This window comes from Melanotaenia boesemani, chromosome 5 (genome assembly GCF_017639745.1).
Source record: "Melanotaenia boesemani isolate fMelBoe1 chromosome 5, fMelBoe1.pri, whole genome shotgun sequence".
Taxonomy (NCBI): domain Eukaryota; kingdom Metazoa; phylum Chordata; class Actinopteri; order Atheriniformes; family Melanotaeniidae; genus Melanotaenia; species Melanotaenia boesemani.
The window spans coordinates 3,875,140-3,991,864 of NC_055686.1; the positions used below are offsets into that span (position 1 = coordinate 3,875,140).

Consider the following 116,725-nt stretch of genomic DNA (forward strand, 5'->3'; position numbering starts at 1 on the left):
GACGTGTGTAACGTAAATATAATAAAGAATAAACAATGTAAAGTTTTAACTCAATTTATTAATCACATAAACGTAGGGGGTCATCCCCACTTGCTCCTCCTGTCGTCTTCCCCGGAACCTGCGTACTCCCACCCGACTAGAACCGCACACCACAAAGGTGGAGAACCTGCTTAGGTAACCGGCCCTACAGCGGGCAAAACCAAAACCACACACAATTGCACTGCAACCCACTGCAAACTAACACCCATGTCTGCATGCAAAAAAGTCGGATGTAGAACGGCTCCGGGTGGCTACTGACAGGAGGGCTAAACTCATGGGAGTGCCCAAACAAACAAAACAAACAAACAAAAAATTAAACAGTTAGTCCGCTCGTACAATCAGCACCATCAGAGACAACTCGGACCAGGAGCGGACTAACTTTAAAACAAAAACCCTAAAAGGACAGCAGGCAATGGTAGCCAACAGCTGCAGAAAAAGAAATACAAAGTTACTACAACAAAATAACACTTTAATTCAAACACATTAATCACAACATACCTGCAGCGTTGAATTCCCTTACTCAGTCAACACTCTTTTCCCAGGATCAACATCACTCAGATCCTAGCCCTGCATTACAAACTAAATTTAAAACTCATCCACCATATAAAATTCAACATATAAAAACATGTTTACCTGATGCTGCTAAAATCACCTTGCACCAAGGCTGACGTGGCCCAGCAACGTCCTGGCAACTCCAACAGGAAACTGGCACTCCCTACTACAGAGCCACTTCCCCTTTTATAGAGGAACAGCCCCCACCGACACAGCGACACCCTATGGTGCCAGCTGCTACAATTAGATAATTTTGACTTTAAATCTCATAACTGTGACTTTAAGTCTCATAACTATAACCTTCTATTTCATAATTTTTATGTTGTTTCCCATAATAATTACATTTTAGCTCATAATTTTATCTTAATCTCATAACTATGACTAAATCTCATAATTACCTTTTATCTCATAATCTCTTTTTATCTCTTGTTTATTACTTTAAATCTGATATAAAAAATTTTTTATCTCAGATTCTTTGAGACTTTTTTTTTAACTTTAAGTGGTGAAACTTTCTTCCATAATATGAGATCTTCTTGCTGTGAAATAATTGGCAGCTTTCGGTCAGCGGTTGTCATGGCGACTGCGGGTGTCAGAGCGCCTGATGATAGATTTTTATTGTGGTTCCTAACTTGATGGAACCAACTCAAAGGAGCTGATCTGGAACAGACGACTCGTTGAACCCGCTTTCTGGAACTGGGCCACTTCAACCTGTTTTACACGGACATAATTCGTTGTTGTACCAAAACCGGAAAAGGTTCGTGCCGCGGCAACGTGCAAAACTTCTTCATCCTGACAGAGAAAACAAGCTAAATATGTTTTCCTGGAGAAGCTGCGGCGGCTCCGAGCCGCTCGACGAGGTCGGTAACCTGTCAAAGACCGACATACTGAGAGGAATCATCACCGAGAAGCTGAGCACAGCCGCCCGGGAGATCCTAGCGGTGGTGGAGAGGACCGTAGCCGACTACGAGCAGGAGGCTTCGGGCTTCAGGCAGCAGATCGAGCGGCAGAGGAGACAGCTGGAGGTCCTGCAGCCTCACGTACAACTAAACAGAGTCTGTAAGTGCAGGAGCGAATTTAATGATAGTTTATATCCGGGGACATTCTTTATTATTATTATTATTTAATTAGAAAAGTTAAATGCATTAGTTTAAAAACAGCCTGAACTAGCAGTTTATGGAGTGATAATGGATTCAAAATGTTTGCAGGTTTGCTCAAATCTACACAAAATAATTTAACTATTTAGATTTCACATCACAAACCACATCAGAATTAGTGTATTTTGCACATATTTTTATCTTCCGCCTCACAGAGGGGACCATTTAATGTCCATACAAATAGATGGATGGATTCCTGTAAATAAATCCTACGTATTAACTGTGAAACAGATGGAAAGGCTACAGGACCTCTACCTGGACCTGGACGCTTCTTTCTGGAAACTAGCTTTGACTTCCAGCTGTCCTCCAGCAGACAGCTGCCATTTGACACATAAATAAAACTGGAACAGTGGAAATAAAGAAACAAGCCCACATATCTGGGATTAAATACACTTTCTGCTACAGACCATCAAACACTGACCAGTAACGACCTCACGTCCAGTCGCTGATGTTGGAACAGTTTTCCCTTCCAGCCTGAAGCTTTGTGCTTTAGTGTAAAAAGCTGGTGGTGTAACACATTACTGTAGCAAGAATGTCTTTAACCGTATTATCCTATTAGGCGAGAAGGATGTTTTCCCTTTTTAATCTCGTTTGTCTCCCGTTTACATGATACCTCAGTTACATGTTGAAGCCAAGAACATACAGAATTATTTAGATGAAAATGTAAAGCTGAGTCGTTCTCCACAAACTTCAAAAACTTAAATGAACTTGACTTGTTTTCCGCTAAATTTAGTTTTGTTAAAAACATTTGCGAATAAAAATCTTTCCTCCTTAAATTAAAATTCCGAACCAGAAAATGGAGCTTTAACGTTTTTTAACAATCGTCCCGGACAGACGGGGCGGGTCCGTGTCTCTGGACTGCGAGCAGCTGAAATATTCATCCGTGATCTTTTTCTTCTGTCTGAAAACACAGTGGTGGTTCCAGATGTGGAGAAGGAAGAGGAGCAGCTCACCCAGCAGGCAGGTGTGTCAACACTTCGCCTGATAAACCCTCCAAAGCAAAGACACTGATGTTTCTCTGATTCTTCACAACTAGCTCACGTTTAATTTGAGAATAAATGTTGATGAAGATCCACGAACACGACTAATGAAAGGCCTTCTCTGGTGTCCAGGAGAGGAAGACCACAGGAACCACAGCCATGATGATGATGAAGATGATGAAGGGGAGCACATGGCTCAGCTGTCCGTCTCCACGCAGGAACACGGAAACCTGAAGAGCAGAACTAGACGAGGTGTTTGCTCACGTTTGTTCACGAGAAAAAAAATTAAATTCTGGTTTCTGCACCAGAACGACGTCTTCCTCATCCCTCCATCTTCATCCACCCTCACCTTCCTCATCCCTCCATCTTCATCCACCCTCATCTTCCTCATCCCTCCATCTTCATCCACCCTCATCTTCCTCATCCCTCCATCTTCATCCACCCTCACCTTCCTCATCCCTCCATCTTCATCCACCCTCACCTTCCTCATCCCTCCATCTTCATCCACCCTCACCTTCCTCATCCCTCCATCTTCATCCACCCTCACCTTCCTCGTCCCTCCATCTTCATCCACCCTCATCTTCCTCATCCCTCCATCTTCATCCACCCTCACCTTCCTCATCCCTCCATCTTCATCCACCCTCATCTTCCTCGTCCCTCCATCTTCATCCACCCTCATCTTCCTCATCCCTCCATCTTCATCCACCCTCATCTTCCTCATCCCTCCATCTTCATCCACCCTCATCTTCCTTGTCCCTCCATCTTCATCCACCCTCATCTTCATCCACCCTCATCTTCCTCATCCCTCCATCTTCATCCACCCTCATCTTCCTCATCCCTCCATCTTCATCCACCCTCATCTTCCTCATCCCTCCATCTTCATCCACCCTCATCTTCCTCATCCCTCCATCTTCATCCACCCTCACCTTCCTCATCCCTCCATCTTCATCCACCCTCATCTTCCTTGTCCCTCCATCTTCATCCACCCTCATCTTCATCCACCCTCATCTTCCTCATCCCTCCATCTTCATCCACCCTCATCTTCCTCATCCCTCCATCTTCATCCACCCTCATCTTCCTCATCCCTCCATCTTCATCCACCCTCATCTTCCTCATCCCTCCATCTTCATCCACCCTCATCTTCCTCATCCCTCCATCTTCATCCACCCTCATCTTCCTCATCCCTCCATCTTCATCCACCTTCATCTTCCTCATCCCTCCATCTTCATCCACCCTCATCTTCCTCATCCCTCCATCTTCATCCACCCTCATCTTCCTCATCCCTCCATCTTCATCCACCCTCATCTTCCTCATCCCTCCATCTTCATCCACCCTCATCTTCTTCATCCCTCCATCTTCATCCTCCCTCATCTTCCTCATCCCTCCATCTTCATCCACCCTCATCTTCCTCATCCCTCCATCTTCATCCACCCTCATCTTCCTCATCCCTCCATCTTCATCCACCCTCATCTTCCTCATCCCTCCATCTTCATCCACCCTCATCTTCCTCATCCCTCCTTCTTCATCCACCCTCATCTTCCTCATCCCTCCATCTTCATCCACCCTCATCCCTCCATCTTCATCCACCCTCATCTTCCTCATCCCTCCATCTTCGTCCACCCTCATCCCTCCATCTTCATAGTCTTCCTCACCCTCCTCGTCTTCCTCATCCCTCCATCTTCATAGTCTTCCTCATCCCCCCATCTTCATCACCTTCACCATCTTCCTCATCTCCTCGCCTTCTTTGTTCCTTCACCTTCATCATTCCCTTTCATCATCATCACCTTCCTCATCCTCTTGCTCATCTAACCGTGAAACTAAACTGGACTTTTAATAAGAAGCGTGGTGTCGTGCACACATATGTAGAAACTATGAAACGACCTTCAGTCTACAACATGTTTATCTGGATGTTCCCACATTAAAAACGTTTGTTTTGGACAGATACGGAGAAAGCTTCGAGCCTGTACCCCAGTGATGATGATGATGATGAATGGAAGCAGCAGATGCTGGAACCGATGATCCGCTCCATTCAGGAGGAAGAAGACCTGAAGGACCCGGATTTTAATCTGCCATTAAGGTTCCACATCCCAGTTTTTTTCATAAAGACCACAACACGCCATGTCTGGGGGTAATGTAGTTTCATCATTACATTGTTTCCCCTACACACACACACACACACACACACACACACACACACACACACACACACACACTCCTGACCAGAGGGGAACATGACAGGCACCGTATCCAGAAACATGTCAATCACCATCAGCATTTCTAACTCTCTGGAGTTTACTTGACACCTTTTAACTACTTTTGTTTTTACCTTTTGTATTCAGCTTTTAACCCGTTTACCGGCCTTACTTCGTTGTCTTCAGCTTAACAAATTTAGTGAAGTTATAAATAACTACATCTAAATGCTGCAAATGTCTCAGCAGCTTGTTATACAGCTGTTTAGAAAACAATTTGTTTTTACCAGAAGATGCCACATACTTTTTTTCCTGTCCACTAAATGACGGAGAGGACGTCACAGGTTGGACATGTCCACGGTGTGTTAGTCCTCTTGTCCTCTAGGAGGCAGCACTTCACTCTTCTTCTGGATTTTGGTGTCATGTTATACAATCTTTTTCTCTGTTGATGTGGAGCATTTGTCCACTAATAGAAAAGTAGAGTTTATTTATTTGACTGCTGGGCTTCCGTAGAACAGCCTGTTTTTACCGTTTCTTTCTGTAACCAAGGGGGACGTTAATGTAAACAAACCTTCGCAGTACATTTATCGTAACTGGTTTTACTGGTTTATAGTTTGAAGTCTGGCCTGTGGACAGAAGTTGGAAGTGAGACTCGTTTCAGACATCCCTCCCTTCATAGTCATGCGTTCCTTACGTTGGCGTGGTTGTTAGTACATCCACCAGAGGGCAGCGCAGAGTTCTGACGGTACCCCGGCAGGGTACGCATCTGCAAACGGACCAGGTTAAGCACGTAAAGGATGCAGAAGACGGACAACAGACTGTCTTCTGGGCCTTGATACTTCCGCCCAATCAGAACTGATCTCTGTCCTGCAGACTGGTTTCAGGCATGACTCCGTCCACCAAGAAGAAGCCCAGCAGACCTCGGGTCAGTGAGTCGGACAACCACCTGGACATCAGGGTCCGGTTTCTGGAGGACTCTAAGACAATGGTGCTCTCCAACCTTGGTCAGTAATCCCACCAGTTTCCAGCTTAGACCGTTCTCCAGCATCTGGTGAAGTCTGAGACAAAAACATTCTGGTTTGCTAACAGATGAAGTCAGTCAGACACAACTACAGCTTTTCTGTAGCTTAAAGTTCTGCTCCTGTGATTTCCTCCTCTAGTTTTTAGGAACACTCCGGTGCAGGACCTGAGGTGTCCTCGTGGTCTACAGGAGGCGGACTTCCTGAACCTGTTGAAGTCCGCCTTCCCTCAGCTGGATGGCGAGGACAAAACATTCGCCTTCTTCAGAGCTGATCGGAGCAGGAAACTCCAGAGGTTCAGAGTGAAGACCCTGACCCCAGAGGAGATCTACAGGAGCTTCCAGCCCACCAGGATGCAGAAGATTGCCCTCTACATCAAGCTGCTGGTAGGGACTGGATAGATGCACACATCTGTTTATGCCACTGTAAAACTAAAATAGCTGCGAGGTCTAGAAGAAGCTGCAACACCACATGACATAGAAATCACTGAGAAGATCATCTTGAGGTGAAGTGACTCAGCTCTGAGAGATCCACCAAAGAGCAACGCAGTCGAGCCCTTCGTCTGAGTTTCATGGACAGGACGTCCAGTTTTAGGGACCCGAGTTTGGACTAGTCCCTCTCCTGCCCTCCTTCATATTTAGCTTCCAGCCCTCGATTTAATCTTCTAAAGTGGTTTTGATCAACAGTTCGCCGAAGTTTTTGTTTGGACATTTTCTGCTTTTTGACTCATTTTCAGAGGAATTAGTTTCATTCAAACATAAAAACATCTAAGTTCCTGCTGAGCAGATGAACCAGTGTTGTGTCAACACATTTGTTCCCATTTCTTTAGTTTCATGTGTGTTCATGTGTTTCATGAATTTCCCTGCAAGGGATTAATAAAGTATTTCTGAAACCAGCAAAGATCCGACGGTCTTTGCAGTCTTTGCAATGACCTTTTGTGGCCGTCAATGGTCGTCTTTTGGACAAATGTCAGGTCAGCAGTCTTCCCCATGATTGTGTAGCCAACAGAACTAGACGGAAAGACCATTTAAAGGCCTTTGCAGGTGTCTAGAGTTGATTAGTGTGTGGCACCAGGTGTCATCAATATTTTCAATAATCAATAATTTTCAGGGATATTGAATTTGGGCTTTTCATTAGTTGTCAGTTATAATCATCAAATTTAAATGAAACACTTGAAATATGTCAGTCTGTGAGGAATGAACGTCTACAGTAGAGAAGAATGAAGGTTAAGTTTCACTTTGAATGGAATTACTGAAATAAACTTTCATGATATTCTAATTTTATGACGAGCACCTGTACTCTGTGTTTAAAGATCTGTAACATGTTTAACCTGATATACTCTTACAGACACAAGAGGATGAAGAGCAGCTGGAAGAGGAGGAAGATCCTCAGATGTTACCGTCACATGCTGGACCTCCATCTGTTGACCAGGAGGTGATGGAAGCCAGTGAAACTGGACTTTGTTCAAGGTGATTTAAAAACAGAATCAGATTTTTATCAGACATTAACATAACACTAAATTAATATTTCTTTCTGATCTACTTTAAGACAAACTGCTGATGTGGTAGTAAAGACCAGTTTTCCTTCTTAGCAGCCCTGTCCATCATGAAGATGGTACCGGAGAGAAAGCCCCGCCCAAGAGGTCAGCATCACGACCAGAGGAGGCGGAAACAGAGGACGCAGCCGCGGGCGCCATGCTCTCTGGCAGCGACGGTAATGAAGCCGAGGCGCTGGATGACGACGGTGATTGGAAGTGGTGTCCTGAGCAGAAGAGACAGAAGAAGAGACGTCCCCAAACCACCGTGGAGAAGACGGGGAAACTGGCCTGTGAAGTGTGTGGAGTCTGGTACCGACTCCTGGGCGGCCTGAAAAGACACGCCTGGAGTCACGTGAACGAGCCGCAGGGCGTTTGTGGAATCTGTGGAGACACTTTCCAGTCTGTGGAGGATTTGAAGGGACATCTCATAAATTACCATAAAGTTCACGTCTGTTCCTACTGCGGGAAGTCTTTCGTCTCTGTCTCAGGTCTGAACAGTCACAAAGCTGTGCACACGGGAGACGGTTTGCTCACATGCAGCGTCTGCAGCCGGAGTTTCACGTCCTCGTCGGCCCTCAGTGTTCACCGCTGGGTTCACCTGGAAGAAAAACCACACAAGTGTGACATCTGCGGGAAATCCTTCGGCACGGAGATGCAGCTGAAACTTCACAGGAAGCTGCACACGAGCAGAGAGGAATACCGCTGCAACGTCTGCGGTAAGACCGTCACCAACCGCCGCTCGTTGGCCTTCCACAAGCTGACGCACACGGGAGAACGAGGCCACGGCTGCGAGGTCTGCGGGAAAAGCTTCAAGCTTCCCCACACGCTGAAGGATCACATGAAGACGCACACGGTCCGAGATCGGCCGTTCCTCTGCCACATCTGCTGCAAAAGCTTCTACTCCAACCACCTTCTGATGTGTCACATGACAACCCACACCGGAGAGAAATCCTTTTTGTGCACCGTGTGCGGCAAAGCCTTCAGCCTGAAAGCCACCCTCCAGATTCACATGCGAGTTCACACCGGCGAAAGGCCGTACAAGTGCTCCAAATGTGGCCGCTTTTTCAAGTCTAAGGGAACCCTGAATGGCCACATCAAGAGCCACCTGGGCATCAAAAACTACACATGCGGGGTTTGTGGGAAAAGATGCTCTCGTCCGGAGCATCTGAAGGTCCACATGAGGACCCACAACGGAGAGAGACCCTACAAGTGCACCCTCTGCGACAAAGCCTTCACCCAGAGCCACTGCCTGAAAACGCACATGAAGAGCCACCGGTCTGAGGAAAAGCCCGTCCTCGAACCGTCCGCATCATGAAAAGCAGACTGGCATCACCTTAACGTCAACGCCTAAAGGCGCTGAGCGGAACAAGTGCAGAAGAAAAACCTGGACACCGAGAGTCCAGGTCCGGAGACGGAAGAGGACAAAGGGTTGGACATTTCTGCTCATTTCTAACTACTGATGAGGACGAGGACAGACTTTCTGCTTGCTGTGCTGTACAAGGTCAACAAATGACCACAAGTCTGATGCTCCACTGATGTTACGTCATAACATCAGTGGAGGGAAATCATAACAAAGTTGAATATTATGTGAACAGTGACGTCACCAAGACAATCCGCCATGTTGGGGGTTCTAGGCTACTTTTACAGGTTTCTCTCGCTAGAGAGGAGCGTTCTCTCCACCTTACCTGTAGTCAAGCTATAGTCTCTCCAGGTAAAGGTTAGTTTAGGCCAGTGGTTCCCAACCTGGGGTCGAGGACCAAAAGAGCACAGGAGGGCCTTGAGGCTTTGACCATTCAGGTCCACTGTGATGCGTCTACATTGACGAGTTCAAGTGTTTGTTTTTTTTTAAAGCAACTGGACTTATTGGTCACGTGGAACAGGTGTTTTGGAAGCCTGGAAATATTTTAATACATGTGTCCTTAGTTAAAAAAATAAAACTAAGGCTACAACTTGTGCACCCAGTCAGTTTTTGTCTGCACAGGGGTTTAGGTCGGTCAGTGAGCAGGTGGTGCTCTTGTAACCTTGATTTTTCCTGCAATATTTAATAAACGGAAACACCACAGAGCATTCCTTGTTTTTTTATTAGTAAAGCTAAATGTTAAATATTAGCTGCTTTGAAGGACAGGACTCGGCCAGAATACCGTGTTCATTGTGAGACTCTACCCAGTGTGGTTTAATCCTGAATCAGGTTTTTCCAGGTTAAGATTACTCTAATGTGAGTCCAAGATCAGGGAGAAGAAAAAAAAAACAGCATCTAATAAGAAATACTTCGCTATAAAATTTAAAGTTATATAAAAAACTAAATACCAGGATAAAAAAAAAATACGAAAAGTGCAATTTAATAAATTTGTAACGGGCATCAAGGGGTGAAATTTACCAGATGTTTAAGATTTCTGGAAATCACTTACAAAAATGTCCTAAAGCGTTTTTTCTCATTAAGAGCTCATTATTTCAGAGTGAGTTGGTGCTGGGAGGCCCTGAAACACACTGGACTCGTCTGATGTCTGAAGCGTCTGCTCAGGGTGCTGGAGAATTACACGGTGCAGTAAAACCTTTCTGCAGCTGAATGAACCCCGAAGCAGCTCAGACCTTCACAGAATCAAATATCCGACTCAAAACTTTCAGCTCCGTTTCACATCCTTATCCAGGACTTTCAACTCAGTCCATGTCAATCCAGAAATGACAGCGTGGTTTTTAAAGGTTAACACCACTCAAGGTGGACTTTATTTTAAATGCAGGGACAGTCCAGGTTAAATACAAGCAGCTTACGTTCACGATCAATACTTTTATTTACAGAATGAGCATCAACATAACTGCATTAATAGGAACAAACATGTCGTCAAAATGCATGTAAATGTGTCTGAGGGCAACATAACGATCTCTCCCATTAAGCTCATGATCATCCAGGTGTGTAGACCAAAACATCTGGGAAATGTAATTTTATAAAATAAATCATTGCACATCAGAAAGTACAGTGTGGAAAAAATCTTCATTAATGAAGAATTGTCTGCAGAAATGCATCAGTGTGTTTAAATAAGTCAACAGGAAAAACTTCCAGGACTTTTTCCAGAAGTTTTTTCTCTGGAAGTTAGTTTCTCTTTAACTTGGCTTCTGTTCAAAATGAAGTATTTCAGTAAACTCGTCAGTAAAATTCAGCCATTTATCCTGAGAACGAAGTTTGCACATCAACCGACTTCCGTTCAGGTTTTAAAAACTGTTTAAAAACCAGCTTACTGACAGAAACCTGAAAAAACTGGTTTAAACCACAGGAAGGAAGTCGTTGACAGGACTGGATGCTTACAAAGTTTTATTAAAAATGAAATGAACAAGCAGTTCCACCTGAAACACAAACCAGCAGAAAATCTGACCACAACTTCTGCTGGAGTTTAAATATCATCAAGGCAGTTTAATTATCACAGTTCAAAGTGTTTTACAGAAAACAAAAGCTTTACAGATATTAATAGTAAAAGGCAGCAACAAATGGCAAGAATCACAATAAAATCATAAATTACATTTAAAAAAAAAAGTTATGCCCAGCACATTACCAGCCTTCCACTTCAATTTGTTTAGTCTCCAAATCTCAGCAGATGCTGCAAAGCTGCACCAAGATGTTCCATGTCTTCTATAAGTCTATTGGTCAAAGTGCAGACACTGAACAACCTTAAGAATGTGTCCTTTTAGATGCTTCTGTGTTGCTTATCCAGTCGGGTCTGTTGTCCGGCTGAACTCTGAAGTATTTGTATTCCTCCACCACCTCCACCTCTTCACCCAGGATGTAAACACTGTTTTAATTCCTGTTCCCCTGAAGTAAAAAATTTCTAGATGTCTAAGTTCTGACTCTGGTAAACATGGTGACAGTGCCATGTGCATAAATATTTTCTTTGGTCTTCATAGTGGTGTTTGGTTAGCGGCGCCCCTTCATTAGATGTTGCAGCCTCTGAGACCTTTCAGAAGAGGTGTATATATACTGATAGATCATGTGACACTTAGATTGGACACAGGTGAACTTTGTTTCACTCATAGTGTGACTTCTGATGGTAATTGGTTGGACCAGAGCATTTTAGGGCCTTCATAACAAAGGGGGTGAATACATGTGCACATGGCAATTTTCAGTTTTTTTATTTTTGAAATGTCTTTTTTGTATTTATATTTCTCATTTCACTTCTACTGGACTATTTTGTGCAGATCCATCAAATAAAATTCTGATTTGTAAAAAATATTCAAATTAGAGGTTGCAATGTAACAAATTTGTTAAAAGGCCAAGGGGGTGAATACTTTTGCAAGGCACTGTAGCTGAGGAGATTCAGAAGGGGAAAGTCTTCCTCCTCAAAGAGGCTCTGTGGCATGGCTGCTTTGTGAATCTCACTTTGCATCTTGCCAGTGAGCTGAGCTGCTCATCAATCATTTCTGACTGTGGATCCCGACCCACCAGCTCCCTGCCCCCTGATCACCTCCCACCCCAACCCCACAGTTTCAGGCATTTTTCAAATTCACCAGTGGGTGGAGTTATGCAAAAAGTAGTGGGGAGCCACATACAGTTGTTGATGTAATGAGTGTGTTCCAGCTGCACGGAGAAGCAGCCAACAATAAATGAGCAAAGTGCTCGCAGTTATTCCTCCTCTATTTGACTTAGTTACAGAGGTGGCGGTGAGAGGGGGACTGTGAAGGTGAGGGTGGATGATTGACACCCATCAAACTCCGAGCTGCCTGTAGCTAAGAGCTTGACCTATTAATCCTAAAATGTTTTTTGTACCACGTGAAGTTTTAAAATATTCTTTGTTGGCTTTAAAAGATTTGTTCACCTCCTGTAAATCAGAAGGAAGAGTGTTCAAAAATCCACATTTTTAAAAGAAGGCAAAAACACCAGAGTTTGAGTAGAATTGACAATTCTTTGTTAAGCCAGTAATAAGAAAACAATACATATCTTCTCGAGAAGGAGGCCTGTTAGCCTTAGCATCTGGTCCACTAAAACACAGAAGTGTCGGGAACCTTCGGTTCAGCCAAAAGACCCGCCTAACTAAGTTATCCTCCTCATTTATACTGATACAATGCATTGTGGCTATGTGCGTGCATGTGGTGCACATTCATGTGAATGTGTATTTTGCAAGGTGGTCCCTCCTTCTTCCGTCACTTTTCTTCCCAGGCTGTTTTCTTCTTTCCCACAGTCAGTTGGGTGAGATCTGCAAAACAAGTTTTATCCTCCCTATTTCTGCTTATTTGTTATATTCTCAGTAGCTTTCTCTTGCTGGGCACCAGAACAATTTTCAAGGTCCCTTGCCACTTTCCCAGCACTGAACCCAGTAACCCTGTCTCCTGTTTATGTGAAAGCTTTATCTGTAACCTGCAAAGCAATGATAACAATTAAGCTGTAGTTCTATTAATTAAAAGCAGAGCCTAATGCATGTTACTAAAATCAAAGGATAAAATGTAAATGAATAAATGAATAAGAATGCTTAAATAAGTAAATGAATAATAAATGAATAAATGAATGAGAATGCATATAAAATATTTGCAACACAGGCTTGTTTATTTCTGCTGTGAAGTTGGTCTTTTTAACATGGGAGTCTGTGGGGATTGACTTTGTTTTGGAGCCAGCCCCTAGTGGATGAGGTAAGAACATGACATCTAGAGATAGGACTCCTCTCTCTCTCTCTCTCTCTCTCTCTCTCTCTCTCTCTCTCTCTCTCTCTCTCTCTCTCTCTCTCTCTCTCTCTCTCAAGGGTTAAGGGTTAGCTCCCTTAAAAAATAGGCTTTTTGTTTGGCTCATTTAATTTTTAATTTAGTGTTATAGTGTCTTATTTTGTGTGTATTTTATAAAATTATTATTATTATTTTATATTATAATAATAAAAAAAACGTTACATGCTTCCTTCTCTGGCTCATGTTTTATAACCGGACGGTGTTTGTTGCTGCACCAGAACAGGTGGCTCAACTTCCGTTCTAAACATTCCTCGCATAGTTGTTCCGGTACCAACAATCTCGTCCAGAGATGATGCTAAACTGGATTCAGATTGATACCACGGAGCTTGACTCGTCCCGCAGTCAGCGTAAAATGTCCAAGACCGACATAATGAGAGGAGTCATCACGGAGAAGCTGACCACAGCCGCCCGGGAGATATTTGCGGCTATGGAGAAGACTGTAGCCGACTACGAAGAAGAGGCTTCGGTGTTCAGACAGGAGATCGATCGGCAGAAGAAACAGCTGGAGCTCCTGCAGCCAGTAGAGATCAAAGTAGAGCCAACAGGTCGGTTAAAAAGTCCCATTACAAGCAGCAGCTAGCTAGCTACTGCTACCAGTAAGACCTTACAGAACCTCGTCTACAAAAAGTATGTTTTGTGTCACTTCGCTCGTTGTGAAATTCTTCCACATTTTGGGGATCGATATACGATCTTCAATCAACAAATATTAATTCGGCACACATTCAGTCAATTAAAACATTTTCATTCAGCTACTGAGATAGGCTCTATTTTTTCTTTAAAACTCAATGGGCTAGCCAATCCTTTCAGACCCGAATACGTGTTTTTAAAAGCAGACACAGATCTTGTAAAAATATCTTTACGTTCAGTAAAGCGTTACAAAACATTTAGTCCACTTAAAGAATTAAATATAATTTAAATATGTTCTGACAAAGCTCATGTTTTCCAAATCAAAACAAATATGGCGTCCTGCTGGCCACCGGGTAGAAAACAATACTTTTTCTTTACTTTACCAGGCCTTTAGTAATGAGTTATATGACTCAGAAACACCAGGAATTTACATTTTTAATAGATTAAGTCAGCGGTTATAAACGAAAAGTTATTAATAAAGTGTTATTATGTTAGACGTGAATAAATACCAACGTCAGTCTGGTAAGGTGCTCGAGGTGGATCTGTTTTATACTAAATGTTTATTGATAAGTGAGACAAGTTTATTAATAACTGAAACTACGTTTAATATTTTAATGAGTGATTTTTTTATTTTTTTATTTGAAACACCAAATACTGATGTGTGAAGCAGACGACCAGCAGCTGTTTTCTCTCTGTGAAGCTGGAGGAGGTGAAGTACCTGAAAAGGAGGAGAAGCACAAATATGAACTGAGTATGACTTTAACTCAAAGTAAAATTTTATTATTTATCATGCAATAAAAACAAGTGAGGATGAAAGTATGAATGATCTGTATGAACGGATGGAAACAGTAGAGAGAAACATGAGCATTAACATGAATTGTGAGGAGGTTAAGGTGGAGTTTGTGCTCAGGGGTGGAGGACAGTCGAAGTCTGAGAATCTTCAACACCGAGGAGCCGATGGAGGAGGATGACAACACAGAGGAGGAGCTACAGGAGAATGAAACAAGGTTATAAGACAGTCACACTTTTAGACTCCACATGATGAGCTGATGTATTTTTATTAACCCAGAGACGAGATCTGTCCGCCTTTAAAGCCTCAAATTAAAACCTTAACTGTCTTAAAAAGTCTTGAATTTGCTTTTGAGTGCAGCCAGCAATGCTTCTTTCTGACTGGGTTTGACCTTCTGTGTCAGCAGATGTCAGATGAGCGATCAGCAGAATCACATCGTCCTCAGGATCCGGATCTTGGAGGATACGGAGATTGAGGTGCTTTCCATACAAAGTAAGTCTGACTCTAATGTAACTGCAGTGTTTCTGTTTAAGCAGTAAAAAGTACCACATGTGGACACTGGACCAAGTTTCTGGGGAAACTGAATGTAAGAGTCTGAATAGAGGAGGATATCGCTATTCAAGGAAAAAAGTTTGAGGACAAAACCACTATTTTGTACCCAGTTTGAACAGTGGTGCGATGAGGGATCTCTGACCCAGACTACACCAACAACAGACCCCAATAACTGAGAGAACTTCAGTCTCTTCATTTTTACATTAATTCTTTCTCTTTCAGTTATTAAGAAGTACCCACTTCGTGAACTCAGGTGTCCTTGTGGGCTTCAGGAGGCCGACTTTGTGAACCTGCTCAGGTCCACTTTCCCTCAGCTGGCTGCTGATGGACCTTTTGATCTCTTCATAACCAACAAGTCCAGGAAGCTGCAGCCTCTGGAAGTAGATTCCTTCACTCCAGAGCAGATCTGCATGGCGGCGGGGAACTCCTCCCTCTACATCCGACTGAAGGTAAAGCCCGGTACACACATAAGGATTTTGGGGCTGTTTTTGTCCCGATTTTGCCTTTTCCCGACCACGTACGGCACCACCCCGATTATCTTGAGTCTTATAAGATTTACCTGTACGAGTGTCATTTGGACTGAGACGTGTTCTGATAATCCGCTCCGAAACAGGTCATAGCCGAGAGTTTTAAACAATATTTTTTACCCGATATCTTCATGTGTGTGAGGAAAGCCAACGACTCATGAGTTGTGACTGAGTGGATGGTGACGTGGTACGGGTGTAGCCAATCAGAGAGCGAGCTGGCTGGGGAACAAGGAAGGAAATAAAGTCCGCGTTCACGCCGTCTCCAGTCTGTTATTTTTTTCTGTTAACAATAGTCCCAAGACCACCGTCATTCCCTCATCCTGTGTGTCCTCTTCCATGCTGTGTGTTGTGTTTTCCGGTTGTTGGTTGTTTCTTCTTCTATGTTTTTGTTAGATGACGTTTGATCACGTGAGATGTCCGACTCGGAGGACCAGATTGTAGATCGAACAACACAACATGATCAGAAGTGTTTAATGTCTGATTCTTTATCTTCACGTGTGAGGTCTCGACCAGATAAAAAAATCCTTATGTGTGCACCAGGCTTAACACGTCTAGTTAGTGTGAATGCCTTCCCATGTTCCTGTTTCTCTTCATTATTATTTATTACTATTCAGATCTGAAAATGTTCAGCACATTTAGGAGATTCCTACAATATCATACGGTATTTCTAACTTTTATACTTTTGAGTTATCTGGCATTTAAATTCAGCCATTTGATTGGACAAAAGCCTTTCAGACCAAATGTGGATGTTTTATGAATAAGAAACTGGAGACAGCTTTACCAGGTCCTCCAAAAACGCACGGTACCCCGACTTCTGATCCATGCAGGCAGTGTCTCGGGCTGCCCAGGGGCCTAGAAGACGCTCTTAGATGCAGCTGCTCCCTGAAGGCACAGGTTCAAATCCAGCCCGCTTCTTACACCTGCTGTTACCACTGAAACCAGTGCAAACTCATTGCTCTCAGGTGTGCTGCAGTCTGCTTTCTGCACAATGAAGGTGCATAAAAGCTGCACAAAAAGGCGAAATGTTTGCAGTTGAAAAATAAAAAGACAGTTTTTGCTGCTCTTACAATGATTTATTCAACCATTTCGGCTCCTTTAAACACCAGTTTGACCTCAGCTTCAATATTACTTCTGTTAATGATTCAACGAGTAGATTTCAACCATTTTCAGCATCTGCTGTTAGATATGAACAGCAAACCTTCTAGTTCATGGAGCTTTTTAGAAGATTCTGGTTCTGGTTCTGCAACATGTAAACAGAACGTTTTGTAACGAAGAAAAAGTTTAACATCACTAAGAAACAAAGTTTATTTCAGCGTCCAGGCCAAGTGCAGAGCAGACAGAAGGAACCAATGCAGAACAGTGAGGAGGAGGATGACGATGAAGAGGATGATAGTGATGAAGAAGAAGAAGATGATGATGATGATGAGTATGAGGATTCTCCATCCGCCCACCATCGACCCAAACTAAACACTAAGTGAGTGAAAAGGAGGTTTCTTTAGTAGAAAAAGGTTCAGTCTGCTTCTAACCTTCGTGGTTTCTGCTCCTCAGACACGACGTTCGCTACAAGCTCAGCAAGCATCGGCCTCTAGAAGCCACCACAAAAAACCTGATCAACCTCCGGATCCGCATTCTGGAGGACTCCAGCGTTGAAGTGATCACCCCTCGGGGTAAATTTAAAGCTTTAATTACGTCTATTTCTCACCGTGTTTGCTTAAAATGTTACTTGGTCTCGACTGTAACACAGGTGACTGATAAAAGGTGAAACTCCAGACCAGCTCCAGCTATTCCTGGTCCAGTTTTACTGGAATTTATAATGAGCTCGTTTACTCGTACAACACAAGTCTGATCATCCCCGGATTTCTGGAGTTATCAGATAAGTCAGGCGGTCTTGTAAACAGCACAGACAAAGTACTCATCTCCAGTACTTGAGTCAAAGTATTGGTACTCTTGGTCAAATCTTACTCAACTACAAGTAAAGATTGTTTGATCAAAATTTTACTCAAGTTAAAGTACTTTTAAAAATACTAAAGTATTCAAAACTTTAGTTTCTAAATCTAATATCAGTACGTTTCTATGGTGTTTTGAGATGTTTTCCATTTTTTTGTAACCTTCTGAAACCGAATGATGTCCTGACATGTAGAACAACTGCTACAAAAAGTCTGCATCACCTGTAAAAACTTCAGCATGAACAAAGAAAAATAAAGTGCATCTACTGTCATTCAGTTTTTATTTAAACATCCCCAGGAGAGGCTTTTTCTCCCCACACATTCACTATGAACAGTCGCAAGTTTACTGTTCAGTCCATTACCGCCAACGCTACAACTCTGCTTTCAGGAGCTCCTCATCCTGTTCAACTACTGGTCTCCATGGCAACATGGCCTTAATAAAACCCGTAGACCACACACACACACACACACACTGCCCTGCATGTTTACATGTCTGTAGAAAATAATAGAAATCCCTAAAAGATGATGCACATTTAGTCTCTTTCCTCAGCTTCCGTATTCTACACAGCATTGTGTGTGTGTGTGTGTGTAAACGTACGTGTGTGTGTTTGTTGGCAGCAACAACTTAACACAGGAGAGGAAACACACTGATACCTGATTTTATGGCCATCATTCAACATAGACGCTTGCAGCACAATGAATGAATCCATAGATGAATCCAGCTTTAAATCAAGCAGAAACAAAGACCTGCAACATTTTTAGTGAGATAACATGCACACTCTGTTTTTAGAAGATCAGTGTGGTCCATTTCTTCATATTTCAGTCTGGCCAAACTATTTAAACTTGAATAAGTCCTGATTCTACTTCAGTAGAAGCTGCTTTGTAAAGCCTTTCACAGGCAGCAGAGGCTGGTAGGACTCTTCTTTACAAGAGGAGTCAGTCAGTGAGATTCCTCATGTCTTCTGTCTATAAATACAGTCTGGATTGATTTAAAATAAAATGGAAATGCGAACATGACTGAAGAATATTTAATGGAAGATGTTTTCTTACCTGGTCTGACTACCTCTTCATCAGCAGCATCGGCTGTAGTTCAATCATCAGTCATCACATTAAACTGCAGCCATTTAAACTCAGACTTAATTTAAAGTGTTTATCTGGACTAAAAAAAGCCAAAACGTTTGTTTACATCCCTCAATGTGCTTTTTCAGATTGGACAGAGAGTTTCTGAATGCAGAAAAGTAGTTTGTTCGTGGTGAACACAAAAGACTTTTAAAGTTGTAGGCATCAGTTCTCATTTTTGAAATCCCGAACATGGAGCTGAGATATGGCCATAGGTGTGCTGGTTTCTCCGCTTCGGTTTCTCCGCTTCGGTTTCTCCGCTTCGGTTTCTCCGCTTCGGTTTCCCGCTTCGGTTTCTTGGCTTCGGTTTCTCCGCTTCGGTTTCTCCGCTTCGGTTTTTCCGCTTCGGTTTTTCCGCTTCGGTTTTTCCTCTTCGGTTTCTCCGCTTCGGTTTTTCCGCTTCGGTTTCTCCGCTTTGGTTTCTCCGCCTCAGTTTTTCCGCTTCGGTTTCTCCGCTTCGGTTTCTCCGCTTCGGTTTCTCCGCTTCGGTTTTTCTGCTTCGGTTCTGAATTCAAAGCTACGCTTGGCCTAAAAGGAGCGAGTAACAACAAGCTTCTTAGAAATGTTGTTGAGTCGAAAGTACAATATTTGTCTTTGAAAGTCTTTTTTCCCTGGCTGATGGGATGACTTTCTTTCTGCTTTCAGTGTATAACAAGTACCCTCTCCATTATCTGAGCTGTCCTCGTGGTCTTCGGGAAGCGGAGTTCCTCTACATGTTGAGGTCCACCTACCCTCAGCTGGCTGGTGATCAACCTTTCATTGTTTTAGCTCGTAAAGGCAGGAAAATCAAGCCTCTGGGAATCGAGTGTTTGACTCCGGAGGAGATTCTCAGGACCAGCAGGTCCGTTGGGAGTCCTGTTGTTTATATCCGTCTGGAGGTAGCCTGTCTTTACATTTACAGACTTCTGAGTCATTAAATGGCAGCATTTTGGTATAAAAATCACTCAGAAAAGAAACGTTCTTTCAGCCTCGGGTAAAACGTGAGGCCACAGATCCCAGATCCAACCATGCTCAATACCAAGGAAACAGCAGGTGAGTCAAAAACAAGACGTGAGTTCAGCTCGTATGTCTCCATCTTCATCCTCATCTTCCTCCTTACTGTTCTCATTTCCAGCCTTCAGTCTGACGAAAGGAAGTCTAACCATGTAGACCTCAGGATCCGCTTCCAAGAGGAACAGAGCGCTGATATGCTGACCTTTGGTAAATTTAAAGTTTTTTTCCCCGTGTTCAGGTGTTAAGTGAATCTGTGTGTATCAGTAGTGTTCTGTAAACATAATGAATCAAGTCAGCCAGCAGGTATGTTGGTCTGTAAGAGCTCCGTATAGTATCCAAAATAATGCACAACACAAGCGTTTGTTGTTGTCACCGTTGCTGTGTATTTACTGTTATCATCATTGTTTTCTTTGGCCACCATTGTGGACCCAGCTAAGAAGAGAGGCCGTTCTCAAATGTGGGACTACTTTCAGCTGGTCAGTCCTAACAAGGTAGGTGTGTCCTTCTTCTTTGGTTAGCAGACTTCACCTGAATACCACAATTTTCCACTTTTTTAATTGAAATTCAAGTAGTTCAAATCCAGTAAAATAGCTTGAAATGAAATAAAGACAAATGGTGAACAAGCGAAGGTTTAAAAAGGTCACGTTGCCCTTAACTAAAATCTCGCTTCTACCAAAGGGGGGTGGGACCTTTTTTTTTTTCTTTCTTAATTTCTACACGTGAAAACTGGGACGGTTACCCTGATATCCGACCTGACCTGTCCTACTTTTTTGGGGCCCTTCTGTTTTGGTACCAGTTTGACAAACTGCACTCTGTTGATTGGTTGGAAAAAAAGTGACTTCCCGTGCGACCTGGCATAAATACAAAGCAGGAATGGCTCCTTGTTAAGAGCAACAGATTTTATTTTTGTTGATTAAATCTGTTTAAAATGGCGTTTTGAAGCACCACCAAGAAGAAAGAACACAAACTGTTGGGGGATGGTTCGGGTTGATGTAGTACAGTGAGATGTTTTCTGTGTTTCCATTATAAAAGGGGCTAATTCAACCTGTCCATCAACCATTTCCGGGCCCATTTTAGTTGTAGGTATGTAGGAGAATGGTACAGAATGGTTCGTCACGCTAGTATGATGCTATAGGGACATTTAGGCTAAACCCCGCCTACCTAGTCAGGGGCCGATTTGCCATGGAAACACATTCCTAACTACACCATACCAATCCAAACCTTATAAACCTTGAAGGTCGGTGGATGGATTCTAGGTTTGCCAGACTACATGCCTATGTGTCCTCGATGTGTCTGTCGGAGTATGAGTGTGTGTGTGTGTGTGTGTGTGTGTGTGTGTATAAATGGGTGAATGTGACATAAAAGCACAGTGAGTGGAAAAGTGCTAAATAAGTATAAGTCCATTTATCATTTTAAAGTCATTTCAATTCAGTAAAAAAAAAAAAAAAATTGGGATGTTGTCAAATTTGGACTGATGGAGCATCTTAGGTGGCTCCGGTCAGTCTGACCATTTTTGATTCGCCTCTGTCCATAGTGTATCTAAAATCAACGTTATAGTGATTTGTCCTGTTTGCGTATGTCTGCTTACACAGGTCAAGTGCTTACTGTGTCCCCAGGTGTTATCGTACAGTAACAATACATCATCGATGCTGAGGCACTTCAAAGCCAAGCATGACGACAGGCATGAACACATCGATCACGGTTGGCTTTTATACACAAGGATTCATTAAACACATTACACTCGTGACATCACATAATAGTTTTTTTTTTGTTTGTTTTGTCTCAGTGGACCGGAAGCAAGAGCTGGATGAGGCTCTTATCAATATGCTGGTGAAAGATTCCCAGCCTTTTTCCATGGTGGATGATCAGGGCTTCAAAGAGTTCGTGGGGAAACTAGACCCGTCATACATTCTGCCCCCCAGACAGACTCTAAAGAAGATGGTGGGGGAAAAATATGAAGAGGAGAAAACCAAGGCCAAGACTCAACTGCAGACTGTGAAGGGAGTGAGCCTGACTTCTGATATGTGGACCTCTGTTAAAATGGATGTGTGTCTTGCAGTACGTTGTCATTATATGCTGGACAGTGCCAAACCTGCGATGGTAGTTCTAGGAGTGCTGCCTTTCCCTCAACACCCCACTGCTGAAAACATGGCAGCTGCTACAAGGTCTCTTATGATGGAGTGGGGCATTGAGGGAAAGGTTAAATGCCTTGTGACTGATGCTACAACAAACATGATAGACACTGCAGGGAATTTAGCCATAAGTCACATTGTGTGCATCGCACATGCACTAAATTCAATGGTTAAAAAGTCCCTGGATCAAACACCGGGCCTAGAAGACCTGCGGTCAAGGGCACAGGAAGTGGTGACCTATTTTAGATCAAACACTGCTGCTAAAGAGAAGCTGAGAAATGTGCAGCAGCAAATGAACCGTGCAGCCACGAAGCTGATCCAGGAGGTGGACTCGCGCTGGAACAGCACCTTCTTGATGCTGCAGCGCTTGTATGACGAGAGGGAGGCAGTGGGAGCAGCTCTGGCAACCCTCAAAACGGAGGTCCATCCTCTCTCTTCCGGGGACTATGAAACAACAGCAGCTTGTTTGCATGTCTTAAAACCATTTTACATGGCCACAGAGGAAATGTCCCAGCAGAAGATGGTCTCTGGGTCAATGGTCATACCACTGATAAAAATGTTGCTTCACACAACTCAGGAAATCCTGAGTAATAACACCAACGTGACAGCTAAACTGCTGGGACAGAACATTACTGCAGCCCTCAGGGACAAGTTTGACGATCTTGAGAGCTCCGCCGTCCTGTCGCTGTGCACGCTGCTTGACCCCAGATTTAAAACCATTGGTTTCCGCAGTCAAGACGAAGCAGAAAATGCAGTGGAGCGACTCACCACTGAGTGTGCAGCACTGATGGGACACAAGTCTACAGACTATCCATCGACATCAGTTCCTACTCATCTAAATCCATCGTCCAGAGGTATGTTAGAATCCATACATCATTTTCTATACTACTTATTCCAGTTCAGGATTGTGGGGAAGCTGGAGCCTATCCCAGCAATGTTCTTAGAAACAGATTTTATGAGATTCCTTGGACCAAAAAACGACTGGTTTTATCAGACTTCAACAACGCTTAACATTTAGGTTTTAATCTCTTCAACACAAGACTGAAGCTTCAGGATCTGATTTCTTTAGGCTTCATGGACAAACACAGCAGGGTGTCATCAGCGTATGTGGAAGGGAATATATTTCCTAAAGATTTTTCCCAATGGAAGCACTTACAAAGAAAATAAAAATGGGCCGACACTAGAGCTAGACGGAGTTTAGAGAGCATGTCATGCACATAAACGAACTGGGATCTATCAGACACATGATTTAAACCAGTCTAAACCAGAACCCCTGATCCCAATGACACGATCAAGCCTTTGCAATATGATATCGTGGTCAACAGCAGAGTCTGGGACTCAGACTCAAGTCACACTTCATTTCCAGTGACTTGAGACTCGACTTGGACTTGTGATTTGAGACTCGTGAACAATCAGATTTTTTTCATGATCCTCTCTCTGTCCAGTCGTTCTCCAGACCTTAACACTGACGTAACATCACACAAACACACTCGCAGTGCACACGCATCATTCAAATCAGTGGCAGTACTGGTGAATGCAGCTGCAGCAGGGCAGCAAACTGGATCGTCTGTGGTATAAAAATCCAGGACGCTGGATCCAGCAGATTCACCTGAAAACACACGTGGCGAGGTTTGTCACTGTAAAAGCTAATGTTAGCATCTGTGTTAGCAACACACTTGTTAGCTTGTTACTACTTTTGTTCTAAAACAATAATAACTCCATCAGATTGGCTCCACTGCATGTTCAGAAGAAGAATGAGACATTTACTGAACTGTTTCCATAAACTGTAACTTTACCATGAGTACGGTAAACTGGGACCAAACTGGGATTAAACCCACTGTAAACAATGCGGCTTTACTGGATCCGTTTATTAGAAAAGTACAGCTGTTGCTGATTTAGAAATATAAGGAATATTTATTGGTCCTGCATGTCTTGGATCCACATTAATTAAAATATTGAGTTTTTTTTTTTTCAGTTTTAAGAAGTTTGAAATTAATATTTGCTGTTTTCATCCTGCAGAGTTATTTCAAGCCCTTTAAAGAATGATTAAGATTCTTCTGGTGCACCAGTGCAGGGATCGCCCAACCTGTGCAGCCACCGTACTGCACCGTTTACCTGCTGCAATGTTCTTGACTCAAATTATTAATGGATCATTAAAAGACGTGCAGAACCTAAAGAGAGGTTCATAATAAATAAAAAAATAAAACCTGACAACAAGCTCGGAGGAGAGGGACCGAGCATTTTTCATTTTAAGCTACAGATCAGTGCTGTTACTAAATACTGGTAGATGCGGATTTAAAATTTTCTTGGATATTATAATGCAGTCTTCTAAGCAGACCAGACAGCAGACATCGAATGGCAGATTACTCATTACGACTAAAAGTGACTTGCAACTTGACTTGGACTTGAGGTCAAAGACTTGGACTTGCAAAAAAAAGGCTTGTCTCTGGTCAACAGTGTTAAATGTGGCACTAAAATCTAGAAGAAAAGAGTATTATAGGAGGTGATACAGTCTTTAACTAAAGCAGTTTGATTTCTGTGTTGTAATATGAATCCAGACTGAAACTCCTCATTCAGGCTGTTATCCTGCAAATTTAAAACCACCTTTTCAGGATCATAGAAATGAATGAAAGGTTGGATGTAGGTTTGTAATCAGCAAGACCTCAATAACGATTTCTGTCATCTTTCTGTCTTTTAGCTTTTGACCTTTGGAAGAGTTTCGACGAACAAGCTACAATGTCAATAACGCATAGGAATTCCACAGTAAATGCCACTGCAGAGGTCCAGAAATACATGAAAGATGTTCACCTGGAAAGGTGTGAAGATCCTCTGGCGTACTGGAACGAACAGAGGAAGGTTTACCCACACCTGTTTTCGCTAGCAAAGCAGTACCTCTGTACACCAGCCTCATCGGTGTCATGTGAACACTTGTTCTCTAAAGCCGGGGACGTTCTCAGCGAGAAGAGAAGCCGGCTTAGTCCAAAAACTGTAGAAAAAATCCTGTTTCTCAATAAAAATCTTTGAAAGCTCATCCCACATACATGACCACCATCCCAGCAGATCCGGGTTCCCCAAGCTGCCTTCCCCGTACCGAATTATCACACAGACCGTAAAGATTAGATAAAACATGGTTTGATTTGTGAACTCTTTGTCTGGCTTGAAGAGAAACAAGTAGGTTGGTTGAGAAAAAATAAACACAGATGTTACTTAAAACAGGTTTTTATTAGTGAAACCTTCATTCTGTTCATGAAAATGCAAACCAGTTTGGCCCGGAGAAAAGTATACTTCATAGCATCCCCTTCTTATTAGCATTAGTTTGGTTATTATAAGTAGTAGCGTTAACCTGTTAACCTGTTAACCTGTTAGTTCTGTGTACAACCCTTGTTTACTGCTTATTTACTTTTGTTAAAAGCAAATCTGTCAAAAAACAGAAGATGAAGATAATACAGTTTCACTCCTGAATTCCTGCCTATTCAATAACGAGAAGTTTTGGGATGAAGTTTTTCATTTGAACTAATTATGTGAATTTAAAACATATTCTAACATGTTTATTGTATTGAGTCATATGCAGTGAATCGATTTCCAACTATGTTGATGATAAAAATGTGTTGATATGCAACATTTGGGTGTGAGGATCATTATTGTATCAAGATATTATTTTAAGTCTTTCACTTTAACTATAGAAATGACATCCAGAAGTTAGATTTTACCAACTAAACAGCTTCAGAGGAAGCAGAAACACATCTTGGCCATTGTTTTTTTTTAATCTGGCGACCCTCTGGCATTATTGTGGAAATCCAGTTTAAGAACTACTGTTGTAAACAAACACGTCAAAATGTGACATCAACCTCATAATCTTGAGATTAAACAAAAAGAAAATCTGTATCATCTGAGAGGCAGTCTAGTTTAGATTTGACCAGTCTATGAATGAAATTAAAGACACAGCAAAAACCATGTTTCCAACCGGATAGTATTTGTTGCTGCACCGGAGGCGCAACTTCCGTACTAAACATTTCCCCGCGCGTTGAGTACTAACGTCCAAATGCAGAATGATGCCAGGCTGGACTTACAGTGACTTTATGGAGCCTGGCCCGTCCAGCGTCGTCAATAACATGTCAAAGACCGACATTCTGAGAGGAGTTATCACGGAGAAGCTGACCACAGCTGCTCGGGAGATCCTAGCTGTGATGGAGAAGACCATAGCCGACTACGAAGAGGAGGCCTCGGCGTTCAGACAAGAAATCAATCGGCAGAGGAGTCATCTGGAGATCCTACTTCCTGTGATAAAAATAGAGCCGGCAGGTCGGTTAAATAGAATCAGTACACCGCTAGCAAGCTACTGCTAGCATTAAGATCTCACAGAACCCCGTTTACAGAAATGTTGATTTTGAGTGTCGCTTTCCTGTTTGAGATCAATCTGTGTCTATGTGAGCTAAATACAATATTATAATACCATTAATTAATTCGGCACACATATAGTCAATTAAAACATTAAAATTAAAGTTTTGTTCCCTGTCACACAGCTACTTAGTGTCTAGCAGTTGCTTAAAACTCAATGAACTAGCCAAACTTTTAAAGCTCCTTAAATATTTTAAAAGTAGACACTGATGTCCTTAAAAAATATCTAAGCTCAGTGAAGCGTTAAACATCTGGTTACAAAACATTTAGTCTACTTAAAGAATAAAATACAATCTGAATAGTTTCCTGAATCAAAACAAAGATGGTGGTCTGCTGGCTTCCCGGATAGAAAACATTCATTTAATTTAACCATGTAATGTGACTTTAGTAATGAATTATGTGATTTAGAAGTTACTGGTAATTTACACTTTAAATTACATTAGCAGTTATAAACCTTAGTTAATTGTTTTTGTCATCAACAGTTTTAGTTGGATTTTTAGGCTGAATGCTGCTTGTGTTTCTGTTTGACTCTTTAAATCAAGTTAAACAAGTTTATTGTTATTAAACTCATTCCTGTGTAATTTCCTGAAGTGATTTTTCTGGTCTTTAATCATCTGAAACACCAAAATGCTGATGTGTGACACAGACGACCAGCAGTTCCCTGTTTGTGAAGCTGGAGGATCTGAAGTACCCAAAGAGGAGCCGCTCAGATATGAACTGAGTATGACTTTAAACAATGCAATAATTTCTGTCAGATAATAGTAAAAAGCTCATTTATAGAAGGAATTAAGAGAGAGACCTGAGCAATGACAGTAATTGTCAAGGATATTAAGGTGGAGTTTGTGTTCAGGGGTGGAGGACAGTCAAAGTCTGGGAATCTGCAACACTGAGGAGCCGATGGAGGAGGATGACCATGAAGAAACAGCGGAGGAACAGATCATGGAGCAGGAGACAGAAACAAGGTTATAAGACGCATTAATTCAGTTAGACTTGTAGACTCCACATGATGAGCTGATGCATGTTTATTAACCCAGAATGTTTATTTCCAGGTTGAGCTCCTTTTTTCTTTGATTTCTGTCCTGGTCAGACGTTAACGTCTAAAATTAAGACCTTAATTTGCCCTAAAAAAAAAGTCTTGAATTCACTCTTGAAAAGTCACAAACTAAAATAAGACGTATAGTTTTTATCTTCATGGTTAATGGAGCTGACAACCGTTGGTAGCTATTACAGTGCAGGAAAACACTGTCCTGTCTGCTTCACCATGAAAAGAACTGAACTTTGAAGTGGAAATGAAGCAGGGAAGAGTAAAGTCCTGTTATTTGTGTTCACTATTTTATTTATTTATTTTTCAGCTTGTCGGCTCCAGAGACGCCGTCCCACAGAAAGAGTGTCAGCAGATCTCAGATCAGCGATCAGGATCACATCGTTCTCAAGATTTGCATCTTGGAGGACTCAACGATTGAGGTGCTTTCCAAAGCAGGTAAGTCTGGCTGACATTTAAATGCATTTTATTCTGTTTTATGAGGTACCATGTGGATACTGGACCAGGTTTCTGGGGGAACCGGATTGTAGAAGTCTCAAGTTAGTCCTGAAAAAGTCCAAAGAAGATTAAAACTCAGTTCCCTTGATAATGTTCTCAATTTCAGACATCTGATTTATGGGAGTCGTCTCTATTTTTCAGTGATCTGTGTTTCTGTACGGTCCAAAGCCACCTATTCGTTCTACACTGAGAATTTAGTCTGCAGATCTAAAGCTGTTTTTTTTGCCTGGATAAGAGACATTTCTACGGGGGCTGGGAAGTGCAGCACAATATTACATCAAGTGAAACACTTTTACATTTTTGTGATACATATTCACATCATAGAAACCATGTTTACATTTTACAGGAAAAAAGTGCAACACAGAAACACTTTTACCAGGACTGAAGCACTTTTTTCACCAAGTTCTGAATACACCTTGACATTGACATGAAACACTTTTACAAGTTCAGGAAACAATTCCAAAGATTTCACCCCGGTGTTTCACCAAAATCTGTGACCCATCAGAATCTGTGACCGCTGTCGCTGTGATCCTGGCTATGTGAGGGTCACCTTTATATTAGAAAAGTTCAGACTAAAGGCGTCACCGAGGTCACTATTTCTGAAAGCCATCAGAGTGTGTGACTTCGCTCTACCTGCATTATAATGAACTCAGACTTAAATACAAGTGTTTTCAAGACTTGCAAATTTTCTAAGACATCCATGCGTCTTAGAAATGTTCTAAGACGCATGGATGTTCAGCATGCTGTAAAACGTAGTTCCAGGGTGATGTTCGGCACGGTGTAAAAAGTAGTTCCAGGGTGATGTTCGTCACAGTGTAAAAAGTAGTTCCAGGGTGATGTTCAGCATTGTGTAAAAAGTAGTTCCACGGTGATGTTCGGCACGGTGTAAAAAGTAGTTCCAGGGTGATGTTCGTCACAGTGTAAAAAGTAGTTCCATGGTGATGTTAAGCACGGTGTAAAAAGTACTTCCAGGGTGATGTTCGTCACAGTGTAAAAAGTAGTTCCAGGGTGATGTTCAGCATGGTGTAAAAAGTACTTCCAGGGTGATGTTCAGCATAGCGTAAAAAGTAGTTCTAGGGTGATGTTCAGCATAGCGTAAAAAGTAGTTCTAGGGTGATGTTCGGCACGGTGTAAAAAGTAGTTCCAGTGTGATGTTCAGCATGGTGTAAAAAGTAGTTCCAGGGTGATGTTCAGCACGGTGTAAAAAGTAGTTCCAGGGTGATGTTCGGCAAGGTGTAAAAAGTAGTTCCAGGGTGATGTTCGGCATGGTGTAAAAAGTAGTTCCAGGGTGATGTTTGGCATGGTGTAAAAAGTAGTTCCAGGGTGATGTTCGGCACGGTGTAAAAAGTAGTTCCAGGGTGATGTTCAGCATGGCGTAAAAAGTACTTCCAGGGTGATGTTCAGCATAGCGTAAAAAGTAGTTCCAGGGTGATGTTCAGCATGGTGTAAAAAGTACTTCCAGGGTGATGTTCAGCATAGCGTAAAAAGTAGTTCTAGGGTGATGTTCAGCATAGCGTAAAAAGTAGTTCTAGGGTGATGTTCGGCACGGTGTAAAAAGTAGTTCCAGTGTGATGTTCAGCATGGTGTAAAAAGTAGTTCCAGGGTGATGTTCAGCACGGTGTAAAAAGTAGTTCCAGGGTGATGTTCGGCAAGGTGTAAAAAGTAGTTCCAGGGTGATGTTCGGCATGGTGTAAAAAGTAGTTCCAGGGTGATGTTTGGCATGGTGTAAAAAGTAGTTCCAGGGTGATGTTCGGCACGGTGTAAAAAGTAGTTCCAGGGTGATGTTCAGCATGGCGTAAAAAGTACTTCCAGGGTGATGTTCAGCATAGCGTAAAAAGTAGTTCTAGGGTGATGTTCGGCATGGTGTAAAAAGTAGTTCCAGGGTGATGTTCGGTGCGGTGTAAAAAGTAGTTCCAGGGTGATGTTCGGCATGGTGTAAAAAGTAGTTCCAGTGTGATGTTCAGCATGGTGTAAAAAGTAGTTCCAGGGTGATGTTCAGCACGGTGTAAAAAGTAGTTCCAGGGTGATGTTCAGCACGGTGTAAAAAGTAGTTCCAGGGTGATGTTCGGCATGGTGTAAAAAGTAGTTCCAGGGTGATGTTCGGCATGGTGTAAAAAGTAGTTCCAGGGTGATGTTCGGCATGGTGTAAAAAGTAGTTCCAGGGTGATGTTCAGCACGGTGTAAAAAGTAGTTCCAGGGTGATGTTCGGCATGGTGTAAAAAGTAGTTCCAGTGTGATGTTCGGCATGGTGTAAAAAGTAGTTCCAGGGTGATGTTCGGCACGGTGTAAAAAGTAGTTCCAGGGTGATGTTCGGCACGGTGTAAAAAGTAGTTCCAGGGTGATGTTCGGCACGGTGTAAAAAGTAGTTCCAGGGTGATGTTCGGCATGGTGTAAAAAGTAGTTCCAGGGTGATGTTCGGCATGGTGTAAAAAGTAGTTCCAGTGTGATGTTCGGCATGGTGTAAAAAGTAGTTCCAGGGTGATGTTCAGCGTGGTGTTGTGTTGTGGTTTTTCAGCTCTTTCTATTTTTTATCTATTATTTGAATGACGATAGTGGACCAAACAGGTTAATTTCATATTTGCGGGTTTGCATCTGATATCAGTCAGAAAACTATAAGATGTAGTTTGACTTCTTAAAATATCACCTGCTGCAGAAACAGGACGCTCGGAGTTATTTTCCTTTTCTCTCTAAAACCAAATGTTAGGGAGAAAATCTATGAGTTCGAACCCGTTCAGGCACCTGTGACCCGGTCCAGTCCTACAACGTTCCCAGAATAACTCTTCAACCTAAAACCTGACTGATGCTGTTTCTTTTTCAGTTTATAAGAAGTACCCACTTCATAAGCTCAAGTGTCCTTGTGGACTTCAGGAGGCGGACTTTGTGAACCTGCTCAAGTCCACTTTCCCTCAGCTGGCTGATGATAGACCCTATGATCTCTTCAAGACCAGCTGGGCCAAGAAGCTGCAGCCTCTGGAAGTAGAGACCTTCACACCAGAGGAGGTTTCCATGACAGCCGGGACATCTTCCATCTACATCCGACTGAAGGTAACACGTCTCGTTCATGGAGCTGTGTGGAAGATTCTGGGCCCGTTCAGCACCCTGGTCCTGGTTCTGGTTCTGCAACATGTAAACAGAGAAATCGTGTTGTTGGTTCACTATTGTGACAAACACAAAGTTTAATGTCACTTAAGAAACAAAGTTCATCTCAGCCTACAGGGAAGCTGCAGGCCAGACAGGAGGAACCTCTGCAGAAGAGTGAGGAGGAGGAGGAGCAGGAGGAGGAAGAGGAGCAGCAGGTGGAGGAGCAGCAGGTGGAGGAGGAGCAGGTGGAGGATGAGCAGCAGCAGGAGGAAGAGAAGCAGCAGGTGGAGGAGGAGCAGCAGCAGGAGGAACAGCAGCAGGAGGAAGAGAAGCAGCAGGTGGAGAAGGAGCAGCAGGAGGAAGAGAAGCAGCAGCAGGAGGAGGACGAGCAGCAGGTGGAAGAGGAGCAGCAGGAGGAAGAGAAGCAGCAGGAGGACGAGCAGCAGGTGGAGGAGGAGCAGCAGGAGGACGAGCAGCAGCAGGAGGAGGAGACAGAAACAAGGTTATAAGACGCATTAATTCAGTTAGACTTGTAGACTCCACATGATGAGCTGATGCATGTTTATTAACCCAGAATGTTTATTTCCAGGTTGAGCTCCTTTTTTCTTTGATTTCTGTCCTGGTCAGACGTTAACGTCTAAAATTAAGACCTTAATTTGCTCTAAAAAAAAAAGTCTTGAATTCACTCTTGAAAAGTCACAAACTAAAATAAGACGTATAGTTTTTATCTTCATGGTTAATGGAGCTGATAACCGTTGGTAGCTATTACAGTGCAGGAAAACACTGTCCTGTCTGCTTCACCATGAAAAGAACTGAACTTTGAAGTGGAAATGAAGCAGGGAAGAGTAAAGTCCTGTTATTTGTGTTCACTATTTTATTTATTTATTTTTCAGCTTGTCGGCTCCAGAGACGCCGTCCCACAGAAAGAGTGTCAGCAGATCTCAGATCAGCGATCAGGATCACATCGTTCTCAAGATTTGCATCTTGGAGGACTCAACGATTGAGGTGCTTTCCAAAGCAGGTAAGTCTGGCTGACATTTAAATGCATTTTATTCTGTTTTATGAGGTACCATGTGGATACTGGACCAGGTTTCTGGGGGAACCGGATTGTAGGAGTCTCAAGTTAGTCCTGAAAAAGTCCAAAGAAGATTAAAACTCAGTTCCCTTGATAATGTTCTCAATTTCAGACATCTGATTTATGGGAGTCGTCTCTATTTTTCAGTGATCTGTGTTTCTGTACGGTCCAAAGCCACCTATTCGTTCTACACTGAGAATTTAGTCTGCAGATCTAAAGCTGTTTTTTTGCCTGGATAAGAGACATTTCTACGGGGGCTGGGAAGTGCAGCACAATATTACATCAAGTGAAACACTTTTACATTTTTGTGATACACATTCACATCATAGAAACCATGTTTACATTTTACAGGAAAAAAGTGCAACACAGAAACACTTTTACGAGGACTGAAGCACTTTTTTCACCAAGTTCTGAATACACCTTTACATTGACATGAAACACTTTTACAAGTTCAAGAAACAATTCCAAAGATTTCACCCCGGTGTTTCACCAAAATCTGTGACCCATCAGAATCTGTGACCGCTGTCATTGTGATCCTGGCTGTGTGAGGGTCACGTTTATTTTAGGGTCTGAACTGCAGGCAGGCCAGTTCAGCAGCCGGACTCTTCTCCTGTGAAGCCATGCTGCTGTGATTGATGCAGGATGAGGTTCAGCATTGTCTTGCTGAAATCTGCAAGGCCTTCCCTGAAAGAGACGTTGTCTGGATGGGAGCAGATGTTGCTCTAAAACCTCCATGTACTTTTCAGTATAGATGGAGCTTCACAGATGTGGAAGCTGCCCACGCCATAGGCACTAATGCAGCCCCATCCCATCAGAGATGCAGCTTTTCACCTGTTCACTGATAACAAGCTGGATGCTCCCTCTCCTCTTTAGTCTGCAGGACACGCCGTCCATGCTTTCCACAAACTAGTTCACATCTTCATCCAGGTTTCCACTATACCTCAGAACATTTTAAATGAGCTTTGGTCCAGAGAAGACAGAAGAAGCTGGTTCTGGATCCTGTTCACATCTGGCTTCTTCTCTGCATGATGGAGCTTTAACCTGCATTTGTGGGTTTCAGGGTGAACTGTGTTCACAGACAGTGGTTTCTGGAAGTCTTCCTGAGTCCATGCAGTGGTTTCCAGTAGAGAATCATGTCTGCTTTTAATGCAGTGCTGCCTTAGGACCACAGAGTGCTGTTAAATCTGCATGTGTCAGACGAAGATGGGGGGAGTCTGTCAGTATTTAAGTCCTTCAGCTGGAGTACTGTCTGTTCTTACATCATGCATCTGTTCATCATGCCACATCCATTAACTTGGAATTGTTAAACACAAGTTGCATAGAAACCTTCTTGGTAGTGTAATTGGAGTTTTTTTAATTTTAGGAATGTGCTCCTCCACGACATTTAGACTTTAGTTAAGCAAGTTAAACATTTAGGCTTCAGTTAAACAAGCATAGCGGCTAGGTGGCTCAATTGGCCGGCGTCCGTCTCCCATGCGGGAGACCAGAGTGTAGGAGGGCGCGGTGTAAAAAGTAGTTCCAGGGTGATGTTCAGCATGATGTAAAAAGTAGTTCCAGGGTGATGTTCGGCACGGTGTAAAAAGTAGTTCCAGGGTGATGTTCAGCGCTGTGTAAAAAGTAGTTCCAGGGTGATGTTCAGCGCGGTGTAAAAAGTAGTTCCAGGGTGATGTTCAGCATGGTGTAAAAAGTAGTTCCAGGGTGATGTTCAGCATGCTGTAAAAAGTAGTTCCAGGGTGAGGTTCAGCATGGTGTAAAAAGTAGTTTCAGGGTGATGTCCAGCATGGTGTAAAAAGTAGTTCCAGGGTGATGTTCAGCGCGGTGTAAAAAGTACTTCCAGGGTGATGTTCGGCACGGTGTAAAAAGTAGTTCCAGGGTGATGTTCAGCATGGCGTAAAAAGTAGTTCCAGTGTGATGTTCTGCACGGCGTAAAAACTAGTTCCAGGGTGATGTTCAGCATAGCGTAAAAAGTAGTTCCAGGGTGAGGTTCAGCACGGTGTAAAAAGTAGTTCCAGGTGATGTTCGGCACAGTGTAGAAAGTAGTTCCAGGGTGATGTTCAGCATGGTGTAAAAAGTGGTTCCAGGGTGATGTTCGGCACGGTGTAAACAGTAGTTCCAGGGTGATGTTCAGCGCGGTGTAAAAAGTAGTTCCAGGGTGATGTTCAGCATGGTGTAAAAAGTAGTTCCAGGGTGATGTTCAGCATGCTGTAAAAAGTAGTTCCAGGGTGAGGTTCAGCATGGTGTAAAAAGTAGTTCCAGGGTGATGTCCATCATGGTGTAAAAAGTAGTTCCAGGGTGATGTTCGGCATGGTGTAAAAAGTAGTTCCAGGGTGATGTTCGTCACAATGTAAAAAGTAATTCAAGTGTGATGTTCAGCGCGGTGTAAAAAGTAGTTCCAGTGTGATGTTCTGCACGGCGTAAAAAGTAGTTCCAGGGTGATGTTCAGCATAGCGTAAAAAGTAGTTCCAGGGTGAGGTTCAACACGGTGTAAAAAGTAGTTCCAGGGTGATGTTCAGCATGGTGTAAAAAGTAGTTCCAGGGTGAGGTTCAGCATGGTGTAAAAAGTAGTTCCAGGGTGATGTCCAGCATGGTGTGAAAAGTAGTTCCAGGGTGATGTTCGGCATGGTGTAAAAAGTAGTTCCAGGGTGATGTTCGGCATGGTGTAAAAAGTAGTTCCAGGGTGATGTTCGTCACAATGTAAAAAGTAGTTTCAGTGTGATGTTCAGCGCGGTGTAAAAAGTAGTTCCAGTGTGATGTTCTGCACGGCGTAAAAAGTAGTTCCAGGGTGATGTTCAGCATAGCGTAAAAAGTAGTTCCAGGGTGATGTTCGGCACGGTTGAGAAAGTAGTTCCAGGCTGATGTTCGGCACGGTGTGAAAAGTACTTCCAGGGTGATGTTCGGCACGGTGTAAAAAGTAGTTCCAGGGTGAGGTTTAGCACGGTGTAAAAAGTAGTTCCAGGGTGATGTTCGGCATGGTGTAAAAAGTAGTTCCAGGGTGATGTTCGGCACGGTGTGAAAAGTAGTTCCAGGGTGATGTTCGTCACAGTGTAAAAAGTAGTTCCAGGCTGATGTTCGGCACGGTGTAAACAGTACTTCCAGGGTGATTTTCGGCACGGTGTAAAAAGTAGCTCCAGGGTGATGTTCGGCATGGTGTAAAAAGTAGTTCCAGGGTGATGTTCGGCACGGTGTAAAAAGTAGTTCCAGGGTGATGTTCGTCACAGTGTAAAAAGTAGTTCCAGGGTGATGTTCAGCGCGGTGTAAAAAGTACTTCCAGGGTGATGTTCGGCACGGTGTAAAAAGTAGTTCCAGGGTGATGTTCAGCATGGCGTAAAAAGTAGTTCCAGGGTGATGTTCAGCATGGCGTAAAAAGTAGTTCCAGGGTGATGTTCAGCATAGCGTAAAAAGTAGTTCCAGGGTGATGTTCAGCACGGTGTAAAAAGTAGTTCAGGGGTGATGTTCGGCACGGTGTAGAAAGTAGTTCCAGGGTGATGTTCGGCACGGTGTAAAAAGTACTTCCAGGGTGATGTTCGGCACGGTGTAAAAAGTAGTTCCAGGGTGAGGTTTAGCACGGTGTAAAAAGTAGTTCCAGGGTGATGTTCGGCATGGTGTAAAAAGTAGTTCCAGGCTGATGTTCGGCACGGTGTAAAAAGTACTTCCAGGGTGATGTTCGGCACGGTGTAAAAAGTAGTTCCAGGGTGATGTTCGTCACAGTGTAAAAAGTAGTTCCAGGGTGATGTTCGGCATGGTGTAAAAAGTACTTCCAGGGTGATGTTCGGCACGGTGTAAAAAGTAGCTCCAGGGTGATGTTCAGCATGGTGTAAAAAGTAGTTCCAGGGTGATGTTCGGCACGGTGTAAAAAGTAGTTCCAGGGTGATGTTCGTCACAGTGTAAAAAGTAGTTCCAGGGTGATGTTCAGCGCGGTGTAAAAAGTACTTCCAGGGTGATGTTCGGCACGTTGTAAAAAGTAGTTCCAGGGTGATGTTCAGCACGGCGTAAAAAGTAGTTCCAGGGTGATGTTCGGCATGGTGTAAAAAGTAGTTCCAGGGTGATGTTTGGCATGGTGTAGAAAGTAGTTCCAGGGTGATGTTCGGCATGGTGTAAAAAGTAGTTCCAGGGTGATGTTCAGCGCGGTGTAAAAAGTAGTTCCAGGGTGATGTTCAGCATGGTGTAAAAAGTAGTTCCAGGGTGATGTTCAGCATGCTGTAAAAAGTAGTTCCAGGGTGAGGTTCAGCATGGTGTAAAAAGTAGTTCCAGGGTGATGTCCATCATGGTGTAAAAAGTAGTTCCAGGGTGATGTTCGGCATGGTGTAAAAAGTAGTTCCAGGGTGATGTTCGGCACGGTGTAAAAAGTAGTTCCAGGGTGATGTTCGTCACAGTGTAAAAAGTAGTTCCAGGGTGATGTTCAGCGCGGTGTAAAAAGTACTTCCAGGGTGATGTTCGGCACGGTGTAAAAAGTAGTTCCAGGGTGATGTTCAGCATGGCGTAAAAAGTAGTTCCAGGGTGATGTTCAGCATGGCGTAAAAAGTAGTTCCAGGGTGATGTTCAGCATAGCGTAAAAAGTAGTTCCAGGGTGATGTTCAGCACGGTGTAAAAAGTAGTTCAGGGGTGATGTTCGGCACGGTGTAGAAAGTAGTTCCAGGGTGATGTTCGGCACGGTGTAAAAAGTACTTCCAGGGTGATGTTCGGCACGGTGTAAAAAGTAGTTCCAGGGTGAGGTTTAGCACGGTGTAAAAAGTAGTTCCAGGGTGATGTTCGTCACAGTGTAAAAAGTAGTTCCAGGGTGATGTTCAGCGCGGTGTAAAAAGTACTTCCAGGGTGATGTTCGGCACGGTGTAAAAAGTAGTTCCAGGGTGAGGTTTAGCACGGTGTAAAAAGTAGTTCCAGGGTGATGTTCGGCATGGTGTAAAAAGTACTTCCAGGCTGATGTTCGGCACGGTGTAAAAAGTACTTCCAGGGTGATGTTCGGCACGGTGTAAAAAGTAGTTCCAGGGTGATGTTCGGCATGGTGTAAAAAGTAGTTCCAGGGTGATGTTCAGCATGGCGTAAAAAGTAGTTCCAGGGTGATGTTCAGCATAGCGTAAAAAGTAGTTCCAGGGTGATGTTCAGCACGGTGTAGAAAGTAGTTCAGGGGTGATGTTCGGCACGGTGTAAAAAGTACTTCCAGGGTGATGTTCGGCACGGTGTAAAAAGTAGTTCCAGGGTGAGGTTTAGCACGGTGTAAAAAGTAGTTCCAGGGTGATGTTCGGCATGGTGTAAAAAGTACTTCCAGGCTGATGTTCGGCACGGTGTAAAAAGTACTTCCAGGGTGATGTTCGGCACGGTGTAAAAAGTAGTTCCAGGGTGATGTTCGTCACAGTGTAAAAAGTAGTTCCAGGGTGATGTTCAGCGCGGTGTAAAAAGTAGTTCCAGGGTGATGTTCGGCACGGTGTAGAAAGTAGTTCCAGGGTGATGTTCGGCACGGTGTAAAAAGTACTTCCAGGGTGATGTTCGGCACGGTGTAAAAAGTAGTTCCAGGGTGAGGTTTAGCACGGTGTAAAAAGTAGTTCCAGGGTGATGTTCGGCATGGTGTAAAAAGTACTTCCAGGCTGATGTTCGGCACGGTGTAAAAAGTACTTCCAGGGTGATGTTCGGCATGGTGTAAAAAGTAGTTCCAGGGTGATGTTCGGCATGGTGTAAAAAGTAGTTCCAGGGTGATGTTCAGCATGGCGTAAAAAGTAGTTCCAGGGTGATGTTCAGCATAGCGTAAAAAGTAGTTCCAGGGTGATGTTCAGCACGGTGTAGAAAGTAGTTCAGGGGTGATGTTCGGCACGGTGTAAAAAGTACTTCCAGGGTGATGTTCGGCACGGTGTAAAAAGTAGTTCCAGGGTGAGGTTTAGCACGGTGTAAAAAGTAGTTCCAGGGTGATGTTCGGCATGGTGTAAAAAGTACTTCCAGGCTGATGTTCGGCACGGTGTAAAAAGTACTTCCAGGGTGATGTTCGGCACGGTGTAAAAAGTAGTTCCAGGGTGATGTTCGTCACAGTGTAAAAAGTAGTTCCAGGGTGATGTTCAGCGCGGTGTAAAAAGTACTTCCAGGGTGATGTTCGGCACGGTGTAAAAAGTAGCTCCAGGGTGATGTTCGGCATGGTGTAAAAAGTAGTTCCAGGGTGATGTTCGGCACGGTGTAAAAAGTAGTTCCAGGGTGATGTTCGTCACAGTGTAAAAAGTAGTTCCAGGGTGATGTTCAGCGCGGTGTAAAAAGTAGTTCCAGGGTGATGTTCGGCACGTTGTAAAAAGTAGTTCCTGGGTGATGTTCAGCACGGCGTAAAAAGTAGTTCCAGGGTGATGTTCAGCATGGCGTAAAAAGTAGTTCCAGGGTGATGTTCAGCATAGCGTAAAAAGTAGTTCCAGGGTGATGTTCAGCACGGTGTAAAAAGTAGTTCAGGGGTGATGTTCGGCACGGTGTAGAAAGTAGTTCCAGGTTGATGTTCGGCACGGTGTAAAAAGTACTTCCAGGGTGATGTTCGGCACGGTGTAAAAAGTAGTTCCAGGGTGAGGTTTAGCACGGTGTAAAAAGTAGTTCCAGGGTGATGTTCGGCATGGTGTAAAAAGTACTTCCAGGCTGATGTTCGGCACGGTGTAAAAAGTACTTCCAGGGTGATGTTCGGCACGGTGTAAAAAGTAGTTCCAGGGTGATGTTCGGCATGGCGTAAAAAGTAGTTCCAGGGTGATGTTCGGCATGGTGTAAAAAGTAGTTCCAGGGTGATGTTCGGCACGGTGTAAAAAGTAGTTCCAGGGTGATGTTCAGCACGGTGTAAAAAGTAGTTCCAGGGTGATGTTCGGCATGGTGTAGAAAGTAGTTCCAGGGTGATGTTCGGCATGGTGTAAAAAGTAGTTCCAGGGTGATGTTCGGCACGGTGTAAACAGTACTTCCAGGGTGATGTTCGGCACGGTGTAAAAAATAGTTCCAGGGTGATGTTCGGCACGGTGTAAAAAATAGTTCCAGGGTGATGTTCGGCACGGTGTAAAAAGTAGTTCCAGGGTGATGTTCGGCACGGTGTAAAAATTACTTCCAGGGTGATGTTCGGCACGGTGTAAAAAGTACTTCCAGGGTGATGTTCGGCACGGTGTAAAAAGTTGTTCCAGGGTGATGTTCGGCACGGTGTAAAAAGTAGTTCCAGGGTGATGTTCGGCACGGTGTAAAAAGTAGTTCCAGGGTGATGTTCGGCACGGTGTAAAAAGTAGTTCCAGGGTGATGTTCGGCACGGTGTAAAAAGTAGTTCCAGGGTGATGTTCGGCATGGTGTAAAAAGTAGTTCCAGGGTGATGTTCGGCATGGTGTAAAAAGTAGTTCCAGGGTGATGTTCAGCGTGGTGTTGTGTTGTGGTTTTTCAGCTCTTTCTATTTTTTATCTATTATTTGAATGACGATAGTGGACCAAACAGGTTAATTTCATATTTGCGGGTTTGCATCTGATATCAGTCAGAAAACTATAAGATGCAGTTTGACTTCTTAAAATATCACCTGCTGCAGAAACAGGACGCTCGGAGTTATTTTCCTTTTCTCTCTAAAACCAAATGTTAGGGAGAAAAACTATGAGTTCGAACCCGTTCAGGCACCTGTGACCCGGTCCAGTCCTACAACGTTCCCAGAATAACTCTTCAACCTAAAACCTGACTGATGCTGTTTCTTTTTCAGTTTATAAGAAGTACCCACTTCATAAGCTCAAGTGTCCTTGTGGACTTCAGGAGGCGGAGTTTGTGAACCTGCTCAAGTCCACTTTCCCTCAGCTGGCTGATGATAGACCCTATGATCTCTTCAAGACCAGCTGGGCCAAGAAGCTGCAGCCTCTGGAAGTAGAGACCTTCACACCAGAGGAGGTTTCCATGACAGCCGGGACATCTTCCCTCTACATCCGACTGAAGGTAACACGTCTCGTTCATGGAGCTGTGTGGAAGATTCTGGGCCCGTTCAGCACCCTGGTCCTGGTTCTGGTTCTGCAACATGTAAACAGAGAAATCGTGTTGTTGGTTCAGTATTGTGACAAACACAAAGTTTAATGTCACTTAAGAAACAAAGTCCATCTCAGCCTACAGGGAAGCTGCAGGCCAGACAGGAGGAACCTCTGCAGAAGAGTGAGGAGGAGGAGCAGCAGCAGCAGGAGGAGGAGGAGGAGCAGGAGGAAGAGGTGCAGCAGGAGGAGGAGGAGGAGCATGATGACTATGATGAAGAATCTCCATCCACCCATACTAGGTGAGTCTAGTTTCTCTTTCTTGTTGGTGTCAGAGATTAAATCTGCTTCACCCTCTGACCTCCGTTTTCACCGTCTTCATCTCGAACTCTGCTCATGTCAGGAAGCATCATGAAACAAGCACAAGTCTCCTGATGGATATCAGAATCGGAATTCTGAAGGATGTGAGCTTGACACCTTGTGGTAAACGTAAGGCTTTTCTCTCATGCTGGACACATGTTTGTTTGTTGGTTTTAAAGAAAAACTTGTTTCTTTTCATATTTACTGAAATCTGGAAGCTTCTTCTCTGTCTTCTTTCAGTGGTTAGGAAATACCTTTTTTATCATCTGAGGTGTCCTCGTTTTCTTCGGGAAGCTGACTTCTTGAACCTGCTGAGGTCCACCTACTCCCAGCTGGCTGACCAGCCTTTCATTGTTTTAGTTTGTGATGGCAGCCAAGTCAGGCCTTTGGCAGCAGGGAGTGTGACTCCAGAGGAGATAGACAGGTTCAGCAGCTCCACTGGGTGTCCTGTCATTTACATCCAACGGAAGGTACATGAACTTGTCTTTATCTTTACAGCCTTCTGTCTGAGAATTTAAATGTGTAAAAGCCTAACTTCATTTTGAGTCGTTTTGGTAAATAACATCACTGAGGAAAGAAAATTTTCTTACAGTCTCAGGTAAATCTTAACGCCACAGAGAAGTCAGGCGCTGCTGCTGAAGACCCTCCATCCATCCCAGATCCACTCACACTCAACACCAGGTGAGTGTAAAACGATAAGTGTGAGGTACTTGTTAATTTCAGCTCTGATGTCCCCATCTTCATCCCCTCATCCTCCTCTTTTCTGTTATCTGGTCCCAGCATTCAGTCTGACGAGAGGGCGTCTGTAGAGCTCAGGATCCGCGTCCTGGAGGACCCGAGTACTGAAGTATTGTCACCCTCAGGTAGATTTAAAGCTTTTTCTAGCTGTGATCAGATGTCATATAAATGTATGTGGCTGTCAGTGGTGTCAGAAGCAGAATAAGTCATCTGGTATTGGCAGAGATGTTTTTTTTCATGGGTACAGCCCACATACTCCACTCTGCTGCTCATCCCACAAATACAATGTTCTTACAAATGTGGTTCCATTTAAAGAGAAATAAACAGTCTTTCTTTCCAGTGGAATGATTTATTACCAAAAAGCATCGTTACAACAAAGAAATAATCCACCAAACACTCATTTCTTTACTTTTTGTGCTAAGTTTAGTTTGCCTTACACTCCAACATGGGGAGTTTGGGATCAGCTTGACATTATGTCTGCTTTGGTCAAAGCAGTTCTTCTTTTTTGACCCTTGGCAAGTAATTCACTTGTATGAACCTCCTGCCAGTGGTAGGTGTCATACTCCCGTAGGCCTGACCACCATGCTGACCTGTCCATTTCCCCAGACCTGGCTCCAGGCCTCAGGATCCCGAACCTGGACGAGATATCTGGATTCCTTGATCTAGCTATCATAAGACTATTTGAAACGCAGTTTGTCAAGGAGCTCACAATTAGCCTTGGAAGACCCCACCAGGGGCAAATTGCCCCTGAGAACATCCTAGGGTACTCTAATCTGTCACTACAATATGGTGACACTTCTCAGACAGGAATGTTCAGGTAGATGAGTTCTAGTATTTCCGGTTAAGGAATGGAGCAGGAGATTGATGGGATGTGGACACTGTACTTATTTATTGTGGTAAGGAGAAAGGACGGACGGACTGACTGACTTACTCTGATTGAAAGTTGTCTTTGTGTTTTCTTTTCAGTATTTCAGAAGTACCCATTACTCAAGCTTCAGTGCCCCGGTGGCCTGACCCCGGAAGCATTCCTGGATCTGCTGAGGTCCACCTTTCCTCAGTTGGCTGGTGAAACTTTTGATTTCCTAACTTGTAATGGTAGGAAAATTAGATTGATAAAGGTAGAGAGTCTGACCCCAGAGGAGATCGACAAAGCCATCAAGTCTGCTGGGAAAACCGTCATCTACATACGACCGAAGGTATGATTTATAATATATTTTTGTACTTTTTAAAATTTCTTACTGCTGCTTTTATGTTTACATGCTGAAAGTAATTCTTCATCTGTGCTTCCAGGGACAAGAGGAAGTCCAGGCCAGTGCAAAAAGGCATCGTTCTTCCCTTTCTCAAACGGAGGTGTCTATGAAGTAAGGATAAAACATTTATTTTTAATCCAATGTTTGATAAATTGATGCGAGATATGGACACACGTGGTCACTCGGTCTGCATTCCAACCCTCACACATAAAACTTTAACTCTCTCCGTCCTATGGCTACCTGCTCATCACCTGAGTATCACCAGTAAAGGTCTCTACACCCATCACTGCATACATTCTGGTCATTTACCGCCTCCAGGTGGCAGTATAGATGAGTTTGTCTCTGAAATGGACATGATTCTCTCTGACATTCCTGATGATGGCACAATACTAATTGTCATGGGAGACATGAACGTTCACATTGGCAAACCACAGGCAACTGACTTTCTGGCTCTCATCTACTCTTTCAATCTGGTTCAGACTCCTCCAACACACAAAGCTGGTAATACTCTTGACTTGGTGCTGACCAGAAACTGCTCCACAGCCGACCTGTCCGTCACCCCGCTGCATCTCTCAGACCACTTCCTGGTTAAATTCTCTGTCTTCCTTCCTCATGTCAATCAAGCAGCTCCAAAAATGGTGTCCTACCGCAGAAACTTGAGATCCCTCAGACCTACACAGCTGTCTGATGAGGTTTACTCTACCCTCCCTTCACACTCAGACTTCTCCTTACTGTCTGTTAATGAGGCTACAGAAACACTCTGCTCCTCTCTCGCCTCCTCTCTGGACAAACCCTGTCCTCTGGTGTCAAAACCAGCCAGACAAAACCCTCCCAGTCCATGGCTCACAGAGGTTCTGAGGGAGCACAGAGCCGGACTCAGGGCGGCAGAAAGAAAATGGCGCAAATCAAAAGAGCACACTGACTTGTCTGAGTACCAGCAAAAACTTGAAACTTTCACATTCAGCCTAAATGCAGCCAAGATAGCCTTTTATCAGAACAAGATCCGCAATGCTCCCAACACACGACATGTTCATGGTGTTTAACTCTCTTCTATCTCCACCACCTGCTCAGCCTCCCACTGTGCTGACTGCAGAAATGTTTGCTTCCTACTTCACTGAAAAGGTCGCTACCATCAGTAATTCACTGAGCCGGACCAACTCAGCCTTACCAAACCAGCTACTGGTGCCTCACTCTGCTCCTTCTGCTCTCTGAATGAGGACGAAGTCTCTAAACTTCTAGTCAACTCAAAACCCACAATGTCACGGTTATGGTCTTTATTTTCATGTTTTTGGGTTTCTGGTTATGTTTAGTTAGTTTTACCTTGTGTGCTGTGGTTTTCTGTTCCTGCCTCGTTAGTTCACCTGGTCTGATTAATCATCCACTTCACCTGTGTCCTGTTACTCCCTCTGTGTATAAGTACTCCTGGTTTTCTGTTTTTCCTTGTCGGATCCTGGCAATAAACCTTCTTTACCTGCACTACATCTGCCTCCTGCGCTGTCTACCTGCAATTGGGTCCGCACCTCCTCCAACCCCTCCCATTCGTGACACACAACCTGTCCTCTTGATCCTGTTCCCTCTGACATCCTGCAGAGCATTTTACCTACAGTCAAACTTGCAGTAACCCATATTATCACCTTCTCTCTTAAATCTGGTGTCTTTCCTTCTGCCTTCAAGCAAGCTCGGGTCCCCCGCTGCTGAAGAAACCCACACTCAACCCAGCCCAGGTTGAAAACTACCGGCCGGTCTCATTGCTTCCATTCATGTCTAAATTACTAGAGTGTGCCGTCTTCAGTCAGGTCTCACAGTTCCTCCAAAACAAAAACCTGTTTGATCCATATCAATCTGGCTATAGACAAGGTCACTCTACTGAAACTGCTCTCCTGTCAGTTACTGATTCCCTACGACTTGCCAGATCCACTGGTCAATCCTCAGTCCTTACACTGCTGGACCTGTCTGCTGCCTTTGACACGGTCAACCATCATATACTGTTCTCCAAACTCTTGGAGCTTGGCATCTCAGGATCTGTCCTCTTGTGGTTTATGTCCTACCTCACAGGGAGATCATTCAAAGTATCTTAGCAAGGGGGAATGTCCAGATCACATGGGTTGACCACAAGGGTGCCTCAGGGCTCGATGCTTGGCCCTCTTCTCTTTTCACTGTACACCTCCTCACTCCAACAAATCAACAAACCAACAAATACAGATGTGCTGTCTGTGTCATGGTACCTGAGACGTGGTTGCAGTGGTCTTTTGTTAGTCTTCTGCCTCACACAGACGAATTGATTTGTTCTGAACTTCAGCTGGAAGCAGCAGCCACTGGGTGGCTGTTTTTTTTATTAAAAACACCTCAGGACAACCACAGGCCACATGGAGCATTTCTGTTAAAGGTGCATGTCCTGTTTGCAAAGATTGATTGATGTAAAAGCCGGTTAACTATTTTTTTCCGTTGTGTAAAGGCTTCAATAAACTTTTATGTTAAGTTAATTTTTTTTTTCCAAATTAAGAGCTTTTAAATTGGTATTTGGTAACTGGTGATTGTAAGTGCTGCAGTTAAGTATAATATTGTTGTCTGGACCAATAACCACAGAGCTGACCAATACCGACTCTTCCTCTTGTTCTGGATGAGTACCTACATGCTGGGATGCATGCCAGGTTCTTTACATGGCATGCATGCCCTGACATGGAAGCTATAGAAGCACCACAGTTCCTGTCATGTTTGTAGGAACCTGCTAAAACCTTATTTATCTTAAATATGCTTCCGGACAGGTTCTTTGTCCACTTTCTGTGTCATTTACCGGTTTGTCCATTTTTAGAAATCTTGCAGATGTGTAGCCAAACATACTAAATAAAGCGGTACCACCAGAAACCTTGTGTGCAGCGTTGCACAAATGTAGTGTACAACCAAAGAAGAAGCAATGACTGCAGACCTCAGCCGTCTACTGCACTCTTTTTATGTACATTATCATGCCAGATCTCGGTAGTGAACTCTGTCCTTTAATGGATTTATTTCTTAATAACCATTCAATGTAATGCACATAAAGTGGGGGCAGTGATCTCTTACAACATTTGAACAACTGGACTCAGCTTGGCAATGTTTTTGAGATGATAAAACCAAGATCAAACAAGTGATTATATACAAACCTATATATTCATGTAAATAAAGGGAGCATAAACCATGCTTTGGCCCCTAAGGCTACAGATGTACTTGCGTTTTGATGCTGCGTTTGCGTATACAACCGTTGTGAGTGTACTACGCAAATACTGGAAGGTGCCACTAGAGGGCGCATTAGAGAACTCATTGCAACTTGTGAACAGAGTGTTAATTTCTTAGGACGCACACAAACGACACCTAAAAGATAAAAAACGCAAGGCGGCCATGATAAACAAATGTATGTATAAATAAAAGCAAAATCATTTTTAGCCTAACTGCTGTCATCCAATGTGACAGTCAGGAATTTTCAAGCCAAGAAAGATCCGAGTAGCAATAAAATGATTTCAATGTTAACTTGTCGAGGCAGAGTGAGAATGAGCGAGTCATAAAGTCCTGCAGGTAGATTATCTGTAAATAAAATGGATCCTCAGTCCGTCCTCGAGGGCCGGTGTCCTGCTGCAACACACCTGAGTCAAATCAGTGGATTATTACACATGTGAGTAGAGTGTTGCAGCAGGGAAACTTCTAAAACCTGCAGAACACCAGCCCTTGAGGACCAGGACTGAGAATCCCTGTTATATAAAATGTTGCTAAAAGTGCCTGAAGGTGCAGCACCACAAATGACCACTAGGTGCTGGCTCCAAAACTAAGGCAGGGGTCTCAAACTCCGGTCCGTCCTGCAGGTTTTAGTTTGTTCCCTAGCCAACAGCTGACAGTTAGGGTGCAGAAACTGTTTGTAAACTGTTGCATTCTCACAAACAACCGTAGTCTTACCGGAGAGACAATCAGCTGGACAACGATAGATGTCGATAGATTTGGCGTTTGTAACGCCATTTTAAACAAAAAGAAAATATTTAGCTCTAAACAAGGAGCCATTCCTGCTTTGTTTTTATGCCAGGTCACACAGGAAGTGACTTTTTGTTTGTTTGTTTGTTTGTTTGTTTTTTTACAACCAGTCAGCGGATTGCAGTGTGTCAAGCTCCACCTTTTGGGTTGGATTGGTACCCCAACAAAAGGGTCCCAAAAAAGTAAGACAGGCCAGGTCGGATATTAGGGTCCCCCTACCAGTTTTTGCAAAAAAATCGTCCCGACCCACCCTGCTCCGACCTGCACCCGCTGGTGGAAACGGGGCTCAAAGATCCCAAAGCATCACCTTTTCATTTAAAATGTTACATCAATAAGCCTTTACCACTGGTTACAGTATCGTTAGGTGGGATCTTCCTGTTATAAAGTATGTTTATATAAAGCATTTGCTGTTTGTTTATTGGACTTAACACCTCAATTTCTCTTCCTAGTTCTTCCTGGAACCATTTTGAAGGAGAAGTAAAAGGAGGGAAAACTCTGTCCATAAGGCTGTCACCTCTCCGGCTTCCGATTCTTTCTATAAAGATTGAGACGTCTGATGGAGAGGACTGCAGGAAACACAACGGAAGCGGTGAACCTGAGAAGATAACGGAGCAGCAACCTGCAAATGTAGAAGTAAAGAGCCAGTCGTCCAAGTCAGGTTTGACCAACGGCAAGGCTCTGCTATCCTGTAAAGTCTGTCAGCTGCTACGTGGGTCACTGAACATGCTCACCAAACATGCCTGGAGTCATGTGGATGGCCTCAACAAACTTTGTGGAGTGTGTGGGAAGCAGTCTGAGTCTGCTGAGGAGTTGAGGAAGCATCTTCACACTCACCAGAAAACGCACAGCTGCAACATCTGCGGCAAGTCTTTCCTCACCGTCCTTGGTTTCAGGGGACACATGGAAATGCACACGGGAAACAAGCCGCACAAATGTAAAATCTGCCACAAAGCGTTCGTTGTGAAGTCAGTGCTGAAGAACCACCAGTTGGTCCATCTGGCAAACAAACCTCACAGATGTAGAATCTGCCAGTGGTCATTCATTTCACTGTCTAAGCTGAAAATCCACCAGCTGAGACATGCAGATGGAAAACATGCCCACATCCAGGAAACCTTCCAGCGTGTCGTCAAGCTCCACTCAAGTCACCCGGCAGGCGTGGAAAGACTGCACAGCTGTGACATGTGTGGCAGGAAGTTCCCCACTAAAAATGGGTTATGGAATCATTTGAGAAAGCACAAGAAGACGTTAACGTGCACGACATGCAACAAAATGTTCAAGTTCAAGTCCGCCCTAATTAGCCACATGAAGACCCACACTGACAAGAAGCACTTCAAGCAGCGGCCCGCCTGGAAAAAACACCAGGAAGTTCACCAGCTGGATTAAGTGACACCTGTAAAGGTAGCAGGTGTGGAGTTACCTGCCTGTCAGTCCCTCTGACTGCCAGCATTTCTACTGGATTCCAGCCATGAACATTATTTCTACGAAAAATAAAAAACTTTTATGTTTTACAGAAGGAAATTTTAGATTTAAATTAGTTGAAGTTGAGTAAAATCTGGTAATGATACTGTGTTAAATTTTAGATTTTTTTTTAGATTCAAGACTTTTGTTTTAGAAAATGTTAATGTGAAACTTCACCAGTGTCCTTCATTCTTGCTTTTAGTGTTATTTTTCTAAATTTGTAATGTTAACTTACTGTAGGATGGTGACGTGGAGCCTTTAAATAAATGTTTATTTTATTTTTTGGCTACATTTGAGCAGTTCCTGTTATTTATTTCAAGTATTTCCCTTAGTACTGGTGTCCAGTCTGAAATTGTAACCTTAAGAATTTGGCTGACTGAGGAAATTTTACAATCATCATAGACTACAGAAAATCCACTGTATAATATTCTACATACAGACCTGTATTATTATTATTATTATTATTATTATTATTATTATTATTATGTTTACACACACATATATTTATATATTTAATAGACCTGGAAATCTTGTTCAGTAAAACTTTAAGCCAAATGTTGCACCATTCCCAATAAGCTGACAGCTGTGTATAATCCTTTGTATTGCTTTTTGGGTTAGTTTACACTAAACCAGCTGTAAGTGGGTTTGTTGAGATTCAGATGGTTCAGATCAGTGAAATCCTGAAACGATGCTGTGGTTGGTACAACTATAAATGTCCTTCCAGAAAAATTTGTGAGATGCAAAATGGCTTCTTCACTGCATTTATCCAGTAACACACAGATTTATGATTAGGAGTAAAGTTTATAGTTTCATTCAACATGGAGCAAATTCAAACATCTTAAGGAAATGAACTAGATTACTGTTTAAAGTGTAGGAACAAAAATACGTTGTTTCTCTACGGACGCCATTTTGTTGTTGCACCACAACCCGGAAATACACCTTTCACGTAGATGTGCTGAATTTCTGCAGCAAACCTGAATGAACAAACAAAGAATGTTTTACTGGAGAAGCAGCGGCGGCTCGGAGCCGCTCGACGGGGTCGGTAACATGTCAAAGACCGACATCCTGAGAGGAATCATCACCGAGAAGCTGAGCACAGCCGCCCGGGAGATCCTAGCGGTGGTGGAGAGGACCGTAGCCGACTACGAGCAGGAGGCTTCGGGCTTCAGGCAGCAGATCGAGCAGCAGAGGAGACAGCTGGAGGTCCTGCAGCCTCACGTACAACTAAACAGAGTCTGTAAGTGCAGGAGGGAATTTAATGATGGTTTATAGTCAGTAACATCATTATTTAAACTCAGAAGTTAAATGAATTAATTGCATTAAACTGCAAATTTAATCTTAAAGTTTCTGTTATTGAGCTTTAAACCAGAAAATGTGAAACTTTGAGCCTGATAAGAAAACATGTTATTTTTCTGATCATGAGCTGGAAAGTTGATCATATCCTCTTTGTGACTGAAAACAAAGCGGCTGTCCCAGACCTGCACGGTCATGAAGTGGTGGTGGTTAGTGAGGAGCACGAGGAGGTGACACCACAGAAAGGTAGGCCCTGTTAATCCAAACAACTCAACTTTTTATTTATTTAATTAGAAAAAGCCCCAATCTCCCCCTCATTTCTTCATGTGGTCTTCCAGACTGTGTTTTAATTTCAGGGGTGTCAAACTCCGGTCCTCGAGGGCCTGTATCCTGCAGGTTTTCATTGTTTCTCTGATCCAACACACCTGACTGATATTAATGGGTTATTAAATTGACAAGAGGCTGTTGGATCCATTTGGTTTTATTCAGGTGTGTTGGAGCAAGGAAATAACTAAAATCTGCAGGATAGCAGGCCTTGAGGACCAGAGTTTGACACCCCTGCTTTAGGTGATCTTAACCAGTAGTTCTCCAGCTTTCTGAAGATCTTTCAAAGTTTTTCTCAGCTTTTCAGACCAGGGGCCTCATTTATAAAACTGTGTGTAGCAAAGCAGACTACAGGCGGTGTACGTAGGTAGGGAAAAAAAAGGAAATGCAGCGCACAACTTTCAGATTTATAAAAGCGTGTGCACACACATCTCACGCCTGTTTCCATTCATAAGTCAGAATCAACTGACAGCATGAGGGAGCGCCTTGCCACGCCCACATGGTGGCCATAAAAGGTCAGGTGAACATCTGTAATAAACATCCATCACATCATTTCCATGATGGTTCAGGAGGGGAAAGGAGGGAAGAAACAGCTTTTTTCAGAATGAGAGACTGAGATCCTGATGGACCATGCTGAAAAAGGTTTATTTGGTGGAGACGGCGTGGGCATCACCGGTGTTACAGAGCGTGCACGCTTAGGAGAATTAATATTGAATGTCCCTCTTTATTCATTTCTGCAAACAGCTTTAATATCTAACATGCGGTGTGCAAGGTATTTTCACACTTAGCATCATTTCCTTTTTAATTTTAATGTGGACCGTTGGTGTCACCGTTTCCTGTTTTTCTAGATTACGTGCGCACGCCTGGGTCAGAGTTGTTGTGGGTGCAGAACATTTTCCCATCGAGTTTAGCTTTTGTAAATCCTAAAAGTTGAGTATACTTGGCGTACGCCGGTTTTTGTTCCTACGCCTGCCTGATAAACGAGGCTCCAGATCTTCACCTTCAGGCTCCTGCACCGACTCTGTGACTCTTCCTGTGTGTTTGGGTCTGCATCTGTTTGCATCTGTTTGCATCTGTTTTCAGTGTTCCTGATGGTATAAATGAGGAAAAGACGGGAAACACATCTGTTTTTATCTAAATGCTCTCATTTCCTTCAACTTTGTGCGTTTCTATCTTCATACGCTCAACTTCTCCATGAAAGTGGACGTTGTGTTGTTTCCAGATGTGGCGGCGTCTGGAAACCTGGACTTCGTCTGGTACGAAGATGATGATGAAGATGTTGTTGATGCTGATGAAGAAGTGGAACAGCTGGTGGTTCAACCCAAGATGAGCTCCAGAGAGAAGCGAGATGACCTAAAGGACCCAGATTATGAGATATCCTCAAGGTAAGACATCCAGTTATTATCCTAAAGACCCCGACACACCAGGACAGGAACTTTACGGGGTACCATGCCAGGATCTGGAGCAAAGAGAGTTCTTCCTGTTGTTTACAGAGAAGCAGAAACATGAAGACATGAGTCTGTTATGAGGGTTTAGGTTTCCTCATTTGTTAGAAACCAGCCAGTTTGAACCACTTTGTTGTGTTCTGATGGGCTATTTTTCCCAGAGTTCGGTCTCACAGGAGGCCCGGGAGGCTCAGGGGGTCCAGGACACCCAGGGGACCTGGCAGACCTCGAATCAGCGACGTATCAGACCATCTAGACCTCCGGGTCCGGTTACTGGAGGACTGTGAGATCGAGGTGCTCTCCAACAACGGTAGGCTTGAAATAGTTCGGACTGAAGGACGTGATCGATCCAGAAAAGTCTAAATGATAAACTGGTTCGGATCAAACGCGTCTTTCTGGTGTGAAGATGTTAAACTCGGTACCAGAAGCTGTCGGTCAGACAGAAACATTGTTTGGTGATTACGTTCTTTGGTAGTTGTGTTGTTTACTTTTTATTCTTCATTGAGTGCTGTTTGTTAAATCTGCCCTTTGCTGCGCTGCTCAGGTAAACGGCGTAAACACTACGGGGCTGATGCAGATGGGCTTCTCTCTCGTTATACTGTATGTCCTGCTACTGCTAGCCTAGCTGGCTAACTAAATCAGTCAAAGATGATCAGATTCCCGACATGGTGGAGGTAATGAGCAGTAAATAGATGTAATATTTATGTAGGAATATGGAAATATAATTAAAATGTAATCCAACTAATGCTGAAATAAAATCTTCTTGACTTGGATACCACCGTTTCCAGCCAATCAGGTGATTTTGGCTGGAATTGGGGCATGTTAGATCTTTGATTTTGTTTCACATTGCAGCTATAAAACAAAATAAGTCCAACAAATTTCTCTCTGTGGTTTGTTGATGTTCAGTAAATAAATGACAGCATCGGCGCCCTCTGCAGGCAACTGTCAGCATCACACTCAGGAGCAGTGGAGTCAGGAAAGCCCGTAAGCCAGGGATCTCCCAGGCATCCTGCAGGTTTTAGATGTTTCCTGTTTCCAGATGTTACCTGAAGTCCAGCTGTCAGATAACTTAGAGGTCGCATCGTTCCTGCATGTAAACGTGGAGCTCGACTCTAACGGTCTCGATGCTCCACACTCACCCCAGAGTTTCATCTTTCTGTATAAATAGTAGATGGACACGAATAAAGAGTTTAATGTTGTTGGTCATCAAATTGATGTTGATTGTATCAAACATAGTCAACTTTTATTTAACTTTCTAAATATTAGTGTTTATTTCTGTTTCACACTTTTAAACCTGTTTTCTTATTGAAATTAAAACATGGTTGAATTTTTTTCCCCGTCTTACGAAGTTTCTCTTCCTCTTTTTTCCTTCTAGTGTTTAAAAACAGTTCAGTTCAGGACCTGAGGTGTCGTCGTGGTCTACAGGAGTCTGAGTTCCTGGAGCTGCTGAAGTCCTCGTTCCCTCAGCTGGCTGCTGGGGAACCTTTCGACCTCTTCATCACCGATAACAGAAGGAGGCTGCATCCTCTGAGGGTGAAGACTCTGACTCCAGACGAGGTCCACCGGGCCATCAGGCTCAACGGAAAATCCGCGCTCTACATCCGACTGAAGGTCAGCTGGCTGAGCTCTGGACTGGTTTCTGTGTGGTGGATGTTTTTGCTTGAACTTTGTTTGGGAACTTTTCCAGACAGGAGAGGGTCCTGGGAGCCGCTGTGAAGACGCTTGTCCTCAGGAACAGGAAGACAAGGTCAGGTTGGACTCTGCGACGTCCACCGGTCAGACTGAAGTGCACTCGGGGTAACTGGAGACGATGGAGGGATTTTCTCAGATCTCAGCTTCTCTCAGGCTTCATAGACCCATGACACACTTTGTCCTGTCAGGTCTGTGAAGAGGAGGCGGGGCCGACCTCGGCTCGGTGAGGAACCAACCCACCACGTTCTGAGGATGTGCATGCTGGAGGACTCCCCGTCAAGCGTGCCCCCAGAAACTGGTGAGTTGTAGCTGGATTTACAGAGAAGATCGTTAACCACTGATTCCTGCTAAACTCCTGTTTTCAGTCTTCCAGAGGTCTTCAGTCCAGGACCTGATGTGTCCTCGCACCCTTCAGGAGGCAGACTTTATGGACCTGCTGAGGTCCACCTTCCCTCAGCTGGCCGGTGAAGACAAGAAGTTTAACATCTACAAGTCAGACCGGAGCAGGAAACTGCAGAGGATCAAGGTGGAGACCATGACTCCAGACGAGATCTACAGAAGCTTGAGGTCCTTCGGGATCACAAAGACCCTCCTCTACATCAAACTGAAGGTAGATCCGTCTCTCATGTCCCAGGATGTTTACAGACTTGGAACATTAAATAAGAACATTTATATTTGGTGGCTTATTCCTGTAATTCCTCCCAGCCGGTGTTCTATTAAACATGGTTGGAGAGGCTGGTTAGTGCCCTTTCCAACCACGTGGACCTGGTTGACCACGTGGACCTGGTTGACCATGTGGACCTGGTTGACCACGTGGACCTGGTTGGGATGGTGCTTCTGTGGGATGGAGATCACAGCTAAACGTGGGGGCAGCCCCTCCCCCCTGCAGTATTCTCCAAAGTGACGGTGAACTTTCTGTCAGGAAGACCGAGCCTATCTGTTGGACACCTTGGGGGAGTGGTAGCGTCGTGGTTATGGAGGTGGACTTGGGTCTGGAGAACTCTGTTTGACTCTGTTAACAGATGTAAACCACTGTGGACCCTTGAGCAAGGCACTTAATCACTCCCAACTGCTCTTTGAGTGCCAAAACATGGCAGCTCCTGACCTCTCGTACATCTAGAGATGGGTCACAGGGCTGAATTTTCTGATCAGGATAAATAAAGTAAAATTTATTATTAAAAGTTGTTAAAGAGAGAAAATCAAGAGAGATCTTCACAGTGTCCAAAATGATGAGATTAAAGACCCAAACTACTGGTCTTACACATCAGGAGGTAGAAGGTAAGTAGCATGGAGTTACTTATCAGTGTCTTATTAGTTTGCCTCTTGGGTGACTTCCTCTTGGAGCGATCAGGCCGGAGGTTAGACCCCCGACGTACGGCAACCAGATGGCCTGATTATGGTTCTTTTTCCCCTCTTTAAATGCACATGTAAGTAAACTGGGCTAGAATTGGCTGATACTGTGAACAAAAAAGTAACACAGAAACAGGATTTGGATGAAAGTATCTGATGAGGTCAACGCTGGTTGTTGCTCCAACAATAATCTGTAAACAAATTTCTTGCAGACACAAGAGGACGAAGAAACGGAGGAGGAGCTTAACCTACCGACCATCAACGAAGCTCTGTCCTCTGACGCTGTGATGGTGCAAGGAGAAGCTGGTCTCCGCTCGAGGTGATTATAAACCAGAAATCAGGACACACTGAATTTACGCTGCAAGTGACAGCTGTTGTCCTCTGAGATGCTCGGGGTTTGTCCCTACAGCACCCGGATTAACAGATCTCAGATCAGCACCACTGAGACGCTAACGGGAGCGTAAATCAGCCTTTACAGTTTCCTGGATTTGATTATGTAACTGCTGAAACTTAAATGTAATTTATGTTTACTAAAAACAAATCATTTCTCCTCTGCAGCCCTGTCAGACATGCAGATGGTACTACGAGGGGCTCAACCTCACGACAACCAGACCTGAACCCTGAGGAGGATGCAGCAGGGAGTGACGAGGACCCCTGCAATGACACCGATGACGACTGGAAGCCCGATCCTGAAGATGAAAAGCCAAGAAAAGCCCAAAAGTGGGGGCCCAGGAGCAGCGTGGAGAAACGTAAAACCCCCTGCAAGGTGTGTGGAGTGTCGTACAGTTTCCAGGGCAGTTTGATCCGGCATGCCTGGAGCCACAAGGACGAAGCGCACAGCGTTTGTGGAGTCTGTGGGGAGAGTTTTGCATCTTCAGAAGAGCTATCAAAACATCTTAAGAGTTACCAGAAAACTCACGATTGCTCATATTGTGGGAAGGCGTTCTTTACCGTCACGGGCCTCAACAACCACACCACCATGCACACGGGAAACAGGCCGTACAAATGTGACGTTTGCAACAAAACCTTCGTTAGCATCTCTGCGCTGGGCATTCACCGTTGGATCCACGAGTCGGATCGGCCGTACAAGTGTGACATTTGTCCGAAGACGTTCGGTCTGATGGCGCAGCTCAGAGCTCACAGGAAGGCCCACCACCTCACACGGGACAAGTTCCAATGCCACATCTGCGGCCGATGCGTCTATGACCTCAAATCTTTGACCCGCCACAAGATGACTCACTCTGGAGAACGCCGCTACGGCTGCGAAGTCTGCGGAAAACGCTTCAAACTTCCCAGCTCGCTGAAGTCCCACGAGAAGACCCACACGGAGAGGGAGCGTCCGTTTCTCTGCCACATCTGCTGCAAAACCTTCCTCACAAACTCCACCCTGATGGCGCACATGAAGACCCACAGCGGCGAGAGGCCGTTCGTCTGCAACGTGTGCGGAAAGGGCTTCCTGTTCAACGGCGAGCTGAAGAATCACTCGCGGGTTCACACCGGCGAGGCGCCGTACGGCTGCTCCCAGTGCGGCCGCTTCTTCAAACTCAAGAGTACCCTGAACACCCACATCAGGAGCCACCTGGGCATCAAGCGATACGTTTGCAGCGTCTGTGGGAAGGCGTGTTCTCGTCAGGAACACCTGACGGTCCACATGAGGACCCACAACGGAGAGAGACCCTACAAGTGCACCCTCTGCGACAAAGCCTTCACCCAGGGCCACTGTCTGAAAACGCACATGAAGAGCCACCATAACGAAGACAAGGCCTTCCAGGAGCCATCTACGTCCTGAAACAGCCTGGAAACCAGCAACGGTCCGGGTCCATTCTCTCCGCTTCTTCCGTACGAGATTAAACACGTACAGCATCGGTTGTATTTAGAAGTTTACATTCTTCCATAATGGACACGAACATCCCAGGACTGTAAAAGTAAAAAGATCCGATGTCTGACTGGTTTGGTCGGAAAAAGTCGTATTTTCAGTCCATGAGTTTGGGAAAACCATCCTGAGTTTAATGTCGGCTTGTGTTATTCAGTCACCTCCGTGCAGAACGCTGCGGATCATAAAGCTTCAACCACGGGATTACGGCTGGATTTCACCCAAGTGAACCAGTTCCAGATATCTGGAACCATCTGCTGGTTTGAATCAGTTTCTGGACCAGTTAAATGGTAAATGATCTGTACTTATATAACTCTTTTATCCAAAGTGTTTTATATGTACGTCACATTCACACACGGATGGCGGAAGCTACTGTGCAAGGCGCTCCACCACGACCACCATCAGGAGCGTTTAGGGGTTTGGTGTCTTGCTCAGGGACACCTCGACATGAGCTCTGCGGGCCGGGATCGAACCGGCAAACCTCGGCCTGCCGAATGACCATTCTACCCACTGAGCCATGCCGCCCCCCAGTTCCAGATATCTGGAACCAGATGTTGGTTCAGACCAGTTTTTACATGGCCAAATGGATGGAAACATGGAAAATCTCGGAAGTCTAGAACTTCCGGGTGTTTAGATGGTGGAAGAATTTGGGATTCATGTTTAATCTGCTTTGGTTCTGCTCCTGGAAGAACAATTTTAGATGTTTGTTAGCATCGTGGCTACGTTTTTATTATTCTTGGAGAAGTCCACTCTTTAACTTGTTGCGTACAAACTGTTGAACTTTGTTTTCCAGGTGGAGAGAAGAACAAAGTTAGTTTTGGACGTTGGTTTCATTCTGATCCAGACCCTTGTCTGCGACTGGCCGTGGCTTTAGGCGTGGCGGTGTTCGTGTCTTTATTGTCTTTAGATTTTCGTATTTCTTCTCTGCCTCCACCAGCAGCTCTTAAGATCTTTTTAATTTTCTTTGTGCTAACCTGAACTCTTAAAATCCACTACACTATATTCCTGATATAATGGAGTGGAACAGTAAACTTTCCTCGTCTTCTTGGACGATTTTCTCTCACCGACGGTGAAACTGAACAAAACCAGATCAGACTGACCCGTTTCTTTTTAAAATAAAAATATCCCTTGAACTGAATCCATTAACTCAAACAACAAGAAGAAAAAAGTCTTTTCCAAAGTCAAAATTATGTTAAAGGAAAGATAAATCAATGTTGTGGTTAAATTGCTTTTATTTTTCTTTTTTTTTTTCTTTTTTTTATCCTCATTAACAGTTTTGCAAATTTCTTTTTTTGGAACTAAAATTTATACTAAATTATTTAAATAATCTTTCATCATACAAATTAACTGTTACCTGAAAAGTTTATGTCAACAAATTATTTTAGTAATGTCTGCAAAAAAAGTGCTATTATAATGTTTTCCCTTTTTAATTGTTTAAAAAGAAAAAGAAATACTAAAAACAAGAAAATCAGTCGTTAAAAACCATTTCTTCTGATTTCTCATTAATTACTGAAAAATGAAGCTTCTGTAAGATTTAACTGTTAACAGATGTATCATCAGTGAATACTTCTGAAGTTCCTTATTGTTACTCGTGTTATTTTTACTGGTGAAGCTGTTTCCCCTCCGTTCATCTGTTAACAAATGTAAACAGTTTAACCACCAAAGCGAATGTAAATGATTTAAGTGTTTTCTGTCAGATGTTTGCTGCAGTCACATGATCCACCAGCAGGTGGCGACGTTGTCCATCAGCTGATGGAGTTGCAGATGTAGAGGAAGAGGAGTAAAAACATATTCTTCTGGCTTCATTCAGCAGGAGGTGAAACAGAAACTGGACTCTGAGTTTTTTCTGCATCAGCTCCAGTTTAGTGACAAGTTGGATGTGTAGTTGTTTGTAGTCTTAGAATCTAAGATAACTCTCGATAACTGATGATCTAAGACTTAGATCATCAGTTATCGAGAGGCTTTCTGTGTTTTATGTAACCATACACATTTCTTTCCAATAAAATGTCATGTTTTATAAAAAAAAAAAAAGGTGGATTTCAGACTACATTCATCCGTTAGTCACCTGAAGAGAAAACTGGAACCAGCCACACAGAAGGGTTTGTAGTTGTGAAAATGTTTGGTTTCTATTGTGTGTTTGTTGGACTGGAGCTCCTTATAGCAGTCCGCTCTGGAGCAGGATAACTGTCCAGCTGAGTTACCGTAGTAACTAGTGCTGGTGAACAAGTCCGCCCTGGAGCAGGATAACTGTCCAGCCTAACTGAGTCTTGGCTTAAAGAATGACAGGTGGAAAAGGAAAAGGACCGGTAACATTGTTCCTCCAGATGAATTCTGCATCACTGTGCCCGTCTTGTAATTTTAGCATCCATTAAAATCAGATAAATTTGTTTCGCTGAAGACACTGAGGGTATTTATGTAGCATAGAACGTCTTATGGTGCTGATTTTACCTTTAGATTTGCTCATTTCATCTTTTCATCATTTCATCATTTTCATCATTTTTCAGGTGAGTCTCGCTTTCTGGAGCGATATATGTGTATATATATATATATATATATATTTACACATACATAAAAGGTTAGGGGGAAAATATTATTCTTCTGAATGTTTACAGTAAGGCTGTGAAGGCCTGAGGAAACATCATTCTGGATCATGTGTTTCTGATGGACGTCGGAGTGAAAAGAACGACCCAGAAAAACATTTAGATCATTTAGGTTTGCTGTGAAGATATTTCTTGAGTGCTAAACGTTGCCAGGACTCGTCGTTCTAACTCCAGACGACAGAAGAAGAGCCCACTGATTTCTATTTGCTGTGATTGAGTCTGAAGCGTCACAGTTAAACGCATGTGACAGCCGTGCTGGCAGATCCACGGGGAAACTCACCTCCTGACACCAACCCTGAACCTGAGGGAGAGGAGGACCGCCGGAGAGAATGGAGCCGGGCAGAGGGGTCTGAGGTCAGAGTGCAACAAGAAGATGAAGCAAACATGGAAGGCAAACTGGAAAAAAACATGATTTAATGTAATTTTAATTAGATTAATGGAGTAGTTTTAGTTTCATGATGTAGAGGTGAAGCTAGACCCGAAGAAACTTAAACAACTTAAATCTATAATTCAACAATGACTGAAAGAAAACTGAACAATCCAGATCAGAAGAAAAAATATGAACATTATAGATCCTTTTATATAATTTGTATTGCAGCTCAGGAGCAGCTGTCATGTTCTATTTCAGATTATTCTTTCGTATATTTTTTATTTCTCGTTTCCTTCCTGGTTACAGGTGTTGGTATTTCTTCTGTGATGTGGTCTGCAAGAGAAACAAAAAAACTTTCCAGTTTCCCTCTGGAATAAATGAAGTATACATTGCTATGTGTACCTGACCTGTACCACCACAACTGCTGAGTGTCAGCCCCTCTTCTTTCTGTCATATTGTATAATGGTATGATCCTAGTCTGTTCTCGCATGTGATTGGCTGCATGGTGTGCCTATCAAGCTGCAGTCCCGCCCCTGCCTGCATGAATTATGAGCCGGAGAAGCTGAAGATTCAACTCTGGAGTCGGCTGGTCAAAATGTGCTACCAAAGGATGAATTCTGTCGCTCTGTGCTATCCCATCAGAGAAACATAGTTTCCAAACAATTAAGTTTTCTGCAATATATATATATATATATATATATATATATATATATATAAAGTTTTATTACTAATATGTGAATGAATGATCATCAAACTAACTGAAGATCTCTAGGTACGGTCCTAAGAAATGCCTTCAAGTGTGTATGTAGGAGGAGAATGGTGGAAAGTTGCCATCTCCAGCATGACCACTAGGGGTCAGTAATGATCACACAGTCTTATTTAAGCCTTTGGCTTTAACTGCAGAGTATTATCTAATTGATGAGGTATGAAACGAGCTGTCACCACATCATTCTTCAGACACATATGTTGTCTCCAGTCTGAATGAGTTAACTACTTTCTAAATAGAATCAATAAAAGTAAAAAAAAAATAAACCTCAGTGAAACTTTAACAACGAGACTGTAGTTTAAATCCAGCTGTTAGAAGAGGAGCTGGTTCATGACATCAGCCTTGTGCAGCACATTAATCATAATAACATGAGCTGAGCAGTGGAAGAACCAGAGGCAAGACAATGACAGCTTGTGTTCGAGGCGGGAGTGGGGGGTGTTTATAAGATCATGGACACGAGTTCATCCGACCAGTCAGCCAGTCTGACTCGTTCTGCCACGGTTCCCTCCTTTAGCTGTTTCTTTTACTACTGTTAATTATTGCTATCTTTCCTCCTCTCTCAGGATGGAGCAGATGCTCATTAGAGGAGTAAGTACCTATTTATTTATTGATTCACTTTTTATCATTAGGGTCATTTCTAATTTAATTAAATATTTTAAAACAGAGCTTTGGTTAACTCCAATTTCCACCTATATTGTCTCCTTATTTTATTCTATTTTTCATAGATTTATTGTTTAACGCGGTGTTTCTCAATCCTGGTCCTTGAGGACCACTGGCCTGCCTGTTTTTGAGGTATCCTTCTTTAACACACCTGACTCAAATGAATGGCTCGTTAGCAGGCCTGCAAAAAACTGGACAAGCAATTAATCTGAATCAGGTGTGCTGGAGTTGGACAGACCTAAAACATGCAGCGCAGTGGTCCCAAAGGACCAGGATAGAGAAACACTGGTTTAACTTTTTAACTTATTTTCATGTCAATATAAACATTTTACAATTTCCCTTCGAAGATTAAAGTGAATTTAATTCGTAAGCATTAATGGTCTGGCTGCCATGTTGTGCCGAACACATTGACTTTGCCAAGAAGAGCTTTATGGATGTAAGGCTCCTTCATACTTGAGTATTCTTTATTTTTAGTATGTTTTTTTGCTGAGTTTACATATTAATGCTGAGCTATTAACCTTACATGACCTGGCATCCACATATATGGACATTACATTTGGTTGTCTGCACCATAAAGTTTAATTCTGTGAACCTGTTTTGCACAAACATGCATTCTCGGTGTCATCTGGTGCTGTCAGAGGAGAAATATTTTATTTAAAACTATGTATGAACCAAAGCTCAGGTCTAAGGAGGTTAAAAATGAAGAGTTTAGGTGACTGCTTGTTAAAAGTGAGCTGTTGCCAACACTTAAAAATCTAATAATTGGAAGGAAATGGTAAACAGCTGTAACTAGTCCCAGTTTAAAGCTGACTGGTGTAAAGTGTCATCAAAATACAAGGTGTGCAGCAGATAATTGACTTCACACCCATTTTAATAGACGAGTCATCTTTAAAATATGTATAAAATCTGATAACATTAAAGCTAATTTTCCAACTGATCTTGTTTTAGGAGACGGGACTATCGAGCGGGGTGTGTCAAAACTCTGCAGGACTGAGCTGTGGTGGGTGAAACTCTGTAAACATGAAGCAGAGCTCATGTAAACAAATCCAGTTATCTGTTGTTTTTTGTGTGTGTGTCATTGTTTAGGTACACAGGTGTTTGACTGGTGTCCACAGCAGCAGCAGTACCTCAATTTGACCAGCGGGGGGCGAAACGACAGGCAACACACTCAAACCACCACTGCTGCTGCGGTGAGTGTTTACCTTACTACAGTTGTGGGGACCCTGCTGTCATCGGTGGGGATGTGGGGTCTTTGGTGAAACCCGGATTTAGGCTACATTTTAAATGAATATGCATCTAGTTTTATGTTATCTTAAGGTTGACTTTAGATTATAACATGGTTGCATTAGGGTTTAAGGCTAGGATTAAGCTAACTTAATGTCCTCTGATGTGTGTGCTTATGTGTGTTTGTGTATTCAGATTACCCCTTCAAGCCAATATGTTCCCTTTCTAACACAATCAGTGTTAAGTGTACTTCAGTGATGGGTTGACTTCCCTGAGGCGGCATACATGTGTCTGATGTGTTGACCATACTCTGGTGTCATTTTGCCTTCTAACAACTGAATAAAAAATGGCTACCAGCTGCTTTCGCTTCCTGTTACAATCAGGACTGGATTAACTGCTGGGCAACCAGCAGAATCCGTCCTGTTAGTGTTGGGAAAGGAGTTGTGGCTGAAAAATAACAAATATCTTTAAATAATTAAGTGTGATTTTATACTACCCTCTGGTGGCCAAACACACACACAGACACACACACACACACACACACACACACACACATATATAAGCACCTTTTAAATTTGAACACTTCTATCTCTCTGCAGTCGTCCATCCATCCTCTTGTCCCCCTCCTTGTCTACAGCGACAAACACTTCCCTCCTTCCACCCTTAACAACCAGCCAATCAGCTCGTCCGCTGCCTGGCAGGCTGACGCTTCCTCCGGGTCACGCTCCGATTACCACGGCAACAGTGTTTCTAGGTGAGTTTCAGAAGAGATCAGGTAATTATAAAACCATTAGGAAGTATTCCATCATTCAGTCTGAGTCTTTACTAATCAGGACATGTATGGGGAGTGCTAGCCTAGTGGTTACAGGGTCTGGAAAACCTGGGATCAAGTCCCCGGGCTGGCAACTAAGGTAAAAAAATAACCACTGAAGGCTCCTGAGCAAGGCCCTTAACCCCAGAGGGCCTGCTCCTGGCAGCTCACTGCTCCAAGCAACTAGGATGGACTAATAAAGGATTACTATTATATTATAATATGACTTGGTTCTTTCTAGAAAACAGAGGATGAGCAACAACATGTGGCCTAAAACCAAACAGTGTGTAAAACTGAGTATTCCACTGCTTCCTCGGGAATTAAGAGGACCAGTAGCAGCTAGATAAAGAAAATCAATAAATGACCATCATTAGCACGAATTCCTCTAGAAAAGCAGTTTTATCACAACATCAAGGAGGAAAAGATCTTAAAAAAACAACATTGTCCGTCAATCTGGGAAAGCCAAATAAAGCATCCCTATGACACTGCAGCATGTGGTCAAGTCCAATGAAGCTAGCAGCAGCTTATCAGAGTCTTCAGGCCTGGGCCACGCCTCTGCTGCTCCAGGAAGGAGACCGAACCCCAGGTAACTCAAAGAAAAGAAACAAGTATTAATACAAACATAATTTAACCTTACAGTGCCAAGGTTTATTTAACATTGTAAGGTATGAAAAATTAAAGGGATTTAGTAAAGAATGTGAAATGGAATGAGTAGCATTTAGACTTCTGGCTGCAAATAAGTCCATTTTTGTGTCTTCATTTTGCCTTTTGACAAATTGTATAAAAAAAGAGGAAAAGAAAAAATAATAAGAATTTTTGGATATTTACTGTATGATATGTCAAAATGGGGTTTTGAGCAATGCTTTTACCATAAACCCATGCAAAAGGTTTCAGAAACTGCATGTATCAAATACACATTCATTGAATTTTTGCACATAAGAATGTGATTGTTAAAAACATATAAATCGTTGCCTAGCGCTAGCTTAAAGCTACAAGAGGTGGAGATTTTGATGTGGCTGTCCTCCTTTATGCAGCACTTTGGTCTTTTTAAATGGACAAACGTCACAGTTTATCACTAGTAAAGTGGTTGTAGGAGCTGGTAAACATGTCCGGTTGTTGATCTGTGGTTGGATTTCCATCATGTTCAGACCTGGTGAGGACCAGGGATTTTTTAATGCCCTGATATGTAATAATTTTCTGTTGGACGTAGGTGAACCTTCTGTTCTCTGTAGAGAAGGAAGATGAACCATTCTGCCTCTTCAATCGTTCTTCCATGTGTCCGACAGCAGCAGGCAGCCAGTGAAGAAGCCTCTGAACGCCTTCATGCTGTATATGAAGGAGATGAGACACAAGGTGGTCCAGGAAGGACGGGAGAGGGAGAGCGCCGCCATCAACCGCATCCTGGGACGCAGGGTGAGACGTCAGGCGAATCTGAACACATTTAGATTCAGTGTGGCATTGTTTTAAAAAATTAACACGTGATTTTAACATGAATAAATCTCCATAAACACAACTTTTTCCTCAGTGGCACGCTCTGTCTCGCTCTGAACAGTCCAAATATTATGACCTGGCCCAGAAAGAGAGGCTCCTCCACATGCAGCTTTACCCTGGATGGTCGGCCAGGGACAACTACGTATGTACAGTGAAGGCATCATTTATACTGTGAGGATGAGGAAGATGGCTTCAGCTGCTTCTTTCATTTATTTTCTTTCCAGGGGAGGAGGAAGAGGAGGCAGAACCAACAACGTTCAGGAAGCTGCTCCAGGTCTGGTCCTGGGTTTTTAAGTTTTTATCATTCCATGTCCATGTGGTGCAGTTAGGACTGGTAATATAAACATATTAATCACAAATCCATAATGACACTTTCAAAGTTCTTTTTTCTCTGATTGGTGGATAAAAGGTTAGTAATGCTGGTTTTCTGACAGTTCCAGATGGAAATGTAGAAACCCAAACACCCTGTATAGACCTGGTGCTGATAGATGTCCTGGATCGGATCGCCAGTGGACACTTCACTCTACTTTTATACTTTATTTTCTATTGCATTTTTAAGAATGTATAAGTAGAAAACATAAAAATAATGTCAGCAACAGTTAGGAAATATACAGATAAGTTAACCATGCAGAAGACAGACAGTTCATGCACACGCTTTTATACCTACATAAACATCTGACACTGTGCTAACATGCTAACACAGCTGCTCATGTATGCCTTTACGTAACTACACATAAAGAATAGTTTTCTGGTGGTTTACAAGTGGACACTCAGGACACATTCAGGTCCAATTGCTTGGTCCACTTTCAGTCTCCGTCTGGAACGTTCTTACAACAGTCTGGGCCACGTTGGAGGAGCACCTAGACCTGACAGGACTGCACACAAGCAGCAGTTTCCACCAGAATGACCCGGGAAGTCACCTTTTAACGGGCCATTCCTTCACACTTTAGAGCCGGACTTCCAGTTATGTAAATAATTTTTTTATGATTTCCTGGTTGGAATGAGGTTTAAATTACAATTCAATGTTGTCAGGTAATGTAAAAATCTCTTTAAAGGACTGAATTAATTGAAACATCAGACTTCCAGTATCTGTCTGTCTTAGAGTGGACACGAAGAAGCCTCTGACTGAACACACTGCTTTTTCCTCACTGTGTTGTGTAGAGGATGTGAAGAACTGTATATCATGTCCAGCAGGTTTTCTCTCAGGACAACCAGCTCAGTCCCTAGAACAGAACCAGAATCAGAACTTGGAAAGATAAAATAGACAAAAACTCACAGTTAACTTTTTGATGTGTGCAAATCTCTTTCTTACCCATAAAGCCAAGCTGGAAAGTGCTGCAGGACCTCCTCCTCGTAGCTTGGTGCTAACTTTGCTGTCTCAATCTGCTCGTACAGTCATAAAGCAGAGCAGAGACATTAGAGTCCAGGATCTTTTCCTGTAGCCATGTCCCAGTAAAACATGAAATACTGGCATCCAAAGTGCTGCTTTCTCTGTATTCCTTCTGTGTACTGGTTAGTGCTTCGATCTCGTCCATTTTGTTAGCTAACATCACATTTCTCATCAGAGTGGTTGAAAGAAATGATTTAAATTTCCTTCTCTTTCTGCCTTGCTCCTGCTCTGCATTTCTTGTCCAGCTTAATTCGCTCATTAAACAGGTTTTCTACATTAAATGTTGAAAATGAGCAGAAATCTCCACAGCATCCGAACCAACATGAAAAAATCTCTTTAAAAAGATAGCTAGACACTGGATTGTCTATAAAAAAGTCACCAGTATCATCTGACCTACTGCATTACAGACTGCTGCCATCTAGCAGCAGATTCTAGGTTAATAATAACAGGCAGAAGATCAATAAGCTGTCAGTCATGCGTCTCTGCTTCTAGATGGTGTTTAAATGTTGGTATTAAGAGAAATCGTTTGGCTTGGTGTTTATGTTAATTTCTGCTGCAGCTCCAGATCTGCTCCTGATCTCATCTCAACAGACCTCCCGCTCACAGTTTTAACATTTTCATGCATTTTAATTCAGTTTATGTTCAACTTAAACCAAGTTTTTCAATTGTGTAGTATAAATAAATTAGCCTCGCCTTGGTCACTAAGGACACACATGAAGACGTTTGCCAGCTGTCCACTTGTGATCAAGTCACCCAGGACAAATGAACACCAGGTCACTTTAGTGCAGCTCAGAAGTGTTTCTTATCAAGTATTTGTCCAAATATGACAGACTGGACGAGCAGAAGCTTTAAAACAATTATAAAGTCTGTAAAACTTTTAGCTTTTGACATGATTGTTGTTTGTTTTCTGCAGCTGGACTCTGACAGCTGGATGATGTCTCTGTTGGACTGAAGACACTCATTTGTTTCTGTAAATCTCTGATCCCACAACTTTAACCATCAGGACCAAATGTCCCGTCCTAATGTCAACCTTTAATCTGTCCTTTTTATCGGTGTTGACCAACCCGTCGAGGCTGCATTGGTTTCTTCCTGCGAGCTTCAACATTTGTGTGGTTTGTGCTGAAATAAACTTGTACATCATCATTAAAGTATTACCTGGAAACAAAACATTAGATGATGATTATTACTGATGCTGTTTGATTTCTAAGTCCTCTGTTACACCACGACAACACACAGAACCAGCGGCGATGAAGAGGCTCCTGTGTCCGGATGAACAAGTGTCACTAAACGCACCACATACCAGGTGCATTTAGGTGCAGCTCAGAAGTGTTTTTACCAAGTATTTTCACAAATATGACTGAGCGGACAAGCACAAGCGTCACCAGCGCCTCACAGCAAGAAGGTCGCTGGTTCGAGCCTCGGCTGGGGGGAGGTTGGAACAGTGGCCTTTTGTGTGTCTGCGTAGGTTGTCTCTGGGTACTCCAGCTTCCTCCCATCGTCCAAAAACATGCATGATAGGTTAGCTGCATGTTAGGTTAGCTGCATGATAGGTTAGCTGCATGTTAGGTTAGCTGCATGATAGGTTAACTGCATGTTAGGTTAGCTGCATGTTAGGTTAGCTGCATGTTAGGTTAGCTGCATGATAGGTTAGCTGCATGTTAGGTTAGCTGCATGATAGGTTAGCTGCATGTTAGGTTAACTGCATGTTAGGTTAACTGCATGTTAGGTTAGCTGCATGTTAGGTTAACTGCATGTCAGGTTAACTGCATGTTAGGTTAACTGCATGTCAGGTTAACTGCATGTTAGGTTAACTGCATGTTAGGTTAGCTGCATGTTAGGTTAGCTGCATGATAGGTTAGCTGCATGTTAGGTTAGCTGCATGATAGGTTAGCTGCATGTTAGGTTAACTGCATGTTAGGTTAACTGCATGTTAGGTTAGCTGCATGTTAGGTTAACTGGCCAACCAAAACAGTCGTTCACTAAAGAGGAGAGAGGGATGTCCACTGATGCTCCAGATGTCGTTTTGGTGTCTGAGAACCTTAAGATGGATAAAATCCAGGGGCTCTTCCCAGAACTGCTCCTTAGTGACGGATGCCTGAGGCTTTGTTGAAGATTTGACTCAAACAGTGGTTCATTATTCCAGGCTTCAATCAGACGGTGCTTCAGTAGGACACCTAGTGGTGGATAAAATGAAGTCCAGTCCATGTGTTTTTCCTGAATCAACTCCAGCTGTTACAGCGTCCTTATTTAGCACATCTGATTCTTCCTCCATATCGACTTCGCTTATATTATGTGTTTTGAAATATTTAAACATCGCTGTGATGTTCACATGTGATTGGAGCTCATTTACATGAGATTATGGAGTTTCATTGGTTGCGTGGGGAAAGAATTTAGAAAACAGGACAGGGGTTTGTAACTGGTTTTTATAAACTACATCTCTCTCTCATAACCAGCAACATGAACACACAATAAATACGTACGCCCTCCCCGTGATGGACTCGTTCAGTCCTGCTAAATGGACTCACTTGACAAACTGAACCAATTAGGAGGACTCAACTGCTTTGGATCTCACTCCGTTGTTTCATGCATCAGTGGTCACATGACCAAACCAAGCTTCCTGAGCTATGATGTATGCGTCAGAGCCTCGGGTGTCAGAGGCCCATCACTGCCGCTGCTCCCACCACGTCCCCATCACTGGGATGGTGTTCCTTCCTTCTTCCATCCTCCTTGATGACCTTCCTGAAAAAACCTCCATCCGTATGATTTTTTTTAAACTACATAGTTTTGTCTCAATGTGTCTTGAATCTGATTAAAAACCACAACATTTTGCTCAGTTCCACCAACCTGGTTCAGCCCACCTCACTCATGCTGTTTCTTTTTGGAAGCTAACCAGAAAAGTTTCAGGAAATTTCCCAAAATGTTTTACACAAAATTTGACATGTTTTTATAGTATTCATGACACCTGATTTGCTTAAATGTTACTTTTTATTAGCCAATTTTTCTTTAAAGAAAAGTGCTGTTTCCCCAATCCTCATGTACTTTTAAGTTTTAAGAACTAAATCTGGCAGGAAGGACCCAGATAGCCGACATGTTTGGGCTGAATCCAGGCTACTTTGGGCTCTTATGTCTTAGTTACAGCATTGGCAAGTCACCAGATGTGATCCAGATGTCAGTTGTTGGCCTGGACGTTAGTTAGAGAATTACAGAAAGTATTTTGTGGTCAGAAGTGGTCCTAATACGGGACGCCTTCTTTATGGCTGTTTCCTTGTGGGCCACACGTGGCTGAGTTATGGCCTCAAGTCAGGTCCACATTGTTGTCACTCCAGAACCTGCTTGGAGTCAATAATCACATCTATCACTCATCAATATCAGCTCAATGCTGAAAATAACCATTTTATTATCAAAGCAAACAGCTGTCTGTCACGCAGTGTTCAAGTTAACAAAAAAATGACCTGCAAACGAGGATGGACGAAAGTCTCTCTGGAGCTTCATCAGACCTCCAATCAGCATCAACAAGTTTTGGCAGTTGAGAGTTTTAATACCTAAACAAATATAAGTTAAACAACAATGACCAACAACATAAAGACAACAACAAACATAAATTTACACTAACAAGAACCTGTCTGGAGATTTAAAACAGCTAGCTAGTAACAGCTAGCAAGCTATTAGCTGCTAGCTTCCAAACGATCCCAGTCAGACCGTTTCTTTGTCAGGAGGTGGAATATTTTAACTTTTATAGTCACATTACACGTAAAAGTTTACAAAAAAAAGGAAAAATAAAGAGCTAGCGTATAGCTAACAAACTTCATAGCAGGAGTAGCCACCTAGAACACCATGTGCCACCATGTGGTGCTGCAGTTAAGAGTCACTTCATCTTCTTTGTAGTTTGGCTCTGAATGATGAAAGACAGGATGAATGGTAGTTGTGGTTTCTGGCAGGAACACCATCTCAAGCGTTGTTCTGATTAATAAATAAACAGTGGTGCTGTTGATGTAAACGTTGTGGCACATTTACTGTGCCTCCTCCTCTTCCTCAGTACACAGGAGAGAGTTTAAGTTCTAGTTCTAATAAAATGATGTTCAAGTCCGTCTTGTTGGGCGAGTCTCCTCTAGTTCCTCCATCTTTGTTCTTATTCGTCTCTCCCACCTTCCACCATCCTGTACCTCTGCTTGCAGGAGGACAGGAGGGCCAGCGGAGACAAAAACACGATGGGGACAGTCGTCTGGACGTTCCCCTCCAGGAAGTTGAAGACCGGGTTCCACCAAGTCCTGGACAGGTAGTTGTTTGGAGCCCGACGCAGCTCCTGGACACACATGGAGTTACCAGATTAAACATTTCCAGTAAATAAAAGGATTCGATGACGACGGACACACACAAACGTTCCTCACGCTTCTTTCAGAAATACCTGAAGATGGAGGAAAGAACCAGCCCTCCGTTTGGACAGAAGCATATAAATATACATTTATTTAAATACTTCTAATCATAATCTTATTTCAACTCAGTGTACCTGCACAAGTTGTCCTAGTCGCTGAATCTTTCATATCTTTCTCCATCCCAGTATAAACATACAGGGACTCTCACTCCCATTCTGGTTCTGCTTAAACTGGAACCAGTTCACCAGGACGCACCAAGATTCTGAGACTGGAGAAAATAACCTGAACGGTGTCTGAGTGGGGTATGTTGCTGTTCCCCACCTCTCTCTGACCCACTTTCCTGTCACACAGCTGTGTAATAAAAAACCTAAAACTACTTTCCCAGTGTTCCCAGTCCCTGAAGATGGAGCTAAACGGTTCTTTTCTATCTTTCTGGCTTAACAGATGTGACTTCAGTTTGTATGATAAGGTGAGTCAGATCAGGTGGTCAGGATTACCACACACACCTGGAAAGGTACACGTATGCGTTGTAATGTGGAAGTTGGAACAAACCTGAAAATAATAAACTGAGATGAAAGCTGTACTTATTTTTCAGGTTGTTAATGTGTATATTCATTCAGAACTCAATTTCAGAAAACAGGTGAGGTTCATCCAGCCAGCAGAGGGCAGTGTGTGTGTGTGTGTGTATTAGCTTACGTGTGTGTTGGCCATAGTGTGGTACCACCAGAAGATCCTGGTTGTGGCGAAGTATCCGATCACCACGTCAATGCTGTAGTGCTCATGACCGATAAGGATACAGGCGATTCCGGAGGCGCTGAGACACCAGCAGAACCAGCGATACCACCACATCCAGCGAGGAGAGTCTGAACACACACACACACACACACACACACACAGAGTCAATCACTGCATCTTTTAGTTTTAATCTTCCCTTCTGTAAACCCTGATTTCTGTTTCTGTCTGATAGCAGTACAATCATTCATTCACCCAGTGAGATGAAAACAAAAAAGAAACCTAATCAGATTTAAGATAATATGAATGGAATAAACCACATTTTAAACTTTATTCACTGTCAATACAAACTGATAATAAGGCATAAAATTATTTGTTATATTAAATCATTCATTTATAGACATTTTTTTCATTTGTCTGTTCTATAATGATGAAAAACGATGAAAAATGAACTTATTGATCCAAAAAACCACCAGAAAAGGAAGAAGTCAGACAGACTTTCATGTGACCACATGGGGGCGCTGTGAGCAACAGAATCAGCCTGAAACTGATGACTGGTGTAAAAAGGAATGATGAAAGACACCAAGCCTCCCTCAGGGATGACTCAGCATGTTTGAAGGCAGTGGTTGAGGGAAGAACTCACACTCCTTGATGAAGAGGTAGGACAGCGTCAGCATGACCGTGTGGCCGCTGTACAGGAAGTCTCCGCACATCAGGTGAGATCCCGTCAGCGACAAACCTGAACACAACAAGCACCCATGAGACCACTTTGTTTCCTCCTCATTCATGTCAATCTACCTGGTGGTTGTCATGACAACAGAAGTCATGTGGAGACTTTAGAGGAAGCAGTCGTGTAAAAATGGGAAGAATGAAGCTTCCTGATTCCCCAGAACTGACAGAGGAGGTGAAATGAAATCAGAAGTCTTTCCAGCCTGACAAACGGCTTCTTTTTTATTCTATTTTATTTATTTTTTTGATGAAATACAACATTTTACCAAAATTTCTCCGAAAATAAAAGTCCTCCAGAGTCCAGGTTGTTTAAGTTGTACAAAGGTTTCCTGCTGAGGCATCTTTTTAGCTAATCATCCTAAATTTTAGATTTTTTAATTTATTTATTTATACTTTTTTATTTAGGTTTATTTATTAACCCCTTTTCTGTTTTTTTCCCACCTCTTCTTTTTTGAATAATTTTTGTTTTTACTTTAATTTTCCTTCTTTTTTTTTGTTTCATACTTTATATATTTTTTGCCATTTATTTTTTCCTGTATTTTGGCCTCCGTTTGTTTTTTTTAATGTATTTTTGAGTTTATTTCTTTATTATTTATTTATTTATGTCTCTATTTATTCCCCCTTTCTGTTGCTGTTTTTAATCTCACTTCTTTTTTTTATTAATTTTATTATTTCTCCTTTTGACTTTATTTTCATTTCTTTTTGTTGTTCTTCTAATAATCTTTTTCTGTTTTGAACTATTTTTCCCTTTTTCTTTTTTTATTTGCCACCCCTTCTTGTTGTTCTTCTTCACACTGTCTTTTTTCTTTTTATGAATTTATTTACTTTTTTTAATTGTAATTCATTTCTTTATTTGGTTAGGTATACACAAACATCAAACCATTGAAGAACCAAAAAAGGACTCGGCTGAAGCTCATAGCTTATGTAAGCCCATCCTAGTATCCTAGTATCTCCCACCAACGAATTAAATGTTTATCAGCGACGGCCCTGCAACATACTACTTATAAACTTAAATTATTTCTTCAAATAAACACAGTTTGTAGTCATCCACAAATCATGATTGTCACACAACCATCACATAATCATTGATTTTCATTTTTAAGCTCTTTTTAAACAAAATCAGCGAGTTGGACAATTTCATAATGTTGACATTTCTTTAGAAGTAAAAAATGATCGACCGTGTCAAATGTCTTGTGTAAGTCAGTAAACACTCCCACTGTGTTTGGTTTCTCATCCACTGCTTTAGCTATGTTCTCTACAAATTCCATCCCTGCCAGAGTCGTCGATCTTTTTCATTTCCCTCTCTGCACGTCAACCTGAATCTTGTCACTTCCTCGTCTTTAAACCAGCTCGTATGAGGGTGTGTTCTGGCCCATCAGTGTGTGTGAGGCACAGCGAACACTGAACCTATACCTGACCTGGTTTAAAGGCTTTTTATACTTTTTAACCAGCTGTGTCGAGAGTCTTTGATCATTTTTGTGAAACTACTTTCTCTGCAGAATTACTTGCCAAGCTGTTGGTTTATAAAACTGCCCGTTTGACTGCAGCCAATCAGAGAGCTGGTAGTTTGTGTTTTACCTCCTCCTGAGATCAGCCGGAGGATCCTCCACATTTTCCCCATGGAGTCGTTGTACAGCTGCAAAGAAAGAAACAGCTGTTTATGGAGGCGAGCTGTGAAGCAGCGAGTAAAAGCGGCGTTTTCGTACCTTTGGAGCGCAGACCATGTGTTTCCCCGGCACCGGCAGGGTGGTGATGTACATGGTGGCGCAGCGGTACATGTAGAGAGTCCCGATCAGGAAGAAACATCGGCGGCCAACGATGGCTCTGGAACATAAAACATCATCAGAAAGCAGTTCTGTTAAATCTACAGTCTGAGAGTTGTTACTGGACCCAGTTTCGAGCCACTGGTCCTACTTGTGCTTGAGGAAGAGCCACTGGATGAGCCAGAGTCCCACCAGGATCAGACCATTGGTCTCGGTGATGGTAAAGGCCCAGGGAACTCGGTCCACGTAGTCGAAGAACTTGTCTGGCAGTGGCGGGCTCACCGACTTGTCCGGAACCCTCTCGTGGACGATGGCGATGACGACGGTGGTGAAGATGAGGATGAAGAGGGCGTAGAGGAAGGCCACGCCCGTCTTCCACCACTCGTCGGGGAGGTGGTTGGCGCGCTCCTCCTGCACGCTGATCTTGATGTAGTCGCAGTGGCGCTGCAGCCGGCTGCTCAGGGAGTTGATGAGCTGGTTCTGCTTCAGCAGGTTGCTCAGTCCGCTGCTCTTCATTTGGCTTGTACCGTCATGGCAGTCGGCAGGGAGCGAGGAGGCGTGGGGGTTTAGGTTGCCGTTGGCAACCGTCTCTGGATGAGTTTGTGTAGGGGAGTTTGATGAGGTCACGCTGGATTCCGCTGAGATGTGACTGTCTTCCTGGACCAGTTCTGGGGCTGCCATCGATCGAGTCCAAACGATTCTCTAATCAATGAGTTTCACAGCTGCAACCAATCAAAGTCTCTGTGATGCATCAGCTGACCTGGTCAGGTCACAGGGAAGGCAGGTGATTGGTCGAGCTGGTCCGGTCAGCAGGTTTAAATCTTAAAAGACACAAAGCATGTTTTTAACTTAGAGAAAGAGTTTAGTGGACCAGGAACCAGACTGGTCCATATCTGAGCTGCCACACACAGAACCTGACATTTAAGCCATCTAGCAGATCATTTTTATTTATTATTCATTCAATTTGTTCTTCGTTTTTACCTCATATATCCTTTTATATTTTCACATTATGTAGTACTGGTCGTATCTTTTGTGTACTTCTGTAAAATTTAGTATAATTGCAGGGCTTAAAGTAAAAAAAAGTCCTGAGCCTGAACTTTTTTCCAGGAAGCGGAGGTGTAGTGGATCTGACGCATACACACTATAGGCAAACAACTTTTGGCATTGTGCTTGGCAGGGCTTAAGATGACCTACAGTTTAAATGTGAATTTTAGAAAGTAAAGATAATAATGTTATAAGGACATGTGAAACTCAGTCAGGCTAATTAATTTAAATGATTCATTTAGCAATCATTTAATTTACTAAAGGGCCATTTATATATATATATATATATATATATATATATATATATATATAAATATAAATAAACTGTTACAAAGCGACAGTGAACTTTAGGTAACATTGTAATTTTAAATTGCAACATTTCCATCATTTTTGTTCAAAACAATATCAAATTAGGTTATAGAAAATACAAAATAAACAAATGCAATTTAATACACTAAACTACAAGTCAGTTCAATTAACAGCAACAAAAAGGTTAAAGTGCTCCAAGACCTGATTAAACTGCATAAGAAATGGATAGAAAATAAATACAGTTTACTTCAGAAACTGAGAACTGCTAAACTGAAGCCTCCAGTACAATCAATCATTGACACGTTTTTCTCCTGTTCTATTTCTTCTTTCTTTTTTTGGTTGGGCTTTGACTCCTCTCCTTTTTAACATGGATCAGTCACCATGGCTGCTACGTCAGCTGTGGCTGTTGCTCCCGCCAAACGACTTGTATGTAGAGCGTGAACTGCTGCTGGGTCTCCTTCGTGGCGTCATAGAACTTTTTTTTGCCACTAGTTGCTACACCAGCTTCTTCGAGCACAGCACAGAAACAAGTAGGCCTAACTGGTTCTCTTAGTTTCTGGCACCAGCTCCCAAAAAGCTTGCCGTCTCCACCCCTTCTTCTATCCATGCCCAGCGCCATTTGGTTCTAAGGCCGTTGTTAATTAGGACGTCTTTCCCTGGCTTCATGAATTTACTCTCCATTTTTTTAAAATCTGATTTCAGTGAAACAACCATCGGCTTGGATGCTGCGTTCAAGACCACTCGGAGATTACGTACATGCTACAGGTTAACTCGGCGAAGAAAGCGAAGGTTGGTATATTGTCACTATTTGCTGAACACTGAAAACATGCAGCATCAAGTTCTGCTTATTTTCCAAGATGTATACGTGTAATTTCTGACTTTAACATTGTTCATTGTTCATTTCATTTTCTACAATTCAGAGTCTCAACCACTATATCCATAGTTAATAGTTTGTTTTTCCTGAATCATAGTGAAAATCCGGAGATCTGGCATGGTGCCGGAATACTTTAAGCCCTGTAATTGGAAGAAATTTTAAATTCGGAGCTGCTGAATGAATTCCAATCTTATTCCAGCCATAGAGGAGCTTTATTTTTCTTCTTTCAGACACACGTAGAACTTACTGCTCACTGGTTGATCTTTGGCTGCTCCTGATTGGACATTACTGTTAATCTAAGCTCTCTGATTGGTGGAAAGTCTGACAGGAAGTGGCTTCATCATCATTTCCAGGTCTAAATAGAGGTCTCTTAGCAACATAGTGATAGTCATTATTTTTTTTATCATGAGCTACACAGAGTTAGACCCTACCATTGCTGAGGAACTGATGATAGAAGTGATAGCACTCTAGGAGTGTTTTAAGGGTTAATTTAACTTTTATCACAAGTCTAATTTAAAAATTCCCCCAAATGAATCTGTTGATATACAAGATGCTGTAAAAAGCCCCAGAGAAATTAAGCAGCCACAACTGGTTCAACAAAAGTCATGCGATTCAGTGACGAGCAGTAAAGAGAGAGCAGGACTGTAAGGAATCACATTTAAGCAAGAAAAAAACAGCATGAATTTAACTTTAGAAACTATTTGCTAGTTTTAAAACTGGTTAAAAGAGGATTTCAACGTGTTATAAATATACTGATGCATTTCATCTGTTCTTTTCTATCAACAGATGCTATTTCAGCCTGGTCACACATCCAGCAGGCACAGCATCAATTAAATCAATTATATTCTATTTCCTCAAAAATCAGATCAGCTGAAATCATCTCAGTGCAAGCTTTAAACACCACCACATCTGGACTTGTACCATACAGTGCACAGTCTAAACATGTCGAAGACATGAAGACTGGATATTCAGGACTTATCAAATGCTCACTTTAAACCAGCATTACATAACTTTCTGACATTACTACTCTGACTCTGGCTCGTGTTGGTAGAACAGAGATATTTATTGTGCACATTCCTGGAGCCGCTGTTGCTCTGCACCCTCCCCGAGGCTCAGAAACCACCCTTCACTTCTTTATTTTCCAGCCTGGAGCATCACACAGCTAAATTTTGCTTGACATCACCACATCACAAGCTAGCAGCTGGATATCAACACACTGGATCAAATGTGTGTGACCACATCACACATCTTCATCCCGTCTCTTCTCCGAGATCTCCCCTAACCACGGCTAATCCGTCATTCTCCTTATCCCGTCTCTTCCCTGAGATCTCTCCATCCAGTAGAAGTCCCAGTCTTGACTCTTGGTTTCAGATGGGTTGCCATCCTCCTCCCCATGGCAACCACACATCAACCCGAATCTTTCAGGGATGTAAATCCAGACGAGAATGAAGTCAACAACAGAAAAGCCACAGCAGAAAGACCGTACCATCTGCTGGTGGAGTCAATTTTTATCACTTGTATTAATAACTTTTTTTAATGCCAACATGTGTTGTCAGCTGATTCCAGTCCTTTGCTGTTTTTGTAAAAAACGATTTATGACATCACAGCTGCTTTGCTGGCATGACTGAACCATTTCCACAGAAGTGAGAGTTTCGTAGTTAAAACCCACAGTGAGTAATATTAACAGGAACAAGTGACAATAGGTTCAAAGTCCTAAAAGCTTTAAGACTTTTTACAGTCACAATAAAGTTTCCTCAGATTCTGATCCTATGACGCTTCAGTGTTCATGATTAACCCTTAAAACTGCTAGATCTCCAGCGAGCGCCACTGATTACATTCTCAGTGTCTGAGGAAGGGCAGTGTGTAACCCTGTGGGGTAAGTTGTGATGGATAGCTTACCCTTTAGATCAGGGGTGTCAAACTTAGCTCCTCAAGGGGGGAGGGGCATTATCCTGCAGGTTTAGATTTAAATCAGGTGTGTTGGAGCAGGGAAACAACTAAATCCTTCAGGATAGCGGCCCCTTCAAGGACCGGGAGTTTGACACCCCCTGCTTCATGTGATCTACGGAGGTTTTCCAGACATTTATATCCTGTCAGTAAAGTTTTTCTTATCTTCTTATTAGTGAGGATAGCAGGTAATAGAAGCAGGAATAACTGGAAATGAGGAAAAAGTGGAAACATGGAAATAGTTTCTGTTGTGTGTTTGTTTCAATGCCAATATTTTTTTTCCTGAAAGCCAAGACTGGAAAGAATGATGAGATGAGAAAAGGCTTGGTCACTGTTGGTCTGTGTGTAATTTCTACAAAGTTCTGTTAGTAATAAATCATGTCTGCATGCTGAGTTTTAAGGGTTGAATAGACATGAAGCTAAACTGGTTTTGCACTTTACACCATTTAAACCAGTCCGGTTGAGCTCCTTAACTCAGCCTACAGCTTGTTTGCTCCGGACCAGCAGAGAGCTGAGGCTAAACTCAGAGTTTTGACAGAAATAATTAGTTTAACTTCAGCTTAGGAGACAAACAGAAACCAGAAGAAAAAAAAATGAAGACATCATTGGAGGAGGGACAAGATGCCAGCTCAACATGTTGAGACAGACTTCCTTCTAAGATCGTTGCTTTGAGCATCACTTTGTTAGGTTATGAAACTCTTATGCTCATTTAAAAGAGCTGAGAAAGAGCACCGAACCTTGATTTTTACATGTAATTTTATATAAACAAACAAAAACAAACAGGCGGACCACAAATAACATCAAAAGTTTTAAGTCTTAATCATCATTAAACTAAACCCAAAAGTCCAGAAAATGTCTAAAAATGGGACATTTTTCAGATTCATTTCTTCTCTCTGAATCACACCCTGAATTACAAAGCCATTGAACTCTGTAGCAGGAATTCTCTTATCTTTTATCTCTACAAGTTTATCACCTTCAGGCAGGTACATGAATCACCAACGTTTACATTACCTCTAAAACCGAGTTCTCGCCTTGAAATGTCAGGCTTCGTGTTGTAGAAACAGCCACGTATCGGGTCTCCACCCCACTGTGTCGAGACATTCCCGTCTGCACAACGTGAGGAATGCAAACACAATGACAGAGATAAGTGTTAAATATTTGACTTAAACTAACCTGGGGGAGGCACTCCTTTAACCCTGACACACCCACGCAGATGTGAAACGAGCCTGACGGCCTCCAGACGTCATGAGCCGGTCTCCACTAGCAGAGTGGAAGTTCTGGCTGACTAACAAAAAAATGTAAAAACTTTTTTTCCCTTTGAAGACATGCATGCCAAGTTGTGTAAACCTGGTGTGGGGGTGTGTTTGTGTCTGTGGGTGTGGATTCAGGGGGAGGGGAGCCTGGGACTCCAGGTGAAGCTTTACTGAGACCCGGTTACAACCAGCTGAACCATTTCATCTGAATGTTAACAGAAGAGAGATCAAAGATGCTGTTTATTGTTAAATGTCCATCAGTTGTGAGCTGTGATTGGCAGAGGAGGTTGCCATGGTGAAGTCAGCCTGATAATGTGTCATGCTGATATTTAGAGAAAACACGTAGTTCCAGATGACAGCACTGCAAGGCCTCACACACACACGTTGGTGAGGTATTTGTGTTTGTGGTGTAAAAAGTGAACATATGCAGGAGACACTTTTTGGGTTTCTGTGGAAAGTTCCGCTCCTGTCTGGATTCATTTAGCACAGAAAGCTGCAGAACTAGAGCTGCAGAAGATATACTGAAAATGCACCTTTGTGTGTGATATACACAGACTAATACCACCACAAAGCTGTCAGCTGTCTAAACTGGGATATATAATAGTCCCTGTATTTGCATAACAAGACTGCTCCATATGCTGCTATGCATTCATGCTCCATGTGCATCAACGGCCAATCAAATGGCCTCTTACTGCCCTGGATGCTCCATATAGAGGCTAATGCAGATGTAGAGCACACGGAGTGTGTTGTGATGGCTAAAGAATGTGGATGCAGAAGAACTTGTGGCTAAAAAGAACAGTATATCTGATATTTGAAGCTATTTTAGTTAGAAGAGAGCGGATACGCGACAAACAGCGAACCACCTTCTTGAAACCTAAAACCTAGCGTTAGCTAAAACAACGCTGCTAATGCTAATCATGAGTAGCGTGGTATCTGAATGATGTAATAATACTCAATGCTTTCTAACAATGATTATTACTTAATTATTTTTACTTATGTGTGTATGTATGTGTAGTGTACATATCTGTATGTATATGAAATGTGCATGTGTGTGTATGTGTATGTCATATGTGGATATAAATATGCAGGTATGTGGGTATATGCTCTTTGTTTTCTCTTATTCATTTGTTGTATATCAAACATGGATAATGTCCTAAAAATGTAAGGAAAATATCATTTACAAATGTAAGAAGGGGGGCTCATGCTTCTGCCTCTACCGTTTGGTTGTGACCTAAGTTAATATGCTTGTGGTGACCAAACATGGAAATAGTTTCTGTTGTGTGTTTGTTTCAATGCCAATATTTTTTCTTCTGAAAGCCAAGACTGGAAAGAATGATGAGATGAGAAAAGGCTTGGTCTCTGTTGATCTGTGTGTAATTTCTACAAAGTTCTGTTAGTAATAAATTCTGCTTTCTTCTTCTGGTCGGTCTTTATGTTGCTATATCTATTCATACATTCATTTTACATCATTTTAGCCTCACAATCTGACAGCTGAGAAACATCATGTCTGCATGCTGAGTTTTAAGGGTTGAATAGACATGAAGCTAAACTGGTTTTGCACTTTACACCATTTAAACCAGTCCGGTTGAGCTCCTTAACTCAGCCTACAGCTTGTTTGCTCCAGACCAGCAGAGAGCTGGGGCTAAACTCAGAGTTTTGACAGAAATAATTAGTTTAACTTCAGCTTTGGAGACAAACAGGAACCAGAAGAGGAGGAGGGACAAGCTGAGACTGTAAACTTACTTTAAAGCATCACATGAAAACCCTTAAGTTTATTTAAAAGAGCACAAAACTTTTACCACATTTATGTGATTTAAGAATGAAAATAATATCAGTTAGACCTATTTTCTCCATTAGGTGTTTATAAACGTGTTTAACACAAACATAAGCTGTCCGTGCAGGTTTTGTAAGATGTGGGATGTTTCTGTATTCTGTCGACATCTTTGGACCAGTCCACACCATCAGCTAGTAAAGCGAAGAACCGCCTGCATGAGTGAAGGTTTCATACGTTGTTACGCACATGTGAGAGTGGCTGCGTGATCTCCAGACGCCTGGAAGACTCCAGACTCTGGGATGCAGCTCAGGTTATAAATAAGAACTTAACTCATCTACAAATGAAACTAAAAATGAGGATTTTGTATAATTTTGTCCTACATGTGCAGGGCGACGCGCTCAGACGGCAATGTTTGTTGGCTAAACTGCTGCAGACGAGTGAAAGTGGACGTCACGTCTCCGTCCACCGTTAAATGCCTCCTCCGCCTGCTGCCTCTCATTTCACACAAACGTGCATGTGTGATGTGTGCACGTGAGTGCTGGTATGCGATAAGGAAGCTGCCTGCACAAACACACAACTCTGCCGTCCACAGAAACTCATCCAGCAGCATGAAGAAACCAACATCGGTTACTCTCACAGTGACACAAAGCTCCAGTTTCAGGAAGAAACTTTACACCTTTGTTTAGCTTTCAGCACAATTATCCAGTCGCACCTCATTTCTTCGTTAACAGGAAACTGGTGCTTTATTGAAACATGCAAAGATTTAGATACATGTTTTGTTTGTTCAGCTCTAAGGAGCTTGAAGGGGAATTTCTGGTCTGAGCTGCTTTATTCTGAACCCACTGAGACAAACTTTCTATCATTTCTTCAGCTTATAACAAACAGCTGGTTGTGAAGATGAAAGCTCAGCAAGACTGAGACCAGTGTTCAGTCCAGAGTTACCGGTTTCCTCCAGTGGTGCCCAAGATTGTTTTCATTCACTGGTTTATTGAATATCAATAATTGTTCTTGGACACTTGAATAATTATTAATAACTAAACTAGATCCTGTTAATCAAGATCATGGTCTTCAAGAATAGTTCTCCAGGATCCTTGAAGGACTTTCCAAACCTCTTGTTTGGATGTTTCAGTTTCTTTTGTTCTGTTTTCTGTCCAGATGATCCCACACTGCTTTAATAATGTTGAGGTCCAGGTTCTGGGGAGGATCCATCCCCCCATCAGACCCGTTTCCACTGATCTTTAGTCCAGTTCTTGTGACATACCTCAGCCTTTTCTGGCTTCTTGATAGCCGCGTTTCCATGGAGACCATTTCAGTCAACAGTAGCTGGATCAGCTAAAGGTCCAGATCTCTCAACCTCAACTCTTCCTACATCTTCATGTCACGCTGCCTGCAGAATCCCCAGACATCACTCACCCTTCCACCATGTCTTCTCTGGGAGGAGCTACAGGGCCCTGAAGTACCAGACAACAAGGCCGAGGAACAGCTTCTACCCCTCAGCTGTCTATGAGCCGAGCTTGTGCCCCCGTCCCACCTCCCCCCACCTCCACCATCCGACCTGCCCGTGAACTTCTTTCTATCACTGATGCACTTAATTTTTCTATGAAATGTTTACAGTGTATTTATGTTTGAACACGTCTGCATGTGCACACATTTCGTTGTGTTATTCAATGACAATAAAATGATTCTTTTCCGTCTCTCAGGCCCTGGCTCAGGACTTCTTACGAACATAATCTGTTTCCTCAGACGTTTTAAGGACAAACTGCTGGGATAAGCCAGGTTTCCAGCGAGCAGCTGTTTGGAAATCACCTTGTTGTTGCTACAGTCCTGTTTTCTGTCAGACTGTCTGATCTTTGCTGGTTTTCCCACAAGAAACTAAAGAAATAGGAACAAATGATGTGTCACTGTGGCAAACAGCCTAAAGACCCAGTTTAAACTGGTTTGTTGCTAAGTTGTCTGTTGTGTGTGGACAGAACTCTGGTTCATCCTTCGAGTTCGGAGCCTCTTTATCCTGAATGATTCACAGGTCTGAGTTAAGTGGTGAGAGACAAGAACTGGACTGAATATGGGTTAAAAAAAGTAGAAAATGTCCCAAAGAAAAACCTTCAGAAAGAAGAAGAGCTATTTATTACGACCACTTGAAACCTCATAAAGCCCCTAAAAGAGCAGGTTATTTGTCTTCAATCACACAGGCTGTGTAAACCTTGGTATGAAAATAAAGTGAAAGCTTTTGGACTTCATCAGCAGTGGAAGCATCGCTGCAGATGTGGTGGGGTGAACATGTGGAACATGTCTACATCTTCATGCACAATTTGTTATTTGGTGGTGATAGAAATTATTTTATTAAGCTTTTATCTGAGATTCTGGACTTTCAGTGGATATCACACACATTTATATGAACATAACAGGCCTGATGTCACACCCCCTGAAACATGATGTTTACCTCTGAGAGATCATGATGAAGTCTGGAACATATCTGTACAGTAATGAACATAAATGATTGATCTGGAGCATTTTTAGGTCATGAAGAGTTCTCACTCTGTCCTCATCATGGTTGTTTTTCTAACGAAGCTCTCCAGTAACAGCCACGTTTCCCTCCTTTAGAAAGTTGCTGTTCAGGCCGTGAAGGTCAACACATAAAACATCAGAGCTGTATTTTAGTTCCAGCTCTGGATTCATTTCAGCGTCACATTTCTGCCCCCAAACCGTCACTAAAGCGCCCGTCTGCCCTGCTCTCAGCAGCATCCTGTTTACAGAGCAACAGAAATGAAGCATAATCGAGTTACGAGCATGAGAATTCAATTTCCCCAAACTAGGGCTGATTCATCAACACAAGACAAACCATGGCTGCGAGCATCGAATTCATCGGCTAATCACAACATTTACAGCTCTGCTTTACGTCTCTGATCAACAGCTGGTCAGAAACACCTCCGAGAATTTACCACAGACCACGTCGATGCCCTGAAGCATCTCATTTAGTTAAAGTACAGAAAGTAAAGAAAACAGGTCCAGCATGTGTTGGGAAAAAGTTAAACATCTGTCTCAAAAACCAATCAGTGCGCTTCAGTAAATACTAAAATAAATAAAAATAATATCTTATATATATATATATATATAGATATATAGATAGATAGATAGATAGATAGATAGATAGATAGATAGATTTGAAACCCTAGGTTTTAATTGTAATGATGAAATAAGAGTAAAGCATAAAACTGTTCATTGTGAGAGGATAGGAGCGTTAAACTTTATTTTTTATTGTTTAATATATAAGACACTCGATAACCGGCGGATCAATAACCAATTTAGCTCCACTCAGTTTAACTTTTACAACAAACTGTAACATATAAATAACTTTAACTTTACTAGAATCAGACGGAAGGGTGTGATCAGTAAAATAATCCGTTTAAAATCAGTTCAGACTGATCGATCAGCAGCGGATTATCTCTGTAAAAAGTTTATTTTCTGGCCTTCGTGTTGCTTCAGTTACAGAAACAGGAACTCAGAAACTCACCTGTCGCGCGACAACTTTCTGTCTATGAACCGTCACAAACGGATTAAAACAACTTAAACAAGCCGCGTGTTGCTGCGCGTGAAGTTGGTTAAAACAAACTCACCGCTCTGTCGGCAGGAGTCTCTTTTCAGCTACTTTTCCTTCCTCGCGGCCTCTTCGTCCTCCTCCGATGAAAACTTTCTGACTGACTGAGCGCGAGCCTGTGTTTGTTGAAGGAGGAGCCCCGACCGCGTCTCGCGCCTCCCACCTGGCGGTGTTTAGACTCCAGATATGGTGCGGCAGCTTCCTGGAAAACGCCCTGCTTACCGGCCGCCATGACTCACCTGAGCTCGGTTTCACTCGAGAGTTTCCGTCAACAGGACCGAGACGTAAAAAAAAAAAAAAAAAAAAGACGAAAGATCAGAAAATTAAATGGAAATTCAGGATTTACGTGAAACGTTCACGAATTCTATTTATTTCTGAAAAAAATATACTCAAATACCTTTATTTGTTTTAGTGTCAAAGTTAATAAACACAAGATGAGGCGGTGAAGCAAATGTTCATATTCCTGATGAGGTTCATGTTTGATGGCAAGTTGTATAAGAAGTGAATTCACACTGAAATGGGGTCAAATTAAATTATATGAGGGGAAAAAAGATGTCTTTCATTTCCTGAATATAAAGAGTTGGGAGTTAAGTTGCTGAGCTAATTTTCTATGGAGAGACATTTATTCATGATCAAATAAATAAAAAGAACTGAAATTAATAAATATTCCCTGAAGTGTATAAATATGCCAATGACATAAATTAAAAAGAATAATAAAATTTATTTTTTTACTGGTTAACTTAATCATTTAATTACACTTTTATTTCATAATTTTTATTTATTTAATGTCATAAAAATTATTTATTTATTTATTTATTCAGTGCAATATTTTATTTATTTATTTATTAAGAGATAAAGGTGTCATTAAATAAATAAGTTAAACATAGAAAAATGTATATTTTGTGTATGTATTTATTTTGTATCAATTTAATTAGCATAATTATTTGTTTCATGGAAAATCTATTTTTTATCTATTAATTTATAAATGAATGAAATGTCTCCCCATAATTTTCCACCACATCACTCAAAAAATCTTATAAATTAATTGAGAAAGAAAAGACCATTTTTTTAAAGTCAGAAAATTAGGGACCAAGATTTAGTTTAGTAATAAAAATTTCACATTAAAATGTTTAACTAAAATGAAAAATTTTAAATTTCACTGAGTCTCATAATAATAAAACGGAAAAGAGAAGAAAAGAAAAATCTGCTATTTACAGATACTTGTCTAAAACTATTACAAAAATCCCAAAAATACTGTAGAGTGATTTCGTTGCAGTGTCCAGTTTCCACGTTATTTCCACAATCTTCTCCAGGAGCTCCAGTGTTTTTGTCCAGTGGTCCAGCCGTCTTCATCAGTTTGCTCAACTTCTTTAAATCTCTAGTTCTGATCCAACAGCCGGTTAGAAATAAAACTACTTTCTTATAACCTGAACTTCCCCAAGTTGTTCTCCGATCTCTTCTTTCTTTTAAACAACATTCTCTGTTGTCTGGGTTTTAAATTCTCTGAACTCAGGAACAGAATTAAGTCAGAAAATTGCTCAGCCTCTATAATTTCTAACCAAAAATGTTTGTGAAAGACAGAAAAATGCAGCAGTTAAAATGTATTTTTAAAATCTTTTAATATTCTGCTGAAATCTTTGAGGAAAATCTTTTAGTTTTCTTGTTGTAGTACTGAAGACTTCCACCAGAGGGGGTTGCCCACCCATTCAAACATCCAACACACACATTTTGTTCTGAATCCATTTTCTCTAAATTAATAAACACATTTACTGTATCGAAGTTTTAATCAGATTAAAAACTTTTATTTATTTATTTTAAAATTACAGATAAAGATACACATTTTGATGCAGTTAAATGCAGTTTTCTCATGAAATACACTTTTAAAATCTCATAAAAGACCCTGAACATAATGTGCTTAAACCATGAAAACGAATTAATTTAACGAGCAGCTGGAACAAATAACTGCTTAACATGATTGAAATTTTCTGTTGCAGTGTGCAGAAGTCAAACCACCTTCCTTCTGACTATAAACATGAAAATTGTTGATTTAATTTTAAATCTAAATCTATTTCATCTAAATTTGTATGGAAACTAGTTAATTCACAGGAAACACAGCAGTGAAACAACTCAAAGCAACACAATAATGCAGTAAACCTGCTACAACATTTACTGAATGAAACTTTGAGCAGCGAGCGTTTCCACTGTTAATTTTTAGCCTGATCCTTCTTCTTCTTCTGTGGTTTAAAGTGGAGGCGTGTGACCTCTGACCTCCTGCCATAGACGGTGCTGACTCCAGCTGGAGATGGAAGCAGACAGCTGACAGACTATCTGAGCCGAACGTACTCGGTGAGCTTTCTGTTCGCCAGCAGCCGACCCAGCGACAGCATGGACAACGTGGACAACCTGTTCAACCCCAGGTACACACCTCTGCTTCAATGCACGCTCACGCTGAAACACAAGAAACCTGCAGGTAATACAACAGATCCCTGCAGAGGGCACGCAAAGGTTAGGCCAGCTGAGTCTTCATTTGTACGCATATAACTCACGTCAGATTGTTTGTGAAGCTGCAGTTTTTATACTTCTGTCAAAGATGTTTCCTCTCATTTTTTACCAGGTCGCTTTTTTCCTAAATCAAGTCAGTCAAGTAGCTAAATACTCATTAGATGAAATATTCTTCTGTTTCCTTAACAGCATTGCGAAGCTGGATCTGCATCCTGATATGTGCTAGAATTGAATTTGTTTATTATCTACTGTTTATTTGGACATTAGTGTTGAAGATCAGCCGGCACGTTTGAGTGTGTTTTGTACCAGTTTGTGTTATTTTTAGCATCAGGCCTGTTTGCAGCTGTTGTATCTGTCAGTAGCTCAACAGCTGCTCTGTGTGTGTGTGTGTGTGTGTGGTTGAATGTGTTTGTCTATTACTCTTCACGAGGACATGTACACAGAGCTACGTTACGGGGACTCAAGGCAGGTCCTCACATGGTGAAACACTGAATGTAACTCTTATTTGTCTGCCTCTAGTTTCATCCACTTGTTCTGGCAGTGAGTTGTAATAAAAACACAAGATTTGCAAGAATAATAAAAAGGAAAATAAACTACCTCATAATCTGCCCTTTGATTAACCACAGTTTTTCTTTATGTTCTATATATACAGTTATAATCAGATTATTTTCAAAGGCTGGGGGTTTTTCGCTTCACCACAGTACAGATAATTGTGTCGATGTCAGTCAAATGTATGTAAATGCTGAGCAACCTCACAGCAGGTGTGCGTCATTAGCTTTCGTTTATCTTTATACAAACAGAGTGTGAAGAGCTTTGATGGACTGAGCTCAACAACACAGATGACATAGTATGGAGTGAATACATACAAATGAATCATTTAAAAATGGTTATTAAGATCTCAGATTGACAAAAGCTGTAATTTCTTTTTAAAGTCACAGAATAAACAACGTTCTTAGCTTTCTTCCCCTGTTCTGTTCTTCTTTCCCCTCTTTGTTTGTCTCCAGCCTGGCAGCAGCTCTGATGAAGCTTGATCCAGATGATGGCGAGCAAATCATGGAGTATTTTAAAACCCACGCCCTGCTGAGCAGAGAAAAGGCTTGTAAGACCACAGACACAAGCGTTACTTACCAGCTACAGAAGACATATTACCAACACACACACCAGTGAATAACGTTGAAGAGTAAACAATTTAATTAAAACAGAACCAAACAGACCTAAACAGAACCTCCACCACCCCTCCAAAAGTTTTAGTCAGTGCTTCCAGTTTCATTGAAAAGCTGACGTCTGCAGTGTGGTGCCCCCTTGTGCTTAAAAACGTGTGTGTTGCAGTGCTGCAGGCGTCGGTCAGAGAGCAGAAGAAGCTGCTGGTGGAAAACGCCAAACTGAAAAAGGACATTGAACAGCTGAGAGTTCAACTTCAGGAAAAGCAGAAGAGACGTGCTGGTACACACACACACACACACACTTCTAAGCATTAATATAAAGCTGGATCTTTAAATAACAAAAGATAAAAGTTTACCATGACATCATGTGTCACACATTTCTAAACATGACTTCCAGGAAACACCTCCCTCTCACTGATTTCCATGTGTAAAGACGTACGGAGACCAGACTAAACATCTCTTTTACAATGACCCATAACACTGCTCCCGTGTCTGATTTCCTGTCTGCCGCTATCTGAACTGTGGAATTTGATGCATTCTGGGTGCGTGGAGCATCAAAAATAGATTCTGCACATAAATTCTGTGGCAAGCCATGACAACGAGCTTCTGGCACGCTTCTGATAGGTGCTGCAGCGCACCCGGTGGAAACCAAACCATTGACTAAAACGGCCGAATAGCAGCGGAGGCTGTGGTACAGCCGTAACCTGCACCTGGTGGAAATGAGGGGTTACTTACTTTCACTTCTTAAAAATCTCCTCAGATTACCACATTTCCATTTTCTGTTAGAGAGCTTCACTTTCTAAAATTGTTTAAGACGGTTCCCAAATGTCCCAAAGTCTTCGGTTTTTAAAAAAATCACACTTGTTTTTTTTCTACTCTACTCCTACTTCTACTCAAGCCTGTTCAGACCTTGTTTGAACATGTGACATGGGAGATCCATTCACAATGAGACAGTTCAAAATACAAGTACTAACACAGTCAGGACAGATTGAAAACACACTGAAAGATCCATCTTTTAATCAGATGCAAGCAGCAGAGCCTCTACTGGAATGGTTTCACTGGTTTCTGGAAAATTTTAGTTATTAATACCGGCATCAAAAATGGAAACCACAGCCTTGTCTTTTGGGACTGCCTGCTCATTAGAGACTACTGGAAAGGATACACAAGGACCTGCAAGGTATATTCAAGGACCTGATACCTCTTGAAATTACGATTATGTACTTTTGAATTAAAACCCAGAACTGGTTGAAAAAAAACTAAATTTTGAAGAAGATTCTTCTGGTTGCAACTAATAAAGAAATAACCAGGAAATGGCTTCTACTGGAAAGCCTGACCCTGAAGGCATGGATGGACATCACATTTATAAAATGGGAAAGACTGCAGCTACTGTCAGTTTTAAGTTGGAGCCATTCTCTTCTTACTGGACAAAATGGACTCACTGTTATTGTATTCCATGTTATTTTATTTAATCCTATTTGCACATGAGTATGTGAGTGGACTGAAATACATGATATGCTGGATTACATGACTCTAAATGTGAAAAAAAGAAAAAAAGAAAAATATAAGCCTGCAGGATGAATTTTTCACAGGAAACTTCCTGCTCATCTTTGATTTCTGTGGTGACAGTTAATAAATCATCTGTAGATCTGTCAGTCCTGGGAATGACTTTTTACAGCACCCTGACCCAGCTGAGTTTACGGAAAGGCAGAAGAGAGCCATACACACTCATTACTGGTCATCATAGCTAAACCAGAAGCCTTTAAACATTCTCATAGAGACAGAAACATTTAAACATCTGCAGCTGTTTCTCTGTGTCTCATTCAGCAACACATGCACTGATTGAAATCTCTTCATTAACCTAATAAAAACTTCATTTAGTCAGAATATTTTATAGTTTGATCAAACGATGACAGCCAGACTGAGAGATGAAATCCTGCAGTTTTTTTCCTGTTGATCTTTTTTCTTCTTTTAGCTAAAGCGTTAGCCTCTAAGGCTTCACCTCCTTCAAGTATCAGCCCCACCCCCTTGTCGTCTGTAACCCATCCCACCTCCCCGGCTGGAGCAGCAGCTGCTACAACTGCAAATCCTCCTTCTTCCTCCTCTTCCTCACCTGAGGGCAGAGAGAGGCAGAGCAGGAGGAGGAGAGGAGAAAGGAAAGGTGAGGATGGTAAAGGAAGGAGGGATGGTGAGAGGAAAATACTGGAGGTGAAATTAAAAGACCTGCTGTTCTTTATCTCTGTCAGCTCGTCCCACGTCAGACCCTCTGTCTCTGGGGGCGGAGTCTCGGATCGACCCATCACGCCTGGATCTCAGAGTCGGACGGATCCTCAACATCCGCCGTCACCCATTGGCCGAGGCCATGAGCGTCCAGCAGGTGGATGTGGGAGAAAACAGGCCCCGGACCGTTGTTAGTAGGCTGGGAGAGAATCCACACCTGGACGAGGTGACGCACCACCTCATCCTCACGTGCTCAGATTCCATCTTTAAATATATCTTCATTGTTAATATCTTAAAATGATTTTAAACCTTCATTCATTTGCTTTCATGACTTTTTTATTTCAGCTGTAGTCCTGCAGCTTTAGTACATGGTTTTTTTGTTTTGTCTGTTTCTTTTTAGTGACTGGAGGAATCTTTTTAAAATGTATAACTTCTGTCTGCAGCTTCAGGGCTCTCTGGCTGTGCTGCTATGCAATGTTAAGGCCTCTAAGATTAAGGGCGTGGCCTCACAGGCACGCCTCCTGTGTTGCTCTGCCTCCGATACCTGTGTCGAGCTTCTGGTTCCACCATCAGGCTCTGCTCCTGGAGACAGAGTCACCTTTCTCAGTTACCCTGGTAACCATGGTGAAATCTCTTCTACTTATCTTAGATCTACTCATAAAGCCAGTAGATCGTCTCCAATGTCCTTGTGTCTCCAGGTGAACCGGACCGGGAGCTCCAGTCCAAGCAGAGGGTCTGGGACCTTCTACAGCCAGACCTGAAAGTGGACTGCAGGGGCGTAGCCAACTACAAAGGCTGCGGGTTTGAGGTGAAGGGGAAGGGGCTGTGCAGGGCCCCCACCCTCACCAGCTGCACCATCAGATAGACCATGCACCAGGATGAAGCTGAGAAACTTTTCATAGAACCAGAACCTCTGTTAACTTTGGTTTTTTTCTTTGTGTCAGAACAACCGAACATCAGTTTAACATAGGTTCTATCTGAACATTTTATCACTAAAATGTTGAAAATATGAGTTACACATCTGTCATCTACTTCCACCAGAGTCTGTTCAACAAACTGCAAAGAAAGCATGATTACCAAATAAATAAGTTTTGAGAACAGATTGAACTGATTATGGAGTCACTGACCTGGACCCAAACCATTAAATAAAGATTTTTCAGACATGAAATTAATTAATGCAAAAATTATAAAAATGATTCAAACATTGACTTGAGAGAAATTAGTGTAACATCTCTGTGAGCTGATATGAAGTTAAAGATAAAAAGTCCCAAGCTTTGCATCAGAGTGAGACCTCTGTCTGGACTCTCAGAGATCTGTGATGGTTGTTCGCTGAGAGGCGGAGCAGTTGGTCTCTGAGTGGTCGACCTCTGATGGACGGCCAATCACAGCTGTTGTCCAAGAAAAAGACTCTGCCCCCAACTTGCTCAGAAAGGGCTCTCAGCCAATCAGTAGTGTGCGTGAGGTAGACTGATGGATGAAGCCCCGCCTCTTCCAGGAAGTCAGCATGCGTGAGGACGAGTAAGGAGTGATCACGCCATTCTGGGCCCAAGAGACTCTGGGAACCGAGAAAGACATGAAGTAAATACAAAAACACAAAACTATCTAAAAGGAGGAAATAATAAAAATAATAGTAATAATAAAAATTATTATTATTATTATTATTAAACAACTCATAAAATGTTTAGAAAAAGTCTATATAAAAAAACCCTGTGCAAAACCAAACCCAGAAAGACAACAAATACATGTCCTCAAACAGGTTAAGCTAGATCTTTAAAGGACAAAACAAGCACAGATTTAAAAACAGACACAAAATTTTCAGAAAGGAAAAAGAAAACAAATATAAATAAAAATATATAAGCAAGGAAAATCACAAAATGACCATAAAGGGAAAAAAACAACAATAAAAGAAGACAGAAAACAAATAAATAATGATTAAAAATGCACAAAAAACAAACATAAAATCAAAGCATGAAACAGAAAACAAACAAAGTGAAGAAGAAAAACAAACTGAGATGTAAAGAAGCATAAGATCAACCTACCTCAGCGTGCTGATGCAGCTGTGAGTTTTCAGGAAGGAAGTCGGCTCTCACAACAATCACGAGCACGTGCACGCCCTCAGGGCAGAGGTTGCTCAGGCTCTGTGGGTGGGGCATCTGAGGGGGCGTATCCACCACCCTCAGCCTCAGGTCAGACTCCGCCCCTTGTCTTCTGAAATATTTTGGAAAATTTTGGCTGAGGAGCCGACATTCTGTCGTCATGGAAACACCAGGTATGCAGCAGCCTGTCGGAAACTCGTGTCCACCTGCCAGACGTATTAACGCACAATTTCTATATTTAATGCGGCCAAAATAGTACTAGAAAATAGAAAGTTATAAGGAAAAGGGACTAACCAATCAGAGCATTCCCTACAGAGCTCCTCCCACTCTGCCTGTCACCTAGCAACAACACGTTCAAGACAAGCACATTCTGCGGGTCCTGTCCTCCATAACAATGCCATCTGCCAGGGATATTATACAGACTGTTTCCATGGAAACAGTGTTTGTTACTAAGATCCATCTGAGGAAACAAAAAAATTTAAGTTTTGTTTTCATTTCAACTTTCAGCTCCAGTTCAGTTTGGAAAGCTATACATAATGTTTCATTCCAATTTCTATTTCACTTGTTGAAAGCATGTTCATGCTAGCAGGTGCTGCTAATTGGGCTCCAATCACCCGAACCTGGTGGTACTGGGAGCTTAGAACTAGAGTCAACAGCAGAATGAACGTTTGCATTGGGAGAGAAGACTGCAACCTTTCTATGGGCACAGCCTACAAACTCAACTCTGCTGCTCATCCCACAAACACATTTTTCTTACAAATGTGGCTCCTTTTAAATGTGAAATAAACAGGATTTATAACCACGAATCAACAACAAACTCTAAGTTCCTTACTTTATGTGCTAAGTTTATTTTCAAGTTCTTCCAGTAAGCACTTCAAGTGATTCAGGACTTTTAATCTTGAAATCTGCTGAGCTTCTGGCTTAATTCTCTATTTAATTTGTTCTAACTGGAGACAACACAAACCCTGAGATCATTTAGGCTTTGTCAGGGTAGCCATGGTGGAATATTTAATAAGACAAAAGGACCTGATAAATCACTGGTTGCTATGGGGATTTTTTTTCCCTCTTATGAAGGAAGGATGGAGGGTACACGGCAGTGCTCTGACGAGCAGAGAGAGCAGACATAGAGCCTCAAACAATTGTTACCGGTGTAATAAACACATTTTTTTCAGTATAGTGAAAGTCAATAAAACACTAAAAGCAAATTACAGAAGAGAAGATGGAAAACCAAAAGGGTGTAGGCAGTAACTAGTAGCTTATAAAACACCTACTCATTACAAAAAATGTCATCAGATTATACATTTCCAAACAAAATGAACATTAAATACAAAACAGATTTACAACATCACCACCATAGATGGTAAGAGCAGCTGATACAACTATTAGCCACAACAGGATCTTTAGAATTTCATTTATCATAATTCATTATTATATCATTTATGTACTTTCTTTTAAATGATTTCAGAGTAGAACTCGAGTTTAAGTCATCAGACCAGCTGTTCCACAGTCTGACTTTAGTGACAGATATACAATGAAACTTAATATTTGTCCGTACCTTGGGTTCACTAAATTTCCTCTAAGTTCATAACATTTCTCCCTCTTTTTAAACAGCCTCTGGATAAAGAATGGCAGCTGATTATTATTAACTTTATACATTATTTGAATTGTGTTGTAATCTTCTTGCATTGAAATTGAACTTTCAATGCAAGAACATAAATGTTTTTCTAAATTTACTGTGTGATTTATGACCTCGTCAGTAGTTAAATATAGATAACTGGAATTTGCACGGGGACACTCTTAGCTATGAGGTGATAAAACGAAATAATTGTCAGGCCTATTCCTATATATATATATTTATATATATATATATATATATATCATTGTTATCAGAGTTTCTTTTAACAGCCGTCACATCTGCTGCTTTTATGACAGAAATGATCCCCATGGAGACGGTTGGTGAGATGATGCTGTATGAATTATGAACATGGTACAGAAAATTTGAATAATTTGACAGCCCTAAATATTTTACAAGATCAACATTTAGACATATTATGTTAAGACACCAAATTATTTCCCCTTTTGTTCATATTTCTACTGCAAAGCATGCCTGGGAGCTGGCTCTTCTTACTTGTTTCAGGTAAATTTACAGTTTTTTATAACAAATTTAATAAACAGTGTATGATGAACCAACAATGTGTTCAATCAGACTATAGGACAGAGATTTTTTTTTAAAGCTATTGTTGAACTCTGAGAAAAACTTAAACACAGCATTTGAATCCTGAGATGAATAAAGGTGAATCTTACCTGCCTTACCTGAGCAGCTGAGGTGAACAGCAACACATTTCCTGGACTGAACAACAAGGAAGATAATAAGGGCATACAGGATTGGTTACTGGTTAAAATATAACCAGTCCGTCCCATCTGCTGCTTTATAAGGTCATAAAAGTGATAAATGTCCCTGCAGCTGCCCATGATGTAACACCAGTGTTTGACATGTCACCTGTTGCTCCGTCTTCCTAGTTTAACTCCATGAAAAACAATTAAACACCAGCTGATTGGACCATGTGATCAACTCTCTGTGTTGATAAAGTTTGACTGAAAACTGTCCTTCTGTGCTTCTGCAGAGAGAAGCATCACCATCTGCTCCCAGTTTTGCCTGAAAATACTCTGATAACATCTTCTTTCCTAAATGCTCTCACACACATTTGGGTTGCTATACCTGTGAGGACTCTCTCTCACAATTCAGTCCTTATGGTCCTATTTGACCAATTAAAACAAGTCTTCAAACTGTTTTATCAGCCTTCATGTGCATGAGTTTTTCTTCAAAGCTTTAGCTGATAATAATAAGATTGCTGTAGCAGTAAGCTGAGAATTTGCATGATGTGGTGCAACTGAGACCAAAAACAGACCAAGAGGCTCATAAACAGCATGGGCGTTGCTATTTAATGTTTCTAGAAACTAAAATTATGCAGAATGTGTATGTTTTGGATTGTTCCATAAAAAACATTTCTTACCTTTTTTAAACACACGTGTACAAAAGCCAGGTAAATTTAATAATGGTTTAATTATCGTTGACATGGACAGATACATCTGAAATATGTCACTACTAATGTCAACAGCAAACCCTGGATGCATAAGCTGTCGTTGCCCATGGCTGTAATCAGATTACAATCAAGCCATCAGGAAAACTGAGTGTGCGAATGAAAACTGTGACATTTAGGAAACTGGGAAACGCAAATGGAAATATGACTACAGTGCAGATAATTGTCCTACGCTGAGCATGTATGAACAGGGAAGCTGGGAAACACTGCTGAGGGTGCATGGAAAAGACTGTGTGTGTGAGAGCGTGCATGTGCGTTATCTTTGAAACAGCCATAACCAAAGCAAGGACAGTTATGCCCAGCAGCCATCATCCATAAAAAGAGAAGCACGGGTTGTCTCCTGCCTCGCTGTCAGCGGGCCTCCAAAAGATCCCAATCGATCAGAGGAAGGTTTCAGGAAACAAAAATTACCATATGTGCTTGTACACATTAACAGCACATCTTGCAGACTTTAGACTCGTCTCATCAGTATTAAAACAATCTGTTACTCAACCAGGACCCTTGGGAGGGGGGATGCTGCTACTTTTTCCTGATTCGCTAAGTTTGCTAAAACTGTAAATGTTTGTATATGGTAGCCTCATTCAAGTGTTTGAGCTCATTTCTGCTTGTAAAAAAATCTTCTAAATCATATAATAATATACGTTTTCAAACTTTGAGGTGGTTTGAACTCTAGTTTGATGTTTTGTGGCTTCATTCAGACATGATGCATTTAATATTTGGCCTTCCTGAAAGACCAGTACATTAAATAGGTTACAGCACTATGGCTTATGGAGTCAGTTTTTTCATAATATCATTACCACCATAACAGTTAGGCTCAGGGTACCAAGCAGGTAACTGAGTAAAGGTTTTTATCCTGGGGACAGATGTTGGAGACTAAAGACAGATGAACCCTTTAAAACTCCACTAGAAATGGTCCCCCTGTACCTACACTCTTTTGTGCATAGTGGTGTCATTTGTATCCCCATAAGGGGCAAAATCCTTCAAATCAGGACGCAGGCCCCAAAGACCATCAACAAAGATGAGGGATCATACACCTGGTATGCTGTCCTATGAAGGGTGCCAGGCTAATGAGGTGGGTGTGATGTTGTGTGTTTAATCCTGATTTTTTTGGGCTGTTTTTGTTCACATATGTGCTTCATTTTGCTAGAGAAAGGTAACTGGGAAGAGCCAAATTATGCTGCTGAAATCACAGTTTCCCTTACGGCAAATTCAAAGTACCAGATTACTGCAGGTATCTGGATCCACAGCAACATGGAGGAGATGGAAAACAGCAAACCGGAGGAAAATGAGCAGCATAATGAAAATGTGATGTACATTTAACTGTATGGTTTTAGATTAGCCACACTGACATGGTTCGTTGTTCCACATCATGTTTTTATATTTTTCAGAAACGCATTTAAACCTGTTAAAATACCTGAAGTACATATAGCTTCAATCATGTGGTTTTGAAAAGCTTTAATCAGCTCAAGATCAAGAATTACTTCCCTGTTTCTTTACAGGCCAGTGGGCACAATTTTCCTCTTTGTTAATCTTATCACCACCCACCAGCTTCTGGAAAAACATTCCAGAAACATCAGAGCTCTCTGGGTGTGTCCCAATCCGCGCACTTCTATACTTCTTCTATACTACTACTATACTTCGAACACTACATTTAAGTGCTTAGTGTGCTGACACAGAAATTTCAGTAAAAACTCAGTGCACTGAAAGTACCCGGATGCTGCCCTAAACTCGGCCAAAAATCTTGTACGAAACGATGGACACTACACGCACTAAACGGACGCCATCTTGCTGACGTAGCGGAAGGGGAGGGACTTTCAACCAGTTTTTCGGAGCTGGCAGCCACCGACTCAGCGGTACCGATGCAGGCAGAGGCTGTTTTCTACTTTTGTAATAATTCTAATACAAACTGCAGCATGCTTCTTATCTCTTCTATCCCTGATGACAGTTATGGATCTGATCATTTGTTGGAGGCTGCAGTAGAGTTAACAACGTAAATGTTAGCAGTTTTAAAGCCGGTTTCGCGGATGTAGATGGGCTATAAGTGTTAAATATTAATGCTATAGGTTCTGTATGTTTATTCATGATTGTTGAACCTCCAGATTAAGCACTGCGGGGTCTCTGGCGTAAACGAAATGGTCCTTGATCTGAAAACTGATTAGGAAACACCGCTGGTTAGAGAACCGGTCCGGTTCCATGGTAACGCTGACTAAGCCGTAGCTGATTGCAGACGCTTATCTAAAGTGATGTACAAAGTACCCATAAAGTACATATATATAATAATGTATAATTACCACCTGCGGGCCAGGACACTGCTGTGGAGACGAGGAGGCAGCAAGAGAGAAATGTTTTAATAAAAAGTTTAAATAAAATGTTTTCTGCATCCCTGTTTTAGCGTCTTCATTACTGCATTTCATATTTTAAATGATGGTTTCTAGTATAATCGGTTTCCTGTTGCCAGACGTGAAGGTATCAGTGTAAACACTAATGAAAACACATGTATAATGTAAAGTACTTTAATTCAGTTAAGATATCTTTGCTTATTTAAAAGCTGTTTTATTAGTGTTTTAAATTGCACTTTATACTAACAAGTATGGGGGAGACATGCAAAGATACATAAACGTGTGCTGATGGTTTCTATTGTTATCTACTGAGATAGATTAATACAATGGAGGCCACGGTTCTTTGTTTCACCAATGAGGCCTTTAAAAAGGCATTTAATAGCATAAAAGTATGATGACATGCAAACACGTACGTTAATGTGATTTTGGAAGAAAAAAAAAGTATATTAACGGAGCGGCGCTGCTAAGCTGGTACGTCACTACCGGTAAGTGCAAAATGTTAGTGCTCAATGTGGATCAGGACTTACCCACGATAGTGTGCACTACAGAAGGTAGTGCTTAGTGCGCACTACACACTACCTTCCAGTGCAGTCTTGTAAGTGTGCGGTTTGAGACACACTCTCTGTCACACATGCTATATGCTATTTCAACACTTTTTAGGTTGTGAGTTGCATTTGAGCCACATTCTACAGCAGAAACAAGCAAATGTGGAAGATAAATCTGTTTCAAACAACAAGCTTTATAACTTTAGGTGCTTAACTACATGAGAAACAGTCACAAAGGACAGATAGTAGCACATTTGTTAGCTAAGCTGGCTAAGTGGCTAAACTACTAGCCACTATAAGCTAGCTCCTAGCAAGTGGATCAAATTCAAAATTGCTTTCAGACTACATGATGTTCAAATATAGAAAAAACAAATTAATTTGTAGGAAAGAAAACCCATTTATTCATAAAAAATCAAACAAACTGCTGATTTACAATCATTAGCTACAGAAAGAGATGATCCCTTCCTAAAGTGGTGGAATTAGGTCACAGTTACACATAACAGAATGACAGCTATACCATCTTTCAAAGGCTCAGTTTATAGGAAAAATTATATATCCACAATAGTAGTGCACTCAGACGACATCCAGACAAATGTCAGACCTTAAATATTAACTCAAGAAGAAAAATATTTTCTTTTGGAGATACTAAAGTCACATTTAGCTAATATATATGACATTTAGGTTAAAAGAATTACTATTGACATTCACAGATATATTTAATCTTATGAACTTCAACACCATGATACACCAGTTATGGTTGATAGGTTTACATTAATGTGAAGGCAGTAAACTAAAATGTCCCGATGGGTGTTACCTTGACAGAAGATGTTTACATTGGCTACTTGTAGTACATTTTTAGTTTTCTTGAGGGAACACATGAGCTGTTTGACATTATGATGCTCACACACTGCTGAAAATCCTGTGATTCTGGCCAATGCTAGCAGAGAATAAAACTGAAACAGAAAGCCAATTTAGCACAAAACAAAGCTCCATTTACCTCTCTTTAGAACAAATTACAAAGCATTAAAAACATTTTCTTCTGTTTAGAGTTATCTTGGGGTTTTAGCTAAATTAAAACTAAATGCTAAGCTTCAGCTAACATATAAATTTGGGTTTAGCTTATGAAGAGAAATCAAGTTGAGAACATTTCTTTTTCTGCATGCTTGAGGCAGTTAGAACAGACATGCATCAGATATTAGGATTAAGAAAACAGGAAACCTATTTTGCAGCTAAACCACTGATCCCCCGATTAAACTAAAGCTGAATGCCTTTTTTACTCAAGCACAACTCTTCATCTCTTCTCTAATCTACAAAAGATTGAATGTTCATATTTCTGTGTTGTTAAATTTTAGTTTTAGACAAGTAAATGCTAAATTTAAGCTAACATAAAACTTGTGGCTAGTTGATAAAGAAATATTAGGATGGAAATGCTCCAGGCAGCTACAACAGACATGCCACAGCTATTTAACATAAAGCAAACATAAAACCTTTTTGCAGCTAAACCAAAGATCGCTTGATGAAATACAACTAAACTGCTTTTTCACTTGATAACTTCTTCTTCATTTTCCCCTTATTTACAAGCATTAAAGATAAACTTCATACTTTTGTTTATGTGGTTGTTTAATTTCAGCTTTAGCTAGAAAATCATGCTAAATGCTAAATTTCAGCTAGCATGTGACTTTGAAGGTTACTCAGTAAAGAGACATCAAGTTAAAATCAAGATTTCTTTCCTTGCATGCTCCAGGCAGCTACAACAACCACGCACCAGATATTTAACATTAGCGCTTTTCCTGTTGGTGTAAATGGAGTCAAACTGGATTTCAAAGTGGTTTCTGCCTGTCTAGACACCCATGAAGAAACCAGATCTGAACTACAAAGAGTTTCACATCCTGTTCAGTTTATGTGTCAATGCTGCCTCACGGGAAGCTAATTAGCATCCAGATACTGGTTAAGGTGGAGGAGGGGGAGGTGAAAACAGGAATGTCATTCAATCCTCCCTTTATTAAAAAAAAACCTTTCTTTCTCCGTTTGTCTTTGCCTCTTGGCCCCATCACTGGTGGAAAAATCAAACAGTTCTTCCTCACTTAACCTTCTGTTCCTGTCTTTCTTTCCATCAGTCCACCTTTAATTTGTATGGCACACGTGAAGTCTCGTCTTTGAAACCACTGAAGACGATGATGACGAGGTTGAGGACAGCACAGAGGTGTGCGGAGAAGAGTGGCGAGATGAGGAAGAGGAGACAGCAGATTTGGGTTTTGGGGCCAGCATTGAAGACGATGATGGTGTTGAGGGCTGGGTGCTGAGGTCCCGCAGAGTCCGGCAGCTGAGTCCGGCCCCACAGGGGCAGCGCTGGAACAGCTCCAGGCCGTGGTGTCCTTTACGCCGCTGCCGTGTACAAACCTGTCCCTCCCGCAACACCGGCTTGCATATACGAGTCCAGAAGTGACGGGCGCAGCACAAATTGTCTGAACAATCGGAGGAGCGCAAGCAGGAGTCGCCAACCTGACCTGGAAACACAGAAACACTTCTTCATACATGAAGGAAGCAGAAGGAGTCTCTGGAAGCTGCTTCAGGCGGCAAAAAGAAAAACAAGTCCAGAAACAAGAACTCACCTTTACTGGAGGATCCCTTGATGTCCATCCTCCCTCTTTTCCTCCATCCTTTCCTTCCAGACAGTGGACTTATGTCTTCATCAGTGTCTGGGATCCTCTGAGACATAAAACTGTCCACATCAGGAACGCAGACATCTGCAAGAGAAAGAGAGGAAGGATGAGGCTGACAGCAGACAGAACATGTTTGTTGTTTGTTTCTTTCCAAACAAGAAAATTTTAGTTTTAATCTTACTGCTGCTGCAGCGGTTGCCAGGGCAACACATGCCATCCCTGTGGCAGCGCCGGTTCCTCCTGCGGCAGGTCTGGCAGCGGGAGTGGACGGGGCCTTTGGTGGGGATGTGGCAGTAGCTCCCCTCGCTGCACTCCAGGTCACTCATGCACTGGTAGAGCTGCAGAGAAACACAGATGACGCCATGCGCTTTCAGCACCACTGAAACCACTTCAGTTCACCCAATAACAACTGGTTTCTGTCCCAAACACAGTGTTCAGTCCAACAGGGTCTTCATCTTTTGTTGTCTTTTGTAAGTAATAAAAGTAATTAAATTCAACAAATAAAAATGACATAAAAACAGATAAAGTCACAATGTGTCTACGGTCAAAGAGATCAGAAGTTTAAAATCAGACAATGATGAAGTACAGATAAAAGTCTTTCACAGCTTTTGGTCCACTTGAGCAGCTCATCAGCTGGTCTCAGGCTACATTCACACTTCAGGCAAAAGTGGCCCAAGTCTAACTTACCACACCCATATGTCACCTGTATCTAGCTTTTAGGTCAGTCTGAACAGCACAAATCCTATTTTTTCCAAGCAGACCAGACCACTTTCATATGTGGTCCTAAATCAGATACATATCTGATTTTTTTCAAAGCGACCTGAATGGCCATGCTCTCTTGCAGCCAACGTTTACCTCAATGAAGTGAGACAGATGTCACACTTTTGCTCTGGAGGAGGCTGGACCTGTAAACACAGCATGTTCAGGGCTGGAGACTGTTCACACTGAAGTCTCATAGTGGTTGCATTTAAATTCTAGTGAGAAAAATCATACAAAAAAGAATAAAAAAAGAAAGAAAACAAGATCTTAGCAAAAACATGGGAATTTAGCATTAAGACCTGCAGTGTGAACGTAGCCTAGAGAACAGGTGAAGCAGCTTAGATAGGAAGGGTGGTGCAAGACAATCTAGGGATTTTAAAACATTAAAAAATGAACAAGCAGACAGTGAAGAGACACTAAAACTAGAGAAATGTGCTCAGACTTGCAGCAGCGTTTTATCTGGAGATGGGCGAAGGGGGACCCAATGACCCCCAAATACACTGCATGACAGTAAACCTGGTGCATGGTGATGAAGGGGTGGATCTGACTAATTCTAACAAATATTTAGTGTACACTGACCTGGGAAAACCTCAGAAAACCAAGTGCAAGTGAATGCAGCATGCAATGTACATCTATTTGTTCCATGATGCAGCTCATGAAGCATGTATACATCATGCCACCAGCTGCCTACATGGTGATTGTATCTGTCTGTTCAGACTGTTTATATTTTATGAAAATGATATAAAAGTCATAAAACCAGCAAATGTGACGACTGTTTTAAGTTAAATGGCCGATTATACTAAAGTAAGTATGAAAAAAATAGATCATTTCCTGTTTGTTTTCACACATTTACACATTTTGATGTCTGGCTGGTTGTACTGGCCCGAGAAACCCAGATGTGCAGGCGGAGACACATAGAGAAGAATTTACTGTATTATGGCCATTTTCTGCTCCAACATGAGCCGCGCGGGTTCTGCTCACCGTCACATAACCACACGTGAACATCAAGCCCTCACCGTTAAGTCCATGCTCGGCTCCCACGCGCTCCTGTTCCCGGGGAGCGGGTGACCCCCTCGAAGGATCACGGTTCTGATGGAGTTCAGCCTGACACGCGCCTCCCCGCGACGGGAACACGCCAGGAGCGCGAGCCCGACGCTCACAATCAGCACCAACAGACGGCTCATGGCTGCAAGGAGAAGCTGGAAATTTATTTTCTCATTGATTATTTATTTATCTCATTTCAGGCTATTCAATAAATGAATAAATAAAAATCCTCACTTGTTGCGTGTAGATGATGATTCACCTGCTGAAAGACGGAATCGGGTTCCGGTTCGTGTTCTGGTGGGTTTCTGTTAAAGACACTGATCTCAGGTGAGCGGCTCCATCAGATCTCAGCTGCTGCGCGAGGACAGGTGAGGGGCGCCCACGTCCCGGTCCCTTTTATAGACCGCTTCCAGCGCGGTCCTCCCACAGTCCACGGCCGCGCGCCTCCTACTCGGACACATCGATACCCGCGCGCCCCCTTCACCTGCATCCATCGATACAAAGAGAAAGCTGCTTCGTTTCATGGCCGCAGAAAGTTCTTGTTTTGGATCTGAAACAGGAAAACAGAGTTGACGGAGATTAGAATGAAAGAAACCCGAAAACAGTCCGTTCATGAAGTCACATGATGCAGCTAAAACTTTTACATTTAAACCTCGTTTTAGTGAAAGTTCATTAAAATGAACTTAAGGTCATCCCCTACTGAGGGGGATGACATATGATTTTGACCACTTTTTGTTAAAAGTGGGACAAGATTAATATCCCCCCACCATTACACCAGCAGCAGCCTGAAGCATTGATCCAAGGCAGGATGGATCCATGTTTTCATGATGTTTCCACCATGCCATGTTCAAAGTCACTTAAATCCTCTTTCTTCCTCAGTCTGATGCTCCAACTTCAGCATGTCATCTTCACCATGTCTACATGACTAAATGTGTTGTTGCTGCCATGTGATTGGCTGGTTAGATATTTGTGTTAAAAGGAAGTTGAAGTGACTGAATGCTGAGTTAAAACAATATCCAAAATTAATAAAATGATTTTAACAAGGTACAGAGAAAAGGGACTTCAATACCAGCCTGGCATACAATTCTTATGTATTGTATTGCATGTTATTATATATAATAGGCATTTTGGCTATTATTTCAGCTAAAATGTAATATTTTAAGTCTGTATATCATGTGACGGTCAGATCAACTTGGGCTGAAAATCACTTTGAGTTGTGACTTTAAGCCCAAGTCACAACAGTGATTACACCTGTCTCTCTCCACCTGCCTCGGCATCTCCTCCTCTTTCCTGCTGCAGAAACAAGTTTATGCTTATTGGCTGTTATTAATGATTTAGTAGAAATAAAGATTTTCTTTGTTCTTTGTGCTTTAACTTTTATGCTGGCTCCCTCTAAAATAACTCCTGATGTCCTGATATCTTTTCTTTTCTGGCTGAAAACACAACCACCAATCTTTGCTCACAGCTAGCGCTAGCTGTTAGCACCGCTCACTGCGCACAGCTGGGACCGTTGGCATGAAATGAAAGAGCAGAGCCAATCAAATGGGTTAAAAATAGGGACGTATAGCACTGACGGCTGACTGCTTGTTGCAGACAGCATAGATCTCTCAGATGAAAATCTTAATGACAAGTCAGGACTTGCTGGACATTGGCAGGGACATATTCCTCCCATCCCTACCCAATTCTACACCCTCGGTTAAACATAGAAAATCAGAGTATGAAATATTTTAGTTTTTCCTTCCCTGGGAAAATATTAAAGGTTAGTTTTCATTGCTGTAAATGCAAATTGTTTTTCAGATAATAAAAAATGCATTTAGATGATGTTAAGGTTTCTATATCTGTTCATTCTTCCTGGTATATATGTGCCTCTGGGGATCAAGGAGTAGTGGTTATGTAATACTTAAAAAGGATAAAAGGTCAAATGACCAATAGTTTTCATACTTAAAGGAAGGGACCCCTCCGCTCTGCAAACAGAGAAGCAGGCTAAAGGAAGGAACTGGGACTGAACATAAATGTCCACATGATGCATTTAGTTGACTTCTAAACTTACATATGCATGGCTGACAGGTAAAATCTGGTAGATGTTTTGGATGTAGTCTTCAGTTTTAATGTGCAACTTGTAACCTGTGGATTCTGGTGTCTGCTCAGCAGGTGGTGCTGCTGCACAGATGGAGGGTTATCTCAGTAAAATATACATGCCACACTGATAAAGACTGATGTCTCACCTCTTGATTGTATATTAAGAGTTGGCAGAGCTCTCTGCAGGCAGTCGGCACGTTAACGGATCAGTTTACCAACCATCACCTGGAGCTACAGCTCCTCTTCCTCTACTTTTATCCCTCTGATTCTCAGCACTGAGTCCAGGAGTCGGCTACAGGTGACCTGAAACTGCTCCGTTTGGCCTCAGGATGTCACCAGCTCACATCTGAATCACAGGAAGTCTGATTGTAGCAGCCAGACTTTACAGGCTTTTTATTACAGGTTTGTTTTATTCAAAATAACCTGCAGGGATGTTTGTCTGCTAGTGGAAAACTACCAGTTTAACTCATGCATGTGAAACTTTTATTTAGCTGTTTTCCCAGCACAAAGTTTTACAGGAGAAGAGACACAGGAATCACAGGAGATTAATGAGTATTTTTCCAGTTGATGTTTGATCAGACTGGTCTGGTTCAATCAAAATAAAAAGTTTCATGCTGCAGGAAAAGTCAGATGATCTTCTGGGGAACAGGAACATCTGGTTTGAATAGTTTGTTTTGATATTCCAACAAAGTGTGGGGTGATTTACCTGTGTAAACAAACTCACACACACCTTCTACAGGTGGTTTTTTTAATGGATGCAAACTCAGTTTGTGACCTTTGTCAGAAACATTTAACATTTCCACAAATGACGGCAGCTGTTTTAGTTTTAAAGGTGCCAACACCATCAGAGAGACACTGATAACAGATAAGATAAACACACACACACACACACACACACACACACACACACACACACACACACACACACACACACACACACACACACCCACACACACACACACACACACACACACACCTGACTTCCTGCTACACAAATGTTAAGTGTCTTTATTGAATAAGCCACAGCTGGATCAGCTCAGTAGTCTAATGTAATCAGGATCACATTTAGGGTGCATCCCCACCAGGATAGTCTGGGGACTCTGTTCAGATGGGAATTCTGAAAGATTTTGCACCCTCTGGTTTGGTTTGTTTTTAAACTGAACTTTACTCAAGTGAACCAAATTGCTTGGACATCATGCAGTTGAAGCAGATGGGCTACAGCAGCAGAAGACACACCGGGTGCCTCCTGACAGCTAAGAACAGGAAACTGAGGCTACAATTCACACACACTCACCAACACTGGACAGTAGAAGATGGAGAAACGTTCCTGGTCTGATGAGTCTCCATTTCAGCTCCACATTCAGAGCCTAGGATCAGAATTTGGTGGAAACATAATGAAAATATGGATCCATCCTGCCTTGGATCAATGTTTCAGGCTGCTGGTGGTGTAATGGTGAGGAAGTTATCTTCTTGGCCCACTTTGGGCCCCTTAGCACCAACGTGGCCTGGTTTAACCAGCACAGCCTACCTGAGTGTTGTTGCTGACCATGTCCATCCCTTTATGACCACAGTGGAGCATCTTCTGATGCTACTTCCAGCAGGATAATGCACCATGTCACAAAGCTCAGATCATCTCCACCTGCTTTCTAGAACATGACGATGAGTTCACTGGACTCCAACGGCCTCCACAACCACCAGATCTCTGTGTTATGTAAGGCTATTGACCTGATGTTAGCATGAAGCTACATAGCAGTGCTAATCGACTTAAATGCTAGCACTAAATTAGTTTTAAGCTTATGGGGTGAAACCATGTCATATTTAGTTTTCAGTGAATTCAGTTAACCAAGATTTTCACATTGGAGCTGAAAATAAACTATAAAGATGATCAAAGAGGTGGTTAACTGACTGGAAGGTGGAAAATCCAAGATGGCTGCCGCCTCCTTTGGTTGGTAAAGTTTGCTCTCTACAATCCAGCAAGTATCTTAGTAATCCAATTTTTATATTAAATTATTTTCATCAATTTTCATCAATTTCAAGAATCCAAACTGCTTAAATTAAAGTTCTGTGATCTGTCTGAGCCCACATTTTGTGGGTACATCTTGGTACACTGAAGCTTGCTGTGGCTAGTTCGAAGTAATTTTCTAAAGCCTTCTGTCTCTGGCATACCATGGTAAGAAAAATGCCTCCTAAACTTGCCTCCTAAACAGGAAAACTTCAAATGGTAATTGAGAGCACAAACAAGAGGCTGGATGGTGTTATCAGAGATCTTCAAGGTAAAAAACCTCTAAACAACACATTTGATATGGCTGAACATTTTAATGATTTCTTTGTAGATATTGATAGAAACTAGCTAATAAATTCCAGCTTGCGATGGAAATCCTTTGGACTTTATTGAAGGTTCATTGTATATTATGTCAGCTTTTAAGTCCCATGACAGTCAGGAAGAACATGTACTCACTGACAAGTTAAAAACATCTGCAGCTGGCCATGACAATATCTCAGTATCTGTTGTCAAACAGGTAGAAAAATCCATCTTGCAACCACTTTCTCATATTTTTTTCTCTGTCTCTACATACAGGGGTTTTGACAGAAGACCCCTGTTCAAAGCCGATGATCCATCTTACTACAGACCAACTACAGACTCGTATGTATTTTGCCATGCTTTCAAAAACATTAGAAAAATAGTTTATAAAGGAATTGCTTTTCATTTAGATTCCATTGTGATTCTTTACAGTCACCAATATGGTTTTTGCAAAAATCATTCCACTTATATGGCTTTACACCTGGTTGACAAAGTTACATCTACTCTCAAAAATAATTTATTTACTTGTGGTGTCTTCTTAGACTTTTTAAAAGCATTTGACAATGTAAATCACAAAATCCCACTAGCTAAACTACATAATATGGTTTCTGAAATGTTACCTATAAATAGTTATCAGATTATGTTTCCAGTAGAATTCAGTTTGTTTCTGTTAAGGAGTGATTGTCAAACAAAGCTAAATTACACTGTGGGGTCCCACAGGGGTCCATTCTTAGACCACTGTTTTCCTTATTTAAATAAATGACTTATGTGCATTTACAAATGTGCTTTCACTAATTATGTTCACAGATTATACAACTCGACCCGTAGGCATCTTCCAGTGAAATCTGGACCTGACCCGACTATGTAGGATATAAAACGGGACCCAAACTTACTTCTCTTACTTTTCTTAATTTGTTCATATATTTAAAGTAATGGTGTTTTTTTTAATCATCATTTTATTTTTTTCCAAAAAAGGAAAGAAAAGAAAGGACAACAACATCCAATGCAGAACAACAAAACTCTGCGTTTATGTTAGATAAAAAGACCCTTAAAATTAGACCAAAAATCCCATAAGCTTTATTTGTACACGCTAGACGTTGACATATTTCATACAACTGGGTATCACTCAGCATTATGAGAAAAAAGGAAGTTAAATGACGAGTCTCATGGTGAGAACAATCACAGTCTGACACTACAACAATAAAGAGGAAACAATAACAGAGTGTTTGTCCCTGAGAGGAACTAACACAGCACACAGCAGGATGAGGCTTTCATTGAGCTGAGTATCGAGGCTGCTGGCTGTTTCATTCACTTCATTCATCTCACAGACGCCATTCATACACAGGGAAGTGTGTGCGACAGTGATGGAGGCAAAATTACACTAAAGTCTGCATGATCAGCAAGGTTTCAGAGACTATGAGGTAGCTAAAGATGGCTTTTTACCTTTTTATTCATAAAAAACTGTCATCAATATCTCCACTAAAAGTCTTTAGTGTGGAAGAGTTTATAACCAACCAGCCGGTTTCGTGGTTTTCAGCTCATGACTTTGACCTTTATTTCAATAACATTCACAACTAGCCACCATGTTGCCACTGAGAGTGAAATGGCTCTACATTTATTATAAAACCAGAACTTCTACATGTAATTATCTGATAACACCGAGTGAAAGTACAATGAGTAACTTTACACTGTTGTGTTAAAACTGAGGCCATGTTTCTGAACAAAGAAATAATGGGACAACAGCACCACGCTGTGGAGTTTATATGTAACTGCAGCTGGTATTATTATCTGCTCCTTTATTGTTAAACTCTCATAAAATCCCTCAGATCTGCACACATAAAGAAACTTTTTTATCAGACTGCTCAGGACAGGATGTTTACCTAAAATAACAGGAAGCTCCAAAGTAGAGAAAAAAGTGACTTTATAAGGTTTGTATTTCAGATAAACGGTATAACATGACATAGCTCAGCCAGTACAAGTCATTCTGACAGAAATGTGACTATATCTGATATCTAAGGTTGGACTAACACATGCAGGTAATGAGGCTCAGTTGGACTCAGACTGGCCAGTTCCTGCCTCAGACCTTGATCCAGAACAAACAGAATATCAACAGAATTTTTCTATTCAGATTTATTTTTACTGCAGCACGTTATTATACAGTCATCTGTTATAGACACAGTCCAGTTCAGCTTAGTCCAGTTATAATATAAAACATCATATGATCCACATTAGTCCAATTTATGATAACTGTTTTTAATATAAAGCAATTCATAAAAATATTGACCTTGTTAAAGAAACCAGTGGATTGGATCAAATCTTCCCATTGAGCTGATCCTCAGTCCTGAGCTACAAGAGGAGACAGTGGAGAGGAAAACATCCATCAGAACCAGGAAGAAAAACCCCCATTAGAACCAGAACCAGGAAGGAAAACCTCTGTAAGAACCTGATCCAGGAAGGAAAACCTCCATAAATACCAGAACCAGGAAGGTGGGTGATCTTGCTGGACCGGTTGGGGGTGGAGAGGACGGGAAACTCTAATCCGGAGATTCCTGCTGAGAAAGAAGAGAAAAATAAATATATGACAACAACAGTGTCAGATAAAGAACAGAATAACTAGAAGGGATGGAGGGCCCCTCATCTGTAACAAGAAGCATCATCTCATCAGAAATGAGGACATGTGAAAATGTCCGAATCACTGCTGGACGCGACGTTTCCTTCATGACTTCACTCAACTGAATACTAACTTCCTGCTGTATCACACCACAGCTGTCCTGTTTCATTTTCAGTAAATCTGTTTCTCTAGTGAAACAGAAGCTACTGTCGTGTGATTGATTGGTCTCTTACTGGTGTGTAGCAGCTATAATCAGTATAAACAATAATTTACTGTAATAAATAAAACAGAGAGAAAAAGGGGATTTTGATTGTATTTTCTAAAGATGACTTTAGCAACATTAATAATCTGACTGTGGCTCGTCAAGTGTATTAGCATAGGAACCAAGGTAAACCTTGTCTTCTTGCTTTTATTTATATTATTTACATTTTTTTATAAATAATTTTTTCCCTGTTGCCAGGTAACCTGATTAGTTGTCCACTGCTCCTCCAGGTGTTTCTGGTTTGTACCAGGTACTTTTCCAGCCTTTTCCAGCTCCTGTTCCAACTTTTTCCAGACGTGTTGCTGCATCAGGTTCACTGTCAGCTCATATTTTCCATTAGATGATAAAATGTCTGTTTCATCACCTGATATGTTGTTGATCTTCTACAGGGAACAAAATATGGGTTGATGAGATTTTAAGAAATAAAATAAAAGCAACCCTGGATTATTTGGTTTGTTGCATCATTTAAATTATTTTGTCCTTTGCATGTCGAGTTCATTTCCTCTTGGGTAACGTAATCACCCATCTCATGTCTCTCTTTGGTCATATTGTCTTTTTTTATATTTTAAGTCCATTTGTGTCCTGTGGTAGTTCTGCATCTTAAAAGATACGTTTTTGTGGTCATTTGATGTCTAATTTTATTATTTTATTTCCTTTTAGGTTTACTCTCTGCAGTTAATTTTGTGTGCAAACTATATCTTATTGGTAATCTGGTGCCATTTGTGGTTGTCTTGTTTTCTTTAGTTCCGTGTCCTGTTTCTGTTAGTTTTGCGCTGCTTATTAATTATCATGTCACTTTTAAGCCACATTGCATCATTTAGTCTTTTTTTGACATTATTTTTTTTTTGTATCATCTGATTTTTTTTTTTTTTTTTTAATTATTTGAGTCATTTTTAAGACCCGACATGTTGTCTGGTGGCAGAAGAGACCGAACCAGTACAGTAACCAGGAAGCTTAAAGTACAGCTTTCCACAGGAAGTGTTCAAACCTTGCTGACTTCCTGTTGTGCAGCTGCAGAGGCATCTGAAACGCATCGGTTTACCATCACGTCGCCTCTGCATCGGTCTAGTTTCTGTCACCTGCGAAATGTTCTTGATGCAGAGAGAGAAGATTTCAGTGTGGACTTTTGACCACATTTAGGTCTTTAGTTTACAGGAAAACTCATGAGTCTGAGAGAAGTAATTGCACTGTAACTCAGCCTTTATCTCTGCGGGGATAAGAAAAAGGTGTGGCAATGCACAAAGTCCAGTTTCTACAAGCCATGGACACCAGTGCAGGGATCACCTCACACTGGGACCAGTTTGGTCCACCAGCAGGATGTCCACAGCGTAGAAAGGGATGCAGAAGAGGAGCTGCCCCCTTTCAGATCAACTTCTTTGAAAGTAAGACCATTTATACTCGACCTGTATATAAAAAGGGTGGATGTCAGAGCCCTTAATACTAACATTAGCTGGAATTTAGCTCTCTTCCAAATATGGTTAGAATATCAAAAACCTTTAACCTGCTATTAGAAGCACTGGCCAATGAGACTTCATTACATTTTCTAAAGGAGAAATTTTGATGTGACTTTAAGTACAGTCATAAAGGAAACATCAAAATAGCTGTTGAGTTAATTTCTGAAAGTAGATAAAAGCGCATGATATATATTTATCGCTGTTTTCGTTCTCTGCAGTTAAGAAGTATCTACAAGGAAGTTTTGGTTGAGTTCAAGAGGATTACGACACAGAAGTACGACTACGTGACTGAAGGAGGCTCAGAAACAGGAAGCAGAAACCTTCTCAGCAGCATCTACGCCCAACTATTTATAAGAGCGGGGCAGTCTGAAGAGGCTGATTCACAGCATGAAGCTCTCTGGAAGACTCCACATGAGCCTCTGATCAAGCTGGATGGGGTGTTTTCCTCATGCTTTCCAGAAAGGAACCATAGTCTTCCACAAAGATCTGGAGCAGTGTGGTCTGGATCCTTTTCTGGTCATCAGAACTGGAAACAGCCAGTCACATTGTCCAGAAACTGGGAGACTGGAACATCTATTGAGAACGTAATTTAGATCTCATCAGAGTGCACAGCTGACATTTGCACATGAATTCGTCTCAGGGCTCATTCATGCTCAACGGATGTATTTTTGTTCAAATTTCATGTAAATTTCAGTCTGTTTTCAGAAAGCTTGCTGATGGAGCAGTTCCACCAGAAACCACAGGGGGCAGTGTTGAGCAGTATAGCGTACGTATGGCCAGCAAAAGGAAAAAGGAAGAAGAGGAAAACCGGGATGAATTTAATGGTTGTACAGATCTCCTCCATCTACTGCGCTGCCTTTTTTATTTATAGTCACCATGTTAATCGTCTGAAACTAACGTCAGCGACTTGGAGGTGAAGGCTGACCTCTGCACTGCCCTCTAGTGGACATGTTACCGAACAGCCATGGCAATGTAAAGGACATGAGGAATATTTTTGCATGGACATTTGACATGGATGTCCTGATTTACGTACATAAAGGGAGAATAAATGATACTTAAAAGTAAGTACACTACTATTTTTAGAGTTGCTTTGTAGGTGTTGGCGATACTGCAGGATTTGGTATCGATCTGATACCAAATAGATAAAGGGCGCGTATCATCGATACTGGTGATACTTTACAGGCATGTAGGTGATTAGACACTGAAGGGAAAAGAATCTAGCAAAATCTATGTTATCATCCCTTTTTATGAAGATTCAGACAGTTTTCAAGCCTTACATTAAAGTATTGATGTTATCACACTAATATCGATCGATATCGATACCAGTGTGTATGTATCCGCCCAACACTGTTGCCTGTTTCATGCTGGCAGGGATGTTCAGAAGCATCTCATTTTATCATTTCATAGTGGATTATTATGAGGTTTGTTTTATTATCTAAATACTTATTATATTATTTAATGCTCATTTATATCTGTTGTTGAGGCGTTGCTGTCAGGCGCTGCCTACAGAGGCGTTTATAGTAATGAGTGAATGAGTTTGTGCTAGTTTATATGAGCAAGTTTTAGGAGTATTTGCTGCACTGAAACTGAGATTTTTCCTAACTTAGTCATTGTTTCTCTGCTTGTTTAATCTAGAGAACCGTGCAGACATGAAAGGGCTGTTTGAACTAAACACACAAGCTGAAGTAAAACTGCTTTAAGTAGATGTAGATGAGCTGTAAAAAATTGTTTTGGGATCAATAAAGTTGTCTGAATCTGAAAACTTCTGGAGTCATCAGTGTTACTGGCCCTCTTTGAGCTGTTTGAGCTTATGGAAGCAGTTTTTTCCTTCGTTGTCAGCCTTTATCTAGCAGATGTTTAGTGTGTGTGTGTGTCAGACGGTGATACGTGTCAGGGGTTTCCATCAGCAGAGAGAAGCTGCTGTCTGCTAGTCTGGGCTCTCCTCAGGTTTTCTCCCAGCACCCCGAGTTCTGGCTTCATGATTTCTCTGTCTATCAACCATAAACTTATTTGTCTCAACCACATAAACAAATGGAGGATATTAATTCTCTGATTTATTATAAATAAAGCATACATAAAAACTTTAAGTTTATTTTACTGTAGGTGTGGCACAGCAGACGTAAACGCTCCCTTTATCTGCTTCTTTAAGTTAAATATTTCAACTAATGCTTATGCTAACATGCTTGTGACACTATTACATCACAGATGAGTCAGGTGACATGTTTAAACCTGAACAGTACAGCCCTGATCAGCGCAGAACAGCTGCTTCTCTATTGTAATAGATTATAAATTAATCTGATATTATTGTCAAGAATAGACATGAATGTTAGGGTCAATGAGATTTTCTGGGTTCTGGTTTAATCTGGTATTTTATTCATTTGGGGCGGCAGTGGCTCAGGCAGTAGAGCAGGTCGTCCAATGATCGGAAGGTCGGCGGTTCGATTCCCGCTCCCGCAGTCTCCTGCGACTCCTGTCGTTGTGTCCTTGGGCAAGACACTTAACCCTCCTTGCCTCCAGTGTTGGGATCGCTGGTGTATGAATGTGTGGATGAATGTTCGGTGATGGTCGGAGAGGCCGTAGGCGCAGACTGGCAGCCACGTTTCCGTCAGCTTGCCCCAGGGCAGCTGTGGCTACACACGTAGCTTACCATCACCAGGTATGAGTGAGGAGTGAATGAATAATGGATTCACACAATGTAAAGCGCTTTGGGTGCCTTGAAAAGCGCCATTTAAATCTAATCCATTATTATTATTATTATTTTGCATTGGCTCATATCCCAGATTTCCCATGATAAGTGGCTTTTGGTAAAAATGTGGATCTTTCAGGCTTTAAGATTAAGTGTTTTAGTTGGATTTCTTTTAAGGTCTGCACCTCAGAGCCTCTGTCCAGTCAGTGGACCCCTTAGATCCAGCAGACAGCAGCTTCCACACCCAGTCCTGCAGCTTGTGCTGAGTCAGGATGTAGTCTGTGTCACAGTTCCTGCACTGTTTCTGTATTACTACAGATGTTTCAAAATACACACACACACACACACACACACACACACACACACACACACACACACACACACACACACATATATATATATATATATATATATATATATATATATATATGAGGCTAGCATCTGAATGTGGAGCTGAAATGGAGGTTTAGGAAAGTTACCAGCCAGTATGTGTTAACAAGCTGTTAAACAGGTGAACCTGGTAAAGTGGAAGGTGAGTGCATTTAAACTATGAATTAGTATTAAAATCTAAAACTTTCTGAAAGGTGAAGAAATAAAGAATATTAATGAAATCAGGCTGTTATTTAGGGGGATGTCTGTAGACTCCGGACTCTTTCAGGTCAGGTTAACTGAAACCAGGGTTCCAGTGTTTGGTTTCTATCTGCTGGAGTCAGGAAAGCTTCTCATCATGTTTACATCCATGTTTCTCTGCAGGTTTGTTTCTGCACTGGAGGTTTAACTGCTCTCATAAAGCAGATACCGCTAACATTCAGAAACCCTGTGTTTGTAAAACTTAGATACTGTGGAAGAAATTCGACTTATTATGCTCTTTATATAATATTATAATCACACTTATAATTACTTCCTTTACTATATTCATTTATAAATTGTATTTACACTGATTGTTACTATATTACACGTTTTACATTGTACATTTTTACTCATCATGCTTTAATTGACTTTTAAGGTTTATTCTTATCATGTACACGCTCTGTTAAAAGTTCACTACAAGGGTAAGATGACCTTTATCTGGTCCTTCCTCAGACCCTTAGACTGGTTCTGGTGGAGACACGACTATGTGATGTTGTTTTGATGCCAGCTCCTTGAGTTGTGTGTCCACCCAAGGTCTTCAGGAAGGAGGATTTTTTCTATAGAAAAGAATTATTGTTTTTCCTCTTCCCTCCCCAGAATCGACCATTCTCATTGACTTGGAAGTAATTCTGTATTCACTAATTCTCCTGTAATAAACCTTATATATTTTTACTCGTTCCAGACTCTTGGTAATTTTTCTTCAACAATGCACGTTCTTTACTGTAGGATTACTGTACTATACAATCCTTTTAAAGCTCTGGAGCAGCTGCTTTATCTTTGGTATGTTAGTCTCTGATACAGTTTTAGGGTTCAGTTTAAATCAGTTTCGGTTAAAGGGGATGTGGTTCAGGTTAACTGTCATCTCTGCAGCTTCCTTTTTCTGTGAGGGAGAAACATGCTTTGAGCTGACAAGCGTGACATTCAGCATTTCAGTAACCACATCTGGGCCTTATCTCAAAACTTGCATTCATCTGAGCGCTTCCTCGTTCAGGTTTTAGGTGAGCAGGGCTGATGTGACTCAACACAGAAGCAAGAAAAACCCTTCCTACTAGTTTTCTGTTAAAATAACGGTGTGTAACCATTACTGTCTGGTCCAGTCGCCGCCCTCTAACCAGAATTATTCATTACCAGCAGGTCTGCAGCCACAGTGGTCTTTGGCAACCCGACACTGACCCAGATATGATTACTGATATCTGATTGCAGATAAAGTGCTGTCCACGCTTAAAAGAACACATCAAAAAGGGAAAAATTCCAGTGTGTAAACATGAATGAAAACTCTGTGAAGCACCTTGTAGAACATGGAAAATATTTAAAAAGGTTCCACATAAGTGGAGCATTTACCAGTGTTAGCATGCTTCTCATGAACTAGATCAAAGTTCAGTTCTCACAGGTTAAAATGAATATAGTTCACATTTAGAGTTTACCATTTCAGTTTTGAACTAGTTCAAAGTTCATTTCAATTTATTTAGGTTAGAAGTGAGAATGAGAGATTAGACTTGAGAAAGAAAAGAAATTGAAGGGTCTTGCAATAAAATAAATGATACTAGGGCTTAAATTCTTTCACACAGAATAGATTTATATGTAGAACAGATGTGTGGACAGAGGACAAGAATAAGCTTTTTCAGCATCAGTCCTAACTGATCCGGGAGCTCGATATTGCTTTGTTTAATAAATTCATTGGTTTATTGGAAGTGCTGTGTCTGCCTCGTGCATTTTGAACCTGGGTACCTGCTGGTAAGAATTGCCACCCGAAGCCCCGGGGTGGCGTTGTCCAACCCTTGCACGACCCCCTGACGCCACACTAACATAACACTAGTTTAAACTAACATTAACTAACATTAGTTGGAGTTAACATTAACTAACATAAGGTAGAGCTAACATTAAATAACATTAGTTAGAATTAACATTAACTAACATTAGGTAGAGCTAACATTAAATAACATTAGTTAGAATTAACATTAACTAACATAAGGTAGAGCTAACATTAAATAACATTAGTTAGAATTAACATTAACTAACATTAGGTAGAGCTAACATTAAATAACATTAGTTAGAATTAACATTAACTAACATTAGGTAGAGCTAACATTAAATAACATTAGTTGGAGCTAACATAACACTAGTTTAAACTAACATTAACTAACATTAGTTGGAGCTAATAATAACTAACATTAGTTAAAAACTAACATTAACTAACATTAGTTGGAGTTAACATTAACTAACATTAGGTAGAGCTAACATTAAATAACATTAGTTAGAATTAACATTAACTAACATTAGGTAGAGCTAACATTAAATAACATTAGTTGGAGCTAACATAACACTAGTTTAAACTAACATTAACTAACATTAGTTGGAGCTAATATTAACTAACATTAGTTAAAAACTAACATTAACTAACATTAGTTGGAGCTAACATAACACTAGTTTAAACTAACATTAACTAACATTAGTTGGAGCTAATATTAACTAACATTAGTTAAAAACTAACATTAACTAACATTAGTTAAAAACTAACATTAAATAACATTAGTTGGAGCTAACATAACACTAGTTTAAACTAACATTAACTAACATTAGTTGGAGCTAATATTAACTAACATTAGTTAAAAACTAACATTAACTAACATTAGTTAAAAACTAACATTAAATAACATTAGTTGGAGCTAACATAACACTAGTTTAAACTAACATTAACTAACATTAGTTGGAGCTAATATTAACTAACATTAGTTAAAAACTAACATTAACTAACATTAGTTGGAGTTAACATTAACTAACATTAGGTAGAGCTAACATTAAATAACATTAGTTAGAATTAACATTAACTAACATTAGGTAGAGCTAACATAACACTAGTTTAAACTAACATTAACTAACATTAGTTGGAGTTAACATTAACTAACATTAGGT

The 116,725-nt window shown here is 41.8% G+C and overlaps 10 protein-coding genes across 16 annotated transcripts; 7 read left to right on the top strand and 3 right to left on the bottom strand.

Moving 5' to 3' along the window:
• The first annotated feature begins 1,294 nt into the window (after positions 1–1,294).
• LOC121640429 (zinc finger protein 497-like) lies at positions 1,295–9,766 on the top strand. Of its 2 annotated transcripts, none has more exons than XM_041986172.1 (8): positions 1,295–1,647; positions 2,659–2,709; positions 2,858–2,977; positions 4,667–4,802; positions 5,788–5,918; positions 6,075–6,319; positions 7,281–7,402; positions 7,528–9,766. In XM_041986172.1, the coding sequence occupies exons 1-8, from the start codon at positions 1,404–1,406 to the stop codon at positions 8,783–8,785; spliced, it is 2,307 nt and encodes a 768-aa protein (XP_041842106.1). In that variant the 5' UTR covers positions 1,295–1,403; the 3' UTR covers positions 8,786–9,766. The 2 variants fall into 2 exon arrangements, with proteins under 2 accessions (XP_041842106.1, XP_041842105.1); XM_041986171.1 differs by having other exon boundaries at positions 1,296–1,647; positions 7,525–9,762.
• Positions 9,767–13,401: 3,635 nt separating this feature from the next.
• LOC121640419 (zinc finger BED domain-containing protein RICESLEEPER 3-like) lies at positions 13,402–25,475 on the top strand. Of its 2 annotated transcripts, none has more exons than XM_041986143.1 (14): positions 13,402–13,715; positions 14,465–14,548; positions 14,708–14,804; positions 14,994–15,079; positions 15,362–15,588; positions 16,980–17,140; positions 17,215–17,333; positions 19,377–19,609; positions 19,699–19,763; positions 19,846–19,931; positions 20,157–20,215; positions 21,317–21,425; positions 21,511–22,710; positions 24,555–25,475. In XM_041986143.1, the coding sequence occupies exons 1-14, from the start codon at positions 13,460–13,462 to the stop codon at positions 24,878–24,880; spliced, it is 3,108 nt and encodes a 1,035-aa protein (XP_041842077.1). In that variant the 5' UTR covers positions 13,402–13,459; the 3' UTR covers positions 24,881–25,475. The 2 variants fall into 2 exon arrangements, with proteins under 2 accessions (XP_041842077.1, XP_041842078.1); XM_041986144.1 differs by having other exon boundaries at positions 14,468–14,548.
• A 365-nt stretch (positions 25,476–25,840) lies between these two features.
• Positions 25,841–31,060, top strand: LOC121640481. The gene is made up of 5 exons (XM_041986264.1): positions 25,841–26,158; positions 26,901–26,975; positions 27,105–27,216; positions 27,607–27,734; positions 30,613–31,060. The coding sequence occupies exons 1-5, from the start codon at positions 25,906–25,908 to the stop codon at positions 30,972–30,974; spliced, it is 930 nt and encodes a 309-aa protein (XP_041842198.1). The 5' UTR covers positions 25,841–25,905; the 3' UTR covers positions 30,975–31,060.
• A 262-nt stretch (positions 31,061–31,322) lies between these two features.
• On the top strand, positions 31,323–47,951 carry LOC121640439 (zinc finger protein with KRAB and SCAN domains 7-like). Its single transcript, XM_041986191.1, has 11 exons — positions 31,323–31,377; positions 31,769–31,896; positions 39,623–39,849; positions 40,014–40,177; positions 40,279–40,364; positions 40,476–40,705; positions 40,828–40,916; positions 41,016–41,098; positions 41,940–42,169; positions 42,264–42,334; positions 46,669–47,951. Exons 3-11 carry the CDS (start codon positions 39,811–39,813, stop codon positions 47,600–47,602), a joined length of 1,926 nt encoding a protein of 641 aa, XP_041842125.1. The 5' UTR covers positions 31,323–31,377; positions 31,769–31,896; positions 39,623–39,810; the 3' UTR covers positions 47,603–47,951.
• Positions 47,952–48,604: 653 nt separating this feature from the next.
• On the top strand, positions 48,605–57,666 carry LOC121640422 (zinc finger protein 777-like). Its single transcript, XM_041986157.1, has 10 exons — positions 48,605–48,914; positions 49,142–49,216; positions 50,517–50,679; positions 50,901–51,049; positions 52,115–52,350; positions 52,427–52,536; positions 52,620–52,729; positions 52,797–53,041; positions 53,994–54,100; positions 54,340–57,666. The coding sequence occupies exons 1-10, from the start codon at positions 48,656–48,658 to the stop codon at positions 55,568–55,570; spliced, it is 2,685 nt and encodes an 894-aa protein (XP_041842091.1). The 5' UTR covers positions 48,605–48,655; the 3' UTR covers positions 55,571–57,666.
• A 2,551-nt stretch (positions 57,667–60,217) lies between these two features.
• On the top strand, positions 60,218–66,117 carry LOC121640511 (transcription factor 7-like). 2 transcript variants are annotated; one of them, XM_041986325.1, is made up of 8 exons: positions 60,218–60,486; positions 60,999–61,050; positions 61,137–61,240; positions 61,874–62,028; positions 63,372–63,498; positions 63,611–63,718; positions 63,801–63,850; positions 65,880–66,117. In XM_041986325.1, the coding sequence occupies exons 1-8, from the start codon at positions 60,427–60,429 to the stop codon at positions 65,899–65,901; spliced, it is 678 nt and encodes a 225-aa protein (XP_041842259.1). In that variant the 5' UTR covers positions 60,218–60,426; the 3' UTR covers positions 65,902–66,117. The 2 variants fall into 2 exon arrangements, with proteins under 2 accessions (XP_041842259.1, XP_041842260.1); XM_041986326.1 differs by having other exon boundaries at positions 63,375–63,498.
• Positions 66,118–68,346: 2,229 nt separating this feature from the next.
• Positions 68,347–83,499, bottom strand: LOC121640462 (phosphatidylcholine:ceramide cholinephosphotransferase 2-like). 2 transcript variants are annotated; one of them, XM_041986233.1, is made up of 7 exons: positions 83,379–83,499; positions 72,715–73,384; positions 72,507–72,624; positions 72,379–72,436; positions 70,715–70,810; positions 70,036–70,202; positions 68,347–69,269 (listed from the first exon to the last, which is right to left on the bottom strand). In XM_041986233.1, the coding sequence occupies exons 2-7, from the start codon at positions 73,242–73,244 to the stop codon at positions 69,096–69,098; spliced, it is 1,143 nt and encodes a 380-aa protein (XP_041842167.1). In that variant the 5' UTR covers positions 73,245–73,384; positions 83,379–83,499; the 3' UTR covers positions 68,347–69,095. The 2 variants fall into 2 exon arrangements, with proteins under 2 accessions (XP_041842167.1, XP_041842168.1); XM_041986234.1 differs by lacking the exon at positions 83,379–83,499 and adding an exon at positions 77,749–77,843.
• A 2,137-nt stretch (positions 83,500–85,636) lies between these two features.
• Positions 85,637–90,500, top strand: aimp1b (aminoacyl tRNA synthetase complex interacting multifunctional protein 1b). Of its 2 annotated transcripts, none has more exons than XM_041986256.1 (7): positions 85,637–85,776; positions 86,866–86,960; positions 87,191–87,304; positions 88,997–89,182; positions 89,268–89,467; positions 89,685–89,856; positions 89,940–90,500. In XM_041986256.1, the coding sequence occupies exons 1-7, from the start codon at positions 85,745–85,747 to the stop codon at positions 90,104–90,106; spliced, it is 966 nt and encodes a 321-aa protein (XP_041842190.1). In that variant the 5' UTR covers positions 85,637–85,744; the 3' UTR covers positions 90,107–90,500. The 2 variants fall into 2 exon arrangements, with proteins under 2 accessions (XP_041842190.1, XP_041842189.1); XM_041986255.1 differs by having other exon boundaries at positions 85,729–85,829.
• On the bottom strand, positions 90,487–91,797 carry LOC121640278 (GTPase IMAP family member GIMD1-like). The gene is made up of 3 exons (XM_041985981.1): positions 91,632–91,797; positions 91,281–91,543; positions 90,487–90,796 (listed from the first exon to the last, which is right to left on the bottom strand). Exons 1-3 carry the CDS (start codon positions 91,795–91,797, stop codon positions 90,521–90,523), a joined length of 705 nt encoding a protein of 234 aa, XP_041841915.1. The 3' UTR covers positions 90,487–90,520.
• Positions 91,798–97,705: 5,908 nt separating this feature from the next.
• LOC121640489 (dickkopf-related protein 2-like) lies at positions 97,706–102,151 on the bottom strand. 2 transcript variants are annotated; one of them, XM_041986281.1, is made up of 5 exons: positions 102,023–102,151; positions 101,761–101,943; positions 100,167–100,323; positions 99,935–100,069; positions 97,706–99,829 (listed from the first exon to the last, which is right to left on the bottom strand). In XM_041986281.1, the coding sequence occupies exons 2-5, from the start codon at positions 101,926–101,928 to the stop codon at positions 99,447–99,449; spliced, it is 843 nt and encodes a 280-aa protein (XP_041842215.1). In that variant the 5' UTR covers positions 101,929–101,943; positions 102,023–102,151; the 3' UTR covers positions 97,706–99,446. The 2 variants fall into 2 exon arrangements, with proteins under 2 accessions (XP_041842215.1, XP_041842216.1); XM_041986282.1 differs by having other exon boundaries at positions 101,761–101,930; positions 102,023–102,139.
• Between the last annotated feature and the right edge of the window lie 14,574 nt (positions 102,152–116,725).

Excerpts from the sequence above, each read along its gene's own strand:
- LOC121640429 (XM_041986171.1), top strand. The coding sequence starts at position 1,404 with ATGTTTTCCTGGAGAAGCTGCGGCGGCTCCGAGCCGCTCGACGAGGTC. Across the intron at positions 2,978-4,666 it reads GAAGAGCAGAACTAGACGAG|ATACGGAGAAAGCTTCGAGC; the intron begins GTGTTTGCTCAC and ends TGTTTTGGACAG. Across the intron at positions 6,320-7,280 it reads CCCTCTACATCAAGCTGCTG|ACACAAGAGGATGAAGAGCA; the intron begins GTAGGGACTGGA and ends ATACTCTTACAG.
- LOC121640419 (XM_041986143.1), top strand. The coding sequence starts at position 13,460 with ATGATGCTAAACTGGATTCAGATTGATACCACGGAGCTTGACTCGTCC. Across the intron at positions 14,805-14,993 it reads CTACAGGAGAATGAAACAAG|ATGTCAGATGAGCGATCAGC; the intron begins GTTATAAGACAG and ends CTGTGTCAGCAG. Across the intron at positions 15,080-15,361 it reads TGAGGTGCTTTCCATACAAA|TTATTAAGAAGTACCCACTT; the intron begins GTAAGTCTGACT and ends TTTCTCTTTCAG.
- LOC121640481 (XM_041986264.1), top strand. The coding sequence starts at position 25,906 with ATGATGCCAGGCTGGACTTACAGTGACTTTATGGAGCCTGGCCCGTCC. Across the intron at positions 26,159-26,900 it reads GATAAAAATAGAGCCGGCAG|ACGACCAGCAGTTCCCTGTT; the intron begins GTCGGTTAAATA and ends TGTGTGACACAG. Across the intron at positions 27,217-27,606 it reads GAGCAGGAGACAGAAACAAG|CTTGTCGGCTCCAGAGACGC; the intron begins GTTATAAGACGC and ends TTTATTTTTCAG.
- LOC121640439 (XM_041986191.1), top strand. The coding sequence starts at position 39,811 with ATGACAGCCGGGACATCTTCCCTCTACATCCGACTGAAG. Across the intron at positions 40,917-41,015 it reads CCACTCACACTCAACACCAG|CATTCAGTCTGACGAGAGGG; the intron begins GTGAGTGTAAAA and ends ATCTGGTCCCAG. Across the intron at positions 42,170-42,263 it reads TCATCTACATACGACCGAAG|GGACAAGAGGAAGTCCAGGC; the intron begins GTATGATTTATA and ends CTGTGCTTCCAG.
- LOC121640422 (XM_041986157.1), top strand. The coding sequence starts at position 48,656 with ATGAACAAACAAAGAATGTTTTACTGGAGAAGCAGCGGCGGCTCGGAG. Across the intron at positions 49,217-50,516 it reads GGAGGTGACACCACAGAAAG|ATGTGGCGGCGTCTGGAAAC; the intron begins GTAGGCCCTGTT and ends TGTTGTTTCCAG. Across the intron at positions 52,537-52,619 it reads CAGACTGAAGTGCACTCGGG|GTCTGTGAAGAGGAGGCGGG; the intron begins GTAACTGGAGAC and ends TTGTCCTGTCAG.
- LOC121640511 (XM_041986325.1), top strand. The coding sequence starts at position 60,427 with ATGGTCTGGCTGCCATGTTGTGCCGAACACATTGACTTTGCCAAGAAG. Across the intron at positions 62,029-63,371 it reads CACGGCAACAGTGTTTCTAG|CAGCAGGCAGCCAGTGAAGA; the intron begins GTGAGTTTCAGA and ends TGTGTCCGACAG. Across the intron at positions 63,851-65,879 it reads CGTTCAGGAAGCTGCTCCAG|CTGGACTCTGACAGCTGGAT; the intron begins GTCTGGTCCTGG and ends TGTTTTCTGCAG.
- LOC121640462 (XM_041986233.1), bottom strand. The coding sequence starts at position 73,244 with ATGGCAGCCCCAGAACTGGTCCAGGAAGACAGTCACATCTCAGCGGAA. Across the intron at positions 72,625-72,714 it reads TGGCTCTTCCTCAAGCACAA|AGCCATCGTTGGCCGCCGAT; the intron begins GTAGGACCAGTG and ends TTTATGTTCCAG. Across the intron at positions 69,270-70,035 it reads ACACTATGGCCAACACACAC|GAGCTGCGTCGGGCTCCAAA; the intron begins GTAAGCTAATAC and ends ATGTGTGTCCAG.
- aimp1b (XM_041986255.1), top strand. The coding sequence starts at position 85,795 with ATGCACGCTCACGCTGAAACACAAGAAACCTGCAG. Across the intron at positions 85,830-86,865 it reads GAAACACAAGAAACCTGCAG|CCTGGCAGCAGCTCTGATGA; the intron begins GTAATACAACAG and ends GTTTGTCTCCAG. Across the intron at positions 86,961-87,190 it reads GCTGAGCAGAGAAAAGGCTT|TGCTGCAGGCGTCGGTCAGA; the intron begins GTAAGACCACAG and ends TGTGTGTTGCAG.
- LOC121640278 (XM_041985981.1), bottom strand. The coding sequence starts at position 91,797 with ATGGATCTTAGTAACAAACACTGTTTCCATGGAAACAGTCTGTATAAT. Across the intron at positions 91,544-91,631 it reads TGTAGGGAATGCTCTGATTG|GTGGACACGAGTTTCCGACA; the intron begins GTTAGTCCCTTT and ends TACGTCTGGCAG. Across the intron at positions 90,797-91,280 it reads AGCTGCATCAGCACGCTGAG|AGTCTCTTGGGCCCAGAATG; the intron begins GTAGGTTGATCT and ends CTCGGTTCCCAG.
- LOC121640489 (XM_041986281.1), bottom strand. The coding sequence starts at position 101,928 with ATGAGCCGTCTGTTGGTGCTGATTGTGAGCGTCGGGCTCGCGCTCCTG. Across the intron at positions 100,324-101,760 it reads AGCCGAGCATGGACTTAACG|CTCTACCAGTGCATGAGTGA; the intron begins GTGAGGGCTTGA and ends GTTTCTCTGCAG. Across the intron at positions 100,070-100,166 it reads TGGCAACCGCTGCAGCAGCA|ATGTCTGCGTTCCTGATGTG; the intron begins GTAAGATTAAAA and ends TTTCTCTTGCAG.